General features: G+C 36.7%; 7 protein-coding genes across 22 annotated transcripts; 3 read left to right on the forward strand and 4 right to left on the reverse strand.

Moving 5' to 3' along the window:
* The first annotated feature begins 3,138 nt into the window (after nucleotides 1-3,138).
* LOC106159116 (protein FAM124A) lies at nucleotides 3,139-17,658 on the forward strand. Of its 2 annotated transcripts, XM_013535307.2 has the most exons (4): nucleotides 3,139-3,311; nucleotides 5,644-5,857; nucleotides 14,681-14,724; nucleotides 16,544-17,658. In XM_013535307.2, the coding sequence occupies exons 1-4, from the start codon at nucleotides 3,296-3,298 to the stop codon at nucleotides 17,428-17,430; spliced, it is 1,161 nt and encodes a 386-aa protein (XP_013390761.2). In that variant the 5' UTR covers nucleotides 3,139-3,295; the 3' UTR covers nucleotides 17,431-17,658. The 2 variants fall into 2 exon arrangements, with proteins under 2 accessions (XP_013390761.2, XP_086853394.1); XM_086997268.1 differs by lacking the exons at nucleotides 3,139-3,311; nucleotides 5,644-5,857 and adding an exon at nucleotides 10,347-13,058.
* Nucleotides 17,659-18,900: 1,242 nt separating this feature from the next.
* LOC106159091 (uncharacterized) lies at nucleotides 18,901-31,262 on the forward strand. The gene is made up of 17 exons (XM_086997269.1): nucleotides 18,901-19,488; nucleotides 19,766-19,896; nucleotides 21,115-21,262; nucleotides 21,634-21,806; nucleotides 22,236-22,485; nucleotides 22,694-22,824; nucleotides 23,161-23,305; nucleotides 23,590-23,762; nucleotides 24,042-24,336; nucleotides 24,493-24,623; nucleotides 25,722-25,866; nucleotides 26,425-26,594; nucleotides 26,846-27,063; nucleotides 27,649-28,211; nucleotides 28,481-28,559; nucleotides 29,891-30,027; nucleotides 31,032-31,262. Exons 1-16 carry the CDS (start codon nucleotides 19,410-19,412, stop codon nucleotides 30,024-30,026), a joined length of 2,967 nt encoding a protein of 988 aa, XP_086853395.1. The 5' UTR covers nucleotides 18,901-19,409; the 3' UTR covers nucleotide 30,027; nucleotides 31,032-31,262.
* A 1,688-nt stretch (nucleotides 31,263-32,950) lies between these two features.
* On the reverse strand, nucleotides 32,951-45,624 carry LOC106159112 (5'-nucleotidase domain-containing protein 3). Of its 3 annotated transcripts, none has more exons than XM_086997009.1 (16): nucleotides 45,603-45,624; nucleotides 44,247-44,354; nucleotides 43,588-43,763; nucleotides 41,795-41,869; nucleotides 39,425-39,480; nucleotides 39,198-39,288; nucleotides 38,928-38,999; nucleotides 38,422-38,478; nucleotides 38,101-38,161; nucleotides 37,641-37,743; nucleotides 37,060-37,158; nucleotides 36,570-36,654; nucleotides 35,490-35,576; nucleotides 34,973-35,026; nucleotides 34,410-34,564; nucleotides 32,951-33,942 (listed from the first exon to the last, which is right to left on the reverse strand). In XM_086997009.1, exons 3-16 carry the CDS (start codon nucleotides 43,693-43,695, stop codon nucleotides 33,714-33,716), a joined length of 1,332 nt encoding a protein of 443 aa, XP_086853135.1. In that variant the 5' UTR covers nucleotides 43,696-43,763; nucleotides 44,247-44,354; nucleotides 45,603-45,624; the 3' UTR covers nucleotides 32,951-33,713. The 3 variants fall into 3 exon arrangements, with proteins under 3 accessions (XP_086853135.1, XP_086853134.1, XP_086853133.1); XM_086997008.1 differs by lacking the exon at nucleotides 45,603-45,624 and adding an exon at nucleotides 44,693-44,785; XM_086997007.1 differs by lacking the exon at nucleotides 45,603-45,624 and having other exon boundaries at nucleotides 44,247-44,567.
* On the forward strand, nucleotides 45,465-82,731 carry LOC106159109 (uncharacterized). Of its 10 annotated transcripts, none has more exons than XM_086997004.1 (24): nucleotides 45,465-45,572; nucleotides 46,253-46,313; nucleotides 55,541-55,700; nucleotides 55,978-56,100; nucleotides 56,742-56,839; nucleotides 57,589-57,670; nucleotides 58,096-58,198; nucleotides 58,760-58,884; nucleotides 59,966-60,075; nucleotides 60,592-60,717; nucleotides 61,162-61,320; nucleotides 61,621-62,843; nucleotides 63,159-63,194; nucleotides 63,533-63,887; nucleotides 64,364-64,625; nucleotides 64,910-65,009; nucleotides 65,509-65,577; nucleotides 77,773-77,882; nucleotides 78,582-78,748; nucleotides 79,271-79,443; nucleotides 79,606-79,722; nucleotides 80,267-80,476; nucleotides 81,074-81,291; nucleotides 81,775-82,731. In XM_086997004.1, the coding sequence occupies exons 4-24, from the start codon at nucleotides 55,996-55,998 to the stop codon at nucleotides 81,904-81,906; spliced, it is 4,080 nt and encodes a 1,359-aa protein (XP_086853130.1). In that variant the 5' UTR covers nucleotides 45,465-45,572; nucleotides 46,253-46,313; nucleotides 55,541-55,700; nucleotides 55,978-55,995; the 3' UTR covers nucleotides 81,907-82,731. The 10 variants fall into 10 exon arrangements, with proteins under 10 accessions (XP_086853130.1, XP_086853131.1, XP_086853123.1 ...); XM_086997005.1 differs by having other exon boundaries at nucleotides 45,476-45,572; nucleotides 55,625-55,700; XM_086996997.1 differs by having other exon boundaries at nucleotides 45,478-45,572; nucleotides 55,566-55,700.
* On the reverse strand, nucleotides 47,324-52,264 carry LOC106159100 (uncharacterized). Its single transcript, XM_013535286.2, has 7 exons — nucleotides 52,187-52,264; nucleotides 51,845-51,918; nucleotides 50,765-50,893; nucleotides 49,913-50,044; nucleotides 49,521-49,625; nucleotides 48,585-48,765; nucleotides 47,324-48,398 (listed from the first exon to the last, which is right to left on the reverse strand). The coding sequence occupies exons 2-7, from the start codon at nucleotides 51,911-51,913 to the stop codon at nucleotides 48,199-48,201; spliced, it is 816 nt and encodes a 271-aa protein (XP_013390740.1). The 5' UTR covers nucleotides 51,914-51,918; nucleotides 52,187-52,264; the 3' UTR covers nucleotides 47,324-48,198.
* A 7,515-nt stretch (nucleotides 82,732-90,246) lies between the features above and the next one.
* LOC106158788 (uncharacterized) lies at nucleotides 90,247-94,417 on the reverse strand. 4 transcript variants are annotated; one of them, XM_086997667.1, is made up of 9 exons: nucleotides 94,153-94,417; nucleotides 93,668-93,785; nucleotides 93,085-93,175; nucleotides 92,559-92,634; nucleotides 92,151-92,248; nucleotides 91,516-91,615; nucleotides 91,174-91,313; nucleotides 90,783-90,984; nucleotides 90,247-90,568 (listed from the first exon to the last, which is right to left on the reverse strand). In XM_086997667.1, the coding sequence occupies exons 1-7, from the start codon at nucleotides 94,258-94,260 to the stop codon at nucleotides 91,269-91,271; spliced, it is 636 nt and encodes a 211-aa protein (XP_086853793.1). In that variant the 5' UTR covers nucleotides 94,261-94,417; the 3' UTR covers nucleotides 90,247-90,568; nucleotides 90,783-90,984; nucleotides 91,174-91,268. The 4 variants fall into 4 exon arrangements, with proteins under 4 accessions (XP_086853793.1, XP_086853794.1, XP_086853796.1 ...); XM_086997668.1 differs by having other exon boundaries at nucleotides 91,588-91,615; nucleotides 94,153-94,415; XM_086997670.1 differs by lacking the exon at nucleotides 91,516-91,615 and having other exon boundaries at nucleotides 94,153-94,415.
* A 9,186-nt stretch (nucleotides 94,418-103,603) lies between these two features.
* LOC147759412 (uncharacterized) lies at nucleotides 103,604-108,975 on the reverse strand. The gene is made up of 2 exons (XM_086997446.1): nucleotides 106,154-108,975; nucleotides 103,604-103,830 (listed from the first exon to the last, which is right to left on the reverse strand). Exons 1-2 carry the CDS (start codon nucleotides 107,406-107,408, stop codon nucleotides 103,604-103,606), a joined length of 1,482 nt encoding a protein of 493 aa, XP_086853572.1. The 5' UTR covers nucleotides 107,409-108,975.
* Nucleotides 108,976-115,073: the final 6,098 nt, after the last annotated feature.

The following is a 115,073-nucleotide window of genomic DNA, read 5'->3' on the forward strand; positions in this document are numbered from 1 at the left end:
ATTATATATGTTATGCATTGGAAATAATGACAGTCCCAAAAGTAGTATAGTATAGTAAAAATGTATCATAATATATATTCTTCGTGATGCTGAAATATAGCTGTCGGTGGTAAGTGGTTTTGATACGTACGTGTTAAAAACATGTATTTGTATTGGCAAAATAACGTTTTCACTTTGCTTATATGCGGAATGTTTATCTTTACATTAACGCAATAAAATAAAAATTTTAAAGCATTATCTTTCTTTTCTGTTTCTTTATTCAACAACGCACGCGCTTAAGCACATACGGTGGCGAAGCGGTTATCGTCGACATCGTCATTGTTAACTAGGTTGAGTTAGTAATCGTAGTTTTCTACGTAACTCTGCAAGTGCGATATGCCCATTGGAACTGACATGATAAATGACTAAGGCGTGAACTACGAGCTGGTGCCGCGGTTGGTTTTACATTTCTATTTATCTCTTCATTTATTTATGTTTGTTTTTTCCTGGGATGTCTCATTCAAAAATGTATTATTTTGATTCTTAACTGATAAAACTAGAAGTAACCCTTCAAGAAGATTCCCCAGCACCAGATTTTGGAACTGGCTTTTGCGATTAAATAAGCGTCAAAACGGCGTTGTTGAGGGAGATCCATTTGAAAGCAATAACAGTTTTTACAAAAAAAAAAAAAACTGTACGCTGATGTTTCAGTATGAGCCCGAAATGGCAAATTCGCCCCGATGGATTTTGGATGTGGCAACATTATCACATAACACGGCATGTTTCTTGCTGCATTATTCTAAGCGAATACAGAAAAACCCTAACGCAAAGAACCCGCCAAAACTGGCCATTGCCGGGGCAGTCGAAATTCTAGGTCTCCTGCAGGTAAATGTCTACAAGAAAATTTATTACAAACGGCAATCTATTTTTAAAAAATTAAAAATATTAACCATCACCGCCTCTTATTTGATATTCCCTGCAAAAGCATAGGTGACATTTGCCCTGAGTGCTGTATGTTGAAATCGTATACGATATTTCATGTTTTTTTTTTTACAGTGTAAGAATCAAAGGGTTACGGTGTGTATGTTACATTCTTAATGTTTGGGTGCTGTGCCATTTTTCTCTGACCTTCAGGTTAGGTCAGAGATAATCGGTTTGTCAATGTGAAAGAGATCAGAGCCCTTTTCAGGCCCAGTGCAGTTGCCGTACAACCTCCGTACGGCTTCCTTGAAGATTGATACGTTTTCGGTGCAATCCTACAGGTTTTTCAGCTCCAGCGCGGCCGGTATAAGATAGGCTTCAATTTCACAACAGTGAAAGCTTTAAATATCTTCAGTGAACCACTATTATTTCCCTCTTAATACTAAAAAGTGGGGAAATGCCTACAACAGATCCAACAGATCCAAGTCCAAGATCACCGCAAGTCCGAAGAACAAAGCCCGAGCGGGAACTGTGCTATGCAAGCTACGATACTGCTTTTGCCTACTAGCTCGTGATTTGAAAACAAATATGTCAAAAGTTAAAGTTTGATAAATTCGTTAAGGCCCGGAGGGAATCCGTACAATTTCTCACGGCCACCGCATGCCTCCACTCGGACGTCACACGAAAAGAAATGTACTGGTATGGGTAGCACTCATACATGTAGTATAAGGGTACCATACATGTACGAACGGCATATAGCAAACGTAACCTAGGATTCAATCTGCCCTTAAAATGTATAATTTGAATCACTTTGTGTTAATTGTGTTCGACAAATTTGTAAAACCTAACGCAAAAGTATAGTTGACTGTACAAAAATGTGAATAAAAAGAAGTTTTATCTGTCATACAGGCCTTCAAATCTTTTGACTTAATGTTTCTGTCCAGCTAATACACTGAACAACAGCACTGGGCGATCGCGCTCCTGAAATATTCACAAAATCAATCCCAATCAATCTAATTAAACGTAAAAAGCTGACAGAGTTAATTGGAACGCGGTCAAAATAAATAGCGGCAAGGGCACACGTCGATGGCTAATTAGTATGTCTTTTGCCACGTTGACGTACTAGATATAATTATGTAATAGTAAATCATACTGAAATGAGTATTATATGTAATCAATATCCACACTAAATTAGCAGCAGTTAATTAAAAACTAGCGGGATTTTGTGTAGCGTCACATATAGTCAGGTGGGGAACGTCAGTGAGGTCATTGTGCCTTGGCTCGGTTCCACAGAAGAACTTTAGCCCGAAAAGTGGCTTAAACTTTAAAACCAATAGTTTGGCTTACTTCGGTTCAAGACAAAAACATGGTTGTCCATTTGAATTAACTTAAATCCGCTTGATACATCAGTTATATCTTCTTTGTTATAAAACTTGCGTAATATTTGATTTAATTAAACTGCTGCTGGTTCATTTTATAAAAAAGTAACCTTAAATTTTGAGATCTTTTAGGCCGATCTTAGAACTCGCTTGCACGCGCGCGCGTATATGTATGTGAATCAGACTCAAGGTCTCAAGCTTATACTGTAAGAACGCTGTGTTTGGTTGGGAGTTTTAATTTTTGTATGGGCCAAATAGGCTGACTTAAACGTGCGATCCAAAACCAAACCATTGTTCTCGGACTGATATGTGAGGATACACTGGACACGGATCCACGAATCCGACGAATTGACACATGAATCATATCCTACATATATAATAAATTCGTTTTTTATTGTCGCAAGAAATAGGGATTTGAAAAAGATTTAGTTTTTAATGTTCTCAATAAGCGAGATAAAAATGCTGGGAGTCACGATTCTTCAGTAGAAAATTCAGGGAAGGCCACAGCCAGTATCTGTCCTCATTCCCTTATATTAGCTTCTAAACTATGTCTCCTTCCCCTTTTCCCTTTCTCCTCAAAAAGGTATATGTACATGTACTGCGGTAGAAACTTGATGACTGTTTTATATTTGCCTCTACTCAATCAATGTCCTAGCTTTGCACCCCTCCCCCTTCACACACGCACGCGCGCACACTTATCAGAGGCCAGGACCCAGCATTGCTTCATTTCAACCGATCTTTGCTCTAAGTGATGACGTCATCGAGATCCATCGCCTGCCATTAGTGACTGTCGTGTTTGACAACACCTGAGTTATCATGGCGGTAGCCAAATACAGATCTTGACATTTCGGTTAATAAAGTAAGCAAATCACAATACAAACACATTCGATTAGGGAGACGCTGAAAACAGGGGGCACTTTTCACTTGTGCTAATCTACACGAACTACGACGTGGGAATATATTGTATTGTAGACCTAGACATTTTATGTTGAGTTAAGCGAACGATTTGATGTTGTATGAGAGACGATAAAGGTGAGTTTTCATCCTGCATTTTCATCATAATTCACAATTCGAAAACCAAACTGCATCCAGATTCGAATGTTGACTATTATTTGCTGTTTTAAAATAAATCAAACACTACGATGTCAGACGTATGGGCTTCCGACAGGAAAAGGAGCACGGCTAAAAACCCACTATTATGTTCATGTTGTACCTGTACAGTTATTAGGTGTTCAATTAAACTACTTTTCGCTGGATATTTTCATTTTGTCATCACCATTCATTTACTAATATAGTTCGGGATTGAATGATTCGACAGGAAATTTCTACGAGCTTTATCGGACGAGAATACCATACATATAATAAAGCAAAAAGATGGCAGCTAAAGCGACGTCGTTTTCTTCCTGTTTACATAGAAAACTTGATAAGGGAGGTCTACTGCGGAATAACAAATTAAGCAGTACCCGGTACATGTAATGTTCCATGGTCACTGAGACGACTTTGATGGTCATATACTTCAGAGATGATTAAAGGTAAATCGCCATTCTGTCAGTATATTGGTAAGCTAAATGCTAAACGCAAAATGGTAGGTAGTCGAAGGAAAAGATGAATATGATGCATCAGTGTTCGCCCCAGACAGTAGATAATCGGTTTTGCCCCAGATTTAGATTACAACTAGCTGTTAAACCCAGAAGATCTCCAAAGGAGGTTTTATATCATTTCGTTTTTGTGATTGAGATATTACAGCAAAAAAGAGTATGTTAACAACAGGCGATGCATTATTTGCCTGTCTTGATAATAACAAATAATCTACAAGCAGTTTGGTATATAAAATAGAATAAATGTCGCTGAATAATGTTAACAAAGTCAGTATTTCTAATTGGAAGTACAAGTTTTGCCTGAAGCCAGCAATTTTCAAAATGGGGATACTTTTTTTCTGAAAAAGTGGACCTTTTTAGTTTGCCTAACTTAGAAAAAGAGCCCAGATTGATTTTCTTTCAGATGGGACCTTTTTCAGCCAAAATGTCGTGCTTTCGAACCTTCTGACCCCCCCCCCCCCCCAAAAAAAAAACCCTGCATACGGGTCTCCACTGTAGTACAGATGATTTATAGCTGCGACAGTTCATTATTGATGATCCAATTTCTCCTAATGGACTGTCTAGCAGCATGGCCGGGAAAAAAGCAAATGTATACCTAAACGACTGAGCTATGAATACGCGAGATATTTCCTGTGTGACTAATAATATCAACACCATCACCTCCTTATCAAAAGAACAGAGAATAGAAAAATAACGTGCTAAATCCCGTACCATTTCATTAACAGCAAGAACAATCAGATTTCAATCAGCGTTCAATACTGTTCGAATGTTACCCGGAAAGCATCCTTATAACGCAGCTGTTCCTCCTCTGCTATACGTGTATACGCCTCTTCAGTAGCAGCTAGCCGTATTCTGGGAAACCCGCCGAGGCAGGTACGCATATCGGCTCGCTGTTTCAGCAATATATTATTCTACGTTTTTTACATCAGCAGTCAAGTATGTATGTTTCCCGGTCTATATGACAGCCACACAGCTTATCGTAGAGATACTATATGGCATCTACACAGCAGGTATATTCTTTGAGCCTTTATGGCGTGATTTATAACCAGAAAATTGGCACCATAAGCCAAGAACGACAAACGGCGCCTCGCGAAGTGATATCAAAGTTCGCGTCCACACTAGGCCTTCAGGGACCGATTTTTATTCGAGCTCTGTGGCGTATAAATGACAGTAATCTAACCGTTAGTAAGCTAGGTAAGTAATGTCTGACAAAATGCATTACCTGCCTTGTGCCCACCGACTTGATTACTATCCAGATGCTGTAGCTAAAATAAATGGGATTGCGTTACAAATGTATTAGTAGATCGAACGGTGACGGTCAAAACGGACCGTGCGTGAATTCATCCTCATTCACTAAACCAAATGATCGATCGCTCTCAGGAATAGAAATTATTTCAATTCACGGAAAGGTGATTAGTCAGCTTACTGGGATTGTGGACCGTAGGAGTGGGATATCTTCCCACAAATACCAACTACCAGTACATAATTCGATTGCGGGATTTCAAGAATGACGTCACAAATCAGTGTGACGATAAGACGGCTAATAAGTAGGGGTACCTCGTGCATGTTTCGTAGTGCAAACGCCTAGGTAAGTATCAAGGTGTGTGTGTGTGTGTGTGTGTGTGTGTGTGTGTGTGAGAGAGAGAGAGAGAGAGAGAGAGAGAGAGAGAGAGAGAGAGAGAGAGAGAGATTTTGCAAGTGCACAAGAAGGCCACGATCTGTCAAAGGGAGTGAGATCTATAACAATGCTCATTTATAATTTGCAGGGAAACATGTAGATCGGTCAGAGTACTGCGAGCGTCTCTTGGAGCACGTAAACACTGCGCAAACATATTACGAAGGAACTAACTTGGTTAAACGTCGATTGGTAGGCCTACACAAGTCAACCAACATGGACGCCGTGATGTTTCTGAAGAGGACATATGGCAAGAAAAGACGCCAGTCAAAGGATCAAAATGGATTCCCTTTTTGGGATTACAGGTAATCGCATTTCGTGTTTATAGTAGAGTCACAGTTAGAGACAAAGACACAGACACACGTGAACGCGTGCATAAATGCACGTGCCCTCGGGCATACGTACTCACACATGCCCCAACGGACACTCACACATATGCACACGCACAGCCGCTCAATCAGGAGCACATACATACGCACGCACACACACACACACACTCACACACACACAGAGACAGGGAGAGAGAGCGAGCGCGAGCGAAAGAGTGAGAGAGAGAGTGATAGGGATTCAGTTTTATTGCTATAGCTGCCACAGCCACTTTTACAATACAGGCTAGAACCAAAGAATTTTATAAATTATGACCAGAAATGCATTTCGGTGAAATATTACCACGGAGGGATCGACTCAGTTTGCCTTGCCAAATTAGACCGAAATAATGAGCTACAAAAGAGATTAAATAGACTCTTTTTTCGATACGTAAGGCCAAAATAATGAGTCTAAAAAGATTTGGAATGTTAAATCCTTGCGTGAGCAAATACCCGTGAACTATGGTATTAATGGAGACTCAGTAACAACTTAATTAAAGCCAAGGATAATATGGCTGACGTCCATGTGTTACGACCGGTCAATTAACATCATACTCAGCGTCTTCTCTTTAAGTGTGCATCGGTTTGAACTGTTTTGAGCTTGTGTGCAGCACATTTAGACTGCTTGATTGTTTCTTTATCAATTTGCTTATTGGAAAACTTATCTTTTTTTTCGTTTAAATGACATGAGTGTAGATTTAATCAGGAATTATGTTCAACAACGGCGCCGTAGAGAAGATAAAATGAACACGTACAGGTAGTGACCTCAACATAAGTGTGACATTAATCTACATACAACTGAATCTACTTGCTAAAATCTAGAACGCCTCAACTAACAATTGGAGGGGTCCCCAGCTTGAATGAACTCTCTAAAATATGGCCCATAATTTCAGTGACCGAGAGAAGGAAATTGATTTATGTCATTAAATGTCCCGCGCTACAGTGAGATTTCCATGTTACTGTTGAGCACGTCACTTTGAAATGGAAGTTTGACCCACAGCTCTGATTTGATTAGCATCTGTTGAATTTTTACCATTCGAAGCTTTCAAAATTCGCGCATTAATTTTGAATTTTATTCCGCACCCCCTTTCCCATCCCCTTTACCATCGACTTAAGCACTGAATGGGCTGCTTATCCTTATTAAGATAACTGCTTAAGGTATTTCTTTACCTTTCTCTTTTTTTTTCGCTTCATTGCCGTAAGCCTCCCAAATGCTCATTAGGTTTTTCAGTTTAACATAATCCGCTATTCACCCTGTGTTTGACAGTCTCAATATTAAAATAGCCTGCGCAAAATTCACTTTTTCTATAAAAAGCTTATTTAGAAGTCTCATACCCATGGTGCAGTTTGGTGCTGTTGTAGTTGCAATCGTTTTACATCGTATTTGATGCCATGTCTCCACTGATTAATTTGCATCTTGTCAACTACAGTGTACAAGGTATACCTCTCTCTCTCTCTCTCTCTCTCTCTCTCTCTCTCTCTCTCTCGGGCAAAATGTTTGATTGACTTGTTTTTCTAGATCCACCCCCCACCCCCAAGCCTCCCCTTGAAAATTGTAACCGCCACCAATTCAGGCCCAGTACAGGGACATAACACCAAACGAACCCTGCAGCAGAGTCAGCTGGGGAGATAAATATCCCATTTAAGTTTGAAGAAAGACCTGGGATTTACCCAAGAAAGTTGAATGAGTTTTACATTGGGTTTTATTGATCCAGATTTCTCGGTCGTTAACCCTAAAAAGGGCCAGGGGACATGGGGTGGCTAATACGGTCTAATCACGGCGATGATAATCCCTTAGCCAGGACAGTGGTACCATAGGTTTCTTCGGTCTTATTGTTGCTCGAGCAACAGTAACATTTTAGTAATTGGTGGCTTTTTGAACTCCGGAGGCGCGTTTACGAAAAATACCGGCCGTGGCAGGCACTGATATTACGCCCCTGTTTGAGTATCTGACAGCGATTAAGATGTATTAAAAAAAAAAAAAAAAAAAAAAAAAAAAAAGGGAGAAAGAAAGAAAGAAAAAACACTGGCGCCATCTTCAGGGTAACTGCCAAACCCTCACTGGTGCATCTATGAATTTACTGAGGAGAAGGAGGGAGCTGGGTACAATAATTTTTCAAGCTAAGCAAAGCAAATAACAAGCTGTACACTAGAGCAGTTTTGTAAAATTAACCATAATATGTGAGTCACGGGGTGAAAATTGCTTGCTTACACCTCGCTACTCTCGTTATATTGTTTGGAGGGGAGAGAGAAGTGGGGGTGGGGGTACCCTAAGCTTGTAGAGAAGGGTAGGGGGGGAGACACGTAACACGCTGAAGTTGTGCCCTTGGAACGCTACGGTAGTACTTATGACAAGCGAAAAAAAAGGAAAATTATGTGCTCTCTTTATGTCTCTTTGGTTTATGTGTAAGTTCCACCTCATAATTTGAAAAGTACCCTTAAAAACGTTTGTTTTGCCTTTTTTCAAACTGGGACTGTAAAAGCTTTCTCATATAGTGTACGTGTACATTTCTATTTTTAAAAATGGTCAATTCATATTTTATCACTAATGACCCCATTAAGTAGTACTTAACCGTAACAAATGACCATGATTGTTTTACTAATAAATGACCTCTTTTGTTTATGTAATTTGTAATTGTTTAATTATATCGCCATGACAGGTCGATCAGCGAAGAATTAAACCATAGCGTTTATCATAAGTCTCCAAGGCACTGTATCAATTTCTTATCTCAGACGATCCTAATGGTGCGTCCCGCAGTCGCACCAAATCCCCACATCAAATATTGTTCTGTTTTACCCATTGTTGGCTGGGAGTTGGAAAATGTTTGGATCAAATACGGCGGAATACTTGGCAATAAGATCGAGAGGATCAACGGGGCTTAGGCGGCGTTTGTCATGACCCGCTGGAAGTTTGTGCGGGCCTGACGCAGTGACGGTAAACTGCCGTTTAAATATTTAGGAAGATTTCGTAGCGGCGCTCTTTTTAACTCGTCCAGGATCTGTATCACGAAAGATTTTTTTTAGTCTGAAAATTGGTCCAAACAAGGAGATCAAACATTTCATATACATTTCAGACCCAAGATTAATTGAAATTATTCCAATGAAATTAAATATGTCGCCTATTTTATAAGGAGCCTAGAAAGAGGAAGAGGCTAATTATTTCGTAAAAGTGATCAGCTATTTTTTCCCTCAGAGTTAAATTAAATTAGCAGCCTCGTTGTAAATTAATCATTCAGTCTCTCCCATCTGTCAGATTCACATGAAACAGATCCTTTTAATGTTCGACCGTAAGTGTAAGCGGGCTTCTATTTCAATCGGTAGCAATTAACGCTCGAGCAGACGATCGATATAGAAAATGATGAAATCTGCCCAATTTACACCTGAAAAAGTGTACGCGTGATGAGTACTACTGAAAATTACTATCAAAACTACCGTGTAAACCTGGAGCAGACAAAGATGAGTTGTAGTGTAAACTGGGCAATTATTTTTGTAGCTAAGATTCACGGTTGCGGAACCATAACATATGGCGGGCTTTGAAGGAGTTTTTGTCTTGCGCATTTAGAATTGATTGAGCGAAGGATGTTGTTAAAATGTTCCATTATATAGAGCTCAGCTGAGCTTTGCTAGTGATCAAAAAGTGGGAAATAACTGTTTCCCCTGTATATTAGTGAGATTTATCTCGGTGATGCTGTGGAGAATGAGTTTCAAAACGCCACATTTTTTGCATTTTTTTTCTTTTGTAATGCAAGTTATAAAAAAGGATTTATCACGCTTTGCTTAATGTTAAAGAGCGAACAATTTTCACTGTGTTTTAATAAAGTACTCGTAGCCTTTTACTTGACGTGAACGCCATTTTGGACTCTCTCTCTCTCTCTCTCCCCTCTGTCCATTTACGTGATGTAGACAAGACTCCAGCTACCCGTAGACGGTCTTCTAAATTAAAACTCCCCCTATTTACTCAGCGATAACAGTTATCGTCTGCAAAGATCTGCAAACAACCCAGTGATTGATGTACTATGGATAACACCGATTTATTTCAGTAAAACCTTCTCTATTACCTCTATACTGAACAAAGTGCATTGAGTTTTTATATTTCCTGGAAAAGGCAAAGATCAAAAAGAAGGATTATAAAATGGCTTGAGATAGAGAAAGTGCGATTTTTGTGTGAGTATACGGTATGTGTATCATTTTTCATTTTCTGATCATTCTGCATGCTATATGGTGCATCGGCACTATAAATGCATGCATTAATCAATAAACTTTAAAATATTAATCAGTAAAAAACAAATAAATGGATAAATAAATGAATGAATAAACATTCAGTTAAACAAATGAATAGATGTGTGAGTAAGTGAGTGAGTGAGTGAGTGAACAAATAAGTAAAACAAATCTGATATTTCTTTGGTCTAGAGTTTTAGAGTTTCTGTTGTCGATAATCTCAATTTCCTTCATGATAAAAATGATAATGAAAATAGGAAAAAAAAAGAGAACAGAAATATACGAACATTACCCTCTGATATTCACCAGTTTAGCGTTAGGATTTATTCATATAACACGTACACAAAAGAAGGTAAAACTGATTTAAGCAATGAAACCGAATATCTCCTTTTGTGCACGTCTATTCATTGTACGTCCAAGGACTGCAATTCCCAAATCAATGTAAAATTACTGCCAAATCGAGAAAAACGTTTTCTTTCTCCCTCTTTGCTGCTTTTGAATGGATGAAAAGCAATAGGCTAAGTTGCTAAAAGAGAAGTTCACCTCAGTTTCTATAGTGTGCTTTATCGTCACCGAATGTGTGAAAACTAAGGCCAAATAAGTCATACAAAATATTTCACCTTATATTTTAACGCGCCGTTACAATACCTGAGGGATTAGTTTACATTATCTTATCTTAAACCGTGGTTGAGTCGATCCTAATGCTAATGCTTCAACTCCTAAATGTCAATTCAGATCAAGCTGGTGAACACAAAGCATGTCGGGGAATATTAAATTAGGAATTAAAAATGTATTTCTCAGATTATCAACTGGTTAGTCGTAACTTTGCGAGGTTCTCGGCTTAAGTCGTTTTGATGGAGCCAGGTTTTCATTGTGAACGCGCTCCACACGCCCTACCTGGCTGATATTCCGTCTACCTAAGAGGTAAATATTTGAACAAGAACCAGCTATCCATCGGTAAACACGAGGACCGTCGGAAAAATAGGGATCTGTGGAAGCACCTTGTACAAATACCAACAATTCTCCTTCACATGCCTATCCAAACAACAACCGCCATAGAAATTCTACAGAAAGGCTGCTAATAGTATGTGTGATAGGGGAATTATTTTGCGATCGATTTTGCCCTCGAGTAGAACCCGGGGCGCTTGGACGAGGTATGCGGGACATCGATTATCCCTCTTCGTATGAGTAGTCACGACACGAGAGAAAGGTGAACGGAGAGAGGGGAGGGGTCCCTGTTTTACTGGCCACTCCCGGTGCGGTTTGTGAATTCGGACATTGGGATAGACGTTGATTATTCTATGAGCTTGCTGCGCTTCCGTTGGGGTATGTGAAAGTTTCCCTGAAAATACATGAAGAACAACGGATTACGGCTGCATTTTGATATCATAGAAAAGTTTACATTGTTATTCAGGAGAGGAATTCCTTATATTTTAGACCTTATCATTATGTCTGGGTAATTCATTTAGAAACACAAACTGTATGGTGGTCGACATTTTGGAAGTTATTATGATTTCACATTCATAACTGGAGACGGAAAGAGACATAATATTGATACAAAAATGATACAAGCACTGTAAGTCGTGAATGTACTGGTGAGCCTGGCGTGTCTTTCAAAATAATGGTGACGTTTGTCATATTTGTCACTGCTTAAAAGGACAGGGTAACTGCTGACACACACACACACACACAAAAAAAAAAACAAACACTTCAATCCAACCGCCTTTTGACAGGTAATAACAAGTGACAAAAAACAGTTTCATCAAACCTACCATTAAGTCGCGATACGCTTCGAGCGTGTCCTCTTTGATGACTTAATTCTCTCCCGTGCGGGTTAATAGTTTTTGTCACGCTCAGACGTTCAAGGAATGCGCGCGATCACGAAGATATGCCGCCCGACTGGCGAAAGGACCGACCCAGTAAACTATTACAGTGAGAGAGGATTCGCATGGAGGTTGATCTAGTATGAATTGATACATATTTCAGCCGTTTTTCGGATAAGATATATTATTTATGTACCAGAATATTGGATCTTCGCCTTGGAAAAAAGCAAGAGGATTATAGCAGGCCTACTGGAGACAACTTGATTCACCCATGCCTCAAAAAGACTGAGTGTTAGAGGCTGCTAAGATGCATCTTCCGTGTATCAGTTTTCAAGGAAAAAGTTCTGGATAGAATTTTCCCTAAAAGCATTAGAGAAGAGGATACGTATATTTATATGAATGACTTTATTACGGTTATTAGTTGCCAAGGCCATAAAAATCGCAAGGAACAGTTAAGCTGCGTGTTCCGAAAGTAATAAAAATCTAGCTGGTGATCAGCTGACTTGTAGCCAGTAAAACCATCTGACAACGAAACAAGAAAAGGAGTTACGCCACATTTTACAACGTGGTACGGAGTACCCGACATCTACTGGCTGAAAAAATAGACTGCTGCCATAAAAACCACTAAATCTCTGCAAGAAGCTGATTACTCAATGGGACAAGGACTTCACCCTTCCCCACCCTCAGGGCTCGGGTATTTTTTTCTTAAGGCAATTTTCTTCAGCCAAGCGCATTTGTTCTAACCGGATCAAAATAAACGAAGAGATTACCTACGTGTTTTACCTTTAATCCTATAAGAACTGTATATGACTTTGACTTGAATAGCGCGCAAAGACACAGGCTGCAAAAACGCCAAGATTTTTAAGCTTACGCATTGACTCTTAGCCAAAATATAAACTAAGTTAATTGCAGCGGAGTTGTTTTATAAGCATTGACGTGCGAACCAATTAACGCTGTCATTCCGTGAGGGAGTTTATGTGCATAAAAAGCACCAGTTTCACATCTGTCTGCAACAACAGCGAGATAAACTTGGGGAGAATCTTTCCATTTCCACTCGAAGACAACTCAGTTCGCATGGCGTTCAGGAGGGTCCAACCAAGGTTCTATGATTCGTTCTACTTCAACTCTGTTTTGGTATTGTGTGAATTCTGGCTTGATATTTTTTGATAAGGTTATTATTGGGCAAATGTTTTGATACTTGATACTACACTCACGGCAAATATTATTCTGGTTGTTGAGAGACGCCTCGTTATAATCGCTGCGAGACAGAAGGGGTTGATGGGGGTTATATGAGAGAGAGAGAGAGAGAGATGGGGAGGAGGGGGGGAATGGAGGAGCAGAAAAATGAGAGATAAAGAGAGAGAGTGAGAGAGATGGAATTAAAAAAGGGGGAATGAGTGTATTTAAAGTGACAGACAGACAGACGGACGGACGGACAGGTGGGTGAGGATTTTATCATCGCTGAAGGCCTCATAATCCAAGCACCCTGAATCTCAGCTGTCACTGGAAACTCATATTGTGAACAGGCTGATAACAATATCGCTCGGGTGACAGTGTTTTATCTCACACATGTTCTCTGAAACACAGGGTGGATATAAGATGTTAATATACTTAGTGCTTTTCAAAGAAAAACCCGAGAAAAACAAAAGGATCCGTTCATTAACAAGTCAGTTTATGCTTGTATCTGTTGCAGCGACCTAGTGCTAATGTTAACATAGAAAGTGCTAATGAAAAAGATGCCGCAGATACATGTCCCCATCCTCTCTGCACGTACATTGTACTGTATCAGATTCTCATTAGCCGAGGATTACCTCTCGTGTTACGTGACTGTTTTATGAATGAATATTGGAATCGTATTACTGTCAACCGAGATGTAATATTTCATGTCGACAGTTGTGTCTCGCCAACACTGAGTGTATATGACATGTTAATGTAATGTCATTCAATGTACTAGTACTCACTTTGTTACTACCTCTGCGTCTCAGCGCTTTGAGATTCGTGCCCGTGCGTTGGTTTAATACTTATGCAAACATGATTTCCCCTCCCACATAAGTAAAACAAGAAAAAGGGAAAAAAGAAATAAATTTGGAGGACGTGAGGATGGACAGCCCTCTGATATCAGCTGCCTCTAAAATAGTATACAGATTTAAAGTATAGGCGATACAATAAATTTGCAGTAGACTTCTAGCCGACCCGGTGACCAGAGAGTATGGATGGACAGTGTTCTGATATTATAAAAAAAAGTTGAGGGACGGAAGTCAAGATTTTTTTGTTATTTTATAGGATAATATTAAGTATCTTACAGTTTACACTCGTAATTCTCTAACATAAAATCTGGATATTTCTTCTGACAGTTTGGAGTCATAGGCATATTGGAAGTTATTATGATTTCATTAATAACTAGACACAGGGTGTAGGAAAGATTGAGAGAGAGAGAGAGAGAGAGAGAGAGAGAGAGTGTGAGAGAGAGAGAGAGGAAAAGACGGATTGATGGATGGATGGAAGGACAGACAGATTACAAACACGATAATCATATACGTTCTTTATTTTTGTTCATTTGTTAATATATTAATCCATTCAAATTTAGTGCACCTGCTCCTTTAAATGTAAAGCTACAGTGAAATATAGCTAATCTGCATTACAATGTTCATATTTTCAAGCGTTACTGCTTCACTGCTGTTTGCCTGTTGGACTGTTAAGACGTCTACTTTTATCATTTTAGATCTCGGCGAGGGAGCATGTCAAATTCGTCATCAGGGAGTGAAGGTAAGTCTGTAACTTAATTTCAGTTTAACTGAAGTATCTAAACATGTATAAAGATATGTAGAACAATATATGGAGTATATCAGTGCTATGGCGTTATAAGGAATGTGATCTCTCTCTCTCTCTCTCTCTCTCTCTCTCTCTCTCTCTCTCATGAATCAGTCAAACAAATTGGAAATTAGACTCTGGTACTCCAGAAGAAGAAAGTTAAGAGACAATTTTGTTACCTTCGGTTCTTGTAAAAAGTGGGTGGGGATAAGAATTGGGGGTGGGGGTTGTGTCCTCTTACATGTACATTATAGACCCCCCCCCCTTTTAGTTGCCTACATGTATAGAAAGTGTTCTTAAATGTTAATTCTAAAAAAGAGATGGACTGTAGTTTTAATAAGTATTATTATCACCATAGTTGAAATAAGTAAATCTGTTTCTCGTGAGAAACTTTCTGAAAATGTTGTAATATTGTAATGTATATTTATACGGTTCATTTTTGACATTTACTGCTGCCGTTAAAGACATTTATTTGCGTTAGTTTTTATAGCAATAAATGGCGAGATAAAATGCTGAGGGATCATTTTCAGCTCGTATATTTCTTTTTGTGTCTGCACGTTTTGAAAAGAGAAACTATCAACCTCACTGTTCAAACAGATGTCAAACGTTTAAATCGTCATATTTGATTTTATTTAAAGTAATCTTCGCTCCAGTTCAATTTGTATATTTCATTAAGCACAAGGCTCATGAATATAATATGCGTTTGTTTGTTTAGACGGAAATTTCTAATAAAAGACGATGAGACAAAAAAGAATACAGTCACACAAACAATCACATACTGCCAACGTCTTGTGCAATGGCGAATCTGCCCATTTTCCACCCACACCCCACCTCCCAAAAAAACATATGCTTACCCAAATCGCTTTTACTCCGTATATATTACTATAACACTGTATTTGCCATGTACCGTATGCGACTTTCATGACATTGACATGCATACCACGTTGTGATTAATGTTATTGATTAAATCAGGAAATATTGAACTTTGCCAGAGAAGAACAATACACAGGAGTGTCGAGCGTTCAGTAAGGCCAAGGGGAAAATTGACGTTTTCTTGTTCGCCAGTTAAACTTTCTATATCCAATTAAATCGGGTCATTGGTTCATTTAAATTTGCTCTCTTGGGTGCGTCGGTTCTCACCCAAAATTAAACAAGTGGAATTTACAAGTACAGCGCATTAATCATTGCATAATATGTTGACTCACAATTAAAAAGCACACATACTTTTGTTTTTCGCTGTCGGTTCTTACAAACATATACGTACGGACCCTTTGGCACAGGTTTTGATAATGGCGTAATTATTTTCTACGAAACAAGTATTTAACCCATAGGGATCGAAATAAATGGCTTGGTGTTTTCTTTTTTCCTTTTAATTTATCTATTTTTGCTTGCTATACTGTAGTCGGGGGAGGGGGGGGGGGGAGGTGCACCTAGCCTCTTTGCACCCTCCCAACTTCTGTCCAGAGTTCTCCTCTAACTGTAACAAATGTCTTTATTAAACTTTCATATATTTCGTAATATATATATATATATACCAGCAGCTGTAGAAGAGCTTTGATAGAGGTCGCAGCTCCCTTTTGCGTGCTATCAATTTTTTTTTAATTTGAAATTAGAATATGCAAATATTCAATTTTAAATTTGGGGCAGCACAGATTGTAATTTGCTGGTATGGCTTTGTATACTTTTATTGTTTTGTTTTTTTTTCGACTTTTTGTGTATGCATTCCGTTTATACGTCACGATTTATATAAGTAATATAATTTTTTTAATTGCAGTTAGTAGCAATACACCCCGATCAGAAAGTGAAAACGTCAGCGTCGCCGGCTCCGACACCACCGACTCACGTGACCCCTCCTCGGATCCTTATAGGCTGACTGTTCATTTTCTAGCCAATCCAGGCAAAGGAGACACTTTGTTGAACTTATACAATCCGATTTTTGATTGGGTGGAGACGGATTTGAGATTATTTACAGTGACAGAGAGACAGCAGCCCTTGTATAGTGATCAAAATCACGATGCTTGTTTGACGATCCCCAGTCTCGCCATTTTAGCGTTCTTATATGAAGACGAACTTCTTGGGAACAAGAAAATCACCGCCTCCAGAAAGCATTTCGAAACGGATCCGTGGATATTGCACCATTCAGAAAGCGTTGGAGCTGGGCGAATAAACCCATACCCGCATAATAGTCAGGACTTCTTTTTTACCACAGACGACTTTCCCTTATGGGGTGCAAGACAGGTGCATTATGGGAAGGAGCATATCCGATTTCTACGTTTTGTCAGTCAGACAAACTGGGAAGACACGATAGATTTTTATAAACTGATTTTAGACTGCGAACCAAACGTGGAGAAGTCAGACTTCTGTGCGTTTACCATATATTCTCACACAAATTACGATGTGCAGTTTGCACTGAAACGATTGCCTCAGGATATTCACCCCCACCCGACGGACTCTGCCATTTTGCAGTTCCGTGTCCCGGATGTAGGTCAGATCGTACCGCTGTTTCCAAATGTCTGCAGCCCGCTTTCGGACACGCGGTGGCAGACGAAAGATCACGATGGCAACACAATCATTTTACAGGTCACAGAGACGCCACCAGTTGTGGGACGCTTTTCGTCGCGGCGGAGCTCCTCAAACACTAAAGTTGGTTTCTTTGTATGACAGAGAAATCCGTTATTAAAGGCTGTATCGATATAGATATGTAATGCGTACATTTGTTATTTTGAGCATCAAAAGGCAGCTGATAATTTTACTGAATATTTCAATAGCACTAAAAGTTGTAACCAGGCTTTTTACCCTTTGATGGCCAAATATATGAAATTGACGAGGGCAATTATTACCATCGGTATAATATGCAGAGCACAGGGATTATTAAATTGCTTGTTTTCAAATGTCTGCTTTCGCTTGTTAAACTGTACTGTATAACACTGTATTATACTGTACTATTGAAGAGGTGGCATGAGACAGACCCCTCCCCCTCCCCCCCCTCCCCTCCCCCCCCTCCCCCTCCCCCTCCCCCCCCCCCCCCCCTTCGCCCCGATCGCCCACTGAAGGGCGCACTTAGACCGATGCACCATCATATTTATAACGGCTTATATTGTCGTGATGCAAAACTTTTTGGACCCACCGTCTCTTTAATGTTAATATACCATGCTTCTTAGTAAAAATATGATAGCGTGAACCAAAACAAAAGACAATTTGGGGGCATAATTATCAACACCCAGCAATGTTTACTAAACACGATTTCATTGACATGTATTTATATCATCGCGCATAGAATTAATATGTAATCGCATTATATGTTCATGTTATTTATTCTACTTCCTTATTGAAGTAAAATATTTATAAAATTAAATTGACTTTGTTGTTTTGTCTACGTGCATGCGTTAGTGTGTTTACGTTGGTTGAAACGCATTTGGAAGTAGGCTATATGCCTTTGCAAGAGTTACTCAAAAATAGAAATTTGGGACTCTTCAACGGCTTCGAAGTGCATAATATTTTTGACATCCTTTAAAAAAGGTATACATTGGCGATATAGAAAAAATAATGGAATGTTTAGTAATTTATATATCCTCACATAAAAGTGTCCAACGCCTATTCTATACCGTTTAAATACCTGATTGCGCGTGCACAATCAATCGACAGGCCCACGACGTGATTGCGTTAGTTGAGCTAGCAATAAGAAAATAGCTGAGCACATCCCCGTGTAACTTCGCGCGCTCTAAAATAAATTCGCCTCCTTACAATTTCTTGAAACCAGGGAAGTGATAAACACCAAAATATTATCTGATTTTGTGCATGCATTTAGATGGACATAAAAGTGGACTTGTTTCAGCATCAAAAATAAATTTCACAATAGTTAATGAACTTACTACGAGATCACAACTCAAATTCAAAAGAAAATCGATGAACAAAAGACAACCGCTCTATATCTGATCTCTCTGTACTAATTGCATATCAGGATTAGGTAGAAGAATGTATTGGAACATCCTCCCTTACCCCTCCCCTCCTCCTTCCTTTGTGTGTTACATGCCTGAGGGTGACCCCGGGGGGATGTGGTCAACCAGCCACGCCCTCCGCCCCATATATCTCCTTACACGTGATGCGGATGTGAAAATGACCAATGTCCACTCTGCACACGACAGACGGAAATAGAGTCAATGAATCATCATCACTTTATTAAGTATGGACACCGGAGTCTAAGCAGTTACTTTAAGTGAGCCTAAGCTTTTGCGAAACGCGTGGGAGCTAATCTGTAACATCGTCTCAAGTTTATTAAAACAACTTATCAAAATTAAGGAAACAATTTTTGAAGGCCAGCTTGAGGAAAAGCTTTTTGGAAAAACCAGTTGTCAAATGCAAGTTAACGGACGTGGCGGATGAAATCGACTGAGGATATTATATTTAAAAACACGTTTGTATAAGCGACAAGCTGAAACTGTGGTTCAGAAAAAAATTCAGAAGGCAATATTACATTGTTTCTTGAGACCAACAAATTATCAACGGCGAGACAATACAAAAACAATACATTGTTTACAGTAGTGTCAACACTGGGCAAATCTGTACAAAGCAAAGCAAAGCAGGAGATCATTGGATAAAAGAATTCCCGAAAGCAACAAGAACCATACTAAAAAAAGAAAATGACAAGGACGAAATTATCAACGCTTTATGCGACTTTAATATTACAGCTATGTATTTATGTCTACTCACAAATTACAGGTAAGTGGACAGAAAGGTACAGAATAAAAAATAACTTAATTGATCATTTTAGCCTTACTAATGAATTAAAACAGAAAATAGCAGGTGCATGATATTATACGAGAAGAAAAAAGATGCCCTAGTGTTAATAAGTAAACAACAACTACAATTGCATAAACATTGCTGTTGGGAGGGCAGGTGTCACAAAGAACATCTTGTTTGACTCCTTTTTATGGACCATTGCTCAACAGTTTCCTACACTTGAATTCGATTTTTTTACCATTTGATATTTCTTCAGAGCCAGGTTTGCTGGTGGTGACAGAGGACCCCCCAGGGAGCGGTAACATACAGGGGGAAGTCACTGGGTTACCGGCGGGGTATGGCTGGATACTTACCTTGAAATTCGCACAGGCGGTCGAGAGCTTTCAGGTACGACAGGCAAAAAATCTTAACAGTTTACTTCTAATCTAGGTCCACTTTCGTGAAAAGAGTGTACATAAAGAGTCAAGAGTAGTTACCGTAGGCCCTATTGACTTGTAAAATGATTAGCAGAATGTGTATGCCATTTACATGATATATATATATATACCATGTGCATTGTTTTTTCAATGTTTATTATTTGTCTGCTGTAAAGCTGCTTCTTTGCGATAATCTATATACAGATTGTTATGATTTTATACGAATGCGCCTGTATCGTAGATATAAAAGCGAATAGGGATTCCAAGATGATACAACATCAGGGTTCAGTATCACACACTATCATAAAAACAAGCTCAGTTACACAAACCTTAAACAAGGTTTTGCACAATTTCAAAATCAAAGTCCTACCTTGAAACACAACTGTCTCTATATTAAAGCCATAAGGTATGACGTCACATTTCACGTCACAAAGATTTTGATCTACGTCTGATGACGTAAATACTGTACATGTCTCATCTGTATGTCGGTAAAGCTGGGCATGTTTGTCTTGAATACTTTTGCCTTTGTGTAATATGTTATATGGAGTATGACTAATATTCCCGGCTCATTTTGCAACAGAGCCCGGAGCAAAAGACGAGTAACATCTCAATTAGGGGAGACTGTATGGCTTAGCTGTGGGCCCATAAATTACAAGCACGTTATGTGAACTAGGATATATTTGACTGATTTATACTTTTTTTCAAAAAAAAAAAAATGTACGTTTTTCAACATGCTTTTACCAATGAACTGGCGTTCAATAGTGCTGATGAATGGATATCCTTCAATGCGTTTAAAATATATCAGATATTTCCTTTAATCGCCAACGTATAACCTACCCGTGCAAATAGAACATTTTTACTGTGCTCTAACTTACTAAATTTTTGTCGCTAAAAATGTTTCCATCTTCCATCTTCATAACCAAAGTGGCTCTTTATCAAACGTGTTTTATATCGTCATTTTGTTAACCGTTTTGGATATGGTTTATGCAGATCCAGCATAAAGGTAATTCAACTAATGATTCTACATGTAGTTAAATGATAAGGCCTACATGTATGTTCATAACTTGTAGCACTTTTTGTCAAAAATATGTAGGTATAAAGATAAGCCACAACAGATACATGAATCGATAAACCTAAATACGTGTACTCTTATACAAGTGATATATGAAGTAAAATTATATAATTATAGAGTCCCACCCACATAAAGATCGATGAGTCGGTGTACGTGATATACGAGGACTCCGCCAGCAGCAGTGAAAGGGCGGAATTTACTGCCGTATTAAGCGGACCTCTCCAAGACAAGCCCGTCTCCTGGTTGGTTGGACAGGGAGCCGGAGGTAAATTATTCCTTATAACTAGTAACTTTTACATCGTATGGTTCTTTGATACTAAAAACGAATAAAACTGGCTCTGCAAGAAGACTTCCAAATTAAAGTATAGTACGTATTTTTTCATTAAAAATCTTATTGATAAAAAAGCTGCAAAGTTGATAGTTTTAAGGAATATAGAATTTAAAAACTATTACATATTCCCCGTCCATTTTATGCCTTGGATCCACCTGCAGCGAGCCTTATAAAAAGCGTATAAACGCTTTTACTAGTATGTACCGCTTGCATGTAACATACAGCACTATTCTTTGAATTATCCCATCATTCGAAACAAAAATAATAATCACAGTATTTTATTTATTTATTTATTTTCGTGTCAGGTGTATTCCAAGTATTCGGATGTGGAGAGCAGGGGTTCTTACTCCAATGCCCGGCGGAAACGGAAGTTATCATCACCATGGGAACAGAGGGAATAGCTAACTCTTCCACGACAACTCATCCAAATCACGGCAGATGTTATCACGTAGAAGGTGATTGCAATCAGGCTATAAAGGTATGTGCCGTAAATAAGAATTGGAGGGAAACTTCTATTGGCGTTTGATTGGTGTAAAAACAAGTTTAGGTAAATGAAGCATTTTCAAAATGAACGTTATTTTCAAGTAATCGCGTGTACACTCGTGTTTAAAAAATGAAGGCAAATTGTGAGACAACAATGGATTTTGATACTGGGTAGGACCGCATTTAATTTTCCTGAACATCTGGACAAGGCCAAAGAAAATATCGAATGTAAAGATACGATTAACATCTTTTTTTAAAAAAAGTATCTCTCTCTTACAAATCACCAACACCACCATCACCGTTGTTATCATTCTTTCCAACAGAATTTGTTGTTTCCTTACTCAAATAAACTGTAAAGCAGACTGGCCTAGTGTTTAGAGTACATCAGGCAATAAATTCAACTTAATATATTGTTTTATCACAGGACGTTGTCGTGGAAACTTACAGCCCCACTCAAGTATACGTTGGTTTCAAGCCCAGTGAAATGACGTGTCACGGACGGCAAGAGACCAGCGACTACGTCCACATCACTTACGTCTGCGCACCCCCTGCGTCCACTACTGCGAGCCCCGAAAGTTCCTCAACGACGCCAAGCGGTACTGTCGCTCTTCCAACAACTACCGCTCCGCCCTCGTCAGGTGGATCGGCGTCTCAACCGGTTGGATGGATAAGAGGTATAGAACCCTGGGATATAATCATTTATTGATTTTCAAATTTTTTTGGATTTAAGAGAATATTGCTTCATAGGGATAGAACAGAAAAAGAAAGCAAAAATCTTACGTAACCCTTTTCAATTATTTTAATCTACCTTTCTGTCCATCTGTCTGTCTGTCTTCTTAATTTACCTATTTATTTCTGTATCCCCTTTTCTCTCATTTTCAGAGCCAGGTTTGCTAGCGGTTACGGAGGACCCCCCAGGGAGCGGAAATATTCATGGAGAAGTCACAGGGCTACCGGCGGGAGAGGGGTGGATATTGACCTTAAATTTTACACAGGAAGTGGACACCTTCCAGGTGACTGATCTCTATTCCTACAGTCTTCAGATCACGATTTGTAATTCGGTCTTTAGAGAGGATATTATCCTTCGCTCTTTTGTTCGCTTAAAATACGGTATTGATTATAGGAGAAGTCGCAAATTGTAGGCTACATGTAAGCCTATACATTTTTCCATGATTTTAAATATGCAACTTTGTCTAAAAAACAACTTTTTTTAACGCGAAGAATACAACTTTATGAATAATTTATTAATGTGACGGTAAAAAGAATAATTTCAAAACTTATTGACATGTAATCATTTTTTATATTCAGTTTAATAGAAATTATTTCCATTCAATTAATCTGTTCTCTAGAGCCCCACGGGTGTCCGGCTGAACAACGTGACTGTAGTCCTGTACGAGAACCCCGTGTCCAGCAGTGACCGGGCAGCGTTCAACGCCACTTTGGCCGCCCCACTAAAGGGACACGGGGCCAAACTGACCAGCCAGGGAGCGGCAGGTAATAGGATTGTGTGAACTAAATTGCCACATAATGATTTGTTTCGTTTATTTTTATTTTGATATTATTACGCTACTAAATTAAAACAATCCTCTCTCTCTATCTCTCCCTCTCTCCCTCTCTCTCTTATTGGCAATCTTAAGCACAATACTTGTATCACATGCTTCACTGGTAATGTTACATCTTGTTAACCGTTATTTATCTGCGGCGTACACCTGGCATCTAGACATATTTCAAGTGGTTTCAGATTTTGTTTTCATTACAATTATCTATTATATTACAAGGCCTTTTTCAATCGTTCGGCTGCGGGGACCAAGAATTACTTCTTTCGTGTCCCACGGGCACGGAAGTATTCATCACCATGGGAACGGAAGGTAAAGCCGACTCCTCGGTGTCAACTCACCCAAATGCAGGAAGGTGCTACTACGCCAATGGGGACTGCAATCAAGCTATTAAGGTGCACATCATATAGGCCTATGTGTAGTATATAGATAATAGGAAATAATTTCATTAAAACTGTGATTGAAATTGGACATAATAACGAATTTTGTCCATGGATTAAAGTAATATAAGATATGATTAAAAGTTGATCGATATTATCGCAAAAGTAAAAATAAGCATCTTAAAATATGTGAGGTCTTTCCATTAACGCTACTTCATTGGTATGAGACAGGGTCGTCGTTTTATTTCGATTTATTTTAATAACTCACTCATTCCTGTTTTTTATCTCCCTTAGAATGTTGCTGTGGAAACGATCACCTTAAACCAACAGCTTGTCACTTTCAAGCCTAGCGAGATGACTTGTGGTGACGAGCAGGTGATAAGTGATTACGTTCATATTTCCTACATCTGCGTGGAGTCGTCTGCTACCACAAGTAACCCGGATGTAACAGGGGGTGAAGCAGCAACAAGCACAGCCGCTCCTACGTTGCCTACCACTGAAAGTACGCCTACTACGATGCCTACGACTGCTGTTCATCTTACTACGTTGCCTCCCCCCGTTCCAACAGCAGCATTGGATCCCGCTGATGGTACGTTCAGTATATAATAACAACAATAATAATAGTAGTTGTATAATAATAGTAATTGATAAATATATTAGCGTTTTCATATTTAATGCGAAACACGAAACATCTTTTCGAAAGCAGAGATCCGAAAGTTTTACTGATTTGATTCCTTTTTGTTAGGCCCTGGTTTGCTGGTGGTAACGGAGAATCCTCCAGGAAGCGGGAACATCCAAGGTGCTGTCAGTGGACTCCCGCCGAGTGAAGGCTGGAGCGTTACACTTAAGTTTTCTGAAGCACCAAAGGATTTCCAGGTAAGCTACTTAGTTAAATAACAGGCGTATTATAAACATTACATTTGCACAACAAGCGAAACTGTAACAGTGCTAAATTACCTCGAGACAGCAATTACAGTACAGTAGGCCTAATCACCACATGCCATTAAGATCCTTACACATAGGATACTCAGAACAAGATGCCGATGCAATTCTGAGTATATGGAACAAGTTCTTGTAAGCGACACTTTTGCAGAATTCAACGTTTTTTAAATTCAATTCTGATGGTTCCTGAGATTCGTCAAGGTTAAGTGTTTTTTTTTTTAATATTTTTATATTATTTATACACACTTACTTCTCTCTCTCTCACACACACACACAGACACTTATAACTACTACTGATGGCTCATCATTTTCATTAGTAAATAAGCACAGCATTTTTTCTCTATCATAGATAGCATTCGATGTCCCTAAAGGACAGATGTCCCCCATTTTTTTATTTACTGTAAATGTAATATTTTACCTGGGAAATCAATGAATTCAATTTCTCATCATTATTTCCGAGGATAATATCCCTTTTCTTCCCTAAACCAGTTTTCGATTTGCTTCCACAAATTTTTTGCGAGATTACAATCTATGAATAAATGTTCATCTTTTTCCATCCTTGTGCTACATAAATTGCAATGAGGATTATCCGCTATTTTATATTTGAACAGTAAGTATTTTGTCCCTAGAATTCTATGAATACATCTAAAGCTAAACCATCTGAGTTTGGATTCTTTTATATCTGTCAGGAGACGATTGTAGATAAGATTCCATGTTATTGCTTTATTAAAGAACCTTTCCCATTTTATTTCATTTTTAGGGGTTTCGTACAGTTTTTTTATAAACGTATCATAAATCACTTTACAGCCTTTTTTGTTTTTCCATATTATCATAAGCGGTTTGGGTATTTTCAGGTTATAGCCTAAGTTTTCTGTGTAACAGTTATTCCTTTTAAGGTTAAGTGTTGGGTCCCATGGTAAATGCTCAGAGTCTTTTTTTAAACCTAGGTTCATATCTTGTTTTGTATCTCCCCTTTTATTTTAACTTTCTGATTAAAAAAATTCGCATTGCATTTGTTCCTTTAACTTCAAGAGCCCTGCCTACACAAACTCAGACGACAGCACGTACATCCTCCGCGAGAACCCGTCCACTCCCAGCGGTCAAGTGAGTTTTACGGCCACAGTGGACAGTCCAGTGGATGACCAAGTGGTGCGAATGGTCAGCCAGTCGGCCGGGGGTGAGTTGCGCGTTCTCAAATCTTGTTGAAAATATGTCCGGTTCCTGAATGATGTTGGTGTGTTGTTACAAACGACTGCTCTAGTTGTTAGACTTGTTCCAACAACTAGTGTCCATAAATTTAATTATAGTCAACTCAATTGATAAAATTAAAATAAATTAAAAATTTAAGGAGGAAGTGATGGGAGGGGGAATGGGGTGATTTAATTTCTGGAGTCGAGGCTACATGTAGGTCAACAACAATAGCCTCATTCCTTTGAGATCTTCAACGGACTACTGACTGATATGTTGGGTAAAAATGATGCCAGTTAAAGGCATCCAGAGCACGTTATATAACACAAAATAAAGTTTCTTGAAAATTCTGAAACTTATTCCTAAATCTCCATGGTACATGTAAGATATATCTAAATCCATTGAACATATTTTTAGTTTTATTTTTATCCTTATTCTAGGTTTTAATTTTTTCCATCCTAACTGATTAATTTAATTTTAACAAATTCATTAAGTTTTTTATTAATCTTATTTTATCTATTTATTTATTTATCTGCTTTTTTTACAGGCGAATTTCAAGTTTTCGGTTGTCAAGAAAATTACCTTCTTCAATGTCCGACGGGAACACAGGTAGTCGTAACTAAGGGAATTGAGGGGAAACCGACGTCAACCTCGTCACCTCACCCAAATGACGGGAGATGTTACCATGTCAGGGGCGACTGTCAACAACCGATGCAGGTATGTCAAGTACATGTACAGACGAACACGCCTCCTCTTGTTTCCAACGTACTCGCATAATCCTCTGTATTCTACTCAGTGCAGGAGAAGATTTGTTAATCTGTTAGTCTGATTGCATTCAGCGAGAGTCCCCGAGGAGTGAGGTCGTATTAGCCAGGCCAACCTAACTCATTCCGGACAGCCCCTTAACTCTCATACTGAACACTTGCTCATGAGGCAGTCCAGATATAAAACCAAGTGTTTACTTTCAGAACGTATTCATGATGGACCTCACCCCAGATCAGAAGTACGTTCGTTTCCAAGACAGCAGACTCACCTGTAATGGGCAGACAACTAGAAGTGAATACGTCCACATCACTTACCGCTGTGAGGTACCGACCTCCCCTGCCCCCTCAACGACCACTCCTGTAGCCATGACGACGACGACGACAGCGCCATCTACGTCAACAGAGCCTCCAGTGACTACAATGTATCCACAAACATTTACTACAACTGCTACAACAACAACTACAGCACCTACACCACCAGCAACAAGAACAACACCTACACCATCACCAACAACAACAATAAGAATAACTGCAACGACGCCGCCCACAACAAAAACGACAACTACACGATCAGAGGCAATAATCTTACCAGTAGTTACATTACCAATAAGCACTCCCAGATCCCGCAGTTCTACAACAAAGGCAAACCTAAACCCTTATACATCGCAGTTCATATTCCACCCGGCCACTTGGCAACAAACAACTGGCACACAGACAACACAAAACTCTGCATCATTGAGTTCAGGCAACAACGCCATTGTTTTTCAGTTCAACCCGGCCACACACCCGCCAACAACAATTCCTCCTACAACTACAGCTACTCTTCCAATAACTTCAGCACCAAAACCTATGACTACAACCAGAATTCCATCAACCACAACCACGCCACGTACAACTAAAATACTCACAACCACTACTACCACTCCAAAATCAACCACATACCTCCCTTCAACTACAAAACACGCATCAGTCACTAGAATTACCTTAACCAAACTTTCTTCAACCAGACCAACATCAAGTCCCAGTTATTCAGATTCAGTAACGTCAACAAGAACTGTTTCGACCACCCAATCCACAACGTCAACCAGCCTACCAGCCACTACACAGAGTCAGACATCTACCACTTTGCAACCTGTCACAACTAGCACAATGAGGAACAACCAGGCGCAGTCGACAGTAGGGTTGTCGACTCTTGGATCAAATTTACCTGGGACAACGGTTGTGACAAGGTTGCCTGGGACAACGGTTGAAACTAAATTGCCTGAGACAACCGTTGGGACAAAGTTACCCGGGACAACGGTCTCTGATGACTTGGGAGTGGTAATACAAACAGAACCGGTTAAAATAACTACCAGCTCTGTTGCTGTTTTCGAACGCTCAACCGCAGGTGTTGAAGAAGTGGCAACATCTACAGCTGGTGGTGTCTTTACCACACAAGCCAAAAACCTGTTGGCGACAGAAGACGATGTACCAGTAGGTGCTAAAACCCCTGCAAATGTGAATAGTAATGTCGAGAACCAAAGGCAGGAGCAAACAGCACGAAATGGTGGACTCAGTGGACATCAAATAGGTTTGTTTCGTCATCTCTCTTTCTCTCTCTCTCTCTTTAATCTACTTCCTGTGTGTTGTCTTTGAATATGAAAGGAAAGGGTGCATGGTGCCATAATCAGCAGTTAACTCTTTATTCTTGCTTAATCTGCAGTTATATATTTACTATGGTATTTTAAGTGTGTTTTATATTCAAAACATTGTTATTATCATCGCTGTTGTTGTAATTATAATTATCAATATATAAAATATTTGTTATTATTATTATTATTATTATTATTATTATTTCAGCTATAATAGGAGGCGGCGCTGGTGGAATTCTTCTCCTCATCATCCTCATTATACTTGTAGTTGTGCTAATACGAAGGAAGTACGTAATGGCTACCACTGAATCTGAATGTTGATGTTTATAAAAGGGACATCATCGGCTAGTTGATGACTTAAAAACATTATGACTCCCACATAGTGTAACGACATAAAACATATTTATTTTGTAATATTGAAATCACTGATATATTAACTCTTTTTAAAGAACTGACATTTATTTTTCGTCTTGCCGCTCTTTAAATGCAAACATATATGTTTGTTGACTTGTTAAAGAATGAGCTGCTGATATATCTGCTTATTCTGAATATTGGTTTTTAGATAAATCACTTACTTTTCTACAAAATTGTCCTTCAATAAAAGTTGTTGGTTTCAGATATTGCAACTCTTTCTGATACCTTGTTGATAATTTGGTAAAAGCAATTTTTTCTATTTTTTTTTATAAATGATTCTGTTTTCAGAGAATCTACACGAAAAAGTAAAGTCAAATCTTATGCTGGATATAATCATTCAAAAAGTAATATACCGAATTGGCAAAAAAAGATGAACAATGGGTTTTTTGGAGAAAAAAATATATAAAATTGGCAAATTTGATATTTATTAAAAAAGGCAATATATTCACTAACAGCTTGGAAAATATAAAACGTACTGTGGCCGCCATGTCGCATTTTTCTTTTCTTTTGACAATGGACCCTGCTAAATAAGAACGTTTCCAAAACGCTTTAACCAATTAGGGATATTTTAAAATTCTCCCTTGTACCTCAAGTCTGTCTGTTTTATTTATTTTATTTATTTATTTATTTACTTAGTTCTTTATTTATGTATTTATTTATTGTTTTTATATAAAGGTCCTGGCACTGAATCCTCTATTTTGAGCCGAGCTTTAGTCCTATGGAACAGGGCGTTCACAATTAATAGTATTCTTATTGTTTAATTTCATCCATTTAGTTTGCAACACGCACAAGAACAGACAAGCAGACATGAAGAAATAAAAGCAAAACAAAACATTTTCATAAAAACGTATTTCAGATCAACAGACAGATTATTTATCTCTGTATAAGCGTCAATGTGCATTGGTTTGTGGGGGGGGGGGAAGATAGGGGCAGAATGATCAACACTGTAGAATAGGGCCTTGGTTTTCTACAACAGTGAGAAATTTAAATATACAGGTTTGCTTATGTTAATTTCTATAATATTTTCTATGGAAGGGGAGGGTGTGCAGGAAATTGTTTGGTGTCTCCAAAGTTGAAGGGGAGGGGGGGGGGGCTGCCTGCACTCCCACCCCCAAACTGCCTTTTTGCAGTTATATGGCGTTCACAAAATGTACATTTTAAAATTAATAGTGACAGGACGTTCTCTTTTTCCTCCATTCTCCAGTCAGACGGTAAGATCCAGGAGGAGCCAGTTCCAAGGCACGGACGGCGTCAGTTGTATGGCAGTATCCGTGCGAAACCAAGATAGCTTCATCCAAAGAACAATGGCGCTACCGGTTCCCGTTGAAAATAAAGCCTAAGGTAAAGTATGCACAGACTTATCCAAGATTTTGTAAGGGGGGGGTCAAGAATGAGAATCGTTTGCTTCATTTCGCTGGACAAACGGGGCCGTAGCGATAGTCCGAAGGTTCAATAGTCCGAAGGTTCATTGGTCCGAATGTTCACTATAGAACCTTCGGACCAATGAACCCTTGATTAAAAAATCGATAAAAATGTTACCACTTTTCGGACCAATGAACCTTCGGACCAATGAACCTTCGGACTATCGAGACGCCCCCGGACAAACGGCCATGTTTTTACTTATTTATTTATATTTTTAGGGAGGGGGTGGTCAACATGGCCAACAAAAAGATGCCCATCTTGTCATAAGCGGCCCCTTATTGACTGGTAATTTGAAGTACAGTTGTGTTTTGCCACTGTTTTTTTTTTTTCATTCACCCGGTAAAAGGCGATGAAAAGTAATATAAATGAAAAATTATAAATGAAATCAATATAGCACAAGTGAAGCCTGTATTAAGGGGCCGACACAAGGATAGGAAATGTTACCATGCGAAGCTAGGCAAATAAAGTTTAAAGCAATAGACGAAGGCATTCCTGCAAGTATGATACGTAGGGCAGTCGAATGAGAAAGTGGTTGGTTTTGTCTTGTGTTGCATCGCTTTTAATACAGCAACTGATTTTTTTCAATCATCCTTTTTTTTTGGGGGGGGGGAGTATTTTTTATTATTTTTATTTATTTATTTTTTCCTGGAAAGGGAGGAAGAAGCCAATGCAATCGAGGGACACGTGCCCACTGATATCACTCTGTTTACCACACAGAAGTTTAAAAACAACTATAGCATACGTGTAGAACCTGGCAATAAAAGATATTGATAACCCCATGTTCTTAGAAAAAAAAACTTCAAAATGAATTGCATTGGCGACTGTTAAGGGTTTGATAAGAAACATGCTACTGACAAAGGTTCGGTACAAAGAGATATTTTTCTACATGCAATAACGTGATATCCTGTTTTTACTCGTTACAGGCATATATCAGCTTCGAGACACACTGTACGGCAGCTAAGCTAGATACACAGAGTGAGAAACACCCAGAGAGAATTTGAACTTCAAAAAGATAGACTGATAGCAAAAAGTGACATATAGACTGATAGCAAAAAGTGACATATTTTTATTTTGCAACAGAGCGATGGATAAATCAAGAAATACAGTGTATAACAAAATGAAAATAAAAGCATTCGAAGTCATGTAACTTTCGAGACAGGTTTTTCAGAAGATTCAACAACAGGGAGTTTATAATATTTACAATATTTGTCCAATAAACGTTTTATTTTTTATTAACATAACTTGTTTGTGAATGTTACGATGATACAGTGTCTATCGTTTTAACCGAACCTTTAAAAAAATCGTTAATTAAAATTATTTATCTGCAACACAAAGTGATCTGCATCTTACACTTACAGTAAAATCTCTTAAAATCTTAATTTAAACAAATTACAATTATTAAAAATCAGCTCCGAGATTCATCCGTTGTCAACAATACCCACTGAGAAAATTTCCAATAGGCATGTTAGATAAAACTTACACCTTCTGAGACAAAAAAAGTTAAAGAGACTATTAAAAGTTAAAATACATAATAATAATAATAATAATAATAATAAGATTCTTATATGGCGCCTTACATTCTATCTCAAGGCGCCTTACAATTATGGCTAATATACTAAAATCATTAAAATGACTACAATATTTTAATCATAAACTCTCATTGGAAACCATTTAAAATTTACACTACTAAAAATCAATCTTATTAAAAAAAAAAAAAAAAAAAAAAAAAAAAAAAAAAAAAAATATAGACAGAATTAAAAAAGTGGGTCTTTAAATACATCACCAAATCACCTGGTGCCAAGGAAGTGAATAACTGGTCTTACCCAATGACGATAAAAATTCAATCAAATTTACATATTGTTCAGTTTCTGGATATTAACTAACTACAGTCTGTGATATATTTTTGATACATTTTTTTAACTTAAAAAGCAAAATCAACAAAATCAAAGCTATGTGCAAAAAAAAAGGCTTGACTAAGTGAGAGCATGATGCAAACGTGCACACAAATAAATGCACCATGTATTGATATGTGAAGCTGAAATACATTACAACTTAGCTGAAAAGTTTGAAATAGCACTTAAAATATATACTAATAGCAACAACATAGTTGTCTAAATGAATAGCCTTTCCAGGCTTTTCACAGAAGATTTGGTTAACAAGAGATTTCCACACCAAAGAACCCCATTCATTATACATACATATTAATATCATTAAAAATGCACCATTTGTTACCTGCACCATAAATAAAGTGTTCGGGTTTTGCCAATCAAAAATCAGTCAAAAAGTCAAACACTTATTCTTACTGTCCTTACTGTTTAGACGTTTATCTTATGGTGAGATAAAAATTTAAATTGCAACCACACGAATAAAAATACATATCCTTCCTTAATAACTGTATGTGAATAGTGTTCACATAATAAAATGAAAACAAAACGGAACAATACATAGATAATATTGTAATACAGCTTTTGATGTACTTATATTGCATAACTTGACAAGCATTACATCCACCATTTATTGACCACTTATAGTTTTACACCCACATTTCACAGCTTTATAAATATTGGTTTTAATAAATACATAACAAATTCTATATATATACTTATATATATCTCAAACTTAACAAAATGTTCAAGTGCCTAAATATAGATTCAAAACAAGTTATAACTTGACTTAATTCACATTCACTGTTACAGTATGGGAATTTAAAATAAATTAGATTTTAAAAAATGTAATACTCTAAAGGGGTATTTTACATATTTTAGTAAAGAAAATGCAGGTTTATAAGCCTCAGAACATGGCCCTACTGTACATCTAACATGTATAAAGTAACTTATCAGCAAACGTGAGTAAATTTCAAATCACATTAAAAAGTTGGCACAACTTCTATATCAAATGCATACGTTCTGTACTGGGTTTGACAAGACTTCAAAAGTTAAAACATGAATAGGAAATTTAGTACATAAACAAGATTCAATAATTAAATTTTAGCATACTGAAGTGAGCTTCAAGTTATCCATTGTAAAATGAGCAAGTTTTTCCTCACACAGATCCTTGAGGGTAAAACCCATAAAATACAAAGGAAAATATGTCCAATTCTACTTTTCAAAATATTTTGTACGGATCATTATCAAAAAAAAAAAAAAAAATCTAAAATTGATAAAGGAAAAAATTGTTTGCATTAAAAAAGCAAACTTTTTTATCATAATGACTTAAAATAATGTTCTCAACTATGTTAAATGGGGCCATTTTCACCAAGAACTTTACACCAGCAGTTGGTTTTTACTCTTATAAACCAAAAATTAAATCTCGACTTATTTAATTCAGAATATTTGTGCAGTATTTCAAAAACTTATAATTAAGTGAATTACTGCTTAAAAGCAGCGGTTTCTTTCTTTTATATTCATTTGTATAAAACAGGTACAACATTTCAATGACATTTCAACAGACAAACATTGCTCTTTCATGGATCCATGCAGACTATAATTTTGGCCTCAAAGCTAAAACCAACTTTCAGCCTGAACTCATTTTGTGAAGAGGGCGGTCCCGATCGCGAATAAGTGTGGTGTTTGATATTCTAGAGTAATTACCGTAAAGATCACCCCTCATCTACACGTTGAGCAGCCATCTAGTCCCGATCCATAGTGCACCTCATGTGGCAATGCGGCCCTCCGGGGATAGAACGTGTGAGTTAACTTGTAGTTTAACAAGTTGGTGAGGGAGGACATGTAGATGTCTGCAAAGCGCGAGAGGCGTCGGGAGAAATAGGTGGGGTTGTGGTAGGTACGAAACAGACTGCCGAACCGTGGGTTGAACACCTCCTTGGTTGCAACTCTGTAGAATTTAAAATGCAAAATTAATATTATAAATATAATTACAAATTAATTAAAAAGATATTAATTTGATTGATTTTTGAACAAAGAAATATAAGTTTAAACTTTGAAAGTAGTGGATTCAGTTAACAAAATTATTGCACGCTCTCTTGGGAAATAAGTTTAAAATACTTCAATTTTGAACTTTTCATCAGCTATTTACAAATCCTCACTGACAGACAAATTTCTGACAGTTATTAAATAAATAAGCAAGCAAAAAATGCCCTGAATAATTGTCTATCTTGAAAGTTTCATTAAAATTTATAGAATTTTCTTAAGATAACTTGTCCACTATCAGACAGACATACAGATTCAGCAACAACGATGAAAAGGTAACATAAATTCCTTCACTAAAAATGGGTAACTAACAAACAAATACATAAGTTAATTCTTACAGAAACATAAACAAAGAGATATTTTATTCTTTACCGGAGTTGATCGCGTTCTTTCAGCCACTCTTGTCTCACGGCCTCAGCTTCAGGACTATCATGGAGCACCTGACTTTTTTCTATCAAGTCTTGTAGTGAAGACAACCACGTCACTGCATTCGTGAATTCTTCTGAGTTGAAATTTTTTATCTCTCCCTGAATTGGCAATTATGAACCTTTTTTAATGTAAGTTTTAAATAGACATGTCATTGTCATCTATAAGCATTCACTTAATAGTTCATTTATCAAATCATTCTTTATTGATTGAACCAAAGACTGGATGAATCAAAATTATAACTCGAGTTCAAAGGTAATTCATAAAACAGTAACTGTCTTATTTGCTTTGTCATAAAGTGGTGTGTGTGCATGCATGCAAACATGCATCTGCATGGACTTCTGTGTTTTTAGATCTGAAGGTTAGTAATAAGCTGTAGCAGGAAGCAACTTCTGCTTTAAATTTGCATGAATTAAAGAAATGAAAGAGACAAAAGATTTATTAAGGGTTGAGATGTAGATAGAGATCTAGGTTATGGGTTTTCTGTTGTCAAATATCAAAGTAAGTACCTCTAATTCTGGGATAATTGCACCAGTTCTCCAGCCCATACTGAGAGTAGCATCCTGAAGATAAAATTATATATTTATTTTAATTATCAAAAATTAATACAGAAAAGTACATTATCAGTATACAGTACTAGGCAATAAATAATCATCACAAAAAATATTCCAAACATCAAAAATCATTACTGATGAGATAAAGATGGGGGGAGCAGGGAAGGAGAACAATGCTGAAATCAAGTGTGCATAAAAAACTTCCAGTCATGTTTTATATAAAATGTGAAACTCAGGTCAGCAATGATATAATAAAATCAATGTGATCAAATATCTAATGCATCTGTTAATTCAATGAAATGACCTTCAAGTCTGCAAAAGCTAATTATTTTGAGAGTATTGTTGTAATTAATGGCTCTCATTATAAGATCACCTTTTGCCCTTAAAAATCAAGAAGAATCACTGGCATGTCTACAACACTTGAAAGTTAAACCAAACGAGAGAGAGAGAAAGAGAGAGAGAAAAGACTTACGGCCAAATCTGTGTAGACATGATCCCCAAAGTATAGCATCTTAGCACCGTGCCAGCCAGTAATTTTCTGAAGGTCATCCATATTGCCCTGAAATAACAGCAAAAGTACAGAACTAAATGATGATATCTAGTATATGCCAAAACCCACACCATATACCATACCACTGTGCCTTCCCATATTATTAGCCTATGGTTTTCAGGATACCAATACTTGGCTAAAGGAGGGTCGGTGAAACAAGGATAACTTTCTGATGCTGCCTCAATTCACTCAGCATTTTGCATCTATAAAACAGGTAGCACTATAGCAGGGCTTGACACTAACTTTTTTCGATACTGGCCCGAGATATTGGTAAATCTTGCAAGGATGATTTGACACATGGCATTTTACTTGCTCTTTGCAGGGGCGGATTTAGGCCGTCTTCTGGGTCTTCCGGAAGACGGTCAGATTTTCAAGTTTACATTGACGGGTATCTATTTTTTCTGTCGGTAGACGGTCAAAAATGCAGGAAAGATCAACAAAGATAATTTAGAAGACTGTCAGAAATTATCTTTAGATCCGACCCTGCTTTGGGCCAGTGACCCCAGTGATTCAATTGCCCTAGGTTGGTTTTCATTGGCCCAGGGCCAGTGGGCCACCCTTAATGTTAAGTCCTGTATAGTATGTTAGGCACCGGAATTGAAAAATATTTTGCTTGTATTATTATAATTTATTATAATTTCTTGTAATTTTTAATGTTTGAGGGGGAACAGCAAAACCTATGGGGGCTTCCCGTCTGCCAGAGCATTATCCTGTACATAAATTTAATTGCCAACTCGTAAAATTATATCAGAAACACATATAACCATGAAAGCCAGTTCTTTATAGTCAGTCAGCATATTTTACTTTTGTTAAATTATATTTCATTACCATTCCTTCTTTGTGTTTTCCCCTTTCTCTTTGTTCTACAATTCTCCTTATTATATCTTCCAAAAATGTTTTCAAATCACTACTTTGGAGATAATTTCCCCCACCCCTACCACAAAACATCCAGGTCAAACTGACTCTTTTCAAAATATTTTTCACTGTGATTTCAATTCCTACCTCCTGATATATTTGTCCTTTTTCAAAACTTGTCACTCTTCCCCAGGACTGTGTCCCCAGGGTTCTGTCAAAACTTCGGAATGGTCTGAGGATGGTTATAATAAAATATATATAATTAACACAATAGAAAATGCTTAATATAAAACATTATAAAGGTCTCCAGCCATGACCAGTATAAAATATTCTATATTAATTTACAATGAACATGGCCGATGATCCCTCTCTGCTGGAAGTCAATTTCATAAGAGGACTTGAGCTCAGAACCTATGTTAACTTAGACCAAGAGTTAAGCAAATGACCATAAAAATGTTTACATGTATAAACAGATTTAAAAAAACAAATAAATGTCTAGATTTTGTCCATAGTTTGGGCTATGGTGATTAAGGCAAAAGCACTTTGTTTGCTATGATATAATCTATTTTATACACAAGTTTTAAAATGCACTGTACACCTTTATATAACAATAATAAAAACACAACGTGAGGACTACCTCTTGGGTCTGAAGAACTGTGGTTTTCTGGCTCTAGTAATGATGACATCAAACATGTCACTCCAGTCACTGCCCAGCATATAGCTCATCCCCTTGTCTCTGAAAGGAGTATCACAAGGAGAATTAACACAGGGACAGAAAGATTTAACACACTGTACGTAATTTTTTTTCCATCTTCTACTATGAAAGGCACACATTAAGCATTTAACCTTAATATATCAAATACTTATTATTTTTTTGGAGATTTTAGATCTATCTTCTTTATTACCAAACTAGGTACATCATATTCAAAACTGCTTGAAAACCCCTTATTTATGCTATAAATTTCTAGTTTATGATAACCTGTCATACATGTATCTCGTAAGATATTCAGAGCACAAAAACAGGTTACATTTATAATTTGTAATTTAGTTTAGTGTATACCTGGGTGAAAAGGTGAAATTGCAGAGGTTTCCATTAAAGTTTTTTTTTTTTCTTTGCTACTTTAAGGTCTAACTTGCATTACACGCCTTCAATACAAAGGCTAAATTATAACAAGGCCACAAATTTAAAATGTACTTTGTTTACAGGGACTTTCTTACACAAAAGCATATCCACTGTTGGTAATGAGTAGAAGCTTCTTCCCAGCAGATGACAGTTTGTTCATCAACTGGGACAATTCTGCTTCCTTCTCAAGGTACATGGCTGAAATAAAAGAGAATGTGTTATCCTAAGTTACCTGAAATTTTAATGTTATAATGGCAATGTATTTGTCAAATATTTGACTAGTTATTTTAATCAATTGCTTGATTAAAGAACTGATTGTCATTAGTGGATGAATAAATATGTAGTATATATATATACATAAAATAGATATGAAGACCATGAGATAGTATAACAATAAGTTACAATATGTAGAGCAATATATCATATTGCAAATAAAAAATACAACTGAAAAAATTATACGAAAATTAAAGTTGGGAGATGTGAAGAAATCAATATACATAACCATTACACATAATGCCATATTTAAATTTTAATAAATAATTTGCTGCTACTTACGAAGGTCAGACATAATACTGGCATGGAGTTCTCCAGATTTATGAACATTTTGCACAGCAGTCTACAGTGAAAGAAATCAAAGTTATATTTATGTCAGGGACCAGTATGTTGTTGTTTTTTAAATCTTCCTTTACATGTGAAACAAATCTTCCCCAAAACTCAATCTAGAGGGTGGAAAAACTTCAAGTCTTCATAATAACTACAAAAACATGCGAGAAACATGTCAATAGGTTATGATAAGTTTAAATGCACTTTGGTGAAAAGTAATTGGGACAGAAATGGATTAGCTTGAGAGAGAAAGAGAGAGAGATCAAAACCTACCTTTACATCATAGAATACATAGCCAGGATCAAAGGCAATACTGTGTTCAATAAAATACTGAAAAAAAAAAACAAAGACAAAGTTTTATCTATGCCATTAACTACTGTCACAGTTTTTTCAAAACACCATTATATCCATAACCAATAATATTTCATTAATTTTATAATGAACCCTAATGTCCTCTTTAGAAACTTTTCACTTGAGACATAGGTATAAGCAAAAATATGTTTACTATTTTTACAGTCTTATTGATCTAATGTGTGTGTGTGTTCATTTGTGTGTGTATGTGTGTTTGTGCGTGCATGCTTGTGTCCAACTTTATTCATTTGCTTTTATTGGCAGATTCCGTTCAGTACCCTGAGTATCAGATATAACTGGAAACTGACTTCATATACAAGAGATGGCATGGTCATGCCAATAGTCTGAGTCTACTGGTACATACAAGTAACCTCTGCTACTCAGGATGCTGTTCCATGAACTAAATGTCACCTTTGTTTCTAACATACCTGAATAACATTGGACATGAGGGTGATTTCAGGCAGGGCAAACATGTCCATAAGCTGCACCATATTTCCTCCCTGAAAAATGACAAATTAAAAAATTATCAGAATTTCTTTCCTGAGAGCAATGTGAAAAAGTCCATATAGTAGTTTTATCAACACAGAGAGAGAGAGAGAGAGAGAGAAAGAGTGAGAGAGAGAGAGAAAGAGAGAAAGAGTGAAGAGGAAAAGAGAATGAGAGAGAGGGGAGTACAAAAAGAGAGAAGAGGTCCTTACAGTGCCGTGGAAGCCACTCATGTTATCCACAGGGACGTGGGTGCCCTGATATTGCTCAATAACCTCCTCATCAGGTACTGGCTCCAAACCCCTGTGGATACAAAAAGGTAAAAGAAATATGTCAGTAGCTTTCTTGCTGATACAGGAAAACTGCTTTTTACCAGCTCTTTACTATAATATATAGTTTTTAATATGCTTGTAAATATAGTTCAAAAGAAAAAACTTACCTGTAAACTGTACCCAACTGGATGTTATGAAAAGCATCTATTTTCATGAGGAAACCCTGGAATATAAGAAATACCCCAAAACAATCAATATACTAGAGGATCAGAGAGGCGATACCGCCTCCGAATATTGTACCACCAGCTGGAGCAAGCGCATTCGTATAGACCCCCACATACACAAAATAAGGGACACAGCCACCAGTTTTGTGCTTGACAAGCTGTAAAAATGCAATCAACAAGAAATTTTTTAACTATTGCAAAAAATATATATGGTACAATCAAATTTAAGTTCTTCGTAAGGTAGGTCAAGGGTCAATTTCAAGGTCACAGTAAATTGCCAGTATATGACTTCCTATTCAAGTTCAAGAGTAACTATGGACCTATCTCTGTCAAGTTTGAAGTTAAAAGAGAAAGAAATTATCAGAGTTCAGTTCATGATAAAAAGTAGGTCAAAGGTCAATTTCAAGGTCACATTTAGATTGCCAGTATATGACTTCCTATTCAAGTTCAATAGTAACTATAGACCTATCTCTGCCAGTTTTGGAGATAAAAGGGAAGCAAATTTTGCAAAGTTCAGTTTATGGGGAAAAGTAGGTCAAAGGTCAATTTTAAGGTCACATTTAGATTGCCAGTATATGACTTCCTATTCAAGTTCAATAGTAACTATAGACCTATCTCTGCCAGTTTTGGAGATAAAAGGGAAGCAAATTTTGCAAAGTTCAGTTTATGGGGAAAAGTAGGTCAAAGGTCAATTTTAAGGTCACATTTAGATTGCCAGTATATGACTTCCTATTCAAGTTCAATAGTAACTATGGACCTATCTCTGCCAGTTTTGGAGATAAAAGGGAAGCAAATTTTGCAAAGTTCAGTTTATGGGGAAAAGTAGGTCAAAGGTCAATTTTAAGGTCACATTTAGATTGCCAGTATATGACTTCCTATTCAACTTCAATAGTAACTATGGACCTATCTCTGCCAGTTTTGGAGATAAAAGGGAAGAAAAATTTGCAAAGTTCAGTTCATGGTGAAAAGTAGGTCAAAGGTCACTTTCAAGGTCATAGTAAGATTGCCAGTATATGACTTCCTATTCAACTTCAATAGTAACTATGGACCTATCTCTGCCAGTTTTGGAGATATAAGGGACTAAATGTTATAATTTTGGTGTTACCATAATGTGCCTTAAATTTCGTACAGAAAAAATTAATTAAAATAAAGAAAATGTCATTTTGGTCAAAATTCTTGAAATAGGAGGTGCTCTGAAGTTTCAGAAGTTCAAATTTGATGAAATAATGTCATTTTTGAACACAAGTTGTCTGCTTTGCCAAGCCTTATGTTTTATTTTTCCAGAGTTCAAAATTTATTATCCATTACCGTACTGCACATTTTGCTTTTACCACCAATATGTACTTTTTGATACAGCGTAACTCGAAAACCGTATGGAATACAAAAAAACCGAGACCACCCCCAGTGTTGGGCTTTACATGCTCTACAAAATGCAAAAAAGAATGGGTCTCTAGCATTAACGGTTCCCGAATTAGAGACAGTTTTCAGTTTCGGTATCTTATGGCCGCTACTCCCGTGAAAATACACCAATTGACCCCAAATTCATGGAGATGAAAGATGACCTGAAGGGTAACACCTTCCAATAATATTATTGGTTAAGTCTGTGTGGTGTCTGAATAACAGGGCAAAAAAAATTTTTTTCGTAAAAAATTTCATTTTTTTGAAAATTTTGGCCCATTTGACCTTGAAGTAAAGGTCAAAGGTCAAATCCAAGGGTATATTTGAAATCTACACATATGACTTTTGGAAAGCCGTCTATAGAAATTTTTCCCATAACTCCTTCCGTAGGGTAGATAATTAGCATTTAATTTTGCCATTTTTAGACAAGGGTGCATTGCAATGAGTGCCACACCCAGACCCCAATACCGACAAAGCCCAAATTTTACATGGAACGAGTTGAGATTATAGGTGACCTAAATCCATGAGATGGGTACGGGGGCCCTTACCGTCTAGGAGGAGAAGCGGTAACGGTAGCCGTCCGGCGGAGCCGGCGGAGCCAACGGAGCCGGCGGAACGATCCGGACGGGACCGAAACCATGTGTACCGCCAGCGCTAACGCTGGTGGTACAATTATACCCAATGTATATAGAAAAAAGAATAGCTGTACAATATTACTGCCACTACATTTATTCATAGTGCAAAAATGCATCATCATGTAACACAGTAATTTTTATGAAAATATTACAAAAATGAATGTATCACATGGCCCAGAGGTTCACGCCTTTGTGGTATGGCCCTTTACTATTTATTAGTTAAAATAAATTGCTATATCACTTCATGTATAGTACTCTATCAATACTGTCTGTGTAGTACCTTGTGGACATCAAAGTGCAGTCCCCTCACTGCAAACTGTGGGTCATACTTCATACTTTTGATGGCAGCTGGATACTGGAAGTAAGTAATATAGATTGATATACTAGCAGATACTGGAAGAACATGTTATAGATTGATATACTAGCAGATACTGGAAGTACATGTTATAGATTGATATACCAGCAGATACTGGAAGTACATGTTATAGATTGATATACTAGCAGATACTGGAAGTACATGTTATAGATTGATATACTAGCAGATACTGGAAGAACATGTTTTAGATTGATATACTAGCAGATACTGGAAGTACATGTTATAGATTGATATACTGTACTAGCAGATACTGGAAGTACATGTTATAGACTGGAATACCAGCAGATACTGGAAGTACATGTTATAGATTGATATACTAGCAGATACTGGAAGTACATGTTATAGATTGATATACTAGCAGATACTGGAAGTACATGTTATAGATTGATATACTAGCAGATACTGGAAGTACACGTTATAGACTGGAATACCAGCAGATACTGGAAGAACATGTTATAGACTGGAATACCAGCAGATACTGGAAGTACATGTTATAGATTGATATACTAGCAGATACTGGAAGTACACGTTATAGACTGGAATACCAGCAGATACTGGAAGAACATGTTATAGATTGATATACTAGCAGATACTGGAAGTACACGTTATAGACTGGAATACCAGCAGATACTGGAAGAACATGTTATAGATTGATATACTAGCAGATACTGGAAGTACATGTTATAGACTGGAATACCAGCAGATACTGGAAGAACATGTTATAGATTGATATACTAGCAGATACTGGAAGTACACGTTATAGACTGGAATACCAGCAGATACTGGAAGAACATGTTAAAGATTGATATACTAGCAGATACTGGAAGTACATGTTATAGATTGATATACTAGCAGATACTGGAAGTACATGTTATAGATTGATATACTAGCAGATACTGGAAGTACATGTTATAGACTGGAATACCAGCAGATACTGGAAGAACATGTTATAGATTGATATACTAGCAGATACTGGAAGTACATGTTATAGACTGGAATACCAGCAGATACTGGAAGAACATGTTTTAGATTGATATACTAGCAGATACTGGAAGTACACGTTATAGACTGGAATACCAGCAGATACTGGAAGAACATGTTAAAGATTGATATACTAGCAGATACTGGAAGTACATGTTATAGATTGATATACTAGCAGATACTGGAAGTACATGTTATAGATTGATATACTAGCAGATACTGGAAGTACATGTTATAGATTGATATACTAGCAGATACTGGAAGTACATGTTATAGATTGATATACTGTACTAGCAGATACTGGAAGTACATGTTATAGATTGATATACCAGCAGATATAGAAAGTACAAGTCAAACTGGTTGGGATACAAACATGTTCTGGGAGCATGTATTGTAAATTGGGATACTAGCAGATTTAAAAGTCTAAAATAAATCTAAACTGGACTGCCAGAACAACAAGTATCTTTTGGGTAATTCTGGGTAAAAAGGAAGATGAAAAAATAGTTGCTTATAAAGCAGCTTGCACCTTAAGACTTCACTCACTCATTCATTCATTCATTCATTTATTCATTCATGCACAAACTTATTCCCTCACTTATTTATTTATTTATTTATTTATTTTCTTACCATTCACTGTATATTTTTCAAAAAATTTTCTTTTATAATAAAAAGCAAGATAATACAGAAACCACTTCCCCATCACGTCAAACCCTCACCTTGTACCCTGTGACCAGTGCCTCTGTCCCCAGGGAGTACAGCAAATGATGTAACGACTCCTTGTAGGAAGCTAATGTGTAATCATAGTCAAAGCCATACACATCCATGTCAGCCAGGTCCAGCTCATTGTTGGTGAATATAGAGTCTGGGTTGATGGGAGCAGGGTGAGGCTGAGCTGGAATTTTTTTAACCATTTATTTATTTAAATACATTTGTTTTGTACAATAATTATCTAGATCTACTGTTTTTACGCAGTAATGTATGCTACTACGTACGTACTTTCCTGCAACTGCATAAACCTAATTTAAATCATGGCGGGTATCCAACAGACTTGTACTTTGGATATGCTATTAATGACATAATGGTTTCTTTCTCAAGCAGGTGAGGAGGGGTTGGGGCCATAGATAATTGTTACTGGTGATTTAATTGTTTTAAAAATGTTCACAAAAATAAATGAATAAATAAAAATTGAAATTAATAACAAATTAATAGAAATAATGATAAACATTGCAGTCATTATTGATAGATCTGATATCCCACAAAAACTGCAGTAATTTTTGTTACGAAACGATTACATCGTTCGCATTACGAAACAATAATTATGAAAACGGTAGCCTAATTATAGTCTGCAGCCGATTGAATGACCTCTACGCTTTACCTTGTACTGCATCCTTAAGCCGCGCATAATCTTCCCAAAGAAGGTCTGGTGACTTGGCCTCTCTCGTTCCAAATTGTTTTTTGTCAACGTGGCACCCACAGCAGGTTTCTGTGAGGTAAAATTCAAGAAATTTCACCTTTCGAAAGTGGCACAGTCGTCTGAAGACGGCCATTGCGTAAACAACCAAGATAAGCCGCATCCGAGTTCCGGTGTAATTCGTGCAGTCAGTCTTGAGAACACGTACTTTCTAGAGTGCATTTTTAAAGTGGTCTGCCTAAATTGCGCAATACAGCGCAATACAGCGCAACACAGCGCAATACACTTGAAAAAAACAAGTCCAGTTGCAAGTTAACACAGAAAACGATCATTCTCAACAAAATAAGGGGATAAAAAAGCAATTATTTTAATTGCAACTTAAAATATTCTAACGATGTGGTGTTAATTACCGGCACATAACCATTCATTCTTACTGATGATCTTCATGCGAGGTTCTTTATGGCATGGTAGGCCTACGTGTTGCCATAGGGCCTATTCAACAAATAGATTTTTCATTCAATTACAATTTTTGAAATGCAATGTTTCATATTTTCATGCAATAGGCCTATACACTAATATTTCTTTCAACGGACCCCTGTCTTTTAAAGCCTACATAATGTTTAGAAAGAATGATATTAAAGTAAAAAAAAAGAAAAAAAAAAAAAAAAAAAAACGTGTGACCATGCGCAATACAGCTTCGCTCTGGGCCCCGTATCTCGAAAGGTTCGCTATGTTGCGCACGTGCGCAAGCGTCTCGATTCCATAACTCGCCCATACTCGTCCCATATAATACATTGTAGCCTCTTTTGTATATAGCGATTCGCAATACGCGATGCTTTCGAGATACGGAGCCCGGGATGACAATATTGGCGACCAGTTATATAGAAAGGACCCGTTTGTCCTGCCCATATTAAACTATTTCTGCTGATTGGCTTCATTATATAACATTCTGTGGATCTTGAGTTTTGAGAGATAGACAAAGTCATAAAAACGCTATATTCGCTTAATGATTTTTAAAAGTAGTTTTAATTTGTATTAAAGTAGTATATTTTAACAACAGTTGTATCAAAAATTGCACTGTTAATATTTTGACAGTAAACATTTGTGAGCAGTTTTAGCCAAAACCTCTCACCCATAAATGGGTCAAATCTTTTGTACATGTAATTTGCATAACAATAACTTGCCCGTCGTAGTGCAAGCTGCAGTTGGGCACAGTTGAGTGGAGACGCAACAATTTGTGTGGTGAATTCACAAGTTGAAGCTTTTATAAGACGTAGAAGCAAGCTTATGGTAAGCAGCACTACTTCTTCAGTAACCTACCTCAATAAAACACAAGAGCAACCGAGAGAAAAAGTATTGTAGATACTGAGTATTAGTAGCGCAATTTGTTGTAATATTATGCCCATCGTTACTTGTGTGTCACTCACAATGTCAGAATATGTTGGTTACAATGCTTTGGGACTACAAATGTACAGGAAAAATGATACTATCAGCTGACCATTGATGAAACAATAAGTTTGCTTGTAATCTTTCAAACTAGCTATATTAAGTTCAGCACGTGTGAATTTTATGTATGACCCCTGGAAATTAAAAGAGCATTTGTGACTTAATTAAAAATGTTTTCGTGTAAATATACTCATAACTGCACAAAAAGACTGATTAATTTAGATGATATTACTTGTCATAGTTCTAAATATTTGATACAAGGAGAAGTCTGTCCTAGCAAGGTGTTCATCAACTTTAAAGTCAAATTTAATTAACAATTCAAAAGTCGCTTTTGAAGACACTTACGATGGTTTTCAGCAATTTCTTTTGGGTTACAATTGTGTATTGTAATGGATTGATCATTTCACCTGGGAAAAATTAGCAATTTTTAAAATACATCGTTTTGTCACTTTTTATTATTATTATTATTATTACTACAAGAATAAGGGTCCACATAGCTATTAAAGTTCTCTTACTTGTTTTAGCTTACACTCGGGCAATCCATTTATGCTTAAGATTGACATGCTGTCAAAATCTTTTTGTAAGGTAAGTGTTTTTAATTTAATACAACACACGATCACGCACACGTCATTTGCTCATAAAGCGATGGTTTACAGATGAAAGTTTTACGCAAGTTGACTACCGTCTCCAGTGTGTCGTATTCTGTCCCTCCATTACACGACCAACTACATGTATATTAAAACTTGATTATACATAACCGCCCCACCTATGTATATCTCCACCTCCCTTTATCCGGAAAGCTCAGTGGGTCGACGTCGCTAAAGAGACCTTGGTTAACTAGAAAAGCACTCCGAGAGCGCAGACCTCCGCCAAGGCAGCGATTTTTTTATTATTATTGATTTTGATTGATTATTGATCCGGCTCACCACCAAAAACTAATCATCTCTTCCTTGGCCCACTTCTGACAGTTCCTGAAAATTTCATCAAAATCGGTCCATAACTTTTTGAGTTATGTTGATGACAGACAGACAAACAGGGGTGAAAACATAACCTCCTTGGCGGAGGTAATGAATACAGGGATAGTTGTGCATGTGTAGTGTCAGTGTGCAAACTCGATATCATTCAATTCCTCTACATGTACGACCTTTCACTTTAAGCAAGATAAAGTTGGCGCAATTTTGACAGATGATTCATACTTTCTCTCGCAGGCTGGTTGTATTTTTTTAATATTACTTAGATAATTATGCTGAAAATGGAACCGAATTAGCATAAATGTATGCCCGATAGGTATTTAAGCAAAGTGGATTTCTCGTCCACGCCCGGTGCAGTGATTTTTCTAGTACGACCACCTCCACCCAAGGTTCATGTAAGGTCGGTGCATCTCTATAACCAAATTAATGCTGGGCAACTTTCCATGTTTAACTCTATGTCATTTATGCGCGAATTTCAGAGAAAGCGACACTTCTTCAAATTTTTATTATTTTTTGTTTTTATTTATTTATTCAAATTTCTGTTTTTTTTTTTTTTTTCAAAATGAGAGAGGGAGAGGGAGAAAGAGAGAGGGTTAAGAAATAGAAATAACACAAAATACAACGTGCTTGAGATGCGCTGTTTATTATAATTTAGCTGCAGTTCTAACGTCACAAAGAAGGGATTAGGGATACCCCGACAATACCTTTAAAAAAATCGGCTACCATCGACTGCTTCCGTAACTGTGACGTATCCAGTGCGGAGGTCCCACACATGTAAATCACACGCGTGCTTTGTTGAATATACTCTTTTGGACATAAACTTTTTTTGCGGTTTAACTCAAGATTTTAAGGGTGCAATATATATGAATAAGTACAGGAAGAAAGAATAAACATATGACAATATGACTTCATTTAGAACAATATTATACAATCTTTCACTTTTACAAATTCAAAGCAGCTTGCTATCATAAATTATTCGTGGTACAGGAAAGCAAATCTGATATGGTTTATGAATATAAACACCATTTTAAGGTGTTGCGGCGAAATTGCAGAGAAATTTCAATTATATACAAGCTTGGCGTCTTCTAGCATCCCATGAACACATCTGCCTCAACATTTTCCACGATATATTCCAGGTATATTCCACGAACTCAATACAACTAAAATCTCATCCTTATTCAGAGTCAGCTCAGGCCTGTAGCCAGCAATGTCAAAAGGGGGGTTCTTTTCTGAAAAAGTGGACCTCTTACAATGGAACCTTTGTGCACCTAGATCAAATTTTATCCAGAATGGACCTTTTCCTGACAAAAAGGGCGGTTCTTTCGAACCTCCCCCCCCCCCCCCCCCCCCCCCCCCCCCCCCCCCCCCCCCCCCCCCCCCCCCCCCCCCCCCCCCCCCCCCCCCCCCCCCCCCCCCCCCCCCCCCCCCCCCCCCCCCCCCCCCCCCCCCCCCCCCCCCCCCCCCCCCCCCCCCCCCCCCCGCAACTGTAACGCATTTTTCTATCCTAGCAATGGAAAAGGGTCCTCGCAGAATCTACAGTTACCGATAATAGCGACTGGCCTGGAGACGGAGGATTCACGTCCAAATACTGATTGAGTTAGGGTCGTACAACAGATGTAGATCCGGTTCCCAAAATATACGAATGGGGAAAATTGGGGGTTAGCTATTAATCCACTTTGTCTTTTCTCGCGCCTGTTTCCTGTAAAACGATAAATAATAATTAAGATATATGTATATCCATTCTACGTCACTTACAGTATGACATAGGCCTACTCCAGTTTCACACATTGACTTATTTCATCAAACACCCTAATATCTAGAAAATTAGCACTGCAGGGATTCATATTCATATAAACATATTTTAGCACGTGGCATTTCAAATTACCTGCATTAGGTTTTTCCGGTACTGCCTCTTTTTCATCTGCGTGCATGACCCAATGAACGGCGACATCCTTACAGAAGCTTTGCAGTTCCGCACTGAGAAAAGATGTCTCTCTGATTGGTTGAGGAGAAAGTGTTAAATTGGTGGCTATGGAGCGCTTTGGGAAATCATCCATACCGTGATTCTATAAATAAATAAATAAATAAATAAATAAATAAATAAAAATCAATATTGTAGATACAGTTGCGGAATGGACGCACAATTTCTGACGCGTCACAAAAAGTACCAAATTTAAGTAAAATGCGTGAACATCCTCAAAATCAGGCTTTAGATATGTGTAGCCATGGGAAAGTTTAGACCACAATTTAAGACCAATATCACCCGAGATAAATTAGTAGTAGTAGTCCAATTACATGAAATATATCGCTTTAGTAATGAGAAAAACCTGGCTGATGTGTCATACCAGTTCTTACTTTGTATAAGTGGATTACTATGGATTAATCTTGAACTGAAGAAGACCAAATACAGTCTTTTAGAGCGTATATAAAACAGTCGTCTTTCTTATATTGAAAGGGTGGCTTCCAAAACCGAAAAGATTACGAACAATTCTACCCACCCTGAACTTTTAAAAATTCCCTTAAGCAAATATAAACTTAATTGTTTTAAAAGTAGCAGACTGTTTTCACCAAGCTTTTTTTTTCAACCAACCCAGATATCTCTTTTTTAATAGCAGAACATAAAAATTTTACCAATTACTTTTTTTTTACAATTACTTTGAACGTTTCGTTTTCTATTTTTATTGCCTTTATTTTACTTATTTGATCTTTATTAAACACGAGATGGTAAAACAACTTTCGTTTTATGTGTACTTTATAATATATAAGCAGTAGGTGAATACACTATTATTATTATTATTATTATTATTATTATTATTATTACCTTGGCCAGAATGCGTTGAACTTCCTGAGCATCGACTTCTGGGGTGGTTGTGGGTCGTATCAGGCACAACGGCTGACTACCTAGGGTTTTGTAAGCAATCAGACCCTGAAAAAATTGGATTCGTCCAATTTTAGTTTAAATTTCAATCCAGTATAAAATAAAAATTGATTCTCATATCATACATTCAAGTAGGGTAGATGGCGTGAGTCCCGACCTTTTTTAAAATATAATTTATTATAATTTATTAAAATAAAACGGAACGCATCAAAATATGTAAAATCGAATATGAATGAAAAACACACTTATTAAAAAAAATTACACTCTGAAATTTTGTGAAGGTTAATTATCAGCATATACACTGCACATATGCATGTACATAAACGTATACATACGTGTGCTACATCGTGCGCCGTCTGTAACGGGTCAGATGGACTCCCGTAGATGACTATGTTTTTGCTTGCATCTACCTGGATTTTTTCCCCAATTTCTTTACCCTCGGCGTTGTGAAAGTGAACGAAATATTCCTGCAACGGAAAGCACAAAATGGTTATTCGGTAAAAACAGGGTTTTGTCTCTTTTATAATTATCGCTTGTCTCTTTTATAGTTGTAGTTTAAAATCGTTTCTTAAAAGATCACGTGCATTTTAACTTCTGAGGTTCTTCACATCATGAATGGCTTCAGGTGGTTATCAAGTAATGAACATGCAAATGTACAACAGAAAAGTAAAGGAGGCAATTAACGTTATAATTCTAGTCCCTGATAACATATTGGCAAATCAAAGAAATCTTGAAAAACTTAAATATAAATAAGGCTCAATTATATAACAAGCAATATATATATATATATGGGGTCATTCCTATTGCAACTGTTGGTCTACGTAGATCGATTCTTAGCAGCGGGGACTCTCGCTGAATGCAATCAGTTTCACAGATTAACACGCCTCCCTTTGGCGTTGAGTATAATACTAGTGCAGAAAAGCTGGTGATTATTCGAGTACGTTGGAAACAAGAGATACGTAAATCTATTAAAATGATTGCATTCAGCGGAGTTGGATCGAATTACGGAGACCTACAGCTTCAATGGAAATGAGCCCTAAGATAAGATGGGCAGAATGGCCTCTGTCTGCAAAATGACACAAGAGTAAGATGAGAAAAAACTTGAATATGGACCTGCTTGCCAAAAAAATAATACTTGACATAAACGAACTTAGATCAAAAGTTATTCTATCAAAACAGGTTATAACCTTCATTGTTTCCTCGTGAGCCTTCTGGACAATGTGGACCGCTAGCAGGACCCCAGCAATGGTGCAAACAACAACAAGCAACACGGCCACTGCCACTATCATGTACTTGCGCGAGTTGGGCTTCGGCGCCTGAAAACATATTTAAAACATTTTATAAATCTTCAGCTTATCGTGAGTCGAATTCTAAACAATCATTTGGATTCATAAGTTCAAATGCCCTGGTTTACTTGTTTATTCGTTCATATAATTACGAATTTAGTCATTTATATACTTCGCTTTATGTGAACGTTTGTCTCTCTATTATCCATCTATCATTCTATCGATCTATCATTTTATTCATTGTGGGTATTTTTTCGCTGTGAAGAGACAGGCGACAATCTGAAAGACAGATGAATATTTTTATCTTCTCTCAGACAACTTGGACAAAATTAATAATAGTTTTTATTTACATAATGAGTATTCAATAAAGTTGCTTTTAATATTCCACAATTTCCTTTTTTCACGTTCCTTATTTGTGGACTGAATGATGTATTAAAAATTTTACAGCGTTTTTTCTATCGTATTTTGGTATAAAAAATAACTCCACTAATCTGTTCACTGGTCCTCTCAAGTCACTCATCACTCGGGTAGTACAAATTTTAATTTTAAAAAATTTAAAAATTGGTTCAAATCAAAATAAACTAGCGAAGATGTGAAAGCTACAGATAACTCTAATGTAACACAACGCCCGTTGAACCAAAAAATATCGAAGATGAAATTTAAGCAAATTCTTTATCACCAAGGTTTATGGGTCTACAGCATACAAAACAACTGAGAAAATTCACCTTTAAGAGGCCGTAGCCGAGTTTTAAATGCCTTATTTTTTGCTATTTACAGTCTGTCTCTCCATTAGGTGAGTGACTCAAAAAACTAGACATTTTAAAAAAGGTTATTTGTATTTGTTTCTTATTTATATACATTTATTTTAATATTTAACATGCCGGACGCCACATTTACTAGACAATTGGCTTGTACGGAAGTCTAAAGTTTAAGGCCGTATGCATATATTAGAATCATAAACAAGTACATTTTTGAACTGACCGTATTCACAGGAGTTGGCGAAGAAGTGACCACTTGCGGTAGCATTTTCGGATCCATGGCTGGTAGCATGAAGGCTGGAATAGTGATTCAAATGCATATGTACTTATACCTGTATTTACTTATCTCTGATAAGAACCATTCGATAAAAGCATAAATATAAAGCCAGTTGATTCTTATTTAATAACCCAATACATTTTATAGCAATTACAGACTGTCTTTTCAAAGACGTATTGTAACGATACATGTATTATACTGGTGTATCATTTTGAATAATGGATTATTCAGAAACAAACGAGAAAAATAATCCTAAAAGATGTTACGGTAGGATAAATCTCTACACACCTTTGACTTCTAGTCAGAGTGCGCTGCTGCAGTTGTCCGCGTTAACCGCCTTAGTCTGAGGTATGAACACGCTTGGGCGGGACTGGAACAGTTTTATACCTGTGCCGGTCCGTGAAAACCGCGGTCCCCTTAAAGCCATCCTTGAAGTCATCTTCGATTCAAAGCTTGTCAGTTTGAAGCTAATTCAAACTACCTCAAAGTCCGTCATGACATGGTGTCCTTCAAATTGCCTGGCGACAAAAAAAAAAAAAAAAAAAGTGCATAATTTTTATTTTTTTTATTTACGTATTGCCATTCTAGGTGGTAAATGGGATAATTTACAAAAATTTCGCTTTCGTGGAAAAATCTTGTCTTATGTCCGAAAGGCTCTGAGTATTCAAATCTTGAAGCTACAAAAATGCATACATTTAAGAATTGCATTGGAAAAGGGCGTCTCTTTGTCCCCAACGGCGTCAAAATTGTAAATTAATGCAAATTTTCTCCTTCGGGCTGCAAAGAAGGTGCGTTGAAAAGTGAGGTCAGCACAAACCCTTTTACCTTTATTCCATCATGTTATTTATCCCAAGGCAATATCTGTCCAGTCATACGTTTTACACCGTTAGACATTTTATTTACCATAAATCTAACACACGCCTGCAAGGAATATTTGCATATTTCACGTTCTTTCAGAAAATTTTGGGGACTATCAGTCTTTTTGGACTAAATTCTTTTATAGTGAAAACGTAGCATCCAAACGCTTTACGCTTTTTTTTCCAAATTGAACTTTACATTCCTTTTTGCAAGATTTCCCGGGCATATTACAACTCCCTTGTTGCATGACCATGGTAACTATTACTTAAACCGTCCACAACATTATGCTACATGAACCGGTTTAAGAGGTCCTATACCCCGTTCACACTAGTCCAGTGTGGCGGCTAGTCGACTAGTGATTGTAAAATAACAAATTAAGCATCACAAATGAATAAAAAGGTAATAATTTACAGTGTCGGTAGTTATAGTCATGATCAGTTTCGGTAAGTGCTACCCTTGTTGACAACAGGGAACTGCTGAAATTTACGGTTTTGTTGTTGTATAAGTTCTTCAAACACCGAATAAAAGAGTATAACCTTTACTCAGGGGAATGAGGAAAAACTTGGCAGATCCTAAGGGCTGGTGTACATGTATGAGTGTGAGTGCGTGTTTGTGCGCGCGCGCGCGTGTGTGTGTGTGTGTGGGGGGGTCACATATCCCCTTATTTTCGGATATAACCATTTCTCTCGCACCCTTCCCCCCTCCCCCCCCTCAAAAAAAAAAAATGCAATGCAAGCGAAACATGAACTAGACAATATCAAGTATTTTTGGACCATACTTTCCGCAGTAATATGCATGTGTACTCTTGTATTTTCCGAGTAAAGGGAAACAAATATAGTTTCTGCGCCCCCCCCCCCCCCCCCCCCCCCCCCCCCGAACCTGTCTTCTTTCCCTCGCTTGATCCTGTTTTTACGCGTGAAAAATTTTAGCCTACAGTCAAGGTTAGTCACCGAAAAAAATAATTTCGGTGTCAACTCTAGTCGCCGTTTGTTTTTGGCCCTCAGGGCAACCAAAATAGAAATTCATATCACAAAATCAATTAGTCCGTTAATTATTCTACCTGGTGGGGTAACAGCTGAGGAGGAATTTAGGTCTGAATAAGAAAAAAACATGCTTGGATAAATAGATGGAAATGGCAAATCGGGATGTAAAGGAGAGAGAGAGAGAGAGAATGAGAGAGAGAGAGAGAGAGAGAGAGAGAGAGAGAGAGAGAGAATGAGAGAGAGAGAGAGAGAGAAGAGGAAAAGAGAATGAGAGAGAGAGAGAGAGACTATCCCACCTATGTTAAGGGAAATCCGAATAAAGGGGTGATTTTGAACATTTTTGTTTGCTGTAATTAACTTAACTTATGCTTCTTCGTTCTTTGGAATTTCGTTTTTGATAAAGAGCAGGACTGGGTTATATCTCGACCCCTCAATCTTCTGTCTACCCACACATAAAAAACTTTCATCAAACAGTATACGGTTCTGTGGTTAGTGCTGAAGAAGGGGCAGGGAGCAAATTTTAAATGAAGCGAGACGCCGGAGTGGGGGGAGGGACCGAAACAATCGAACGGACGAGGTTGAGAAAAGTGTTTGTGTGATTAGGGTTGAGGTGGGGAAGGGGTGAGGAGGGGGTGTCTCTAAACCTCGGCTTCCACATGTTCTTAGTCTAAAATTTACACAAACACTACGATTTTAAGAAAAGAAAGTAGGCCTATAATGTATAACCAGGTATACATCCACTTCAAAGAAAAAAAACACACATACATGTAGGCCTACATGTAAGTCCAACTGAGCTCAGCAGAAAGATATCCAGAAATATCGGATACACTGAGAAAATTCCCTAGAAAGATCTCTAAAAATCTGTAACTTGCTGTTGTGTTAACACTGTTAAGATTATTGTGCATATGATAAAGGCCGATCATGTCCTCACATCCTAAATTATCTGTGAACACTAAGCACATGGGTCATATTAATTTATCTGTGGAGTAATTGATTTATTTATCTATATTTTTCTTATTATTATTACACTTATATCGGGGTGTTATGACAGGAAAATATTTTCAGTTAAACACATAATATCGGTTGACACTGCATGTCCGATATGTGACCCCCTTTATTGACCTTTGTAGGCATATCTGTTTACTACAGTAAAATACATTTACGACCTGTTGACCTGGGTCAATCAGTTGGTTTACGGGTTCGGAGGGTCCTAAACCAAGTGCTTATGTTGTGGATAGACCCGGGGGAGGATCCAGGATTATTTAAAGGGGTGTCCGCGGATGTGAAGGCGACCCCCCCCCCCCCCCCCCCCCCCCCCCCCCCCCGCCTGCACTTGGCGTGGGGTTCGGGGTCCGCTTAAGGGCTCCCAAATTTTTTGGTACTTTTAAGGGCGCACGGTGCCATTTGGTGCGGTTTAGAACTGTGATTCAGCTAGTCAAAATTCTAATTTCAAGAGGTGACCAGAAATCGAAGGGGGGGTCAGGACATCCAAAATCCGCCACTGTAGGCCTATGTAGGCCTATTGGATTTGCCATATATATTTAATGAGTAAATATGTATATATTTACCTGTTATTTGTTGTAGCATCATTTGTTATAGTTATATTTTTAGAAATGAAAGGATAAATGTTGTACGTGAGGTCTATCTAAAAACTCATCGTTTTGAAAGTAATTTAAGTCATTAAACTTATTATTATTTCGTTTAATTTTAGTTATGATATAAGCCTATAAAGTGCACTGGAATGTATATAGTAATGAAATGCTATACATGATAAATGAATAAATATTATTGTTATTGAAAGAAAAATCAGATGGTTTTCAAAAAAGGTTAGGAAAACGGGACTGGGAAAAAATGGAATCTTCTTTGTCTTGTCTTGGCCGGATAGCATCGGTGAGCATTATCCACCATATCCCGCAGGCGCATGCGTACAATGTAACCTGGAAAGAAAGCGTGATGTGAAGGTGAGAAATTTAATGATGAATTGTGTTTATAAAAATAATGGATTAAATTCAAGTATTTTTCAATACTTGAATGAGATAAAAATAAATATATAACGTTAGAGATTTTATTGCGGTTTTGCACTTTGCAGCATAGGCTGTAATGTAATCGAATTATTTTGTTTTCGTTTTAAATTACAAATAGTTATATGTCCAAAGAAACTGTTTATGTCAAAACTTAGTTATTGTTAAAGATCGCTTGTTTACTTTCACACAATTTGATGTTGTTATTTCCATATAGCAATGCCAAGTGCCCAGTATGAGTAAGAGAAGGGTGACTGTAGAAGGCTCAAAAGCTGTGAATGACGATAAAAAGAAACCCAGTGTATTTGAGCGCCTAGGCAGAAGCTTTGACAATACTGAGGTATGGTAGTCTGTATTTATTACTATTCTGAGAGTGAAATTTCTAAGTTGCCTGTCAACTTGAATTCCCACACTTGAATTTCATGTTTTATTCCATTTTTATTTTTAATGAGCACATTCAGAACAACGGACTAACTCTTCCGTGGATCAAATGTGACGACCCACTAAGAGGCTTAATTAGACACAGAATAGATTCCCAGCAGAGATTAGGCAACAAGCATTTAAATGGGTCAGTCAAATTTGATCTGCAGATCTGTTAGTCCGCTGTTCTGAATGTGTTCAGTGATTTAGTGCTAAATGACTGGCCAGTGATTTAGAACATTATGTCTTCCTGTACCTTTTAGCCAAAAAAAAAAAAAAAAAAAAAAAAAAAAATTGTTGTCAGATACTTTTATTTAGTAATTAGCAGTAGTTAAGCTATCAATGTGGGAAAGAGTTAATTTACAAGTAGCAGCATTGCAGGATATGTAGACATACAAAATATGACTTTTGGAAATTTTTCAATGCATGCAATGTACCTTTAAATTACATTCCAATTTTCTCATGGTGTTCTGATTACTGTGCTGATCTGAGGTCGTGGCAGTAGATTTCTCAAGTCACTAGAAATAGTTCAAATGTGCATTGGATGCTGTTTCATTTCAGACTGTACGCACTTGCCGTAATTGGGTAGAGACTGGTGAGTGTCCATACGGAAACAAGTGTAGATTTCGTCATCCAGGTTATCCAGGTAAAAATAAAGGGTGAGTGTGAGCTTGTTTTCAGAACAACTCTAGATTCAGTTAGATGAGCACAGCATCAGTGGCTGAAGGGAGAGGGGGAAGGACAAAGTAGTAGGTTTTTTAAACGGACCAGGCATTTACTAACACTACTGGCAGATCTTTGAGCACTAACACCCATATTAACCACAAAACCCACTGATTAACCAACACACCGTAAAATTATTTAGCACTAACAAAGTCATACCTAGCACAAACATTCATCTGCTGTTGTAGTGCTTGTTAATTTGAGTTGTGTGGTTAATATGGGTGTTAGTGCTAAAAGATCTGAGGGTAGTGTTAGTAAATGCCTAATCCATTGATTAAGCCTCAATATGCATGTGTCCATCTCTTAGTTTCTGAAATAACCCATCTCCTCCAAAAAAATTGTAAACACCAAATGAATGAGAAAGGACCATTTTGGATCCATGTTTGCTACATAGGAAAATAGTCCTCATTGACTGTTTTATATTGTGTTTGCATAGCTGCCCTCCTTTCTCCTTCCCGCATCAATATCCTGGATCCCCCACTGAGCATGCTTTGTTTAATAGCACTGTTCAAGAAAAGAAAAGAAATTCATGGGACTTTAGAAAAAAAAAGTTGCTTTATTCATGCTTGATATTTGAATTTCCTTTTAAAATGTCAAAGGTGCAACCCATCTGTTTTTTATTTTTATTTTTATTTTTTATTCAATAAAATGGCTGGTAAACTAACCAAAAGTGTTATCCTTTCAGCTTTGAAGATTCTGATGATCTGAGGTTGAAGATGAAAAGCAAGAGAGACAAAAGTGCCAGCCCCACTTCTTCTTCACCACAGGTAATTACATTCTGCATGTAACATGTTTATAGTATGTTTATGGTAAATTTATAATCACACCAAGGTTTATATCATTGCTTAGATAGAATATTTTATGAGTAATTTTACTAGTACGTATGTTCATTATATAAAGATTATTTTTTCCTTCACAAATGGTTAGGCAACATAATACCAACTAGAGAAATGGTAATGCACTAACTGTATTGTATCGTCATTAGTATATCATATTGTACAAGGTCATGACAATCTATGTACCAGTACAGAAATAAATTGAAATTGAAATTGAATATTATTTAAGGCAACAATGAGGATTGTCTCTTTAAATGCAAATGTTGCCATTAAATGGCCATGTATTTTGACTGAATGAGAAACTTATAATATATATGTAATTAAGAGTGATCAGTGCACTTTTTCTTAATTTTTAGAGAAGCAAAAAGAAAGATAAAGAAAGTAAAATGAAGTCCACTGTTGTGGTGTCAAAAGGTGATAGAAAGGGGGAAAGTGAAAGTGAAACTGAAGTGCCTGATGGTGAGTTGATAAAAGTGATTGTAATTGATTGTCAGAAAGAAATAAAGCACTTTCTAATTAGTATATTTTAATGTCTTTTTAGGCAAAGGGAAAGCCCCATTTACCTTGTTAGTCTGACTTTTGGTATCAGATCTTTATCCCAGCTTTTTCCATTTCTGTATAAATTGATTAATTATATTACATTTGGTAGCAGCTGTTACATGACAAGTTTGAAATATTTTTTCCTTTAAATTATTACACTTTGATGGTATGCCTTTATCTTGGATGTGCAACAATTATTGAATTTGATTATGTGATATATTATATCATTCTTTCTTCTAAAAAGAACGTAAGCCATTATCGTAGTCTTAGGATAGCAGTGGGTTTGACAGCTGAAGACATGGCTGAGAAAAAAAATAAAATTTAAGAAAAAAAAATATGTCACAACTCATGCTCTCATTTATACGTGTACTTAGAATTCTGATTTGGTTTGGTTTGGTTTGTGGACATTGCACATCTTCACATAATTTCCCCAATTTAAGATTGATTGATCAATGTAATCCCTGAATAATGTCACTCTAGAAGCATCTGGATTAGACTTTGCAGAGGAACTGGCGCTGATGCGTGAGCGGCAAGCACTTTTACGACAACTTCAGGAGACGGAAGGCGGAGACAGCGAGTTCGAGAAGGTGGTTATTGAAAAGCAGGTAGTGCACCATTTGCATGTGTTTGCTGAGGGGGTCTCAACTTTAATTGCATGGGGTCCATGCAGGGTTCTCAAGACCAACAACATGGTGGATTCTGACTGCATGAAATTAGATAGGAGAATGACTAACATAAGAACATGGGGTTTAGTGAGGAGTTATCTTACATATCATCATGGGGTTTAATATGGGGTTCTCTTAAATATCAGCATGGGGTACAGTATGGGGTTCTCTTACATATCAGCATGGGGTTTAGTATGGGGTTCTCTTAAATATCAGCATGGGGTTTAGTATGGGGTTCTCTTACATATCAGCATGGGGTTTAGTATGGGGTTCTGTTACATATCAGCATGGTCGTTTTAACTTTAGTAGGGGTTCTCTTACATATTAGCATGGGGTTTAGTATGGGATTTACTTACATATCAGCATGGGGTTTAGCATGGGGTTCTCTAATATATCAGCATGGGGTTTAGCATGGGGTTCTCTTATATATCAGCATGGGGTTTAGTGTGGGGTTCTTTTACATATTAGTATGGGTCTCTTTCATGTTGACATGGGGCTCAGTGTGGGGTTCTCTTACATATCAACATGGGGGTATGCAATGGGGTTCTCTTACAAACATGTATAAATGTAGATACACTTGCTAAAAGCTGACCTCCATTTTCTAGCACATTTACACTAGTCAAGTGAGAAACATCTTCCATTTTTTTTATAGTTCTAATTTGGGATTCAAAGTTACCCCCCTTCTGCAAAGTTAGAATACTAATAGAACCACTGGGGTCATTAATTTAAATTTGACGTTTTGATAACTTTGCTAATTATGCATATCATATGACTTCATGTCTCTTTGCTACTTACGACAGTTGTGCTTTATTATATCCTGTGCTTTGTTTGACCATCACTTTTTGATTTATCTTCTTTTCTGTAAGATAAGCTAGTTGAAACATATGATAAAATGAAAATCAGTCATCACTTTGAAATTAAGCTAGTTGTGTAATTGTTCCCTTGCATTCAAGTGAGAATATGCAGATACCACTGTTGACGTCATGTAATGAAGTGTCTTATAATAAATTTCAAATATCAGATTACTTCAGAGGAATCAGAAATAGAAGTGCCTCACAAAAAACACAAGAAAAAGAAAGACAAAGACAAAGAAAAAAACATGAAGTCTCCTGATTTGAACCCTCAGTTACAGTAAGTATTATAATACCTGTCTTTGTGTGTGTGTGTGCGTGCGTGCATGCGTGTGTGTGTCATCTTGATATAGTAAATGTTCAGAATATTCACACACCAGACTTGTTCTGACATTAAACATTTTCCAGATTTGTGAATTTTAGTTGTACACAAAGATTCATATCTGAAATGAAAAATGAAGACCATTTCTAAAGAGACTAAACATGGTCCATAGGGACCATTCCCATACCCTATTGTACTAGCAGGATCGATCTATCTCCTAGGGTTTTCTCACTAAATTGCATTTAGTTTAAGCGTGCATGAAAGTCAATTACCCCCTAGCAGCTTCAGTGGACATAACAAGCATTTTAGCCACTTAAACTGAATGCAATTTAGCAAGAATCCCCTCAGAGTTAGATTGATCCTGCTAGTATGATAGGTTTATGGGAACCCAGTCTTAGAAAAAAAAACATTTCATTTATTTGTTTATTTTGATTTTTGTCAATAATTAAGTCTGCTTCTAATTTTCTTCATCAGAAGTCCCCCAACCAAAAAACACAAGAAGAAGGAGAAAGGGCTGAAGACTCCCCCTGCTGCTGCTAAAGGAGGGCCCCGTACCCCAAGCCCTGATGTTGTGAAGGAGTCGAAGAAGGAAAAGAAAAGGTTTTTCATTATTTTTAACTATAATTAATTCATTATGAAGTGAGGAGTTCTTTTTTATGTAGAATAGTTCAATATGAAATAATAAATATTCAATGTCTTTTCCTGGCATTCTTTTGAAAGTTTTTTTTTATGTATATTAAGCAAAGAGGTTTTTTTCAGTTCATAAATAAGTTACGTATTTTTTTTTTAATTTGAACATATATCCATGTATTTATTTATTTATTTTTATTTATTCATTATCATTATTTTTTTATTATTTTATCTATTTATTTTTTTTTTTGTGAACAGTCTCATAAATCCAAAGGAAGTCCAAGAAAGCAATTGTCACTTGTCTATTAAAACTTTTTAAAGACTAATATACTGTTTGATGAAAACAGTACAATCGAGTTGAATTATTCAGATTGAAATCCCTGGAAGAGAATGACATTTTTTTCTTAAATTTAGGTTGAAATCCCTTGAAGAGGGCGACAAGGAAGCAGTGGTGGTGAAAGAAAAACACAAAAAGAAGCACAAAGCAGCCAAAGAAAGAGAGGAGGTTGAACCTTGGACGTCTCCAGAGAAAACACATAAGCATAAAAAAGAGAAGAAAGTGGCTCCCTCTAGGTAAATGTGTGGAAATCATATAAAGATGAGAAAAGAGCTCCTCTAGTTAAATGTGTTGATTTCATAAATAGGCAGAGAATGTTACTCCATGTTAAAGATAAAAGTATTGATATTGTATATGGGCAGGTAGATGGCTTTCAAGAGAAACTTTGAACTAAGGTGTATAATTACAAAATTCAGAAAAATTAAACGTTTTCTTGTTTTTTTTTTTTTTTTTTGGGGGGGGGTAAAGGGAAAGGGGGAAGACTTGACAAAATTACCTTCCCCTTTCTTAATTTTATCTATCTGCACTATGTTTAGATCACCAAGTGTAGAGAAAGTCAAGTCCAAATCAAAGTCCAAGCGGTCACTCTCTCCGGAGGACTACAAAAGGGGGGATGACAGTGACGATGATAGAAATAAAAAGTCCAAACGCTCACTATCCCCGAGGGAGGAAAGCTACAGTAAATCAAAATCAAAGCGCTATGATAGCCCAGAATACGAGAGATCACGCAAAAGGTCGCCTGAGGAATACATCAGGTCGTCATCCAAAAAGGACTATGATGACAGAGATAGGAGAGGTCGTAGGTCACGGTCAAGGTCACCAGAGGCCATAGATGATTATAAGGATAAGAGGGAAAGGAGGTCTCCTGAGGAAAGCAGGAGAAGGAGATCACCGTCTCCTGACGAGCGTTATCGAGAAAAAAGACCTGCTTCGCCAAGGAGTCGCCAAGATCGCTCGCCTGAGGAAGAGAGGTCAAGAGGTCGTGGTGAGGAGAGGAGAGGGCGGTCACCCAGTGGTTACGACAGTCGGAGGGGGGACGATGACCGAAACAGAAGGCGAGACGAGGACTATAACAGGAGAGACGATGATCGTTACAGAAGAGATACCAGGCGGGAGGCCACCCCAGAGCAGCGGGGCAGCAGCAGGAGAGATGAGGACCTGCGCCAGAGAGGCTCATCTCCCAGAGACAGCAAGTCCAGCAAGAGGGCCCAGTCCCCTGAAGACAGTTTGCCCTCTCGCTCCCCTGCAAGCCGGAGGTACATGTCTCCAGCTGAGGATAAGTACAGGGACAGGAAAAGTCCAAAGTCTCCCCGGCGTCCCCCTTCCATAGCAGAGGGACAGGACTATGACAGAGAGCGTGAGAAAGACAGAATGCTCCCTCTCCAACAGGAAGTTCCACCAGGGGGCACTCCAGATCAGCCCCGGTCAAGAGAGGCCGAGATGGGTGGCGAACGAGACAATCGTCCTCCAAGGGAAATGTACGATGAGCGGGGGCGGGATAAGTACAGGCAAGAGGACCTGCGTGGTCGCTCGCCGCCTCGCTCGGCTGAGAGGTACGATAAAAGGGACAGGTATGAACGTTACCCAGACAGGAGAGAGGGAGCAGAGGAGAGATACGATCGCCCTCCAGATAGGCGAGATTACAGAGATGAGAGGGAGAGATACGAAAGGGAGAAGTATGGAGATAGGAGAGATGATCGGGGTCGTGACTTCTACCAGGACAGAGGGCGTGGCAGGGGAGGGTTCAGAGGAAGAGGTGGTATGAATTTTTTTTTTCTAACTTTTAAAATGTTTCATGTCTTAAGCGCTGATTAGAACTGCCAGTTAATGTTTGGTTTCTGCCCACTGTTTCTACTTTAGTCTAGCAGATTCTTAGACCCTGCTCTCTTGTCAAGGGCCAGCTTAAAGTTTGTGACACCAAACATTACACTGACTGAGGTAGTATAGACTAGTTATAGCATGGGCTTATCTTTCACGCTGAAATGTTTGATAAAATGAGTATTATATATCTGCCCCCTGAGGTATATCAAACTGATTTTATTAATATATGAAATTTATTTACTTATTTATTAAGGTGGAAGGGGAAGAGGATATCCTGGAGAGAGATATGGTGTGTATAAAAAAACTTGGATTATGTAAAAATAAATTATAAAATTTAATGTGATTTCAAGAATGAACATGTTGGTCGTCTTAAATTCAGGTCTACAAAAAGTGCAGTATCTACTGGTTAAAAAAGCACAATGTGTCATTTGAAAGGACCACTACTGATTAAGCTTGCATAAATAATACAAAAAAAAAAAAAAAGCCACAGCATTAAGTCCTTAATTTTAACTTTAAGTCCTTAATTCTTTTTGTTTAAATTCTGAAGCAGTTATGTATGTTCACTGCTGTTTCATTATGTAAGTGAAGCATCAACTCCTGTTTTTCTCACCATATTTCCTGTAATAGATGACCGTGGCTATCGTGACCCCAGAGGACCACCTCCAGATATGAGGTCACGCAGGGGGGACTGGGATGGTCGCCATGGTGATGACAGATATCCCATGAGGCCAGACGATAGAGGGCCTCCAAGACCAGATGAAAGGGGCCAGCCAGTTCCTCCTAGGCCAGATGAAAGGGGACTTCCGAGACCAGAAGAAAGGGGTCCACCAAGAGATGACAGGGGTTTACAGAGACAGGATGAAAGGGGTCCCTATAGAATGGATGAGAGGGGTCCACCCAGGTCAGATGAAAGGGGTCCACCACCAGATGGCAGTAGAGAGAGGCATCCTTATGATGACAGAGCAAGGGAGGAGTATAACAGGTAGATAACCAAGACAAAGATTACATTTCTGCACAATTAGTGATATTCTTACTCTTCTGTGCAACTCGACCTTTTTTTGCTATGCTGAAAAATTAATTTTTTTTTGCATTTGATAATTTTTAAAATGCACATTTGAAATGTTCCATTCTTCAAGTGCAATTTGTTCATTTACATAAAATCTGATGTAACTATAACAAATGCAGTAGTTTACATACCTAGGATTGAAAAAAAGGTCTTTATTAATATTTTGAATAAATGATTGTATTCAAGATATTAATAAAGACCTTCTTTTCAATCCTAGGTATGTAAACTACTGCATTTGTTATAGTTACATCAGATTCTGTTCAAAGATAATGTTCATTTCTTTTATTAGGTATAATTTTCATCATCTAATTCATTATAACTTTAAATTAATTAGATTTAAATTGACTGGGTTTATTTGAAATTATTGTTATTGGTGACATTTCAATTTCCAGGAAGCGGTACAGAGAAGAGCTCCCTTCCAGAGGGTCACGGTCACCACCCTACAAACGGCAGCGAGAGTTATCTCCTGCTCTCAGCGCAAGTAGCCGTGGAAGGGAAGACCGGGACAGGCAAAAAGAGGACTACCGCAGAGATGATAGAGAGCGGGATGACCGGGACAACAGGGATAGGGATGACCGGGACAACAGGGATAGGGATGACCGGGATAACAGGGATCGGGATCGGTTAAAAGATGAAGGGGGCAGGGACAGAAAGGTTAGGATGGGGGCTGTTTGAAAACAGGGCTTACATGTATTACCTACATGTGGTCTAAATTGTTGAGTCAATATTACGAAATTAGAAAAAACTACTTAACCCAGGGTAAATCAAGTGTTGCCCTCTTTCTGGTGTAGAGATTGAAGTCTTCCAGATTTATGCAGAAATCAGTATATTTGATTGTTTTCTTTATGACCTTTGACGCACCCCCCCCCCCCCTTCCCCACCTCGATATAGAGCTGTTGTTTATGCCATTCACACATTCTTTTTCATTTTGTCCTTAGTACGTTGATGAAAGGTACAGAGAAGATCCAAGGTCAAGGTCACGAGAAAGCACACGTGGTGCAGAAGAACGGGACCAGAAGGCAAGACTGCTAGATGAGGGTAGGTTATGTAGTCTTTCCTCTTATGTTGAAAAGCAAACAGTGCTGTGGATGCTGTAAATATTTTAATAAATAAGAAAAGTACTTTACTGTTAAACATGTACATGATAAAATATGCCCCTTCCAATCTTTGATCTTCTCAGTCCAGCACTGTATTGTAACATGTGAATTTCCAAGGAAATAATTCTGTTGTGGCAAGCAATTTACATGTGTGGTACATAAAAGATGACTTGTTAAAATAAAATAAATCATCATTGGATCAATCATTGGATGGACGGATTGAAGGTGTGTGTCACTTTAATGTTTGTAAGTAAATAAAGAAGGTAGAAGTGATGTTGCAGATTGGGTTGAAGGTAGGCATTTGTTAGGGGGACCAGATTCAATCAGTAATGTGCCATAATGAAAGAACATTGAAGATGCATTGAACATTTGTTTTTTGTCAGCATTTCTCTCCAAAGCCTTTGATTTTTAGATATAAATTTTGTTTTGTTTCCCTCCAGGTTCGGGTCGCGGCACACCTCTCAGGGATGAAGACAAACCGAAATTAACAAGGACGCCAGATAGGAGAGGTAACTATATTTTGGTGGTGGTTTGGAAAATTTGTATAATTCTTTTTTTAGAGCAAAAGTATGTTTAAATCAGATATGAGGTGACACAACTCAGGAATGGATTTGTTGTCCTATTAATCCAGTGAATATTGTTTTATTTTGCATTCATTGACGAAGTAAAAGCTGTACTTTTTGTTATGTACAGACACAGATGTGTCTGTACATATAGCCATCATCTGCGTCTGTCGTCGCCGTCGCCGTCGTCGCCGTCGTCGCCGTCGCCGTCGCCGTGCACTTTTACCGATAACACGATAAGTGGAAAACCATTTTTCCTTTTGATTTGAAACTTGCAGAACTGATGAATATTCATAATACGCAGGTCAAGTTCGAAAATCAGCATGATCGGGTCACTATTAGGGAATTTATGCTGTTTTTTCACTTTTTTCAACATATATGCAGCACCGATAACACGATAAGTGGAAAACCATTGTACCTTTTGGCTTGAAACTTACAGTACTGATGAATATTCATAATACGCAGGCCGAGTTCGAAAATCAGCATGATCGGGTCACTTATAGGGAATTTATGCTGTTTTTTCACTTTTTTCAGCATATATGCAGCACCGATAACACGATAAGTGGAAAACCATTTTACCTTTTGGCTTGAAACTTACAGAACTGATGAATATACATAATACGCAGGTCAAGTTCGAAAATCAGCGTGATTGGGTCATTTTTAGTGAATTTAGGCTATTTTTTATTCTCTTTTTTCAGCATATATGCAGCACCGATAACACCATAAATGGAAAACCATTTGACCTTTTGGCTTGAAACCTACAGAACTGATGAATATTCATAATACGCAGGTCAAGTTCGAAAATCAGCATGATTGGGTCATTTTTAGTGAATTTAGGCTATTTTTTCACTTTTTTTCAGCATTTTTGCAACACTGATAACACAATAAATGAAGAGCTGTTTTACCCTTTGGCTTGAAACTTACAGAACTGATAAATATTCATAATACGCAGGTCAAATTCGAAAATCAGCACGATCGGGTCACTTATAGGGAATTTATGCTGTTTTTTTTTCACTTTTTTCAGTATATATGCAACACTGATAACACAATATAAGAAAAACAGATTGGCCAACTGTCATTATACTCACAGGAGGGGCCAATCTTACTAAAACGCAGGTTGAGTTTGAAAATCAGCATAATCAATCCATTATTTTAAAAGGTAATGCTGTTTTTTCACATTTCCTCACATTCAATTCTTAGGCATGTTAACAGTCTCATTATTGAACTAATAAGATACGTAAATGTGTTTGTTTGGCATTTCCTGCATCTTTACAACATTGTTAGTTGATTTTGTAAAAATAATGGTAGACTTGTTATCATGTATTGTGTAATAAAGTGTCAAAAATGGAAATAAACTCATATCATTGCAGTTTGTCAGATGCATTCATCCACTATGTTCAGAATCTCAGAATGGAGGAAGTTGGGCATTTAAAACTGTTCTATTGATACTTTTCCCATCTCATCAATTTTCTTCATTGGTCATATAAAAATGGCAGTAAACTGTTTATTTTGTTTTATGTTTAAAAAGTGTTAAAAATGGAAATAAACCCATTTCAGAACAGTGCTGTATTGTTTACATTTTGGCATTTTCAATATGTGACTTTGAAGTTCCATGGGCCTGAAGGCTTTTGCTAGTCACATTTTCTGAATAACCATGATACTAATATTTTATAATTAAAAATTGATGGTCATTATGCTGTAAAACATTATGTAATATTGCATGAAAATTTGAAGAAACCCCTATTTTGGGCACTGCTCCCATGATGACCATTTAAGGATAATCATGTCACTTACTGTTCTCAAACTTACAGGAAAGAAAAATGGGACTAAAATACAGCTCCAGTAGGCAATGCAGTCTGTTTGGTAAATTTTTCTGGCAATTAAACAGTTTTTTGTGAAAATTTAATTTTTCACTTATTGGCATTTTCAAGGTGTGACTTTGAAGTTCCATGATCCTGAAGACCTTTGCTTGTCACATTTCCTGAATATCCGTGATACTAATATTTTATAATTAAAAATTGATGGTCATTATGCTGTTAAACATTATGTAATGTTGCATCAAAATTTGAAGAAACCCCTATTTTGGGCACTGCTCCCATGATGACCATTTAACAAAAATCATGTCAATTACTGTTCTCAAACTTACAGGAAAGAAACATGGGTCTAAAATACAGCTTCAGTTGGCAATGCAGTCTGTTTGGTAATTTTTTCTGGCAATTAAACAGTTTTTTGTGAAAATTTAATTTTTCACATATTGGCATTTCCAAGGTGCGACTTAGAACCTCCACGGGCTTGAAGACCCGTGCTAGTCACATTTTGTGAAAATCTATGACACTTATATTTTATTATTAAAAATCGATGGTCATTATGCTGTTAAGCATTATGTAATGTTGCATCAAAATAGCAGAAAACACAATTTTTGGTGCTGCTGCCTTGATGACCATTATGGAAAAACCGTGTAACTTATGACTGTCAAACTTTCAAAAAAGAAACACAGGACTAAAATGCAGCCTGAGTTAGAAAAGCAGTCTAATTGGCTTCTTTTTCTGGAAGTTATACATTTTAGTGTTATATTCATTATCTTTTTTGGCATATTAATTATGGGACTCGGAGCTCCCATGGACATGAAGCCAAATGGTAATCATATTTTCTACATGTCCATCCTATTTATAGTCAATAAACAAAAATTGGTGATAATTATTCTCTAATTTATTATGTAATGTTACATCAAAATTGACAATCTTTTTGCACTGCTACTGCAAACATTATGAAAAGAAAACTGTGCTACTTATTATAATTTTAAACTTACAAGTACGATTTTTAGGATTGGCCTTCAGCTCATGAGAAAACCAGCTCTATCGGATTATCATGTTTATTGTATTTATGCATTTTTTGTGAAATTTTCATTTTTCTCATTCTGGCACTTTCTAAGTATAAACTTGAACTCTGATGGGCCTGAAGCCTTATGCTTTTACTTTCGTCTGTGTTACCTGTTGTGCATAAGTTGATGTTGACTGTGCAGTTAAACATAATGTATTATTGCATCAGGATTGGTAGTCTCCTATTTTAGGCATTATGGTTTTGTGCTTTTCTTAAGGTGTGACTTATGGGCCTGAAGACCTTTGAGTGGGTCAGTCTGTAAATTACCCTTGGGTATCACTAGATTAATTTCAGAGTTATAAAGTCATTTGCTTTAATAGGCCATTAAATGAGATTACGTAAAGCACACTTGTTGATATTTCCCTGTAAACTCCCAAAGGTAAAGCTCTTTGCTAGATTAATAATAAGGAAGCAGTGATAATTATGCAGGTAAATTTTGTTTAATATTGCAAATAAGTTTTAAATATATATATATATATATATATATATATATATATATATATATATATATATATATCAAACTGGAAGATTAAAAGTTTGAATAGCAGCTTCATTGGAATTATATTTACCTCAAGCTCTGCCAAGGAGGTTATATTTTCACCCCTGTTTGTCTGTCATCCACATAACACAAAAAGTTATGGACTGATTTTGCAGAAATTTTCAGGAACTGTCGGAAGTGGGCCAAAGAGGACAATGATTAATTTTTGGTGGTGGTCCGGATCAATAATCAATCAATTATCAATATAATCAACAATTGCTGCCTTGGCAGAGGTCTGCACTCTCAAAGTGCTTTTCTAGTTTTGTTGTTTTCCTTTATAATTTTTTCTCAAACACTTGCATTTGTGACTTTTAGCCCCAGGCAGGCTCTCATCTGCCTGGGGCTCTGCACATTTTCTGTATTTCTACATAAGCAGTTGTATTGTTTTTTATGTCTTTAAACATTATGTAATATTATTTTATGCACTGTCATCATTTTTCAAATATTGAGACTTTCATAATGTGAATTTGAACTCTCATGGTCCTGAAACTGTAATCTTATTGAAGGGGTGGATTGAGACCATCTTCTGGGTCTTCCGGAAGACAGTCAGGTTATTAAGTTTATATTGACTGGTATCTATTTTTTCTGTTGGAAGACCATCAAAATGGAGGATGGATCAACATAGATACTTTGTAATACTGTCAGAAAATATCTCTGGGTCCGCTCCTGTTATTGACCATGTTACCTGTTGTGCAAGATTAAAATTCAGTGTTGACTGACAGTGCTATTATAAGCATTATTTATTATTGCATCAAAATTGACAAAATGACCTTTTTTGCATCTTTATTTTCTGTTTTTTGTCTGTACATTTGACAGCTTTGCTGCCTTGTTTGTTTGTTTGTTTGTTTTATTTTTATGTACAGACACAGATGTGTCTGTACATATTGCCATCACCTGCGTCTGTTGTCGCCGTCGCCGTCCCTGTCGCCGTCGCCGTCGCCGTGCACTTTCATCGTTAACACGATAAGTGGAAGACAGTTTTACTTTTTGGCTTTATATTTACAGAGCTGATGAATATTCATAAAACGCAGGTCAAGTTCGAAAATCAGCATGTTTGGGCAATTATTGTAGTATTTATGCTGTGTTTTCACTTTTTAGCATATATGCAACACTGTTAACACATTTCCAGGAAAACCGATAGGCCTGTTGTCATGAAACTCACAGGAGTAATTAATCTTACTAAAACGCAGATCAAGTTCGAAAATCGGCATGATCGGGCCACTATTTTAGTAGTTATGCTGTTTTTTTCACTTTTCAGCATATGTGCAACACTGTTAACACATTTCAAGGAAAACCGATAGACCTGTTGTCATGAAACTCACAGGAGTAATTAATCTTACTAAAATGCAGGTCAAGTTCGAAAATCAGCATAATCGGGCCATTATTTTATAAGTTATGCTGTTTTTAAACATTTCCTCAGATTCAATTCTTAGGCATGTTAACAGTCTCATTATTTAACTAATAAGATTCGTAAAAGTGTTTGTTTGACATTTCCTGCATCTTTACAACATTGTTAGTTGATTATGTAAAAATGATGGTAAACTTGTTATCATGTATTGTAAAATAGAGTTTCAAAAATGGAAATATACTCATATCATTGCAGTTTGTCAGATTCATTCATTCACTATGTTCAGAAACTCAGAATGGAGGAAATTGGACATTAAACACTGTTCTATTGATATTTTTCCCATCTCATCAATTTTCTTAGTTGATCATATATAAATGGCAGTAAATTGTTAATTTTGTTATATGTTAAAAAATTGTTAAAAATGGAAAAAAAACATTTCAGGACAGTGCTGTCTTGTCTACATTTTGGCATTTTCAAGGTGTGACTTTGAAGTTCCTTTGGCCTGAAGACCTTTGCTAGGAACATTTTCTGAATATCCATGATACTAATATTTTATTATTAAAAATTGATGGTAATTATCCTGTTAAACATTATGTAATAGTGCATCAAAATTTGAAGACACCCCTATTTTGGACACTGCTCCCATGATGACCATTTAAGGAAAACCATGTCACTTACTGTTCTCAAACTTACAGGAAGAAACATGGGACTTAAATAAAGCTTCAGTGGGCAATGCAGACTATTTGGTAAATTTTTTTGGCAGTTAATCAGTTTTTTGTGAAAATTTAATTTTTCACATATTGGCATTTTCAAGGTGTGACTTAAAACCTCCACGGGCTTGAAGACCCATACTAGTCACATTTTCTGAAAATCCATGATACATATATTATATTATGTACAGACACAGATATGTATGTACATATTGCCATCACCTGCGCCTGTCGTCGCCGTCGTCGATCATGTCGCCGTCACTGTTGCCGTGCACTTTCAGCATTAACACCATAAGTGGAAGACAGTTTTACTTTTTGGCTTTATATTTACAGAGCTGATGAGTATTCATAAAACGCAGGTCAAGTTCGAAAATAAGCATGATGGGGCCATTATTGTAGAAGTTATGCTTTTTTTTTCACTTTTCAGCATATATGCAACATCGTAAACACATTTCAATAAAAACCGATAGGCCTGTTGTCATGAAACTCATAGGGGTAATCAATCTTACTAAAACACAGGTCAAGTTCGAAAATCGGCATGATCGGGCCACTATTTTAGTAGTTATGCTGTTTTTATGTACAGACACAGATGTGTCTGTACATATAGCCATCATCTGCGTCTGTCGTCGCCGTCGTCGCTGTCGTCGCCGTCGTCGCCGTCGCCGTCGCCGTGCACTTTTACCGATAACACGATAAGTGGAAAACCATTTTGCTTTTTGATTTGAAACTTGCAGAACTGATGAATATTCATAATACGCAGGTCAAGTTCGAAAATCAGCATGATCGGGTCACTCTTAGGGAATTTATGCTGTTTTTTCACTTTTTTCAACATATATGCAGCACCGATAACACGATAAGTGGAAAACCATTGTACCTTTTGGCTTGAAACTTACAGTACTGATGAATATTCATAATACGCAGGTCGAGTTCGAAAATCAGCATGATCGGGTCACTTATAGGGAATTTATGCTGTTTTTTCACTTTTTTCAGCATATATGCAGCACCGATAACACGATAAGTGGAAAACCATTTTACCTTTTGGCTTGAAACTTACAGAACTGATGAATATACATAATACGCAGGTCAAGTTCGAAAATCAGCGTGATTGGGTCATTTTTAGTGAATTTAGGCTATTTTTTATTCTCTTTTTTCAGCATATATGCAGCACCGATAACACCATAAATGGAAAACCATTTGACCTTTTGGCTTGAAACCTACAGAACTGATGAATATTCATAATACGCAGGTCAAGTTCGAAAATCAGCATGATTGGGTCATTTTTAGTGAATTTAGGCTATTTTTTCACTTTTTTTCAGCATTTTTGCAACACTGATAACACAATAAATGAAGAGCTGTTTTACCCTTTGGCTTGAAACTTACAGAACTGATAAATATTCATAATACGCAGGTCAAATTCGAAAATCAGCACGATCGGGTCACTTATAGGGAATTTATGCTGTTTTTTTTTCACTTTTTTCACTTTTTTCAGTATATATGCAACACTGATAACACAATATAAGAAAAACAGATTGGCCAATTGTTATTATACTCACAGGAGGGGCCAATCTTACTAAAACGCAGGTTGAGTTTGAAAATCAGCATAATCAGTCCATTATTTTAAAAGGTAATGCTGTTTTTTCACATTTCCTCACATTCAATTCTTAGGCATGTTAACAGTCTCATTATTGAACTAATAAGATACGTAAATGTGTTTGTTTGGCATTTCCTGCATCTTTACAACATTGTTAGTTGATTTTGTAAAAATGATGGTAAACTTGTTATCATGTATTGTGTAATAAAGTGTCAAAAATGGAAATAAACTCATATCATTGCAGTTTGTCAGATGCATTCATCCACTATGTTCAGAATCTCAGAATGGAGGAAGTTGGGCATTTAAAACTGTTCTATTGATACTTTTCCCATCTCATCAATTTTCTTCATTGGTCATATAAAAATGGCAGTAAACTGTTTATTTTGTTTTATGTTTAAAAAGTGTTAAAAATGGAAATAAACCCATTTCAGAACAGTGCTGTATTGTTTACATTTTGGCATTTTCAATATGTGACTTTGAAGTTCCATGGGCCTGAAGGCTTTTGCTAGTCACATTTTCTGAATAACCATGATACTAATATTTTATAATTAAAAATTGATGGTCATTATGCTGTAAAACATTATGTAATATTGCATGAAAATTTGAAGAAACCCCTATTTTGGGCACTGCTCCCATGATGACCATTTAAGGAAAATCATGTCACTTACTGTTCTCAAACTTACAGGAAAGAAACATGGGACTAAAATACAGCTCCAGTAGGCAATGCAGTCTGTTTGGTAAATTTTTCTGGCAATTAAACAGTTTTTTGTGAAAATTTAATTTTTCACTTATTGGCATTTTCAAGGTGTGACTTTGAAGTTCCATGATCCTGAAGACCTTTGCTTGTCACATTTCCTGAATATCCGTGATACTAATATTTTATAATTAAAAATTGATGGTCATTATGCTGTTAAACATTATGTAATGTTGCATCAAAATTTGAAGAAACCCCTATTTTGGGCACTGCTCCCATGATGACCATTTAACAAAAATCATGTCAATTACTGTTCTCAAACTTACAGGAAAGAAACATGGGTCTAAAATACAGCTTCAGTTGGCAATGCAGTCTGTTTGATAATTTTTTCTGGCAATTAAACAGTTTTTTGTGAAAATTTAATTTTTCACATATTGGCATTTCCAAGGTGCGACTTAGAACCTCCACGGGCTTGAAGACCCGTGCTAGTCACATTTTGTGAAAATCCATGACACTTATATTTTATTATTAAAAATCGATGGTCATTATGCTGTTAAGCATTATGTAATGTTGCATCAAAATAGCAGAAAACACAATTTTTGGTGCTGCTGCCTTGATGACCATTATGGAAAAACCGTGTTACTTATGACTGTCAAACTTTCAAAAAAGAAACACAGGACTAAAATGCAGCCTGAGTTAGAAAAGCAGTCTAATTGGCTTCTTTTTCTGGAAGTTATACATTTTAGTGTTATATTCATTATCTTTTTTGGCATATTCATTATGGGACTCGGAGCTCCCATGGACATGAAGCCAAATGGTAATCATATTTTCTACATGTCCATCCTATTTATAGTCAATAAACAAAAATTGGTGATAATTATTCTCTAATTTATTATGTAATGTTACATCAAAATTGACAATCTTTTTGCACTGCTACTGCAAACATTATGAAAAGAAAACTGTGCTACTTATTATAATTTTAAACTTACAAGTACGATTTTTAGGATTGGCCTTCAGCTCATGAGAAAACCAGCTCTATCGGATTATCATGTTTATTGTATTTATGCATTTTTTGTGAAATTTTCATTTTTCTCATTCTGGCACTTTCTAAGTATAAACTTGAACTCTGATGGGCCTGAAGCCTTATGCTTTTACTTTCATCTGTGTTACCTGTTGTGCATAAGTTGATGTTGACTGTGCAGTTAAACATAATGTATTATTGCATCAGGATTGGTAGTCTCCTATTTTGGGCATTATGGTTTTGTGCTTTTCTTAAGGTGTGACTTATGGGCCTGAAGACCTTTGAGTGGGTCAGTCTGTAAATTACCCTTGGGTATCACTAGATTAATTTCAGAGTTATAAAGTCATTTGCTTTAATAGGCCATTAAATGAGATTACGTAAAGCACACTTGTTGATATTTCCCTGTAAACTCCCAAAGGTAAAGCTCTTTGCTAGATTAATAATAAGGAAGCAGTGATAATTATGCAGGTAAATTTTGTTTAATATTGCAAATAAGTTTTAAATATATATATATATATATATATATATATATATATATATATATATATATATATATATATATATATATCAAACTGGAAGATTAAAAGTTTGAATAGCAGCTTCATTGGAATTATATTTACCTCAAGCTCTGCCAAGGAGGTTATATTTTCACCCCTGTTTGTCTGTCATCCACATAACACAAAAAGTTATGGACTGATTTTGCAGAAATTTTCAGGAACTGTCGGAAGTGGGCCAAAGAGGACAATGATTAATTTTTGGTGGTGGTCCGGATCAATAATCAATCAATTATCAATATAATCAACAATTGCTGCCTTGGCAGAGGTCTGCACTCTCAAAGTGCTTTTCTAGTTTTGTTGTTTTCCTTTATAATTTTTTCTCAAACACTTGCATTTGTGACTTTTAGCCCCAGGCAGGCTCTCATCTGCCTGGGGCTCTGCACATTTTCTGTATTTCTACATAAGCAGTTGTATTGTTTTTTATGTCTTTAAACATTATGTAATATTATTTTATGCACTGTCATCATTTTTCAAATATTGAGACTTTCATAATGTGAATTTGAACTCTCATGGTCCTGAAACTGTAATCTTATTGAAGGGGTGGATTGAGACCATCTTCTGGGTCTTCCGGAAGACAGTCAGGTTATTAAGTTTATATTGACTGGTATCTGTTTTTTCTGTTGGAAGACCATCAAAATGGAGGATGGATCAACATAGATACTTTGTAATACTGTCAGAAAATATCTCTGGGTCCGCTCCTGTTATTGACCATGTTACCTGTTGTGCAAGATTAAAATTCAGTGTTGACTGACAGTGCTATTATAAGCATTATTTATTATTGCATCAAAATTGACAAAATGACCTTTTTTGCATCTTTATTTTCTGTTTTTTTGTCTGTACATTTGACAGCTTTGCTGCCTTGTTTTTCACTTTTCAGCATATGTGCAACACTGTTAACACATTTCAAGGAAAACCGATAGACCTGTTGTCATGAAACTCACAGTGGTAATCAATCTTACTAAAACGTAGGTCAAGTTCGAAAATCAGCATAATCGGGCCATTATTTTATAAGTTATGCTGTTTTTTCACATTTCCTCAGATTCAATTCTTAGGCATGTTAACAGGCTCATTATTTAACTAATAAGATTCGTAAAAGTGTTTGTTTGACATTTCCTGCATCTTTACAACATTGTTAGTTGATTATGTAAAAATGATGGTAAACTTGTTATCATGTATTGTATAATAGTGTTTCAAAAATGGAAATAAACTCATATCATTGCAGTTTGTCAGATTCATTCATTGACTATGTTCAGAAACTCAGAATGGAGGAAATTGGACATTTAACACTGTTCTGTTGATATTTTTCCCATCTCATCAATTTTCTTAGTTGATCATTTATAAATGGCAGTAAATTGTTAATTTTGTTATATGTTAAAAAATTGTTAAAAATGGAAAAAAACACATTTCAGGACAGTGCTGTCTTGTCTACATTTTGGCATTTTCAAGGTGTGACTTTGAAGTTCCTTTGGCCTGAAGACCTTTGCTAGGAACATTTTCTGAATATCCATGATACTAATATTTTATTATTAAAAATTGATGGTAATTATCCTGTTAAACATTATGTAATAGTGCATCAAAATTTGAAGACACCCCTATTTTGGACACTGCTCCCATGATGACCATTTAAGGAAAACCATGTCACTTACTGTTCTCAAACTTACAGGAAGAAACATGGGACTTAAATAAAGCTTCAGTGGGCAATGCAGACTATTTGGTAAATTTTTCTGGCAGTTAATCAGTTTTTTGTGAAAATTTAATTTTTCACATATTGGCATTTTCAAGGTGTGACTTAGAACCTCCACGAGCTTGAAGACCCATGCTAATCACATTTTCTGAAAATCCACGATACGGATCTTTTATTATTAAAAACTGATGGTCATTATGCTGTTAAGCATTATGTAATATTGCATTAAAATAGAAGAAAACACAATTTTGGGTGCTGCTGCCATGATGACCATTATGGGAAAACCATGTTACTTATGATTGTCAAACTTTCAAAAAAGAAACAAAGGACTAAAATGCAGCCTGAGTTGGAAAAGCAGTCTAATTGGCTTCTTTTTCTGGAAGTTATACATTTTAGTGAAATATTCATTTTTATCATGTTGGCATTTTCATTGTGGGACTCGAAGCTCCCATGGACATGAAGCCAAATGGTAATCAAATTTTCTACATGTCCATGCTATTTATAGTCAATAATCAAAAATTGGTGATAATTATTCTGTAATTTATTATGTAATGTTACATCAAAATTGACAAAAATCTTTTTGCACTGCTACTACAAACATTATGAAAAGAAAACTATGTTACTTATTATTATTTTCAACTTACAAGTATGATTTGTAGGATTGGCATGCAGTTCAAATTAGAAAGCCAGCTCAAATGGGTTATCATTTATTATTGAATTTAAGCAGTTTTATGTGAAATTTTCATTTTTCTCATTCTGGCATTTTCAAAGTGTGAACTTAAACTCCCATGGGCCTGAAGCCTTACGCTTGTTACACATTTCACTTACATTGGTATTACCTGTTGAGCATAATTAAAATTTGATGTTGAATTTGCAGTTAAGCATAATGTACTTTTGCATCAGAATTGACAGTAGCCTGTTTTGTGCATTGTTATTGTCTGCTTTTTGTCTGTACATTTGACAGCTTTGCTGCCTTGTTCATATTTAGGTTCAGTTTTTTGACAGATATTTTTCAGATTGTTATTATAACAGTTAAAATTTTTTCAGTAGAGATACTAAGAGTTTTTTTAATTCAAATGTCATGATTAAGAGGAAAAAAAACAATTTTTTCTTTGCAGAAGGATCTGTGACCGGTTCAACTAGAGGTCAACGAGAGGGAGAGAATGTGCTCAGTGATTGGTCAGAAGATGATCAGCACTCTGACCTACTTAGCAGGGGTGAAGGCAGGGTAGGTGTTTGATTGGACAGTTTTTTTTCTGTCACAGTACTTAAATGACCTATCCGAAAATTGTTGAGAGAAATACTACCACCTTTTAAGAAATTCTGAATTATTCATTTTATGGTCATGAGTGAAATTTGCATATCTGCATTATGAATGTGACCCCACAACATGAGTCTTACAGCCTAAAAAAAGGTGTATGGAATTTTTTCTCTGATCAGTTTGGGAGGAAGTGTACCTTTGAGTTGGTGATTTAGAGAGTAATGTTGGAATCTTAAGTGAAAATTATTATTTATAAATAATATGAACTTTTTGTTCATGTTCCTTTTTGTGGGACCTATTATGATTCACCTTCGAAAAAACCCCAGAATTGATGCAACCAAGAGATTATCTTGAAGTCAATTCTTTGACTCACTAGAAAGGATTTGGGACATATTCTATCTTTCCAAAAAGAGTGTTGCAAAGTCCATAAAGCCAAAAAAGAGGTTTTGCTATTTACCAAACAATAATACATTCATTATCGCATCTTTATGCCCTGTAGTGTGATTTATGTATTATATTAAATTAAATCGCTAAAACCAGGTACTAAAAGATTTTGACAGGTCTTACTCGGTGTCAAATGTCAAAATTTTTTACTTTTTATTTAGTGATTTAATATTTTAACAAAACAAGATATTTATTTATTTATTTATTTATTTTTGTTGACAGGGACCCCCCAGTCGTGACTCAGGTAGCAGAGATCAAGAAGAATGGCGGGTGCGTCATCGCGACGACTCTCGTGAAGGAAGAGATCGTGTACGTGAGATCAGGGATGATTATCGTCAGAGGAGTCGACCAAGTAGCCGAGAACGCATCCCACCAAGGGACTATGACAGGTGTGTGTGTGTTTGTGTGTGTGTTGCATTTTTGGTGAGTATGCATGTACTTTTTTTATAAAAACCATTGTGAACGTTACCCAAGGCAGCAGTAGGATAAGTTTGTTATGTGTGTATTTGTCTTGCCAATTTTTGCAAGGTGAAAATTTGTCATTGGGAAGTTTAAGCTCAGGTTTGTTTTTGTTTTTTTTTTTATAGATTTTAAAAATATCTGACAGAATAATGCTATTTATTTCATTGATAGCATTTTATAAGATTACATGAATGATCTCAAATGTTTTTTCCCTAAGTCTGAAGACATTTTCACCATGTATTTTTTTTTTTTTTTTTTTTTTTTTGTATGGGAAAGAAATGGTCATGGTGTTTACGTGGAGCTAGTTTCAATTGTATCTGGACCTGTCAAGTTTTTTTTTTTTTTTTTAGTAAAATTTTTATTGCTTGTTTGCATTACATATTTCTGTTCTCCGAGCTCTCTCTCTTATTTTGATTACCTTCTGGAATTTGAAATTGTTCTTCATGTAGGGGTAGGAATGAGCCGTCTAGATTTCCTGAAAGAGAAAGACCTCCTGATGAAATTCCACCCAAACAGGAGGCTGAAGTCAGAGCAAGTAAAGATGGCATGTCACCACCTGCAGGGGGCAGCACTGAGGGCGACATGAAAGATTTACCACCAGATGTCTCTGCAAACCAAGAAGGTACATTCAATAAAATTAATAATCATGGTGGCAAGAAACAATGTTATTTTTGATAATGAGCATGTCACCCAGTTCTAGAATTTTGAAGAAATTAAGTGTTAACTTTGTAAAAGAACTAATATCAAGGACTGAACTAATATCAAGGACTGATGTTAATTTTAGGCGAGGACAAGCAGAGCACTGTGGGAGGTAACTTGGAGTATGACGAGATCTCAGACAACGAGCTGGATGAGATACTGGCCACTGAGGAGGCTGAACAAGAGGAGGAAAGTGCACCAGGTTGGTCTTTCTCTTTCTCTCTCTCTGTCTCTCTCTCTCTCTGTCTCTGTCTTTCTCTCTTTCTCTCTCTCTCTCTTTCTCTCTCTCTCTCTCTCTCTCTCTCCTCACAAGAATATGGACAGACGTAAATTGTATGTCAGTTATAGGAAAACCTGCTTAGACTCTGAGCTGTCTAATTTGCATTTTACAAAGAGTTTAAAGTGATCACTTACTCACTTTGTGTAGTTGGTTGTCCAATATTTGCAAGCACATTTGACTTTCTCATTTGATTGATTTGCTATGACAATGTTCTACAAAACATGGCCCTCATAGCCCCAAAAAATTGGAATAACAAGTCTGCTGCAGAGGATTTAAGCTGTCTATACTGTATATATTATAACTAAGTGCCAAGTTGTATCTCTCTCTCTCTCTCTCTCTCTCACACACACACACACGCACACACACACACAGTCAATGCAATCATCATTCTGTTTTTTTGAACTATTTGTTTTACACCTGTGTTTAATAATCTGCTCTCCTTCATGTCCACCATGTTCTTTTTTAGCTCCAGTTGACATATTAGACATCGACTGGCGCAGTCTGATAGCGGAGAAGGTCCCCAAGCCTGAAGTGAAGAAATCGGCTGTGAAACGGTTCAGTCCAGCCAGTGTGTTTGCCAGTATTGGTGTGTCCAGGGCACTGGCTGGAGAGCAGCTGTATAATAAGATTATCAGGACATGTCAGGAACAGTTAGAGCAAGAAGCTGCAGAGGAGGGTAAGAGTTGGTTGTTTTGTTTGCTAGCTTGTTTATTTATTTATTTGTTTAATACCTCTGCCAAGGAGGTTATGTTTTCACCCCTGTTTGTCTGTCTGTCTGTTTGTTTGTTTGTCATCAACATAACTCAAAAGTTACAGACCGATTTTGATGAAATGTTCAGGGTAGGTCGGAAATGGATTAACTTAGAAGTGATTAGTTTTTGGTGGTGATCCGGATCAATAATCAATCAATAAACAATAATAATAATCAAAAATCGCTTCCTTGGCAGAGGTCTGGGCTTTCAGAGTGCTTTTCTAGTTTGTTTATTTATTTATATGTAAATTTATGTAAATATTTTAATATAAGGGTTTTTAAATTTTCAAGTAGGACAAACATGAATTTTAGACAGGAAGGTTTATATGATGTCATGAGTTGAGCAAGATATTTTTTGCTTGGATGTCATACAAATTTTTTACATATCACTTTGAGGAGAGAGGCAGATGATCGTTTTAACTATCATCATTAAAAAAACGAATTAAGACATTTAACTGAGCCCCATAAGATTAATTTTAAGATATTATATTATCCAAAATTTAAATATGATCTTGTGCACAGCTGCAGAGGCACCTGAGGGCAGCACAGAAGAACCCAAGACAAGCCAGAGAGAACATCCGAAGTTTGCTCTGTTGAATGACGTAGCAGCATTCCATGCCACGGCAGTTCAGCGCCGCAGGGAGCGAGCTAAGTTGCTGACGGACTTGGATTCTTACAAAAGGGCCCTGAGCGCCAGGCATGATCTGCAGATCCGCAGGAAGCTGTGTAAATTTGATAAGGTAATTTGTTGTTATTTATGGCATTTCACATTGTACAGTTGTGCAGATTAAACAGGTTTCTGTGGAAGAAATATTTTTTAATGCCTAGAGAAAAGTGCAAAATTATTTTTAACAATTATGAGAAGTAATGATAAACAGAAATGAATACACATTAAAGTAAAGAACAGCACTAAGGTACAATAATGAAAAATAAAAATAATTATTATAATGATGAGGGTAAAGAAGACGGCCAAATTATTAATGAAAACAGAAAAATGAACAAATAAATTAACTTATCGGTAAAGTAAGAGGTGAATAATTTTCTCTTTTTAATTTAAATGTTAATTGTTGATTTAATGTGTTTTTGATGAAGTAAATACATGATTTATGTAACTGTTTTATCTATTGTATATTATTGATTTAAATTAATTTATTAAATTAATGATTTGAATATTTAGAGTATAAAGTCGGATTGATTTTCTCATGTCTTAATTTATATTCCAGGCTAGCGAGCTGAGCAGTGTGTTTCCGGCACCGGTTCACGACCCGGAGCTGTACAAACAGAGTCTTCAAATCCTCAGACATCCTAGAGGCGCCAGGAACGCTGCGGAGACTCCTCTCAATATCACGGCCTAGCAACCCGCAGGGGATAGATACGGGAATATTGGAGCAGTTTTGACCGAGTTTCAATAACTTCAGTATTAAAAATCCTCCGGCCAATCGCCCAAGGGGCGGCGCGCATGCTTCAAAATCTTCTGTAAACGTTGGAGACCAGAAACTCACCGCTTTAGACTTAAAAGTTTGGAAGATTGAGAGGCTAAACCGTCAGTGAGCTTTCGAACTTATCCTGTATGTATTTGGGTTACAGGATCTTCCTAGTTCCTATAAATTATGCGTTGTGACAGAGCTGCAGGTGAAATTCATCTTCATAAATATGTAGACTGCATATCATTACCGGCATACAAGACGCCTTAAGACCTAATATTAATTGCAAAAATATGGATTTTTTTTATGTCACCTAGATATACTATGACAAGTGCCAGCTACTATAACATTACGAACCTAAAAAGTCGGTTACTTTAAAACTGGCAAAACGGGCTTATTTTTGTTATTGTATGAACAGTTTTGGTTATTAAAATCCCATGGTGTGTAAGGAAAAAAATACTGAAATTTGTTGTGCTCTATAAATGTCTATTTCTCGTTGTTTGCCATGGCAAAAGTGCGCTTTCTGCAGCGATGGGTTATAGAAAATTTCAGATTTCTTTGAGAAAACGTAGGTTTTTTAGGCGACCATTAATCAATCAGCCGGTGTAATATTGTAGTACTGTGTAGAAGTGCCTGAATACGTGAATAAGTCGGCGATGAAATAATTTGAAATAATTTAAGGATATCGTGCTTAAATTGTATGAAACATGATAAAAATGCATAGAACAAAATTCATTAAAATGTTTTTCAAATGGTTGTAGTATTATTATTTTGTTTCAAAGTACAAAAATATCTTCAAGCAAGAAGGGAAAATGGTCCAAGAGCAATAAAAGCACATAAAGAGAGGTGCGCCTTTTAATGGGAAAGCAGTGTGCCACTTCCTTCAGCAGGTGGTTAAGTAATGTTAACATTTTTAATTTCTTTTTTTTTTCTGAATCTCCGGGGTACGCAATTTCCAAAGTAATTGCTAATGAAGTTCTTTTGATACCTGGGCTACTAGTTGCTGTCAAAATGGAGTGACGGTCATGTGATGATAAATTTGGAACTCTGGAATGGGTTTATAGATAGGTGAGAGCACATTTACACAGATATATATATTTGTGTATGTATTTTTTATCTATTTTTTTTCCGTTCTGTGGAATGACAGTTTATTACGCAACTAAATAGTTCGCCATGTTTTGCTTTTTATCCAGTGCATAGTTTCACCCTTACAAAAAGGATATTCTCACCCCTCACCATTTTCTAGTCTCGTGTGACGTCACACAGGACCTTCAGTCTCATTTTATTCTTTATCGTAAAAATTCAACATGGATACACAAAGAGAACATAAACCATTAAATAGCACAGAACATTTTTATCACTTGCTTGAAGCAGTAAATGAATTATCATATAGGAAGAATAGTCTGTAAGGAACGTTTTATGGTCGGCATGCAATTGCGTTAGTATGGTTTTGGCTGCTTTTGTACAGACAGGAAATGCCCAATACTAGGGAAATCATTATGGCATTTTAACACTCACGTGACAAACAACAGTATACGTGGCTATCTAATACCAATCAAAATCCTGAAGGCATACGTGAGTTAATACTGTATTTGTCACGGGCACTGTAGGCTGGAGATAAAATGTATAAGATGTTTTGTACGATGCAAGTAGCAACTGGCCGCGGCGAGTACGTTTACGTTTACATTACGTGCCATTTCTATGATATGACCTTGAGGTCAAAAAAGGAAAAAAAATCCTTTTTCGGTTGAAAAGTGATCGTACGGAGTCTCAGTGCAGTCTCAGTGCAGTTGCTGTGTGCCCCCCGTGCGGTTTCTTTGAATATCGATATGTGGTCGGTGCAGCCCCCTACGATTTTCTCACCTATGTGTTCCGGACCAAAAAAAAAAAAAAAATAATAATAATAATAATAAAAATAAATAAATAAATGAAAAACTATTAACTATTTCAAATTCATATAAGTGAATTACAATAAGCTTTAAACATATGTACTATTGTTATACCTTCTAAAACCAGCAAAGACGATAATTCTACGGCTTACGGGCTTGCGATTTTTTTAATTGCCATATATTTTAACATGACAAAATCGTGGAGGCAACAGAGGCCCTGAATCTGCTCGATTTGCAGGCTGAGGGCCAACGACTTCCACTGCCCAGACGCCTCACGAAAGAGTATCGGGCAGTATGCGAGCCACGTACAGACATCGAATGGCAAATGTTATCTAGGCTTCTGATTGAGAGCGAGAAAATACGTAAAATTATATGATACAGATTTAAATGGAACTGTTGCATAGATTTATTCAAAATTAAAATGTCCAGCAATTGGGGGTAAATTCCCCTAGATTAAAAAATCATTCAGTTCAACAATTCAAATTCTGATTAAAATTGAATTTAAATTCAAATTTTTTTACAATCTTCAGAAAGCACGACCAGAAATAGATGGACGTGTCAGTGATCTTGCTTACCAGTCTTATTCAAAGCAATGAGAAATTGCTCTCTGTAATCGTCAGCCCATTTTAATTGAATGGGATTTAATAGCGCTTTAAGAAGAGAACGATTGTTCATCCATATGTGCGCGTAAAACCCGCGTTCCGGAAGATGAGCGTCATACAGAGGTGTGAATGTCACCGTTTCGTTCGTATTAAACGCCAAAATTCCTTTATCAACTCGATCTGCTCGAAAGCCGTGTGGTGTCCTCGGAATTTCTTTGAAAAATTCTTTCCGAAGTTCACTGTCTAAAGTATTTATCCAGTCACCGATTCGAATGCTGGCGAGCTTTTGGTCGAGGTACCAGTCATTGTATTTGATTTTCAATTTTAATGCAACGGTGCGCAGTGTTTCAGAAATCGCTGTTCCTGTCTTGTTCGAGTAACTGACGATGAGGGGAATGTGCATCCCTTTGTCTTGGGCTAGCCTTTGCCTAGTTTCTCTGGCTTGAGACTGGCGGTTCATTTGTCTTTTGTTTATTGTCTTGTTCAAGTCTGGAAAAAGCATTCGCCATAATGCCACAGGGGCGCCGATGTTACCCATCGGGTACATACGGTAACTCTTTCCAAGCTGGTTGAAACGTCCACAGCAGTAACTGTTCGTAATAACCATACGTGGTTGAGGCTGAAGAAGGTGTGTTTTGTGAACCCACAAGTCGGCATCACTTGTGATGAGAAAATCTTCATCTTTTAAAGTGTTATCGAGTGTGGCAACGTAGAGACGCAACACTTGGCTTAAAGCCACGGTGGTTGCCTCGTCCGCAGTTGGTACAAATAAGACTCGGGCTCGGGTTTGTTCCAGTCGCTCCAGTATTACGTTGAGAACTGGATCTCTTCGCCACAATGTTGGATCCCCTGTCATTACAATCACCGACCGGAACCCTTGCTTTGCCCACAGAAGAGAAGTCAACGGCAAATAAAAGCCGTATTTGTGAATTTTAGTTATTGACGCGCCGTAAGTGACGTATTTTCCCTTCGTGCTGTTTTGGTCTGCGCCTTCGAATAATAACGTCTCATCCCTGTCTTCAGTTGGTGTCGCTGTATTCATGTAATTTGCAAAATATTTTACGAAAGTGACACTTCCTGTCAATCGTATGTTCAAATACAACATTATATACACCAACGACAGAATAGAAACTGCTGATAAAAAACATCCAAAAGTGTTTGAAATGGTCGCCATTTTAGTACAATTTCGTATAAAATTGGGTCTCTGTCGGTAAATTCCTTCATGCATCAAATCTGCCAGGAACCTTCAGAAATGCGGTGCAACGCTAAGCAACACGACGTCAATATCACTATCCATTTCAATATCCGCCAGTGTGGGCAGGCACAGCACCTCTGTTCATTTTTAATGTCCACCGCTCGGTTTCACGTCTTTCGCAGAAAGACTGCAGTAGGATGCTGACCACGATTGATACTGCGCCTGGTACTTGCCTCCTTGCGCTGATTATTTTAATGACATGTAGTCATAAAATTGCTCAGTGCAGTAGTTAAATCAAGCGTTATCAACTGCAAATTAATTCATCAGGGGTATAAAAAATAGTATGACGCACTGAGCTTGACGGGAAATAGATGAGATAATTGGCCCACTCTCTTCTGCGGACCTCTGTTACGCCAAGGTGCCTACACAATGATTTCATCTCCTTGTTTTGCACTAGTACTTCCTTTGGCCAGCGATTTTCTATTCTCGCAACGCTCCACGGTGGACTTCAAGGACAAAATTTAAGGGATCAGCCGTGGTGGATAACTGCACGACAAGCGTGAATGCCAGTTCTACCACATCTGGACCTTTCTTTCTCAATTTCGTCCAGCAAAAATTCCCATGAGTTGTGTACTGTAATGCTGTAAAAGCCACAACGATGGTTTCTTCCAGCAGCCAAAATCCAGATTAACAACTGTTTCAGTATATCAGTGTCTAGTACCTATACATTTTCAACAGGTTGATTGTAGTGTCCAATGTGATTATGGTATATTATAAGTGTTAGTTTTGTAATGTGTAAACTCCAGTATGACCCACATATGCTTATTAACTGGATTGTTTGTTTATATGTTACGATATATGTTAATCAGTTTGTGTTATGTGCGACTTTATTCAGGTTTTATATACTATCACTACTGTTATTTTGTACAATGTATTCTGTCACTCCCTTTTTTAGTGCTGTTAATGTCCAACGTGACTACTGTATGCTAGTTTGTGGCTGTTGTACATATGTTGTAATTTGTGCTTCGTGTGAAAAATGTATGTTTTGTTTTGTGGTGTCAATAAAATTTAAAAAAAAGGTTGATCGAACCTCTCAGATAGAGGCTATCATAACACCTGTAGCCTACCGCCATGCAAAAAAAAAAAAGCTGTCTTGTTTGCCCAAAAAAATTGAGACCGTGATGTAAGAACAGCATAATGAATTCTATAAAATAACAACCCACCATGACATAAGTCACATTTTCCACTCGTCAGCTAGGTGTACGTGGCAACCGCTCGGTGTTAATGCTCCTTTAAATGACATTAACCTCGCTGACTATGACTGTTAGCTATTACATACATGTAGCTCGTTTTTCAACATACCGCATTGGTAATGCATGCTACTGTCATTCTGCAAAATAATGTTCTGGTACGTTAAAACCAATTTATTTATTTTATTTTTTACGTAAAATCATAGTATCAGAAATAATACTGAGAAAAGTTATATAGAATGGACACGACAACCCCCCCTCCATAGGTTGAGCAATGCGTCCCAATGAGACTGAAAACCAGTTGAGTGTTTTGCCTCTTATTACTGAAGAAATCAATTTATTCATCTATTTTATTCGCCTAAGCCATTGCCTGCGATCAAGATTTTTAGATCGTGAAGCTGTGAACTATTTTTTTGTCACGAAGATGTATTTGTGGTAAAGTTAAAAGAAGATGGAAATTTAATATCTATGCAAATTCTAGCAGAAAAGCGTCCGACCATTTAAAGAGTGCCACACCGCCTGCAGGAGATCATTTCAATGCGGAATAGACACAAGTTATAAGGAGATATGATACTTAATATGTGTATACATGTTAAGTGTTTTTGTCGAGAAATTATCACACCACACATTTGAATCGTTTAAAACATTAATCTGTATTCTGAAAATCATATCTAACATGCTCCTTGGTACAAAAAAGAAATACCCGTGTGGATATCCATATATCTTCCTTTTTTTCGAATTTAGAACATGCATGCTCTCAAGTCTGGTGTTCTTCCAAGAGGCAAAAATGTCTATGAAGCTCATCTTCTAACTTACGACTTTGTCGCGCAGTGCAATACGTTTTTGTTTGCGTATCATTGTGAATTTATATTCTGGCTATATAAAGGTCTCACGGTGTGCCTTCAAGGGTTTGAAGTGTCAGTGTGTTAGTGGTGATATAGTATGTCACCAAATGCGTTGTTAAATCTGTAATAAAGTCATTGAAGGCAGTGAATCCCTGCAGAGTTGGGTCGATTCACGTGGAGCGGTAGTGTCTGTGGGAATGAGGTCTACGATTAATTCTGCTGTTATATGATATGTGACATTGGGTCGGTATACAGTAGATTCTTTCCATGCAGAGGTTTTTAAGTTTACTTCTTCAATTATTTCTTTCATATGGAATCCCAGGAGGGCCAAGCGGAAAAAAAAAATTAAAAAAAAAATTTGAAAAAAAAATTTGAAAAAAAAAAAAATTAAAAAAAAATTGAAAAAAAAAATTTTGAAAAAAAAAAAAATTTGAAAAAAAAAAATTAAAAAAAAATTGAAAAAAAATTTTTTTTTGAAAAAAAAATTGCGAAATTTGCGAGATCGCGTGTAATCCCGCGAGATCGCGCGTAATCCCGCGTGGTCGCGCGAAATCCCGAGAGGTCAATCGTGTTTCATTTTCAAGATGAAATTTAAAAAAAACACAAAATCTCGCGAGAAAGTGCGAGAAAGAAAAAAGCATTGGCGAATGAGGCAGGGAGGGGCTGTTCAAAATGCCGACATTGCACCGAACATGAAGAGGAGGATGTCATTTGTAAAGGGAAAACCGCCCAACAGACTGGGATATTGGCTCCATGCTAGGCCAATGCCACGATGAGAAGGGATTTTATGGAGCTAGAATATTAAAAAAAACACTCTTTAGTACCACCAGCATGTACGCTGGCAGTATTCATGGCTTTAGTCCCGACCTACCTCATATGGCTCTGCAGGGTGTCGTGAACTACAAGTCACCGTTACCGCTTCTCCTCCTAGAGCGCATTATTTCAAGGTCAAACAGGTCACATTTTTCTAAAATTGCTAACTTTCTTGTGGAAAACAGTTATTATTGTCTATTTTCAGAAACTAAACAGATCTAATCTATAATACAATGGGCAGGTGTTACCCTTAGGGTAATCTTTGATCTTCGTGAGTTTGGGGTCAATTGGGGCATTTTCAGACGAGTAGTGGCTATTAGATGCCAAACTAAAAACTCTCTAATTCTGGAACCATCATTGCTAGAGACCTTGTTTTTTCATTTTGTAGAGCTTTGCATGCGCAACACTGCAGGTTTTTTGTATTTTTTATTTTTTTCGTTAGGGCTCGGGCATTGTTCTGTATCAAATAGTTCAACATCCAATATTCAGATGTGAAAATAAAATGTAAAATACACCAAAATTAGCAGAGATACACCCATTGTTACTACTGAACTTGAATAGGAAGGAGCAAACTGGTAATCAAAAATGATAGGACAATTTTATTAAAGTTGTGCTGTTTTTATCATTGACTTAATTGTTGAAAATGGAAGTAAACTCATTAGTTATAGTTCTCACTTGTGAACATAGTGGAATTTTCAAATATCATGGGCCTGAATACCTTTGCTAATTAATTTTTTTGTAAATACCATTTTAACTGCATTGCATAATTAAGAATTGGTGGTGATTATGCTCTTAAGCATTATGTAATATAGCATCAAAAGTGAGGGAAAATAAATTTTGGTCACTCTCACCTTAATGGCCATAAACGTCATGCTACTCGTGGCTCTCAAACCTACTGAAAGGGTTCTTGGTCTGAATTGTACCTAGACTTGGACCAGTTTGACTGCCTTTTATGTGCGTTCAATATTTTTTAAATATTAGCATTTTTATTGAGGGATTTAACCCCCAAAGGCATGAAGTCAAATGGCAGTGACCTTTTATACATTATACTATTATGATAGACAGTTCAAGGTTGTATCATTACGTAAAATTGTATCAGATTTGGCAAAACAAATTGTGTACTGCCAAAAGTAACATTATAAAGAAAAAACAGTGACATATAAGTTTGAAAATCCAATAATAATTCTTAAGCACAGATCAAATTGGGAACCCAGCTTGTTTTTTTTTTTCTGAAATTTATGCATTTTTATTTGAATGTTCATATTTCTCTTGCTTGCATATTTTAACTGTGAATTTGAACTGACATGGGTATGCTAGTAACATATTCCTAACAGACATATACCTGCAATGCTGTTCGACTTCCTGTTAGGCATACTGTATTTTGCATCAGTATTGACAGTTACCTACTTTGTGCATTTTTTAAATTCTTTTTTTGTAGTTTTGACAGCTATGCTGGGATAGAGACTTTGAATTATATGTATTGTCAAGTTTATTGAAAAGTGGTTGAATTTTTATGTACTGACAGGTGTGACACCAGCATCTCCATGCACATAAAGAGATAACACCATCAAGGGAAAACCAATTTACCTTTTTGTCTTACAGAACTTGTGGTTTCATAAAAATGGGTTGTGTAGCCTGTTGCGCATTGTATTAATGTATCAAAAAAAGGAAAATAACCTCTTTTGTGATTCTTTATTCTCTTTTTTCCTGTACAGCAATTTGGAATTTGCAGGTTGGTGCAGAAACATTAATATTACATTTTACACATATGTAGATGACTGTAATGCAGATCTTTCTAGGATGAAGTGTCTCCTTAGTTGAATATAACTCTCCTCTTCAGTGGATATTTCTATTGTCAAGTGGTTAGTGGCAGTGAAGTTAGTTGCTTCATTATAGAAGTCCTGTGGCACACGAGCAGATTGTTCATAGTTCAGTGTTTTTTCTCGTGCAACTTCTGCCAAATCTCTATCACTGACAGTGAATCCACACTGGTGACCGCCTGCAAATATATATTGCATAAAATATGTAGGTTGATTTACCTTAAGCCAGTTGTTCCATTTAGTCACATAGCCATGCCACAAGAACATGGTGATGTGTAAAATTGACTACGTGTTCATATTTAAAGTAAAAGATTTTTAATACAAAAATGTCTTAAGTTTTAAATATTTCAATCTTTTATATGCTAAACATGTAACTGATATTGCCAAATTTACCATATAAATGTGGAAATGCATAAATGTCATTTGGAGCAGCACCAGTGGGTAACCACACCTGCCTTTGGTGTCTTATTTTGTGGTTGTTCCACCACAGTTGAAATGCATCTATATCATGTTGTATCAGAGGCAAGTAAACAAATACCATGCACCACTTGTCAATGCAACTGTGTCTGTCATACCAACCATCTCTGTGCAAACCCTGAAAAGTATAATACTTGTGAATTTATCAGTCATTCTATGATATGCCAATGGATTAAAACTCTCTTTAGGAAAGTTGACCAGAAACACTGAAATAATTGCATGACATCAGAATAGTGCGTGATCCAACTACAGGCTTTAATAGACATCCTTGTGACAAATGGGTAAATATAATAAGAAATTTACATACCTGGTTCAGTGGTGAAGGCCCCATGATGTGACTATCGGAGAAAGCATGCTGATCACTGCTATTTCTTCTTAGGAACATTTGGCATTCAATTAAGTCTACATTCTCTGTCCCTGGGTCACTTCTAGTTCTATTAGGGCAGACTATTAAAAAACGGTAACTATTAGCACAGATGTTTAAGAAGACCACAGTGTTGAAATATACCCCAAACTAGTATGTTACAATGGCAAAATCAGAAATGGATAATACTAGTAAACTCTTTTAAACCCAGTAGTGTGTGGTTAGATAAGGGATAGAGTTTTTTCAAATTGGTTTTTTACTTAAAACAGTACATTATATACATACACAAAAATTTGCGTGAAAATGTATCAATGCATCCATGTATGTAAATATGGAAGAACTGAAACTTGTCATTACCATCCACAGACCAAATCCAATTTGGTCCCTGAAAAGAAATAGTTGATGTTATCACATGAAAACCTAAAATTAAATGTCATTTTGAAAGTATATACATGTGAATAATCTGACTGATACATTCCTCAAATGAACGAATCAAACAACTTTTACTGATAAGTGGCTCCATCATACAATTATCTTTCTATAATCTTAAGTTAGTTGAAACTGACAGTATGATGACTTGGCAATTTTTGTGACCAGAAAAGGGTTTAAGACTAAATAGTTTTCCACATATTGTGTTATCGCTGAAAGTGCATGGCTTAAATGATCAAGACAGATAGGTCTCTGTGTCTATACATAAAAATAATATTTATCTGTGATTTAAAAACTCGTCGATTTAAAGCCCTTTGTATCCTTAGTTTCCGACCTTCATGATCAACTTCATGCAATATCTCTTGCACATCAATTCTTAGGATAGAGTAACAGAATAATATAATTTAATAGAAGTGAAACAAAAATAGATTTTTACTTTCATTTTTTAATTAACTGCTTAATTGCAAAAATTAATCCTTTGCTTAACTAACCTTTTTACTTTCTTGTGATATTTCTGGCGACACTGATCATATATTCGCCTCACACCTGCCAGTCCCCCACAAACAACGAATTCTTGTTGAATAATATCCTTCATAAAAAGATATGACTCACACATTAAAATGACCATTTATTATGTATATAACCTTATTAAATTATAATTGGAAATATAAATCACTGTAAGATGTCAATATTTTTATTTTATTTGTACAAAGGGGATAATTAAGTTTTGGATTGTAACAGACTTTCTATCAGACATATCTATATACTAGTACTGTACTGGTTGGTTGGTGTATTTATGCCATCTCCTCTATTCTAAGACTTGAGTGATCAAAATACTACAGATATTATGTCAACATACAGATTGATTCAAAGTAGGCAGCATCAAAATTATTGCTTACCCTTAATTCTTGGACAGGGACATGTTCATGTCGCTTGATTTCAAGAACATTTAACCTTCTCTTGAGGGTTCTTTCACTGACAGTGAAAAAGAAAATAATTAAAAATAATTAGATCCTTTCTGAACTTATTACCTGCTTTAAGATATTCAGTGAGCTGACAACTTTAAAGTTTGCCCTTCATGCAATAGGATTTTGCAGATTTTTATGGGAATCTATATGAAAATGATAACACGGACCAAGACTTTTCTGGGGATTCATGCCATTTAAAATCACCACTTGTAATTTTCAACAAAAATTCCAGGAGTCCAAGCCATCATTAAAAAAAAAACTATCCAGTGATGTCAGCAGCTGTCCAATTAATAGTTAAGTTTGTCACCAAGAAAAGACTTGACGTGGGCGATAAGCAATGAGCTTCACTAACAATAAGAATTAAACATGACATTGATTGACACAAAGATTTCTCTACAAAAAAGCAAATATAAATAAGCATTTGTTGCCACAAAGAATTCTACACAAAAATATTTACCTCCAGGTAATACCAATGTCCTTTAAATATTCTAATATCAAAGCTTTGCTTTTATAATGTTCCACTAGATTATTGAGGAAAACCTTTAAATCTGAAATTCAAAAATAAAATGAATTTTTTACATGAAGCAATGACAGACTATAGATGACTTATAAGAGATACAATTAAACATACACACATTATAAGGCAATTTCATTTAGTATGCTCTTTTGTTTATTACAAAATGGATGTGAATTTTTTCTGATATTTTTCCTCGAGATATATATATATATATATCATACTTGTAGCCCAAAGAAAAGCTTTGATAATAACACTGGAGATGTGTGCCTCAACATAAGAGGTGAATTATACAGGCTAAATCCACCTAATTCAATTTTATGATTTATATTTTATATTTTCTTAAATCAACTTCTGTTTCATGCTCTCATAAAATAACTATTATTTGAATTGACAAACTGAAGCCCAAGAATTAAAAATATTTCAATTAATATCATATATGAAACTATTTCAATTCTTATTGTATTTTAACACAAATAACTTGGTAGATCCATGTTGAAAAAAGACAAACACTGAATTTGCTCACCAAATTTGTAGTCCTGATCCATGGGCAAGTGCCCACAGTTGACACAATGTCTGATGGTTCTAATTTTTCGGTATCCTGGACATCGACATTGCCTTTTGTTACAAGCACCGACGACACTCTACAAACGTAAATTACAAATGAAAAGCAATACTTTCAACATTCCTATCCTTAACGGGAACTGTACACGTGTGGTTTAATAATTGTTTCGAGGAAGTCTAATGAAAAATACTGTAAATTTATGTAAATGTATGTTAAATAAGTTAAATACCCAATGAAGAAGTTTGCATAACCAGTCAGTGTCACTGTGTCAGGAAAGGCGACATATTTATTTAACCGGTGTTGCTATCTTCTTTTATTGCCCCTAGTACGTTCTAATACTAGTAATAGTAAAGAAATAAGACTAAGAGGACACTCGTCCTTGATTCACTAATAATACTATACGTCACACTATCATCTGCATAAAGAATAAAGAGAAAACAACTTACGTGCAATATATTATCACATCCGCATGATTTACAAATGGGAATGTGAGCCTGTTGTTCATAGTCCGTGCTATGTTGGCATTTTAAACACATCGTGGCTTCTTCCGCCATGTTTCTATTCTCGCAATTTCTCGTGAGATATCGTGATTTTTTTTCTCTTTTTCTTGATTTCCTTTTGAAATAAAATTTGCTCGGTATCGCGGGATTTCACGTGGCCACGCAGGATTACGCGCGATCTCGCGGGATTACACGCGATCTCGCAAATTTCGCAATTTTTTTTTTCAAAAAAATTTTTTTTTCAAATGTTTTTTTTTCAATTTTTTTTTTTTCAAATTTTTTTTTTTTTTTCAAAAAAAAATTTTTTTTTCAATTTTTTTTTTCGCTTGGCCCTCCTGGGATTCCATACTATGACTTATTTTTAAAAGAATGATATTTGATTTTTTTTAAAGTTCGCCGCATTTTACCAAGTCTAACCATATTTCAACATTTTAGTTTGAAATGGTTAAATGGTTTAAAGCCTTTTTCTTTGTACCACTGTTCTACAGACTTTGATCGCATTCACAACGAGTTGAGCCAGGCTTTACAAATCCTGGGACTAAATATGGCGGACGTACATGAAAGAAAAACCGCCTAATCTTTTAATAGGCTCCCCGCCTCTCACACGCCTCCCCATGTGTCGTCCCAATGGAGCCGAGATTTAATGACTGTTCCCCCGCAGGGACGACGCGTGGAGAGGCGTGTGAGAGGCGGAAAGACTATTAAAAGATTAGGCGGTTTTTCTTTCATGTACGTCCGCCATATTTAGTCCCAGGATTTGTAAAGCCTGGCTCAACTCGATGTGAATGCGGTCTTTAACTACTCTCTGCGTATTTGTTATCAGACTAAATGGAGTGGTGTCGTGTGCAAACTTCATCGTAGATGTCCAATTCGGACGAATAACGTAACGCAATAGGACGAAAAAACGCTGGCGGTACAAAAACAATGAACTGCAAGCCCGTAGCCGTTGGGGGGGGGGGGGGGGGGGGGGGGGGTGAAGGGAGCGGTGTTCGAAGGAACCGCCCTTTTTTGCAGGGAGAAGATCTGCTCTGGCTAAAAAAAAAATGACCTGTGTACATGTACATGTTCACGCATGAACGTTTAATGGTTTATTTTTCATTTTTCCGGAAAAAGAATCCCCTCCTTTAAAATTGCTGACTACAGGCCTGCTCTGTATAATGTCCACTATTCCTATGCTTATAAATAGACGGCCTTGATTAAATGAAGAACAAAAAACCTTGAATCCTTTAAACGTACAATGTACATATACATGCATATGCTTAAATAAAAGCAAACATACCATATTCTCTTGGCAAAGTGCAACTTGAATGCACCAATATGTCGTTTTGTATGTTTTTGGAATATTTAGTAAAATAGAATTCCCTTACTCTATGTGAATAAAAACCTTAAGCACCCCCACCCCGAAAAAAAAATAAAGAAAAAAATAGATAAATAAATAAAAGCCAACTTAAACAGTGCAATTCAGTAAAGAGATTTTATATAAGTATTCCAGCTTGGGAAAATGATGACTTTGTATGGATATTGAAAGGCTTTGCTTAATTAACATGCAATTTGTTCAATTTATTTTTCGTTGTAAAGAGATCGGATGCTTCACCGTAAAAAAGACATCCACGGTTCATCTTTTTTTCCAAAAAAAAAAAAAAAAAAAAAAAAAAACATTGAATGCGTCACTTAATGACAGGACAAGGAACAACAGCACGTGTAGCTTGATTCTTAACTTATCAAGTTACGCATCCACGGTTCATCTTTTCTCCAAATTTCATTGAATGCGTGTTGTATTGACAGGACAAGAAACAACAGCACGTGTAGTTTGACTCTTAACTGATAACGTTACACATCCACGGTTCATCTTTTCTCCAAAATATTATTGAATGCGTGACTCAGTGACAGGACAAGAAACAACAACACATGTAGTTTGATTCTTAACTGATAACGTTACACATCCACGCTTCATCTTTTCTAAAAAAAAATCATTGAATGCGTGACTCAGTGACAGGACAAGAAACAACAGCACGTGTAGCTTAGTTCTTTACTGATAACGTTACACATCCACGATTCATCTTTTCTCCAAAAAAAATCATTGAATGCGTGACTCAGTGACAGGACAAGAAACAACAACACATGTTGCTTGATTCTTAACTGATAACGTTACACGTCCACGGTTCATCTTTTCTCCAAAAAAAAAAATACATTGAATGCGTGACTCAGTGACAGGACAAGAAACAACAGCACGTGTAGTTTTTCTTAACTGATAACGTTACACATCCACGATTCATCTTTTCTCTATGAATTCATTGAATGCGTGACTTAATGACAGGACATGACACGATCACAGGTGTTACGTGAGGGTTATTAAATAAAACGACCGTCTGTATTTTGATGGAGTTAGTTTATTTTTTCGCAACTTGGTTTGATTTAATCTGATATATCAATTGTCGGCCTTACTGACATAAAAACACCGTTTCCTGTAAAAAAGACAAAATGACAACGACTGTCGTTTCTTTTGTCCATCTAATAATTTTAAGAAAAGCAATTTAACATTATATCATCTAAAGGTCATGACGTCATTGTTGGTGATAGGTAGTTAAAATTCCAGCAGTCATCTTTGCCATGTAAAATGCTGTGTAGGAATTAAAGAAGACCCTCTCTCTTAAACTTTTTGTTATATATTAGAACTAATTTTCATAGTTGTTGTGATCACATCTTTCAACTTCAATGTAATAAGATGTGGGAGTTCCAGCTTTGAAAAGAAAAAAAAAGCCTCATCGCCAGTTTTAAGGGCAGTCCATCCTTTGGAATATTGATGAATATGCAGGATTGTTTATTGCAGTCTATGATGTACTTATACATTTCCAAGTCAACAAGAGTGACAATACGACTTGTACATTTTGTCCTGGTCCTGGTCTCACAAAAAAAAAATGAATAAATAAATAAAGACGGGTTCCCTGTCTTAATTACCAACGTTACATGGTCACATGCGCACATTTTACCCAATCAGGAACAGTTTATTAGTTTAATCAGCACACGGTAGAGAATTGTTGGTCAACGGCTCTCACCAAACGCCATGTGCCTGCGTTGACATTGTGTTTGTGTTCATAGTGTATTATTTGTTCAGACAACACCAACAAAAGCCCTACGCGGGGTCAGAAGAAATGTATATTACTAACGTCGGTGATAAATTGTTTGCATTAAACGCGTACTTAATGAATTCCCACTATTGCTCTTAATCCTCACCTCACCTTTTTCAACTGATTTATTTTGATAAAAAAAACCCGTACTTCTATCCATTAGTGCTGCAAGGGCAGTTAGTGCAATGCACGCCTTCAAACACTGCCCGAGCGGTTTAATCTATTCTGCTTGCGAGGAAAGATTTATATTATTCTATTGAACACAGGGGCTATTGGTCTATTCATTGTATAAGGGTCTCGCTAAGTAAGTCTTTTTTCTGCCGCAATTTTTTGTAAATAGTGCAAGAGGTGTATAAATAAACAGTCACTATGCCGCTAGGAGCGATGTGTGAGAACGGGTGCCAAGTCTTTTCCTCCCTTAGTAAGTCTTTTGCCTGATTTATTTTCGTAAATTCTTGCCATTTGGACGAGGCATACACCCGACATTCTCCAGCCATTATGGATTATTACAAAAAAAGGCTCAACTGACCAGTTTAATACATACGGACAACATGATTGCTTGTTGGAAATACAACACCACGATCTTTGAATTGAAAATGTTCTGGACAGTTCGTAAATGGTAAGTTAAATATACTGGAAATTTATCGTGCAAAAGAAAAAAAACAACTACAGATTTGCATTTTTCAATTGTTTTTATTTTTGCTCAAAGATCACCCTGTGCGTGATACATTTTTCAATTATTTGTTTTTTTTGCTCAAATATCACCCTGTGCGTGATACATTTTTCATTTATTTCTATTTTTGCTTAAAGATCACCCTGTGCGTGATTAGTCCATCTCTGAAAAAAAAAGAACGTTTAATTACGGAGACAAACAAGGCTTTTGTGCTTCTAGCATGGTATAATTATTCTCTATCTACCCGCAAATGACGTATATTGGATCTTCCGAGTCCTGTTAAAAAAAATGATATATATCGGGGAACCTTTACATGGAACGCTGTTGTATAATCATCTTGAAAGAAAACTGCCGAACGTTCTGGAAATTCACTTCACATTTTATTTAAAGTAAAATCCGTCAAATTAAAGTGTCAATAAGTTTTATATAATAAAATAATCGTCATTAAAATTCGCTGACAAAGAGGTTTGAAGTGGACACTTTCTGGATGTTTCAATTTCAATTGCCATACATTTGACTGATGTAGACGGTGGGACGTGGGGTCGGATCATAGAGAAGAATTATAACCGTTTTCTAAAACTTCAAAACTTTAAAATTACAATGACCAGGGCTACGACCCGTGGGTCCGGCAACAGAGAAGAAATTATAATGTCAACACGTTTTATGTAATAAAATAATCGTCATTAAAATTCGCTAGCAAAGGGGATTTAAAATTACAATGAGAAGTTTCGAGACGACATACTTACTAAAATGACCAGTGCTACGACCCGTGGGGGTTACACGTTTAGGGACCGTTCATATGAAAAATCTATTTTCTACTCGCGGCATCTTGTGATCACGGTCTGTGCCCTGAATACCCCGCGGCATAATTACTGGCAGCGCGACCCAGTTACTTCCAAAGATGTAATTAATTCTCGGCTGCGCTCGGAGTGATCACAAGATACCGCGAATAGAAAATAGATTTTTAGAAAATAGATTTTTCATATGAACGGTCCCTTAGTTTAAACAAACGACGGCCAGTGCTGTCAAAAGTCTACAGCTGATTGAGAAGGCGTGTCAGACAATTAAGCTGATTTTACTGATTGCATTTAGCAAGAATCCCTTGCAGAGTGGGACTGATACCGTTGGTACACTGTGTGAATCTGCATGTTTGTCGTACAATTCTATTTTAAATACTTTGTTTTGAACGCACAAACGTACATATAACTGATTCAAATCTTTTTTTTTTCACTGTTCCTAGCTTCATTTAAACTTCATTTCCAGAATTTCACTGTGCATTATTTTTATTAAGACTTCGATAATCTAATCATTGGACCAGATCTAATGAGAAAGTGACTTAATAATGATAGTAATTTTTTTATGGCGCCTTACATACTACCTAAAGGCGCCTTACAATGGATAAAATAACTGAAATAATTAAAATTACTATAATATTTAAATCTAAAACACTCATCGGAACCATTAAAAATTTTAATTTTAGTGTTAAGACACTACAAAAAAATCAATTTTGTCAAAATATATAAAAAATTTATGAGCAATAGACAGATTTAAAAAAAGTGGGTCTTTAGAAGAGATTTAAAACTGTCAAAGTCTTCTGCTGTTCTAACAGAATTTGGTAACGCATCCATACTTTTGGGGGCGTAGATTGTAAAAGCCCGATCACCATTAATAACAGGACAAGAAACAATAACACGCGTAGCTTGACTCCTAACTGATATAGTGACACCTCCACGGTTTATCTTTTCTCTACAAATTAGTTCAGTGCGTGACTAAAAGACAGGGCACGACACGGTCTAGTGTAACTTGAAACGTACACGTGCTACTTGGTATGCCAGTGTGTATCTAGATTCAGTTTTCACAATTTTCATTCCTTTAACGTTAATCTGTTGAACCTTGAGTCAAGCGCCATGGAATAATGGAAAGCGCGCCAATACCTGTGAAAGAAACTTTTAGTATTTTTTTTTCGCAAGTAAGCAATGTAATTTAACGTACGATGTTTTCTACAGGGGTAAGATGTCATTGTTGACGGTGAAGCATATAGTGATATTTGTTTTGCTATGGCTTATGCATTGTAGTGATAAGAGGATTCTCACTCTTCTAAAATTTTTCTCTCTTTACATTCAAATATTTTCTAAGTTTTCTGGTCTGTTTTTTTTCTTCTTTTTTTACATCTTTGTTTTTTATTAGATTCAAAATGAAAAGGCCTCAGTTTTGAAAAGGCCTTACTCCCTGTTCTAGCTGTTCCATGAGATACTTATAAACTCCCTTATATTTGCAGAGCAAGTGTGTGTGTGCCTACCCATGCTATCTTTTATCAGATAATGACCCTGTAAATTGGGTCAAAACTTTTCGCTGATTGTGAAAATACTTGTATAGTCAACACAGCTTAAATGAACCACGGGTTATATGTTGTTGCCATTAGAGGTTAGTACGTCTAAAAAACTTATTTTCTGTTTTTTTAGCCCTCAACTGTATATAAATTTAATGGGACAGTTGTATGGTCCACATTGTGTTTCCTTTTTTTATAATTACGTTTCACCATGAGCATTGACATTCCCTGGATAACTAGATGTTGGTAAATACATACGTGTATTATGGATTATGACCATTTACGGTATTCAGTTCACTAATACGAAGTCCCAGAAGTAATTGAGTAGTTTTGTTTTATAGAATGTTTGGACTAGGATTATGGGTATAAGTGTTTTGAATCTCATGTCTCTGCACACATGAATTGATAATTGTTTTAAAACTGACAATTTGAAATAAAATAAAACTCTGGCGGTGGTCAAGTCTCCATACCACATAAACCTGTCTGATTTATCTTCCTTTCTGCTTCAGTTCATTGTTTAGTTGTTAGGAAATGACAAAAAAGCTAATATCTTTAAAACATTTTCAGTGAAGCTCGATGCAACTGCAATGAACTGTTCAGCCAAATTTCAGACAAGAAAACCTTGGAAAACTCTGTATAAATTTGCAAGAAGATTGCCTATAATGTGTTGACTTAAAGGGATAATAACTCTTCGTATGAGATCTATATTTCACAATAAAAACATTGTGAATAGCTCATAGAAATATAATATATTCTGTTTTACGACAAAAACAGCAGTTATAGCTATTATTCTGATATCTGAGCTTGTCTTCAGATCACGTGACCTCCATTGATGGCTATACTCTGTTATAATCTCTTAAGAGATTTTAACAAAAAACCAAACTTTTTAGAAAAAAACCAGGGACTAACTTTGAATGTAAAAATGGATTCATTAACCATTGGTAAGTATGGGAAAATTGTTGTTTACTCCAGGAAAATTCATTTTTTGGCCGAAACGAAGAGTTATTATCCCTTTAAGTAAATACGTATGACAATCGAGGTGGGTGTTTTAGAAGTAGCTAAGGTCGATGGATGTGTAGTAATGCGACAAAGAGGTAAGGAGGGAAACAGCAATGCTGAAAAAATACTGTTATTTCACATGTCATCATTGCTGTTATGACCTGAAGAGAAGTGTTGGTTTACAAACCATGTCTGCTGAAGGCTAACAGCGTTTTATCGTCTGTTTGGAGGTTTCGCGGAATTTGGTATCTTTATTATGAATTTTTTTTTTTGTATTTTCAAAAAGGAACTTGCTATAATTTTTCGTAGTGTCTCGGGTTGACGTCTCGGATTGACGCCAATAGACAAATGAGTATACTCAGTACCCTTTTGCCGTTTTAGCACATGCACCGCAAAAATAATACTAAAACAAACAAACAAACAAATAAATAAATAAATAATGGTTTTGGTGTGGCCGAGCAGAGAGAAATAAAAAATAGTTATGCCTTGGCTTTCATCCAAAGTGACATAAAATCGGTAAAGTATCTAGATTTTTATAGGAAGAGGATATTTGTAGAAACCATGGATAGTATATTACCAAAGAGATGTAGATATATTTCTTTGATTTTACTGAAGCATTGCCGGTACCAGCACTGCACATCTGTCACTGGCATTAAACTAAAAGAAAAACGGATTTATGCTCATCTATTCCTGAGACATAGCATTTTCTCCTTTTCATCAGTTTCAATTGTAAATATTTCTCAACTACATCAACTTCTGAGAAGAAAAAATGAATAATAATTTTCTCTGACTTTTTGATATATGAATGCATTCCGTTTATTAAATATAAAGAACAAATATAATAATTTATAAACATGTTATGAAAGCAACAGATGTGTCTGTAATTTGATGCCTATTAAGGTCCGGTGACTTTGCACTGAATGTCCGTTTCAAAAAAAATTCTGTTTGTCTATATGTCTGAATAATCTTACACAGGGTCTTTATGAAGTCACAAATGAAAAGGTCAATTATCTCAAATTTCTTTGCATTCCATAAACATATTGTAATTGTGTGTAGAATTATATTTGCGTCTCAGTGGAAAAATCGATGACGAGCTTTTTTTCAGTAGTAGTATTGACAAAATAAAATGTATAAACATACATTAAATTCCGCAGCTATATGCTGCGTTTACAATATAATAAAATCAATCTAATGGGCCATTTAAAGTACATACATTTTGTATCTGACTCAAAGCGATGCGGTCATCGCAGGCTAAATTACGGGATGTCTGCCTAAATCCACAGTGTGCTTTAAACTGTGGACGTCCTTTTAGCCACAAGGAGCAAAAATCCCCATGTTAACAAAGACACCGAAAGCAATGACTGCAAATGAACCTTTAATAAAATGTCCGTTACTGCCTGAAACCACGACATTTCCATGTGTATCTTCTGTTGGCGATTTAGGTGATTTCTTCTTCTCGGCGCAGGGTTTGGTATCATCGGGGAGAACAATAATCTGATATTCGACATTATTCAATGTTGCAAATTTAGCATTTGTACGTAGCTCTGTGTCGAGTTTTTCTGTAAAAGATTCAAACATTTTTAGGCCCTCGCGATAACTTCTTATCTCTTTCCGCAACCTCACCAGCACGGTGCGTATTGCTAGAACGGTAAAATTGCGCCATTCTCTCCCGGTGTTATTCACAGATAGCTCGATGCAGGAGGAGAGATGGTAATTCGAGAAAAACCATATGCCGTCTTGTATGGGAGGCAGCGCTTTTGAAAGTAGCATATTAACATCGTTTGGCAAAACCCGACAAGCTCCACGGACCAGAGAGATATTAAGAGGACCATCAGAAATGAGTGCCAGTTTCAAGGGGAAATCCATATTGTAGATTGATACCATTGGTTTTGAACATTGGTCGCTTTCGTCGCCGCAGATGTCCTGTAACAAAAAAACAACAACAAATTGTATGTATATTGTAATTGATTATGGTAATGGACAAGCCACTTTTACATGAAGCACATATATATATATATATATATATATATATATATATATATATATATATATATATATACGCACAAGGGACGCAGAAGCATTTACACTGGGACATGATTTAATTGTTTTGTTGACCACTGAGAGCCCTGACTATATTTTGTAAAAGGGAGACAGAAAGTGTCATCTATATTTAGTGGTGCAATGGACACCATGCAATTTCTGCTATTTACTCTCAGAATAATAAAGTAAGGAACTTGAAAAATCTGATGGAAAAATAAATTTGACACTTCAATCACCAGAATCATGCAAATACTTAGCTTTCTCTGAACTGAATTCCCTCCCCCCCCCCCAAAAAAAAACGTGAAGTATTCCTAAGTCATTCTTGCAAATTGTAACTTTCTTGACAACATTCAAATATTTACTTGCCTTTATTTTCTCTTGGTTACATTGCTTTAAACTTGATGATGGATTGATCAGCATACCGAAAGCTGATGGATCAAAATACCTTCCACCACCTACAAATTAAGCTAGTATTCAGGGTTAAATGATACAATTACAGGTTTAGAGGTGTTTATCTAATAAGTTATCGTGTTGCCACTGAAACAGGATAAGACACTAGTGAGGAAAAGATAAAAGGCATTCATTTGTGTTTAAAAAATTAAGTTTGAGTTTGAATGTAAGACTGAGCACAGGATATCTAGAAAACAGAGATTCATATTATTCGACAACATAGATCAAGATAGATAAAAAATTACATAAGTCGATGCTGTTGTCAAAAAATAAATGAATTAATCATTGATATTAGTCTATGCACCACACAATTTGAGGGATAATCCTAAATACTTCACAGATCAATAAACCTTATAGCTAGGCCATCGCTATGACATACCTTGCAGCTGTCAGCAGGTCACAGACATATTGTGATTTCGTGCCAGACAACGTTATCTTTTTACAACTACACTGTAAAAACAATGTTTACCTCCTAAACACATTCCCTAGTTTTTCCCATTTTTCAACGCGTTTAGCCCCTAAGCGCGTTTTGCTCCTACATGTAAGCAAATTACACGCTTTTAGCCTGAATGCAGTTTGACCCGATTAACAGCTTTATTTATGTAGGGTGTACGTTGTAGCCTTTCAAAGGTTTAATCTCTCTCTCTCTCTCTCTCTCTCTCTCTATATATATATATATATATATATATATATATAATTCGCGGTCACCCTCGCCTGTTATATATATCTCTTTATAACACGATATCGTGAATTATCAACATAATAAATTTACTGAAATAAATTAACAGCTGCAGATAATCATTCTTGGGTTAGCTGTCCTTGCGAGGAAGTTTATTGGAATGTATTTTTGAAAAACAAGTTTGGGAAATTCAATAGTTCACTAAGGATATTGTATAATAAACAATTGTCATTTTTACTTGAAAACACCCTTTTTCATATTTTGATAAAGTTCGTTACAGTATTGATGTCTATTTAATCTTTTCCGGAAGTAAGGAACAATAGAACATCAGCATGATGGCGGGGTATTAATTATAATAGTTTATTTAAGCTTTCATGGCATGCTGGTTATTTTGGTAGATCTAACGATAGTTCGAATATTTTACAATTCGCACCGCTCTAATCGCCGACTTACCAATTTGGAATTAACCGCTAAATGTAGTTCAAACAGCGTAAGAAGTGTTTTGGTTATTTATAAGTAAAGGTTTTCATAACATCGTATAATGTTTTTCCAGAATCTTATAAAAACACTGATAAAACTCTGAAGAAATGGTTTTCGAATCTTTCTACAAATTATAACGTTACTATGTGTTTTGTAAACTGGGACATCATTTTGCATGGAGTTAAAACACCCATAACTTTACCATACTGTTCTTAACCATTACCAGCATGTAACCATTTGATAACGTCGTGAAAACGTTATTTGTTATTTGGATTATTACTGAATATGCCTATTTTAAATAAGCACAGGTTACTGCAAGGAAGGACATAAAGCGTTCGAGCAGGCTGCTCCACGCCTTCAGCAGCTCCACACGTTAACAAGGGGAAGTGTATTGCCAAATTGTTGCCTTGTAATAGACTTGTTATGGGATCATATGCCGGTGAAACTAATCACTTAGCTAAAAGTGCGACACCTCTAAGCATGCAAAGCATTTTCTTCTGTGAGATGCTTGAAAAGCTAAACGTGTTGTTCAGCAGCTCCACGCGTTTAGGAATTCCGCACTTATAGCAGCTTCATATGTTAAGCAGCTCCACGCGCTTAGCTGGGGAAGCGCTTAGCCAGTGTGCTTAACCAATTGTGATAAACTATTATAGAATCATATGCCGATGAAGCTAGACACATAGCTTAACGTGTACCACTGTCAAACGTGTCTAGCATTTTCTTCTGTGAGGATCCTGAAAAGCTATACGTGTTTAGCTTTAATTTACACATATTTCTAAATGCGTTCAGGTGCTAAACGTGTATTGTATGAGTTTAAATGCTAAACACTGTTTTAACAGTGTATTAAAGCTTTACAAGAATACAAAGGAAGAAACAAAGAGAAGCACAAACCTAAATTTGTCCTTTGTTTCACATTTTGAAGATATATGATTCATCACTTGATTCATCATGTAAGACAGAAGGAAAATATGAATGGTGTCGATGACGCAAAAAAGCAAAATGTTTGAAATGTGTTTGAGCTTTGGCGTGGGAATAAGCTAGAAAGAGTTATTTGTAACACCAATGCACATGTACAGGTATGTGTTTTAACATTACAGGTTCACTCAAATATAATGCCATAGCATGCAGGCAAGCAAACTAACAGATGATCACTGTAAAAAAAAACTCACCTAATTCTGAAGGACACGGCTCCACCCTCAGTGTGACGTCACTGGCGTATAGGCACTTCCAGCAGAATGCATTTCTCATGTAAAGACCTTGTCTTCCTTGAACATAAGTAAACAATTGTGGTCCCGAAGAACAAAGTTCCTTGTGCTTGGGGTCAGTTTTTTTGCTACAATCGCTTTCAGTAATCCGCTTCCAGATTATGTCACTAGGCCTGTCGTTTGGCAAACATGGCCTTCCAGGGGTGGTGGCTGGTGAGTTAAAATACATCATACAGTACGGGTTCTCCCGTGCAACCTTCAACACATCAGTTATGCTCGTCATTGTATTGACATTCAATGTGGTGCTTGGCAGATCACGGCTGCACGTTAAGATAGCATGCCAATTATCAGTTTTTTCAAAGCCAAAGCACATTGCACAGTACTTGTTTCGAAATGTCAGTTTTGTGACGGGGTCAGATACGGGCAGATGGCGGTCAATGGTATCGGCACCAGTGATGTTCTGACATTTATTACGTACTGTTTCATTTAGCCATGAGCTTGGACAAGACGATACCATCCAATAAAAGTCACTGCGTAAATCCCACACAGATTTAGAGTCGAGAGAATGTAATATGCAGCCAATATTTTCTTGTCCAAAGTCTATCTTATTGGAAATCTTAGTGTGCTCAGCGTCTGAAGAATTTTTGTCGCAAGGATGAGTTGGATCACAACAATCTTCAAATATATTGCAGAATTTGTCGCAGTAGCAAGATATCTGAACAAAGTCCAACCCAGTATCGCCTGTTGCGCAAAACCTTTTTAATGAAGTTAATTTGAAAGTTGTGTCATTCCAGGGACTAGGCATGACGCTTGGTGCTGCTGTATATATTGGTGATGATGTGGTTTCAGAGATATTCTGGCTTACAGTTTTCAGTGACGTGGGTAGGGCAGTTGTTGCGTTCCAAGGGAAACCCTTTCCACCAGTAGACTTATCCTGGTCAGTGAACAATGGAGTATTGGACTCTGTATACTCTTCAGATTTTCTGTTTAGTTCAGGGGCGGGGACCGTTTGTTCTCCTTGTGCAGTCAGATGCGTTGTATTACTGGCGGTTTCGTTCGCTGAAGCAGCCACCGCGCCCTCGGGATGCTTTGAATTGCTGACGGTTTCGTTCGCTGAAGCAGCAACCAAACTGCCGTTGCCTTGCCAAAACAACGCTGAGACGATGAGAAGATTTATAACACTGCTAACCTGGTAAATGCCCATATTGATATTCTGCATGTGGAAACAAAAGCTACAGTTGCTCTCAAACTTTGTTTGTCTGTGTTACAACTCGGACGGACCTTTTCACTGCAGTGCGGTTCTTTTACATACCGTAGCTGTTTAAATAGGTTTCCAGTCATGGAATACCCGCCCATTAATTTGTTTGAGGCTATTAATATAATGCCCCTTATAGAAATGTCAGTTGTGTTGAAAACACCTCTCATTGGACGAAGTCCTTCTTGAAGACATCTTAATCAAGAGCCGACGGAAGGGATTGGTTGTTGTACTGTTCCTTGAATCTGACGTCCTGTTGCTGCATGCGAATCGGATTGAACTTATGTATTGCATTGTATTTATCTATTTATGTTAAGCTCGTTCAACAGGTGCTATGTGATAAGTTTAATATTTCAACACAATCTTTCCCCCTATACCTCTATTCAGTGTGGAACTAGGGTTATAATAGTGATTTCATTGAGTTTTTGAATGTCAGTGTCGGATCCATACACTTTCTGACAATTTCCCAATTTCCGATAAAGATATTTTTAGCCTTTTAATACAGAAACATACAACTTTATCTCCTCCAACCTAGTGTACCACAAACTTTCATAGTCCTATTCATATACTCGACGCTATTTGATTTGTTTTTACACAAACTGAGTTTCACTGTACATCCTTTTTTTGTGAGGAGATAAGATCTATTAAGTGAATACCTTACTGACAGGACAAGAAACAATATCATAAGTACTCCTAAATGGCATTGTGATACTTTCACAGTTCATATTTTCTCTACAGCTTCATTGTGCGTGAATAAATAACTGGGGATGACAAGATCGCATGTTACTTGACGCTTGATATAGGATAGGCAAAACGAGTATCTTGTTTCATTTTCGCAAGTCTTTCGTTTTGTTTAAATCTTTTACATCACGTATAAATGTTAAATTTAGCCCTTTATTGCCTTGGTTTAATTTCGCGAGAATGTAAGTAAATAATTCTCGGACCGTAAGGTAGATCCGGGTAGTGTTTGCTGTACAGTAGGCGTAAGTCAAGTTATCATCTAGCTCTGTCATGCAGTGGTTCTGGTCCATATAAGGTCCCATTCAGAATAGGAAACTAACTAGTCCAAGGGTCAAATATGGCCGACCCACTTGAATACTTCCCCCCCGGGATATCTTTTTAGTGTCTAGTAGTGAATTTGACGACAAGCTTTGTAGTGGGTCGCCATATTTGACCCTCGGATTAATTAGTCCCCTATTCCGAATGGGGCCTATGTTAATCAGAGGTGTTGACTAAAGGCATGAATTAATAAAAAGTAAACTGCTATGCAGGAGACTAAACCAATGAGGCATGCCATTTGGGCACTTTCTGAAGCCAATCATCTTTTCAAGGCTCCTTGTGGAAAGGATTGTCTTCTGTGAAAGCAATTTTGAAACCCTATGTCACCGTATAAAAGCGTTGTGAAATTTTAACTTATCGACCTTGTTTCCAAACATATGACTGACTCAATTGAACCCAGGTGTACAACTTTCTCTCACGTGTTTTTCAACTTTGTTTTCAGACTGAATTTCAAGAGTTAATCTTTTCTGTGAAGAAATCGATGGGCAAGGAAATTGGAAAAGTCCTTCTGAGTGGGTGACAAACTACTAGGATAAATGAAGAAACAAAAATGCCTGTTGCTAGATTTCTAAATAGTATTGTGACACTTTAATATATTAATTCATTATATGTGTGATTTAAAGACAGAACATGGTACTTGTGGCTTACGTGCAATTTGATTTAGTACGTTTTGCAATTTATTTATTTATTTTCAATTTTTGGAAACGGTTGTAAGCTTTGGAAACATAAAATCAAGCCATTTTCGTCTTGATTTGATTTCGTTTTGATTTCGCACAAATTAAATCTAATACATTCTCTCTTCATCTCGCCCTCAGTATTAAATTAATGGTAAAGTAGGCATAATTCGAGTAGTTATCTTTTCCATGAAATTGCCCGGCCCACGTTGTCGACTAAATGTATGAGTTGAATCAATGTGGCATGATGTCTGGATACCGCCTCAAGCCAATCTTGTCACCAAGGCTCTTTGAGGAATGGGTTAAACCCCGTGGCGTATATATATGAACGATTTTATAGTCTTAAAAAACGATTTACTTTTTTATCATCATTAAGAAAGAGAATATGGAAACGCTATTTCACCGTTTAAAAACGTCTCGGATTTTAACTCATTTATTTGATTCCAATGCAGAAATATCTGACTCAGTAGGGCCCAGATGTTTGACTTTCTATAACATGTTTTGTTCAAACATTCATTGTTTCAAGATATACTGAGTTTCACTATTTGTCTCTCCTGTGAAGAAATTGAATAGATGGTCATGCGAGGTCACAAGATCAACGGGTGACTTACTGACAGCAGAAAAAGCAATAACAGAAGTACCGGTGGCTTGACACTGAATGATGTTGTGACACTTCTACGATTAATCATATGTAATATAATTCAGCAATTGCTTGACTTCTTCCTACTAATAATCAAGCAAGCAAGTTTTTATTGTTTTAGATCCTAGTATTCTTAATTGGCAATGTTTAACTCTTATTTTTTTAGCTTATTAATAATCTTTATATCTGTTTTTTTTTTTTTTGTAAGTTTTAATTTGCCATTTTAGCTCTCAACTTTTGCATTTTAAATCTTAAAGGTTAAGTTATTTTTAATTGTAAAGGACTTGGAAGGACTCAGGAATTGAACTTATCCCCGAAAACGTGTGGTTACAGGTCATTGCAATAAATCAGTTTTCATCATTATTTGGGGATCCATTACATAACACTGGACATTACATTTTGCCTGCCGGGCAACTGAGTACTGAGTATATTGCTTTTGAAGTGTTTTTTATGTGTGTGTGTGTGTGTGTGTGTGTGTGTGTTTTAAAAGTAGTTGCTGATAACTTCGTCTATTTTTTTCTTTTTTTTTACCTGATGGCTGATCTTTGGCCTTAGAGAGTATGGTTCTGTTAAGAGGTATTATTTCAGTCTCGATCAGGTTAACACTTTGGAGTGAGAACCATAATGCTAGCGTATAAAAAACTATTGTGTTAGAGGAACAACTAATTTGAGATACAAGCACAGCCACTCTACTATGTGGATCTCATCAACAGCAACTGGTAAACGTATGTTTACTGACTTTAACACTTATGCCTTTGCGTCATCTGCTCCTTCTCATTCTTAATGGGCTTGGCTATTCTCCTCAGTTATTAAATGATCCAGCTACTCACAACTTTCTGATGAGAACTTAAAGAACCTTAATGTTTTGTGTTTGTAATCGATTTCTTTTCGCGTCCTTTAACTTAGTTTCGATGGTTTAGTTCTTTGGGTTATATACCAACCCGATTGAAAATGTGGAAAAATTGGACGGCATTGTTGTGTTATTTGTCTTGTACTGCGCATGCCTTAATGAACCATATTTTATGCTTTTAATAATACATATTGTAAAAAACCTGCCTGCCGCCTATCCCTCCCCCTGTTTTTATATCTTAAAAGTACATGCATATAAGTGAAATAATGAAAAATCTTTTTTGATACACAATATCTTCAAGCCATAAGTGTAATGTGTACAACAAATATATATGCAAATATGTGCATGCACAATGTACCTTTGCAAGTTGAGTTTCAAAAGTCATCAGGCATAATTAAAATACACCTTCAACGCTGTAAATTCCTTCTGGGATGATTTTAAAAACCTGTGTTATTAGACCGACTTCCATTAAAATACTGTAGCATGCACTTTGAGCCTTATAAACTGTTGAATTAGGCTCTAAGGAACGTAAAACTGTATTATAAGGGGAATGTATGACAGTCTTCTCCTTTGCTGCTGGGGTATTCTTTTGGCAGCACCAAAACGTAGCTGGCATACCATATATTTTATTTGGCTTTAAAAAACGTTTGAAGGTACAGAGGTAGATCTCTGTACTGAATGCTAAAAAGCTAAAAGGCAGATTCTTTTCGTACAGTTGACATATGTTTCAGTAACATATATTTAGTATGGCGTTAGCTTATAAACATGTAGAATGCACAGAGTACGATGATTTTAATTTAAAAATTCCCAAGATGGCCGTACTTTGCCATAGAAATTCTAACAAAAAAACCCATGGACTAGTATTCCAATGGGAGATAATCGTGATGATGGGTTTTCTCAGAGATATATCACATTGATATCCATCCTGCATGCACTGAGTGTCAGGCCACTGTAAAGATAGCTTGCTAAATATACATACCTTTTCATGGGATAGCTTCAGTATTGTTTATATGGGTTATATATGAAATCAAGATCGAGCGGCAATACTGAAATCTAGAACCTAGGGTAATCCTGCATTGTTTCAATTAGGAAATGGTAGAGAATTCTCACACGGGACACAGGTGGAGTGAAAATGGCACTAATTGAAGCTTAGGGACTGTGACCTTATATCATTTCATCTGTATGAAACTAGTGTTATTATCTTCTGAAGTTTCATTTTTATTTCTACTGCTATGCACACATCGAAACTCGTTGAATGAAAAATTAGAGAACGGGAATTTCAGCTACTAAGGTGATTTTGGTTTTAGAAAAATAATGGTAGACACATACTTTTTTGATAAGTTTTACTTTCAATTTATGTATTGACAACCATTTTTATTTTTATACGGTTACGTACTGTATGCAACCGTTAATCACATAAAGCAACCTTGATATAGTCTACAACGCCAGTTTAACACTATATCTATACTTGATACCGTCCTATGCTTGTTTTTTCACTCATAAAATGCCTACATTTCTGATACTGAAAAATATTGAATGTCTCAAAAGAAGCAGTCCACAAGTACATGTACTACCGAAATCAAGCGGCATGTTACTCGTGCTTTTTCACATTTATCTCAAAACATTTAGCAACCCTTATTGTTTGGCTGCATGTACAGTAGATATTTGGACGTTTTATGAAATAATTTAAATGTTTCCTTACCGATGACAACCGGGTAATGATGTTACAAAAGGTGTCTCCTGACCTGGCAAATGTATATTTTTCCTGCACTTATATTAAACATCTCTTGATGTTTAAGATGCATACAGTGTAGCTGCTTCGATATAGAACAAATTTTCCGAAGGTAGTCACATTCAAATCGAGACAGGTTTATGGGATGGATAAGCTAGTAATGTATTAAATCTCATTTCGCATTCTGAACTACGGATTGACGGCATGCAAGTAATAGGAAGACAGATTTACCTCGCCAGGTGACGCTCTTTATAGAGCACATTTGACCAATGGTAGTTGATAGGAAAGATTGGGACTTAGATAAGCTTTACTCTCTCACCATTTGTTTTCTCAAGCCGGTGCGACAGGAATGGTAGCTGGTCTGTTCCCCATTACTTTATACAAGTGATATTTGTCCCATAAACTACCCCTAATATTCCAACTCACCTTAACCTTTACTTATCATATGGGACCACGGATTACCAATGTGCCATTCCCGTCACACCAGTCTTTTCTTTACAGTAATTCGATGTTGTGCATTGTGAAAGCAAAGGTCTCCGAGCTGACTTTTGGACAGGTATGATTTCTTCGATGTGTGTATATATTCGACCTCGTGATAATATTAGGACTACAATGTTTTGCACAGAATTAATATTGACACAATTTAATGAGTCCCCCCCTTGATTTCAAATGAAGGTTTGTATTTAAATGCGTTTAAAACACTGTGGACCATAGATCGCATACCATTTTATTAAAGGTATTAATATGCTATCATTTTTCTGCTAGCATTCTATGCTGTATGTCAATGGGGCATAAAAGTAAGTCACGAAAGTAGGTTAAATTTCCAACCAGTAATTTAAAGAAAGGAGCAGTCTAAAGCTCTTTTATGGCTGATCGAGTGATCTATTCAGTTTATCCCTTGGCATGTTGAATTTATTTGAGTCGTATAAGAAACTAGTAGAAGTGGTTTACATGTCTTACTGGGAATCCACGCTCCACCGATGCTCGGATCGTATCTACCTTTAATGAAAATCGATAGGAATAAACATCAGCTTTACCAGCTGTCTCAGGGAGCGCTTGGTTACAGAAAGGAATTGCAAAATGACTACAGAAGTTTTTTACACTACGCTAAAATGTTGGGAAAACGACCTAATTTTTAAATTTTTTTTCAGCAACAGTCCCAATCGGTATACCTGGATTGACAATCAATAAACCTCTAAATCACCTCACAGTCCGCAAGCTCAAGGGATTGTTTTATAGAGGAGACTGCAGCATGAGAGCCAACTTGAATTTTTGGATCTTCGTGCTTATGGCTGTGATTTTTTGGGTGTCACTTCTCTATTTGATGACAAGAAGTTGCATTAAAGCCAACACGTCCCGCCCTCCAGCACTATCTCCTAGTTTGTGTCACAGATGGGTAAAGAATTCTCCATCCAGTGCTGTGTCACCGATTGATACATTGAACACAAGTATCCAAAAACCCGTCACTAGTGTGGTATTCTTGAAGACACACAAAACGGCAGGAACGACTGTGCAAAACATCTTGGTGCGTTTTGGCTACGCTCGGAATTTGATTTTCGCCCTCGGAGCTGGAAAGAACTTGTATCGCATTGGACAGTTTCCTGCTAAATTCAAACCGTCCTTTGTTCTGCGCAGTGTGACTGGAAAATATGATATATTATGTCACCACACCCGCTTTAGTGACGAGATAAAGAAAGTTATGCCCGCTGATACGTTTTATTTTACCATACTCCGAAATCCTGTCAGCAGTTTTGAGTCCTTTTTCACCTTTTTCAACATAGGTGAGACCCTAGGATTAAACTTGACCAATGGAATTATTGAGTTTTTAGACAGACCTGCACAATTATTCAAGCTTCCTATTCAACACATAGCGACTACTTTAAAAAATTCATTTCTTACGGATTTAGGATTAGAGAACACTATGTATGACAACTCAAGTGCAATATACGAAAAAATATTGGAAGTGGAAGAAAAGTTTGACTTTGTGATGATAACAGAATATTTTGATGAATCTTTGGTTCTGTTGAGGCATCTTCTTAACTGGTCTCTTGATGATGTAGTTTATATCAAACTGAATAAGCGCCCAAAGAGGAAAATTGTACCAGTCACTACAGAAGATACTGCGAAGATCAAAATATGGAATGCTGGTGATCAACGTCTTTATGACCATTTTAACCGAACATTTTGGAGAAAAGTTCAGCAATTTGGGTTTGAGAGGCTTAATAAAGAAGTTCAAGAATTGAAAAGGCTCAATGAATACTGGAAGGACCTGTGCTTTGACCGAAAATCGTTTTTACAAATGAAACGGCGAATACCAGGAAACCCAACGACATATCGGGAAGTGGTTATTCCAAAACTTAGCAAAATTGGCTCCACAATAGAAAAATGCGTTTTGATGTCTTTATTTGGTCAAAATCTCACAGACAGACTGTACGCACATATGAGGGAATATGGACAACTTTTAGACGAACGGCCTCCAAAGATGTTCATCCAACAAACAATATATGAAACACGCATTTACTAGAGTAATTTTTCAGGGATGACAAACTATGACCAACATTTATTTTATAAAGCATTGATTTCCATATATATTTTGCACACTGTTAGACAACAATTTAATAAAAGATGATACGCAGTAGGGATATTTTCATTCAGCAACATTATAAGATAAACA

The sequence above is a fragment of the Lingula anatina genome, chromosome 10 (assembly GCF_051362555.1).
Source record: "Lingula anatina isolate TDL-2025a chromosome 10, LinAna3.0, whole genome shotgun sequence".
Taxonomy (NCBI): Eukaryota; Metazoa; Brachiopoda; class Lingulata; order Lingulida; family Lingulidae; genus Lingula; species Lingula anatina.

What these genes read in the sequence shown, in the direction of transcription:
- LOC106159109 (XM_086996997.1), top strand. Translation starts at nt 46,275, where the DNA reads ATGCTTAAGATTGACATGCTGTCAAAATCTTTTTGTAAG. An exon ending in TATCCAGGTAAAAATAAAGG is followed by an intron (nt 56,840 to 57,588) that starts GTGAGTGTGAGC and finishes TTATCCTTTCAG; the next exon opens with CTTTGAAGATTCTGATGATC. An exon ending in AGCTGTGTAAATTTGATAAG is followed by an intron (nt 81,292 to 81,774) that starts GTAATTTGTTGT and finishes TTTATATTCCAG; the next exon opens with GCTAGCGAGCTGAGCAGTGT.
- LOC106159100 (XM_013535286.2), bottom strand. Translation starts at nt 51,913, where the DNA reads ATGCTACCAGCCATGGATCCGAAAATGCTACCGCAAGTGGTCACTTCT. An exon ending in CGCCAACTCCTGTGAATACG is followed by an intron (nt 50,894 to 51,844) that starts GTCAGTTCAAAA and finishes ATATGTTTTCAG; the next exon opens with GCGCCGAAGCCCAACTCGCG. An exon ending in TTCAACGCATTCTGGCCAAG is followed by an intron (nt 48,766 to 49,520) that starts GTAATAATAATA and finishes ATTTATTTATAG; the next exon opens with AATCACGGTATGGATGATTT.
- LOC106159091 (XM_086997269.1), top strand. Translation starts at nt 19,410, where the DNA reads ATGACAAGGACGAAATTATCAACGCTTTATGCGACTTTAATATTACAG. An exon ending in AGGCGGTCGAGAGCTTTCAG is followed by an intron (nt 19,897 to 21,114) that starts GTACGACAGGCA and finishes ATATAATTATAG; the next exon opens with AGTCCCACCCACATAAAGAT. An exon ending in AAGCACCAAAGGATTTCCAG is followed by an intron (nt 24,624 to 25,721) that starts GTAAGCTACTTA and finishes TTTAACTTCAAG; the next exon opens with AGCCCTGCCTACACAAACTC.
- LOC106158788 (XM_086997667.1), bottom strand. Translation starts at nt 94,260, where the DNA reads ATGGCGGAAGAAGCCACGATGTGTTTAAAATGCCAACATAGCACGGAC. An exon ending in GATGTGATAATATATTGCAC is followed by an intron (nt 93,786 to 94,152) that starts GTAAGTTGTTTT and finishes TTACGTTTGTAG; the next exon opens with AGTGTCGTCGGTGCTTGTAA. An exon ending in ATTTTCACGCAAATTTTTGT is followed by an intron (nt 91,314 to 91,515) that starts GTATGTATATAA and finishes GTTTTTTAATAG; the next exon opens with TCTGCCCTAATAGAACTAGA.
- LOC147759412 (XM_086997446.1), bottom strand. Translation starts at nt 107,408, where the DNA reads ATGCAGAATATCAATATGGGCATTTACCAGGTTAGCAGTGTTATAAAT. An exon ending in GCCGTGTCCTTCAGAATTAG is followed by an intron (nt 103,831 to 106,153) that starts GTGAGTTTTTTT and finishes CTTAATTTGTAG; the next exon opens with GTGGTGGAAGGTATTTTGAT.
- LOC106159116 (XM_013535307.2), top strand. An exon ending in TTCCCTTTTTGGGATTACAG is followed by an intron (nt 5,858 to 14,680) that starts GTAATCGCATTT and finishes TTATCATTTTAG; the next exon opens with ATCTCGGCGAGGGAGCATGT. An exon ending in TTCGTCATCAGGGAGTGAAG is followed by an intron (nt 14,725 to 16,543) that starts GTAAGTCTGTAA and finishes TTTTAATTGCAG; the next exon opens with TTAGTAGCAATACACCCCGA.
- LOC106159112 (XM_086997007.1), bottom strand. Translation starts at nt 44,445, where the DNA reads ATGCGGCTTATCTTGGTTGTTTACGCAATGGCCGTCTTCAGACGACTG. An exon ending in TGCACTTTGATGTCCACAAG is followed by an intron (nt 39,481 to 41,794) that starts GTACTACACAGA and finishes CTTATATTCCAG; the next exon opens with GGTTTCCTCATGAAAATAGA. An exon ending in AACAGTGGATATGCTTTTGT is followed by an intron (nt 37,159 to 37,640) that starts GTAAGAAAGTCC and finishes TACTCCTTTCAG; the next exon opens with AGACAAGGGGATGAGCTATA.